At 45.5% G+C, this 143183-nt stretch overlaps 2 protein-coding genes across 2 annotated transcripts; one reads left to right on the top strand and one right to left on the bottom strand.

Moving 5' to 3' along the window:
- Positions 1 to 28683: 28683 nt before the first annotated feature.
- On the top strand, positions 28684 to 57518 carry ACO1 (aconitase 1). The gene is made up of 20 exons (XM_054397273.1): positions 28684 to 28798; positions 30493 to 30661; positions 34875 to 35012; positions 36913 to 36982; positions 37097 to 37280; positions 38726 to 38865; positions 39845 to 40016; positions 40476 to 40576; positions 41603 to 41719; positions 42940 to 43099; positions 47387 to 47522; positions 47974 to 48058; positions 49136 to 49292; positions 49787 to 49911; positions 50728 to 50832; positions 51537 to 51679; positions 53092 to 53239; positions 53621 to 53743; positions 55192 to 55377; positions 57388 to 57518. The coding sequence occupies exons 1-20, from the start codon at positions 28702 to 28704 to the stop codon at positions 57499 to 57501; spliced, it is 2670 nt and encodes an 889-aa protein (XP_054253248.1). The 5' UTR covers positions 28684 to 28701; the 3' UTR covers positions 57502 to 57518.
- A 4681-nt stretch (positions 57519 to 62199) lies between these two features.
- RIGI (RNA sensor RIG-I) lies at positions 62200 to 94835 on the bottom strand. The gene is made up of 18 exons (XM_054397650.1): positions 94730 to 94835; positions 94450 to 94581; positions 91963 to 92141; positions 88637 to 88787; positions 87773 to 87895; positions 86851 to 86964; positions 84864 to 85017; positions 82680 to 82938; positions 80680 to 80842; positions 79289 to 79390; positions 76761 to 76918; positions 75841 to 75976; positions 74338 to 74486; positions 71366 to 71456; positions 70510 to 70680; positions 66451 to 66602; positions 64708 to 64854; positions 62200 to 62499 (listed from the first exon to the last, which is right to left on the bottom strand). Exons 1-18 carry the CDS (start codon positions 94833 to 94835, stop codon positions 62200 to 62202), a joined length of 2787 nt encoding a protein of 928 aa, XP_054253625.1.
- Between the last annotated feature and the right edge of the window lie 48348 nt (positions 94836 to 143183).

The following is a 143183-nucleotide window of genomic DNA, read 5'->3' as shown; positions in this document are numbered from 1 at the left end:
CTTCATGTCAGCCTCTTACCCTTCCATGAGTGCTGCTCAGCTGATGAGACAACCACTTGAGCTTCAGTATTTCTGTAAAAAATGCTTGGAAAAAACTTCAATCCCCAGACAGTGCCACTGAAAGCACTTAGGATTTGTTGGGAGTCAGGTCCTAGTAACATCATTACTAACTGTTAGGTTGCTCTGTGTGTTTAGTTACTTTAATCTAAATAAAGGGTATCTATAGAGAGGTTTAAACCCCCCCCCCACAAGAGTAAAATATTTCTCTTGAAAATGCAGTCCTCTTGGTTTTTTTTGAAGGTAACATTCCAAAGCACTCCTGCTACACCCTGTTCTTCATTAAACATGTTCAATAAGATCTTGCATCACAGAATCACAGCATGGGCTGGAAGGGACCTTGAAAATTCATCCAGACCAACCCCTTTGCCAGAGCAGAATCACCTAGAGCAGGTCACACAGGAACACATCCAAGCAGGTTTTGAATATCTCCAGAGAGGGAGACTCCACAACCCCCCTGGGCAGCCTGTTCCAGTGTTCTGTCACCCTCACAGGCAAAAAATATTTCCATGGAACTTCCTATGCCTCAGTTTCCACCACTGCCCCTTGTGCTGTCATTGAGCATCACCCAGCAGAGCCTGGCTCCATCCTCTGGACACTCACCTTTTATATATTTATAAACAAGAATGAGGTCACCCCTCAGGCTCCTCCTCTCCAAGCTACAGAGCCCTCAGCTCCCTCAGGCTCTCCTCATAAGGAAGATCTTCCACTGCCTTCATCATCTTTGTGGCTCTGGGCTGGACTCTTTCAAGTAGCTCCCTGAGGTCCTTCTTGAACTGAGGGGCCCAGAACTGGACACAATATTCCACATGTGGCCTCACCAGGGCAAAGTGGAGGTGGAGGAGAACCTCTCTCCACTTACTAACCACAGCCCTTCTGATCCACCCCAGAATGGCATTGGCCTTCTTGGCCGTTGGAGCACATTGCCCAAAGGGCTCCTCTACTCCCAGGTGCTCCCTCAAGAACACTGAAATATAAAGCAACTTATGCTTACTTCTGAAAGCTTAAGAGGTTCCCTTTACCAACAAACAGCTGAACACATCATCACAGTCATTTGGTGTACCACAAAGATACACCAAACAGTTGCTGAGGTTTGCCAATTTAATCCTGAATTAGTTTCATATGGAACAAACCATCCTTTTACACTTCCTTCCAGCCTGTTAGCATTGTGTTCTGGAGGAGAAGGCAGGGTTCAGAGTGAGATTTTAGGACACCTTGATATCTGCCTGGGGGTGTAGTCAGAGGAAAGAGAAGGTGAAATAACAGGGTGTAACATTAGAGCACAGCAGATACTCCTCATGTGAATGCTTATTCCAGAACTAGGGTTCTGCAGGCTAGGTGAGTTTTGTTTGCAAATGGACTAATCCAAGTAGTGCTAGTGCAATTTTTAGTGTGGAACAAGATCATCCATGATACTCTGGTGTGGAATAGCTCTTTTGAGTCATCACTCTCTGAACAACACATAAGCTCCTCAAAGGCAACATCACAACAAGAGCTGCCCCAGGCCAATACTGAATGCTTTTAGGAAATGAATATTCTAAAAGGGGCTTAGCCTTGGTATACATTGAAAGCACCACAGAATTAAATCTGGCTATACAGGAGCTGCTTGCACAGAGAACATGACTAAGATATCTCATCAGTGTTTAGTAAATAGATTTTCAGTGGTTGTGGTCAGTTAAGATACTGCATTAAACCATAAAAAAAAAGGAGTGGTATTTCACTGATGAAGCACTGAGAGCCTGGTAGCATTCAAATTAACATTTCACAGTAGGGTAGATTGCTCTTGGCACAACCACAGCCTTTGATTAAGGTCTGTAGTGAATGAGGGGGTTTGTTCACTGAAAGAGAGATCAACAATGGGGGTACTATTTGCACACAGAGCAGTAGTAGAGGATTACCTAATCTTGTGGCATCTAAACGTTGTGCTAAGAAACACAATAAAAAGAAACAGCAGCTGCTGTCTTCTTCACTGTGCTATCCTCAGCTGCTGTGCTCAGTGGGTGTCATGTTGCTTAGTGCAGCCACTGAAGTAGATCTTAATGAAGGCTTAGTTCATAGAATCACAGCATCAATTCAGTTGGAAAAGAGACCTCTAAGATCATCGAGCCCAACCTAGCTCTACCAAGGCTGGTGCTAAACCATGCCCCTCAGCACCACATCTATGCATCTTTTAAACACCTCCAGGGACAGGATTCAAACACCTCCCTGGGGAGCCTGTTAGAGTGTTTGAGAACCTTTTCATGAAAGACTTTTCTTCTAATGTCTGATCTAAACCTCCCCTGGCACAACTCGAGGTCATTTCCTCTTGTCCTGTCAGCTGTTACTCATGAGAAGAGACCAACCCCCACCTCACTCCAACCTCTTTTCAGGGGGGCTGCAGAGAGCAATAAGGTCTCCCCTCAGCCTCCTTCCCTCCAGACTGAACAACCTCAGTTCCCTCAACTGCTCTTCAGAAGACTCGTGCTCTAGACCCTTCACCAGCTTCATTGCCCCTTTCTGGACCCACTCCAGGACCTTTTTTTTTTTTTTTTTTTTTTAATTTTATTTTTTTATTTTTTAATGGAAAGATGTGGACTGATTGCAAAGGGTGTAAAAAGACAATTTTTAAAACAGGATTAGTAGTGCAGTGCCTGCTCTGAGATGTAATTTAGCTCTGTGCTCTCACTTTTACTAGGGGTCAGGGTATTGAATTGTGATTGCTGTTTTTATTCACAGCGTTAGCTTTCTGCAGGAAATTTGGGGAATCAAAAAACACAGTACAAACACTTTGGGGAAAAACAGGGAATATCCAACTTTTCATTTAAAGATATTCAGGAATACTTAATCTGTCATGTTAAGTCATGAAGGTAGGTTAAATGCAATGGATAAACACAGCCTACCATTAGGGTGCAGCAGAGGAATTTCTACTGCTTTTCACTTCACCTTCAAGGCTCCTTGAGGAGAACAAGCATGGATACGCACTAAAATACAGACTTCTTTTCACAGAATCCCAGCATGGTGGATGCTGGAAGAAACCTCTGGAGATCATCTAGTCCAATCCACCTGCTAAGACAGGCTCACCCACAGGAGCTTGCCCAAGATCACAATGTCCAGGTGGGTTTGGAGTCTCTCCAGAGAAGGAGACTCCACAACCTCTCTGGGCAGCCTGCTCCAGGCTCCAGCACCCTCACAGCAAAGAGGTTTTTTCTTCTGTTTAGATGAAACCCAGCCTCTTGCCCCCAACCCTTTAGGTATTGATAAGCATTGAGAAGATCCCTTCTCAGGCTGCTCTTCTCCAGGCTTAATAGCCTCAGGCCTCTCAACCTTTCCTTTGTCAGAGAGATAGAGGCTCTGGTCCCCTCATCTCTCAAGAAGCACATTTTCTCTATTACCCTCTGTGATGTGCCAGCTGCTCTTTACAGCTATGATTGTTTACTTTTGATACAGGTGTCAAATAGTTAATTTCAATGTGACAGAAGAATATGACTGTTTTCACACTTTGGAGAAACTAGAACTTTAATCAGAAGTCCTTCTGACATGAGTATGGAAATGGATAATAACAGCAGAGGAAGACAGACAGATGGAAAATTAGGATTTTCTATCATCCTCCCATACTGTAGAGAGATTAGTGAGACTTATTTCCAGATGCTTCTTTGTCCTTCTCTTCCTCCTCCACTTCCATATAAATAGGAAGCAGAAAAGAATGGTGAGCCCCAGCTTTTAGCTTTTGCACTGAACCTGGCACTGCTTTCCTCTCAGTTCTGGACAAAAAAGGGTTTGACACAACCTTCTACCACAACTAGATGAGTTATCCAAGGGTAAAAGTGCTATTTGGTAAAGAAGGCCTAAATAATAATCAATGCCATCAGGTGGATTAAATATGCACATAGATGAATGACACTGAGGCTACTGAAATACTCCCTGCTGCTGAAAGGAAGCTATAGTGAGGAGGGTGTTGGTCTCATGTCCCTAAGATTAAGTGACTGAGAGGAAATGTTCTCAAGTTGTGCCAGGGCAGGTTCAGGTTGGGTATCAGCAAAAATTTATTCCCTGTAAGAGTGGTCATAGTATAGGAACAGGCTGCCCAGGGAGGTGATGGAGTCACCATCCCTGGAGGTGTTTAAAAAATGGTGTAGACTTGGTGGTGTGGCCATGGTGGTGTTAGGTTGATGGTTGGGCTTGATGACACTGTCTACACAAGACTGTCCTGCACCACATCCTGGTCTTCAAGATGGTGCAGTCTGGTTTTGATGGATGGACCATTCAGTGGATAAAGAACTGTCTTGATGGCTGCATCCAAAGAGTGGCTGTCAATGGCTCATGTCCCAGTGGAGGCCAGTGACAAGTGGAGTCCCTCAGGGATCAGTCCTGGGACCAGTCTTGTTCAACATCTTTGTTGGTGCCATGGACAGTGGCATTGAGTGCACCCTCAGCAAGTTTGCTGATGACACCAAGCTGTGTGGTGCAGCAGACATGCTGGAGGGAAGAGATCCATCCAGAGGGACCCTGGATAGGTGATCACAAGCCAGCCTCAGGAGGTTCAACAAGACCAAGTGCAAGGTCCTGCATCCCAAGCACTGATATAGGCTGGGCAAGGACTGGCTTAAGAGCAACCTTGAAGAAAAGGGCTTGGGAGTGCTGGTGGATGAGAAGCTCAACATGAGCCAGCAGTGAGCACTTGCAGCCCAGAAGGCAAATCACATCCTGGCCCCTATTACAAGACAGATCTGGAGGTGCTGGAAGGTGTCCAGAGAAGGGCCACCAGGATGATCAGAGGGCTGGAGCATCTCTGCTATGAGGACAGTCTGAAGGTGCTGGGGCTGTTCAGTCTGGAGAAAAGAAGGCTCCAAGATGACCTTCTTGTGGCCTTCCAGGATCTGAAGAGGGCTCCAAGAAAGCTGGGGAGAGACTTTTAGTGTGTCAGGGAGTGATAGGACTGGGGGGAATGGAACAAAAGTAGAAATGGGGAGATTCAGATTGGATGTGAGGAAGAAATTCTTCCCCCTGAGGGTGGTGAGACACTGGCACAGGTTGCCCAGGGAGGTGGTGGAAGCCTCATCCCTGGAGGTTTTTGCAGCCAGGCTGGAGGTGGCTGTGAGCAATCTGCTGTAGTGTGAGGTGTCCCTGCCCACAGCAGGGGGCTTGGAAGTGGATGATCCTTGAGGTCTCTCCCCACCCTAACAATTCTATGACTCTCTGATTAGTATGGTAGCAGCTTGTACATGTTATTATGGCTCTAACTGCTGAACTTAAGTACAACTATTATTCACAAGAACTCCAGAGGACATATGTTAATGCACAGCCTTTGTTAAGGAAGTAGGACATGTCCAGATGTTTTTTCCTCTCAGAAATTAGCAACGGGGAACACAGGAAAAAGAACACTGTCCTATCTTCTTAGCCAAGTCTTGTGCTGTTTCACCACTGCTGGTGTGCAGAGGCAGTGGGAAAGACAGCTCTTTGCATCCTGATTGAAAGCCCAGGTGATCTCTCTTCCCTCCCAGAGACTTAGAGTAATTTTTACACATTATTTTGGACACTAAGTCCTTCACTGCAGGGTTAAGGGTTGAGCAGCCTATAAAAGAGAAAAGTGACAGTATGTCTCAGCTGGTGGTCAGAACAACTCCACTAAAGGCTGCAGCAGTATAAATCTGATCAAGTTGAACTCCAGACTTGCTGAATTATTTATTCTGAACATTTTTCCATCATTTAGGGCTAGTATTTCAACCCTTGCATAACACACCCAGAAGTTAACCCATATTTTTATGACAGTAGTATTAGATCTTTATGAATGGTTTCCTACTCATTAAACTAACAGTGCCTGGCTTAAATTTCAACACACTTTCTTTCTGGCCCAGTTTCCTCTTTCTCTAATCTGCTTTTATTCTTCAAAGGATTTGCTGAGACTTGTTCTCACACTGTTCATTTGGAGGATCCCTACATGATGTCATGGTTGGACTCGGTGATCCTAAAGGTCTTTTCCCAGCCAAATTGTTTCTATAATTCTGTATTTATTTTTCTAAACAATCTTATGACAATTAACTCAAAAAAGTATTTTAACTTCACTGCAAATAACCAGAGCTGTTCTGAAGTCACTCTGGTGCTCTACACAGTACCTTCACACTTCAAGGGAAACTGCTTTTATGTACCTTGTGTCTCGTGGGAGGTGGAGCAACAAGTTCTGGCTGTCAGGGCAGCCACAAACCATTCAGTCAATAGAAGGAATGGAAGGGTAGTGCTGCAGTGACCACTCAAGGCTGTAACTTTAGTAGTCACCAAATGTATGACAGCATACAATAGGAAATGGATGCCTCTCAGGTAGAGGTTAGTGACTGTGTGCAAGTTCTTCAGTCTGCTACAGCTGCAAAGTGAAAACAGGTAGCTTAACCTGGCCCCATGATATATAGTACAGCAGTCTGGACTCCAGAGTCTGTTTCTTTCACCAGCTCTCTGCATTAGTTTACTCCCCCTTTCAGCTCTATCAGATGAACATTTTCTGTCAGAGTCCTGAGCTCAGTAGGAAGTGTTAGTGCAACTGTGATACGAACTAAGAGCAGCAGAGACCCATGCTAACTGGCAGCCCTGCCATGTGAGGAAAGGCTGAGGGAAATGGGTTTGTTCAGCCTTGAGAAGAGAAGGCTTAGGGGAGACCTTATTGCCATGGACTGGTGGCTACCAGGGTGGCTCCCTTTTTACAAGGACTCCCATGGAAAAAACAGGGGGTAATGAGTACAAGTTACTGCTGGCCAGATTCCAGCTGGACTCCAGCAGAAAATTTTTCACCATGGGAACAGCTGGACATTGGAATCATCTCCCAGTGGTGGTTTCCCCAGTTTTAGGACTCAGCCTGACAGGGTGCTGACCCATCTCATTTAACTTCACTATTACCTACAAAGGCTGGGCCAGAAGATCCTTGGGGTCCCTTTCGACCTGGCAGTCTGTGATTCTGTGATCCTAACTGTGTGCAAGGGCATTGGGTGCCATGTATATGCCAACAGTTTAACATATACTTGGAGTACAGGTTGGTCTGTGGCGAGCATGCCCAAGGGTAAAGTCCTCTGCACTATTCCACCTATGCAGGGAAATACACTGGTGGCCAGCAAAGACATCTGTGTTTACAGCAAGTTATATCATTGCTCTTATCAGGGACAGGAACTGCTCTCCCACTTCTAGGTGCACACAGGTTTTCCTTCTGATACTCAGTACAATGTCTGCCAACTGACCAGGCATTGAGTGCACCCTCAGCAAGTCTGCTGATGACACCAAGCTGTGTGGTGCAGCAGACAGGCTGGAGGGAAGGGATCCATCCAGAGGGACCTGGACAGGCTGGAGAGGTGGGCACAAGACAACCTCAGGAGGTTCAACAAGACCAAGTGCAGGGTCCTGCATCTGGCTCGAGGCAATCCCAAGCACAAATCCAGGCTGGGCAGGGACTGGCTGGAGAGCAGCCCTGAAGAAAAGGACTTGGGGGTGCTGGGGGACGAGAAACTCCACATGAGCCAGCAGTGAGCACTTGCAGCCCAGAAAGCCAACCAGATCCTGGGCTGTATCAAGAGAAGTGTGGCCAGCAGGGCAAGGGAGGTGATTCTCCCCCTCTGCTCAGCTCTGCTGAGACCCCACCTGGAGTACTGCATCCAGTTCTGGAGCCTCTATTACAAGAGGGGTATGGAGATGCTGGAAGGTGTCCAGAGAAGGGCCATGAGGATGAGCACAGGGCTGGAGCTGCTCTGCTATGAGGACAGACTGAGAGAGTTGGGGCTGTTCAGTCTGCAGTAGAGAAGGCTCCGAGGTGACCTTCTTGTGGCCTTCCAGTATCTGAAGGGGGCTACAAGAAAGCTGGGGAGGGACTTTTTAGGATCTCAGGTAGTGACAGGACTGGGGGGAATGGAATAAAGCTGGAAGTGGGGAGATTCAGACTGGATGTGAGGAAGAAGTTCTTCCCCATGAGAGTGGTGAGAGCCTGGAATGGGTTGCCCAGGGAGGTGGTTGAGGCTCCATCCCTGGAGGTGTTTAAGGCCAGGCTGGATGAGGCTCTGGCCAGCCTGCTCTAGTGTGAGGTGTCCCTGCCCATGGCAGGGGGGTTGGAACTGGAGGATCCTTGTGGTCCCTTCCAACCCTGACTGATTCTATGATTCTATGATCTGAAGAAATGTTAGGGGTTGGAAGGGACCTCCAGAGATCATTTAGTCCAATCCCCCTGCCAAAGCAGGATCACCTACTACAGAGCACACAGGAACATGGCCAGGTTAACTCTGAAAGTCTCCAGAGAAGGTGACTCCACAACTTCTCTGGCCAGCCTGTTCCACTGCTCCAGCACCCTCACAGCAAAAAAGTGTCTCCCCATGTTGAGGTGGAGCCTCCCATATTCCAGCTTGTACACGTTGTTTCTTGTCCTGTCACTGGGCACCACTGAAAAGAGCCCGGCGCCTTCATCTTGACACCCACCCCTCAGATATTTATAGACATTGATAAGATCCTCTCTCAGTCTTCTCCTCTCTGCATTAAACAGCCCCAGGGCTCCCAGTCTGCCTTCATAGCAGTGGTGTTCAAGTCCCTTAATCACCCTTGTAGCTCTTCATTGGACTCTCTCCAGTAGATCTATGTCTTTCTTGAACTGGGGAGTCCAAAACTGGACACAGTATTCCAGGTGTGATCTCACCACAGCAGGGTAGAGGGGGAGGAGAACCTCTCTAGACTTGCTGGGCACACTATTACTAATGCACTCCAGGATACCATTTGTCTTCTTGGCCACCAGTGCACATTGCTGTCCCATGGATAACTTCCTGTCCACTAGGACAAGTGGTGTCCCTCAGGGGTCAGTACTGGGACCAGTGCTGTTTAACATCTTTGTCTGTGACGTGGACAGTGGGACTGAGGCACCCTCAGCAAGTCTGCAGGTGACACCAAGCTGGCAGCCCTGGGCAACTTGGAACTTCAAGGTAGGATCAGAGTGAGTGAAACATGTTTAGAGGCACAACAGTGAAGTCAGACATGATACACTCCCTGCACTTCTGAATAACCTCAAAGAACACTCTAGAAGGAACCTGGGGCTAGGCCAAGCTTCTTGTAAATTGATTTCCCTAGTAAGACAGAAAGGACAAAGGACTGACACCCAGTTCCTCATCTGCTTGAAGTAATTTAATGAAAAAACCTAAAAAAACAGGAAGTCACAAGCACTGGGACGCTCATGACTACCACATGAAAGGCATTGTTACTCCTGTTTGTGTCCATCTTTAGTGCAAGGACTGAAAGTCATTTCCTTTAGCTCTGATTCAGCACAAGGCATGACTGCCCAAGAAAATGATTGTCCTTGCTATCTGATATTACAGCCCAGAACCCATTTCAGAAAATGCCTTTCTCACAAATGATTTAGTGGTACTCACCTCCTAGCAGTATTGGGAGAGGGACAAAGCTCATCTGTTAAGAAAGACACATTTATTGTAAACTCAGCCCTGCTGAGAAGGATGACAGCCTCAAACATCTGTGCTGCAAGCACCAGCCTGCAATAACCTTCAGACAGCATTACTATAAACCCTGGAATGGAAAGCCTGTCTTCTAATCACATTGTGTCACAGGATCATAGGGTGTCAGGGGTTGAAAGGGACCTCTGGAGATCATTGAGTCCAACCCCCCTGCCAGATCAGGACCATACAATCTAGCTCAGGTCACAGAGGAACACATCCAGATGGGCCTTGAAAGTCTCCAGAAAAGGAGACTCCACAGCCCCTCTGCGGAGGGGTCACAGTGCTTTGTGACTCTTACAGTGAAGAAGTTCTGCCTTGTGTTGAGGTGGAACCTCCTGTGCTGCAGCTTACATCCATTGCTCCTTGTCCTGTCACAGGGAGCAAGTGAGCAGAGCCTGTCCCCTCCCTCCTGACCCCCAGCCCTCAGATATTTATACACATTTATTAAATCCCCTCTCAGTCTTCTCTTTTCCAGACTAAAAAGCCCCAGGTCCCTCAGCCTCTCCTCACCAGGCAGTGCTCCAGTCCCCTAATCATCCTCGCAGCCCTCTGCTGGACCTTCTCCAGCAGGTCCCTGTCCCTCCTAAACTGGGGAGTCCAAAACTAAACACGGTACTCAAGATGAGGTCCTCTGTGACCTTACATAGAACCAGCAGATGCTGCAGCAACTGCTGCCTCTTATTCTGTGGCAAGAAATCTTCCCTCTCACCCTTCAACCCCAAGGGGCCTCCTTTCCACACAGAACAGAAATTACAAACCTTGCAGATATTTGATGGGACAAGTCAGAGCTGCCAAATGAATTTCCCATTTCTGTTGCTGACCTGCTGTTTCACCAGTCTTTGCTCTTTGCCCAAGAGATTTTTAGGTCAATCAGATTTTGCAGCAATTGCTTTGGTATCTAGGTATGAAGGACTTTATTAATGATTCAAAACTCAGTGACACATGTGGGCCTTGGAAGTCCGTTCTGTTAGAAACAACAACCAAAAAAATATCACAATCCCTTTTTTCTTCCCCCCCACCCTTTTTTTTTTTTTTTTTTTTTTTTTTAAGGAAGTGACCCAAAGATTTACTGCAGGACATTATCTCACCAAGAGGAACACACTTAAATCCTTTTATTACTATGAACTAAACACAAACAAAAATAATAATAATAAAAAATCCACCAATTAATTAAACATCCAAAGTTCTGAGGAAAGCACTAAGGGGTTTTAGAAGTACTCTGGCTTCTCACACCACCAGAGTCACCTGCTATTTTGTGGCATCATGAAGAAAACATGGGGCTTCTCCTTCCACGGCCAAACCACAAACACGATTTTGTTCTGGCAAACTCAGTCTCATGGACATCTATCCCTGGCCAAAGGTTTGAGATCATTCTGAATGACTGCCCAGTTACAGTCCAAGTCAACCACTTGTTAAAGCAAATCCTGTGTTCTGAAAACTCATTCAGTTCTGAAAAGGTAACTTAGTACATGTGAATTACTCTGTGAGATACTTAAGCTGAACAGAAAACAGACCAAAGAAGATCTTGCGTGATAAAAGTGCTGTTATTTTGGAGATGGCAGAACATTTAGATGTGTCGAGTCAGAGAATAGTTAGGTTTAACTACAGGGGGGCCCTAGAAGTCTTGAGGGTACCAGCAGAAACAGTAGCAGGTGTGCTAAAGCCAGGATGTCAGTATTTAGTTTACAAAACAAAACAAAAAAAACCCAAAACACTACACAACGTATCTTGTTCGCTAGATTCTGAGATCTTGTGACTGATTTTCCCTGATCTGCAAGTTCCAGCTGGACAGCATGTAGGCAGGAGGATGTGCCAGCACAGGTTGATGTGCAGGAATCCAACCCACAACCAACCAAGAGAGCCATTCTGGGCATTTTCTATGTTTCATCCTTCCTGAGCAGAGGAAAGCATTTCCATTTCACTCTTTGCATCAGCTTGCTCACCTGAGACCTCCTCCATTGCAGGAAAGCCAGTGAGTAGCTCTGTTTGCTCCTAACCTGTGCTTTCTTTGGGGACAAAAAAAAAAAAAAAAAAAAAAAAAAAAAAAAAAAAAAAAAAAAAAAACAAAAAAAAAAAAGGAGGCAAACCATGACTGCTCTTCTTTTCCTCCAGCTCTGACTCAGTGGTTAGCAAGTCTCCTAACCACAGCTCTCCAGTCACCAGCCTTGTAGAGCACATGCACACTCTCTCCATGCAATTCTTCTCTCCTATTTAACTGCTGACTAGGTGCTTTGGAATTTACTGTATTCAGGCCCAAACTGCATACTGGACAGTGAAAAACACCCCACTGCACTCAGGTATAGGGGGGATGTTAATCAGGTCCTCTAGGACGCCCTGTACTCTGACATTGTTCTTCAACATTGGTGTCATGATATTGATCTGGGACAGTTTTTAAGTAACAGGCTGGTTTTCCCCACAGCCTGGCCAACCAGCTCTCCCCCAGGCTCTAAGAAGCAGCTTGAGGTCCCTCTCCTATAGCACTGCCACAAGGAAGCAGTACTGTGAGTCCCCAGTGAGACCACTTCATTTTCAGGTTCATTTTCAGTTTATTTTCTGGTTTGTTTTCAGGTCCTGACCTCAGTGATGGATTTTTTGGACCCTCTCCAAATCCTGAGCAAGTGAGTTTGCAGGGAGCAATGACAGCACATGCACTTGCATCAGGAAAAGTGTAGCCAGCAGGTCTAAGGACATGACTGTCCCTCTCTTCTTGGCCACACCTTGAATACTGGGCTCAATTTTGGGCACTTCAGTACATGAAAGATATTGAGGTGCTGGAGCAGGTCCAGAGAAAAGCAACTAAGCTTGTGAATGGCCTTGAACACGACTCTTATGAGGAACAACTGAGGGAACTGTTCAGACTTCAGAAGAGTTCAGAAGAGGAGGCTGACGGGAGATCTCATTGTCCTCTACAACTACCTGAAAGGTGGTTAGAGCAAGGCAGGGGTTTGTATCTTCCCACATGCAGCAAGTGACAGAACAAGAGGAAAAGGGCTCAGGTTGTGCCAGGGGAGGTTCAGGTTGGGTATTAGGAAAGATCCCTTTACAGAAAGGGCTCTCAGGCATCGGAACAGACTGCCCAGTGAGGTGGTGGAGTCACCATCCCTGGAGGTGTTCTGCTGAGGGATGTGGTTTAGTGGCAGCAGCTTAGCAGTAGCGGTGCAATTGTGAGCTCTAGCCAAGTGGTTGGACTTGATGATCTCTAAGGTCTCTTCCAACCTCAACAGTTCTGTGATTCTATGAAAACTCAAATGAAAACACAGCCAAGCACAACACTGCCTGTTTTACAGGCCTGTCACCAGCGGATTGGCCCATGGCTAAACGCCTGACTCAATCCAGCCTCCGTCCCAGGGCCACCACCCTCGGAGCTTGGGAGTCACAGCACAGAGCTCCGCTGCCTTGCCCCTTCCCCTGGGGCAGCAACACCACCCCACGGTGGCAGTGGCTCTGTGAGTGGCAAGCCTGGCAATGGGCTTGTGGGTGAGAAGAGGAAGCTTGCCACCCAGAAAGCAAATCACATCCTGGGCTGCATCAAGAAAAGGATAGCCAGCAGGTCAAGGGAGGTGATTCTCACCCCCTACTCCACTCTGGTGAGACCCCACCTGGAGTACTGTGTCCAGTTCTGGAGCCCGTATTACAGGAAGGACCTGGAGGTGCTGGAAGGAGTCCAGAGAAGGGCCATGAGGAGGAGCAGAGGGCTGGAGAACCACTACTATGAGGACAGACTGAGAGAGTTGGGGATGTTCAGTCTGGAAAAGAGAAGGCTCCTTCTTGTGGCCTTCCAGTATCTGAAGGGGGCTACGAAAAAGCTGGGGAGGGACTTTTTAGGGTGTCAGGGAGTGAAAGGACTGGGGGGAATGGAACAAAAGTAGAAATGGGGAGATTCAGATTGGATGTTAAGAAGGAGCTCTTCCCCATGAGGGTGGTGAGACACTGGCACAGGTTGCCCAGGGAGATGGTGGAAGCCTCACCCCTGGAGATTCTTAAGGCCAGGCTGGATGTGGCTGTGAGCAACCTGCTGTAGTGTGAGGGGCTGGAACTGGATGACCCTTGAGGTCCCTTCCATCCCTAACAGTTCTATGATTCTCTGCCCGCTCCGTGCCTCGCTTCCCGCCTCCCAGCTCGGGCGTGCAGCCTCCCACGCCATGCCGCCATGCCGCCATGCCGCCGGCGGCCGTGCGGGCGCAGGGGCGGAGCCATCCCGCCTCTCCGCTCCCTGCGCCCTGCGGCCCCTGACGGCTAGCGGCGGCGGTCTGCTTCTCCTCGTTCCCCGGTGAGTGCGGGCCCTGGCCACTCTGCTTTCCCCCCAACCCCGGCCCGCGGCTGGCGGCTCGGGCACCTTGAGGCTGCTTCCCCGGCGGTGCTGGGCCCTGCCGGCCGTGGGGGAAAGCGAAGGGGGGGCTGAGGGTCGCTCTTCGGGTGAGAGCTGAGACCCGCGGGTGCGGGCCCGGGCAGAGGGCGGGGATCGGCGGTAAGGCAGGCCAGGCCGGGCCGGCCGGGCCGGGCAGGCGGCGGGCCGGAGGGATCCGGCCGGCCCCGTTGCCTGGGTATGGGCTGGAAGGGGGAGTCAGGAGCGGCTCGGTGCTGCGGTGGGGAAAAGGCGGCTGTCGGAAGGCAGACCCGCGGGCGGCTTCGTGACACCGTCACGGAGGAGCGGAGGGTTGTGCGGCCACCCCGCCGCGCTGCGAGGGGACAGGGAAGCGGAGCCAGGCCCTGGGGAGCTGAAACTTGGCCCGTCCGAGACCCGGCTTTGAACCTGCTCGTACCAGCTACAGGGGTCCGCTTTTGGAGCGCTGAGGGAGAAGAGCAGATGCAGCTAAAGGAGAAGGTCAGCAAAAGATGGAAAGTTGTGCTGCTCCATCCCCTTCTAGGCAAAGCTTTTCCGGTATTTTTTTGCTACGGGAACAATCTCAGTCTTGTCTAATGGTATTTTAAGTTGTAGCTAAGTAGAGATTAACGTATAGCGTGCATATGAAGCACACAGCAACCCTGCTCTATTACACAAAAACCCCGGTAAAACTTCAACACAAGCAGGTAAGAGAGAGAAGGGATAGAAGGAAAGCATTAGAAGGTGAAGCCAATATTAAGGTCCATTTTAGGACAAGAGGAAGTGGCCTCAATTTGCACCGGGTGGGGTTTAGGTTTGGACATTAGAATAAACTTCTTCACTTCTCAAACACTGGAACAGGCTTCCTGAGAGGTGGTTGAATCACCTGCCCTGGAGGTGTTTAAGGAAGGCAGAGATGTGCTGCTGAGGGACATGGTTTAGCAGCAGACTTGGTAGAGTTAGAGAATGTTTTGACTTGACATCTTAGAGGTCTTTTTCCAACTGAAACAATTCTATGATTCCATAAGGTAAAGTGAGAAGTTTTAATAGTTTCTGTTGTTTTGGTGTTTTTTTTTGGTTTGATGACAGAATCATTGGGTTTGCAGTCACGGTGCAGTTAACAGGTGCAGTCATGGAGGCTGTAGCACAGATGCAGGTATTTGCCTTGTATTCTAACCTGGCTGAGGACTGTGGGTGTGGAGCTGCCCAGTGTCAGAGTCTGGATTAGGTATATGTTTGGATTAGTCCTTCTCTATCTGTTCAGCACATTGCCATGTTTCATAACACCACCACAGCTTCCTCATGTTTTTTAACTAGAGTTTGTACTTTGGTACTTGGTTTCGACCTCTAAAGCTTGCATAAAGGGTGAGGGAGTGGGGGAAGACTGAGAGGTCTGGACTTCAGTATTTGTTGGTATCAGCAGGAAACTTGGTCTAAACCAGAAGATTCTCTCTCCAAACAAGTGGAATTGAATTAATATCTCTGAGCACTGAGCACCATTGCTATTGTTCAGACTGGCTCATTATCAATCCACAATACTTAAGTAAAGGAAGACCACCCTAGAGAAATATTAACATTGGAATGTTTATTTAGTATTGCTTTGGTTAAAAGCAATTGTGCTCCATTAGAATGTCCTAATAAACTTCTGGGGATTGTTACTTCTTCAAAGAAAGTAAAAGGAATTTAATGTGCAGAGAGTAGGAAGTGCAGCTGACTTGTGCCCTCCAAGATCTGGTGTGTGTGTGAGTAATTAGAAAATTGTTAGTATTTTAATCATCCTGGACTTTGTAAGGTAGAGGAAGTTCTTGGAGAGGTTTTCAGTGTATGATGGAGTCTGATCACCCAGTGGTGCTTTGCAGAGTGTATCATACAGACTGCTGCTGAACTGAAGACCACAGGGCTTTCAAACTGCAGTTTTTTAAATTGTATCACATTGTCATTCAGTGAATTTTTCTTGTTCCCTTTAGCCAGAGAATACTACACTCCCAGTTTGATATTATTAAAAAAAAGGTTTATAGTAATGGTGGAAGAACTGAAATACTAATTGCAGACAGGGGAAATACTATTAACATGTGAGCAGTAAGAATAGCAGCAAATCTCTTTTGCAAGTGTTTTGCAAAACAGACTCTCACTGCAGGATCTCACTACATAATAGCTGGACGTTTTCTCCCTGAAGTAGTGATTCACTGAAGATCACTGGGAGGTTATGAAGTGAAGAGTGGTTTTGAAACAGCGAGAGGGTAAAGAGGAGACTGAACTTACAATCTCCTCTGTTTCTGTGATGAGGAAGAATTTTTCAAGCTACCTTGAGTGCTGCCTTAGGGATTGGTTAGTTCAGAAGATTTCCTTTAGGTATTTGGCACATAATTCTAGGGTCAAGAATCCAGAAGCTTGTGAAAGAGGGTGTTTATTTTTGTGTGGGTTTTTGTTGTTTAGCTTGTTTCTTTGTTTTCCCTAGCCTTTGTAAGGAAGACTGGCTTGAAAGAATTAAATTTAAAATGTTGAATTAAAAATATGTTTTGTTGGAGCTTTGCTTCCCCAGGGAGCTTGACCAGTAAACTCTGGTAGCAACTAGTTGGAGTTGATGAAGTCTTGTCAAGATACTTTCTTGTTCTGCTGACAAACTGAAGCCATGGGTGTTTGGAAGCTGGATGCATCTTCATGAACAGCTGAATAGCTGCTGGGATTTGCAGGCAGCAGTTTTTGTTGTGAGAAAATTATTTTTCTTTATTTCCAGAGTACAAATTCAGGATTTTCCTGAAATGATGTGAGAAGTTAGGACTTTTTTCTTCATGATGCTAGGTTTATTTCTCAACAGTAGTGATCCTGTCATCAGTTCTTCATCCTGAAGGACTCCTTACACCTACGTATCCTTGATAGCCCTGGAACAGTTCAGGTGGCAAGTTGTGCAAAAGAAGTTTTATAAGGGTGCAGAGAGAGCAAGTTTGCAGAGCTCACACAATGGTAGTGGTGTGAGTAGAGAGGTGATTTACCGTGCTCCCATGTTATTTTCCCTTCCCAGGCACCTCTGCAGTGTTCCTCACCCCTTTCACATGAACCTTTTGAAACAAACAGACCAAGACTGAGATGTCTTTTAAGTCCTGCTTGCTGAAATCGAGACCAGTTTTCATACCAAACCTTTGTACACAGTTACAGCATGCTGCATATTCCAGACTTCTTCCAGCACTTCCTTGTTAACTTACCAGTGGAATTTCTGTGTGGTACACTGGATTTTATATTTATTTTCTTTTACTAGCATGGAAAGCTAATTCTTTGTTAAAACTAGTTCACGTTCCATATTTGTTAATGTACAGTCTAAGACCACTAACATAGGGGAAATGAGCAGCAGGTTTGTACAGATGTAGGAAGTAGGTTAAAGTTCAGAGTTGTTCTTTCAGGGGAAAAAGAAAGAAATCAGGGCTTCATTTTTTAGTGTTCTGTAGCCTCCAAATAAGCTTCCCTCTATTCTCAGGCATAATACTGCTCATTTTCCTACAAAAAAGAAAATTAGTCTCTGCTTTTTAACTAGGACACTCAGTGGTGAGTCTGCTGACACAGCATTCCCTTAACACTTATGCCTGCTTAATTAGGATCTGGGTTTTGTTAACTGTAAGGCTAGATTGCATTCCAGAGGCTGTCTGAGGGTACTAGATAAGTGTGCTTGCCTGGTTCACCAAAAACTGGTGAAATCTATACCAAAGAAATGCTTTGGCTGCCTTTGAATCAGTAAGTGAACTGCAAGTGTTGGAAGTAATGGAGGAGGTAGCATCCCTTCTCAGAGGGATGACTTGGAGCTTAATATCCATATCTTGGAACAGGGCATGCTTCTCACCTTCTAACTCACTTGAAGCTGGAGTTCCTTTAACGACCTAAAGGTTTGATTTCACAAGCTTCATCTCTGAACTAAATCTTCAAATCCTGTGTGGGCAGGGCAGTGCTGCCAACGAAGTGAAATGGTCATAGTGCTTGTGACAGCCTGTAGAATGCACAGATGATAGGAGTGTGAACTTAGTAACTTTCTCAGTGCACTGGAAGTTTAACACATGATGGTTCTGGATAAATAAATATTTTAGCTTTTCACTCAAATGTTTTAGGCACTAGGAGAAAACAAAAAGGTCTGCAGTCCAGAGTCCTGTTTGTGTTCCAGTACCTCTTGAGTTGAAAGGGGCTCCTTGAAACTTTGCTTGGAGAGCGTTTAAAAAAAACCCCAAACAACAGTATTGCTACATTTTATTTCAGTGTGCAATAGTGGTGCAATTTGTACCATCAAAATAGTTGCTTAGTCAACAAATTGTTGGTGGACATCTCCTTAAGGATTGCAACGGTGTACTTCTCTCTGTAACAGAGAAACACAAAGATTCTTCTCAAATCTCTGCTAGGACTGAAATCCTGTCTCTCGCTGCTGACAGCAGTGCAGCACTGTGTATGTCTTAAACAGGGGCCTTGATCTGTCACAGGTAGGCTAAGTGTTAAATAGCAAGTGCTTCTCTTAATCACAGCAGGAAACCTGTATTTATTGCAACAGTAGTTGTACTCATCTGTTCTGTGCACATCCAAAAGTAATTACAGCTAGATACATGATAAAACAGGACTCTGCCTGTTCTAGTAGTATTGAACTCTGTCCAAATGCTTGGGGCATTTCTGGCTGTGTTGTCGAACGCGAGGGAGGCGGGCAGAAATTAATTTGATTTACTGGTGAAACGCGAGGGAAGGCGAGCGGCAATCAGTGTGATTGATAAGCAAGCTTCAACTTTATTGTTCAAATACACAGCTTACATAGTATCTCAGCTAAAATATGCACAAATGTCACTATTCTATTGGTACAACTCAGGTGAATATGCACAAGTGTCATCATTCGATAGATTTTTGGTTAAAAGCTACATTATAATATCCAGCCCACTTGCAGTTAAGTCTACATGCCATTTCACAGGCTTCTATCTAACTAGTTCTATGTTTTGTCCTGTAAATTAACAACACAGCTGCAAGCACAGCCACAAGGGCATGGTGACCTAGCCATATCAGCATAAAAGCTATCTACAAATGGTAAGCAACAGAATGGAATATGGCCTACACATTTTGCTCAAATAGTTGTTCCATAGAACCATGTCCCTGGGATTCAAGCCATTCTCCAACATGGCTGTTTTGTTTTTTTAATTTTTTTTTTTAATTTTAATTTTGGGTTTTTGCTAGAGCATGCAAGGGGTTTTTTTCTTTGTTGTTTGTGGGTTTTTTTGTTGTTGTTGTTTTTTGTTTGTTTGTTTTTAAATACTTTTTTTTCCCTAGGAGTAAACAGAACTATTTCTTTTAGGCAGCTTAGATATTTAAGCTAACTTTTATTTCAACCACACAAATATCTATATTAGTTTTTTGAAACTGAACTGACTTAGAGATGGATTTACTCACCAAAGTTCTTCTACTGCAGACACCTGACTAATACAGGAAAGGTTGTCTTTCCATGTCATAAATGGAGCCTTCTGGCAGCTAGCTTAATGTGCATTTTTCCTTCCTTGCTTTGCAAATAAGGTAGATTTACAGACAGCATGCTCAACATGAGCTGGCACCATGTGCTCCCAGCCCAGACCTCCATCAGCCTGGGCAGCAGGTGGAGGGAGGGGATTCTGCCCCTCTGCTGTGCTCTGATGAGACCCCCCCTTGCTCGAGTGCTAGGGCCAGCTCTCAAGTCTTCAGCACAGCAGAGACATGGACGTTTTGGAGTGGGGCCAGAGGAGGCCACAGAAATGCTAGGAGGGCTGAAGCCCTTTGCTGTGAGGCCAGGCTGAGAGAAATGGAGCTGTTCAGCCTGGAGAAAAGAAGGGTCTGGGGAGACCCTTATAGCAGCCTTGCAGTGTTTGAAGGGGACTGCAGAAGAGCTGGAGAGGGACTTTGTAAAAAGGCATGTAATGACAGGATGAGGGGTAATGGCTTCAAACTGGCAGGTGGATTTAGATCAGACAATAGAAAGGAATTCTTCCCCATGAGGGTGGTGAGGCACTGGAACAGGTTGTCCAGAGAAGTTGAGGAGGCTCCAACTCTGGGAAGGGTTCCTTAAGCAACCTGGTTCAGTAGGAGGTGTCCCTGCCCATGGCAGGGATTTGGAACTAGATGGTCTTTAAGTTCCCTTCTAATCCAAACCAAACCACTTCATGATTCTGTGCTGCGATTCCAGTAGGACAGAAGTTCCTATGTGCTGGACTTGCTGAGAGATCTTTGTTCATGGCTAAGTGAGCTGTAACTTAGGTAACTGAAGAGCAGCCTTCAGTTAAAGCGGTGCTGTTCAGCTGTGTACAGTTCTTAGTAAGGACTGAAAATGCATGCTCAGTGTTTTGATGGAGTTACCATTCAGTAACCTGTTGCTCTGCTGCAGCTCCCCTTTGATATTTTGTACTTACTTGCTGTTACTTGTAGAGGTGCTGGTCATGTACTTAGCAGCTGAGTACACATACGCACACGTACCTACACACACATATATGTACCTACACACATCAAATGCCAATCAGTTCAGAGGACAAACCTAAGAGAAATAACTTGGGGGAAGGGAGTAAGAAGAGGAGTAATTATAGTAGAAGGTGGTAAGATCAGATTCAGTGCTGAAGGAAAATACTGTGTTTTCCAAGCAAGGTCCTGAGTGTTCGTTGTGTCCTCTGACTTTTGACCAGGTGAGAACTTGTATCATAGCAGTCCTGCCAAGTCTTCTTTCCCTTTCCCCAGTTTTCAGCTGAAAGTTTCTTCATAGATTTCCTGCAAGTACAGGCAAGTCTGAACCTTCCCTCTTTTATTGGTGGCTGATAAAATACCTTCTTTGCTTTGGCTGCATGTAACCTTTTCTAGCATTTCTAGCATCTGGTAGATGCTAGACTAAATTACTCCTTTGCTAAGTGTGTGCTTCCCAGTGATGGTTGAGAACTTACCCAGTCTCCAGGGAAAGAACCTTTTACCACTTGAAATCTGTTTTAATCAAGCTGTTGGTGTTTAGTTTTATGAAGGGATGTGTAAAATGGACTCTCTGTTAATAATCACGGAATATATCTGGTTGGAAGAGGCCTTGAAGATCAGTCCAGCCTTTGACCCAGTACTGAAGGGTCAACAGTAAACCATGTCCCTAAGTGCGAGGACCAAAGGCTGCTTGAACATCCCCAGGGACGGTGACTCCACCACTGCCCTGGGCAGGCCATTCCAATGTTTGAGAACACTTTCAGTGAAGAAGTATTTCCTAACATCCAGCCTAAACCTCCCCTGGCACAGTTCAGGGGTTAGCACCCTCACATAATTTGAAAGGCAATAACTGAGTAACCTGAGATGGAAGAGAAAAGGCAGTGGTGGAGACACTTCCTTTCCTTGAATAAGATTAATATGCTTATGCTAAAATGCTGAATGACTGTACCTGTTCCTTTACTACTTTGTGGCCTGAAGCTTAGACAGAGGTTGTCTTACCCAGAGGCTTTTTTTTTTTTCCTTTTTTTTTTTTTTTTTCATTTCTGGAGGTCAAACAAAATAAATCTGTGTCCTTGGGTTGTCCTTAGGCACTCGTGTAGTGGATGTGATTATTACTAATCAGGACTCTTGGCAGCACTCATGTCATGTACTACAGCAAGAGCATGATTTACTATCAGCATATATGTTGGCAGAAAAGTACTCCATGTACTAAATTTTTTGTTTATTCTTCATAGTGAGAGGTGAGTGTGTGCTCCCTTGAGATCCCTAAAAGAACCACAAAACAATATTGTTGCTGCTGTTGATCTGGTACAACAAAGAAAGATGATAGCACTTAGGTTTTTAAAAGTAATTTCTTTCTAGTAGTGTGAAGGAGATTGCTGGGTTTAGCCTGATTATCTGTATTCACATTCACCTTCAGGCTCTGCTGCAACTCTAAAGTGGGTATAAGTGGTGTGTGAAAGTGGTCTTCAGGTTCTCTCTTAGGTATAATGGGAGGCTAAGCAGGACATTTTTCCTTCACAGTCTGCAACGGATAATTTCTGCAAGTGTAAAACTTACAGCTTATATCAGAATGCTTGCTAATTCCATTAATTTCCATTAAATTGTACCTTCTTGAAATTGTTCGAGGTCCTACTGCTGCTTTTAAAGGGCTCTGAAGTAGAGTTCAGGACCCACAGTCAATCAAGAGCATGCTTTAAACAATCCCTCAATTACTGAACTGAGTCATTTTCCAATGGAAGGTGTTGTGATGTGACTAGTACTGTGTTTGTTGGATGTTCAGAAAAGCCAGGTCAGCTGAAGATCTGAAACCAACACATGCAACATGTTTAAATCTCCTGTGAATGTCCTTTAAAAAAAAAAAAAAAAGGTAATTTTAAGTTACATTAATTCTTTTTGTGGAGACTTAAATCAAATGCACTTAAAGCATATTAAGTTACTTAAGACAAAAGGAAGAGCAGGATACAGACACCTTTTCCCTTCTGTCCCCTTGAGCTGGTACGTGTTTCCTATGCAGTGATCAGCAAATGATGTAGAGATGCAGGCACACAGTACAGGCAGTATGTATTTTTGCAGTGATCTTTTGTGGCTGGTAAACGTCTGAGCTCTCATGGTAAGGCTGATTTTGCTGAGCCACCCAACACAGCTGAAGTGAGGAATGTTATACTCAGATTTTGCTAGTGCAGATGCTTTTTTTGGTGGTGTCACAGCATAAAACTTGTGTAGCCAGAGAAACTTTGAACCCTTCTGTCTCAGTTCTATCTAGGAATACAGACAGTGTGGAACAACTGGTACAGCCAAGTTTTCATCCTCTGCTCTGAGGGGTAGATGTTGCGTGCTCAAAAACCATCTTCCTTATTTTGTATTTGGAAATATGTACCTCCTCCAAACAAATTTGTCCCTCTTGCTATTCATAATTAGAGTCCTTCTGCACTTTTGCCTCTCTGGGTGAGACAGAAGTGTTACTGGGAGAGAGAAAAACCAAAATCAGACTTCCTGTGATGTCTTGAAGTGCAGTTTGTAGGTAGATTCAAGGTATACTCTGATGAGGTGGAGCTAGGTGGCACAGGGCTAAGCATCTGCATTGATGTAACAGGGTGAGTGGAAAGCAATATTGATAGGGAGCATAAAGATGATCATCATTAGCATGAGCCAAATTGTCAGTGTTCACAGAATTAGTAGGTGCAGGACAGGCTAGAATAAATCTATTGTTTGTCTGGAACACTTGTGGAGGGTTGAAAAATTTTAAAGGCATAGCCTAAAACTAGCACACCACTTTACACAAGCCATACAACCCTTTGGAAAGGTTCTAGTAATGAGACTCTGCTCCTTTTACTTATTTGTTGTTTAACTCTCCAGTTAAACCATTTTCGTAGATGCCAGTCAGCTGAAACCGCTGGAGTCCTAGGGCTGTAGCCAGAATTGCACAAACACTGAAGAACCTGTGTCTGGATAACTGGAGGCGAGGAATAGCTTGGGTTAGAGTTGTTGCTGTTTTCCAAGGCCAGGATGAGCACCATTTGTGTGGGTGGCTGGTGGCTGTTACCTTCTTGAAACCTCTTAGTCTGTACTTCTGCCTTCCTGAGGGACGCTATGTTGGATGCCGTTTCAGACATGACCTCCACGCCCGCAGTTCTGAGGTTGTTAGGCAGAAGGTTGAGTGCTCTCCTTGGTACATGTGACCAGCTCTTACTGTGATCATGTGGCACTAGCCATGGTCACTGCATGTGACCCTGTACCCTGCGTCAGTCCCAGGCAGGCAGATGTCCCCTCCCCTGCCCGCTGGCCTGTTTGCATATTTACCTTGCAGTGCCTGTGAAACATGAATAAATATTCTCTGCTGCAATCACAAGTTAATCTGTACCTATCACGCTGATTGCTTAAACAATTGTGCTGTACTCGATCTGCAGAGTGTTGCTCTCTCACCTCTTTTTGGTGGATCATTAGCTGGAGTTCCCTGCTTTGGCCACTTGGTTTGTAATTCACTGTCTGCAAACACTAGGGGGTATGACTGAGGCTTCTCCAGCTCTGTGAAATTTGCCGTAGCAATGCTGAAAGTTGTGTTTGGACCTGTTTGTTTGTTTGTTTGTTTGAGTTTTGTTTGGTTGTTGTTGTGTTTTTTTTTTCTTTTTCCTCCTTTTTTTGTAGTAGATGCTTTACTTCTTTGCAGGTATTTCTAAATGGTTTACAAGGTTTAATAGAGTTGTTGGTATCAGTGTGATTAGGCAGGTGAGAGGAAGGTATGTTCTACTCTGCCCTGGTGAGGCCTCGCCTGGAGTACTGTGTTCAGCTCTGGTTCCTCAGCACAGCAGACACATGGGCCTGTTGGAGCGGAGCCAGGGGAAACCACAGCAGTGATGGGAGGACTGGAAGGCCTCTGCTGTGAGGCCAGGCTGAGACAGTTGGGGTTGTTCAGGCTGGAGAAGAGAAGGCTCCAGGGAGACCTGGTAGACTTTCAGTCCTTAAAAGGGTCCTCTAAGAAAGCTGGGAGCGGACTTTTGATCAGGGACTGTTGTGACCAAACAAGGGGTGATGGTTTGAAACTAAAATAGAGACATTGAGACTGGAGAGAAGATGATGTTTTTCCAAAGAATCATAGAATCAGTCAGGGTTGGAAGGGACCACAAGGATCATCCAGTTCCAACCCCCCTGCCATGCGCAGGGACACCTCACACTAGAGCAGGCTGGCCAGAGCCTCATCCAGCCTGGCCTTAAACACCTCCAGGGATGGGGCCTCAACCACCTCCCTGGGCAACCCATTCCAGGCTCTCACCACTCTCATGGGGAAGAACTTCTTCCAGCCTGAATCTCCCCACCTCCAGCTTTATTCCATTCCCCCCAGTCCTATCACTACCTGATATCCTAAAAAATCCCTCTCCAGCTTTCTTGTAGCCCTCTTCAGATATTGGAAGGCCACAGTAAGGTCACCTCGGAGCGTTCTCTTCTTCAGACTGAACAGTCCCAACTCTTTCAGTCTGTCCTCACAGAAGAGGTGCTCCAGCCCTCTGCTCATCCTGGTGGCCCTTCTCTGGACACCTTCCAGCATGTCCAGATCCCTCTTGTAATAGAGGCTCCAGAACTGGATGCAGTACCCCAGGTGGGGTCTCAGCAGAGCTGAGCAGAGGGGGAGAATCACCTCCCTTGACCTGCTGGCCACACTTCTCCTGATGCAGCCCAGGCTCTGCTTGGCTTTCTGGGCTGCAAGTGCACATTGACAGCTCCTGTTGAGCTTCTCATCCACCAGCACCCCGAAGTCCTTTTCTTCAGGGCTGCTCTTCAGCCAGTCCCTGCCCAGCCTGGATTTGTGCTTGGGACTGCCTTGACCCAGATGCAGAACGTTGCACTTGCTCTTGTTGAACCTCCTGAGCTTGGCTTGTGCCCACCTCTGCAGCCTGTCCAGGTCTCTCTGGATGGATCCCTTCCCTCCAGCCTGTCTGCTGCACCACACAGCTTGGTGTCATCAGCAAACTTGCTGAGGGTGCACTCAATGCCACTGTCCATGGCACCAACAAAGATGTTGAACAAGACTGGTCCCAGGACTGAGCCCTGAGGGACTCCACTTGTCACTGGCCTCCACTGGGACATGAGCCATTGACAGCCACTCTTTGGGTGCAGCCATCAAGGCAGTTCTTTATCCATCAAACCCATGTGTCACCAGTTGGGAGAGCAGGATGTGGTGCGGGACAGTGTCGAAGGCTTTGCTCACGTCCCGGGAAATGACATCAGTTGCTCTCCCCTCATCTATTAAGGTTGTGACCTTTCATAGAAGGCCACCAGGTTTGTCAGGCAGGATTTGCCCTTGGTGAAGCCATGCTGACTGTACCCAATCACCTCTTCACTATTCTTCTGTCTCAGTAGTGCCTCCAGAAGGATCTGCTCCATGATCTCACCGGGCACAGAGGTGGGCACTGGGCAAAGAGGGTGGTAGATGCCCTATCCCTGGCAACATTCCAGGTGAGGTTGAATGGAGCCCAGACCAATCTGTCCTAGTTGAAGATGTCCCTCATTGCAAGACATTTGGATTAGATGACCTTTAAAGGTCCGTTGTAACCTGAAACATTCTTTGGTTCTATGATTCTATATTTAGGCCTTGGTGACTGCACAGTTTGGCGTATTTGTGTAGCTCACTAATGAAAGCAGGTTTGTGTTGAAGTATCTCATATGTGAACCAAAAAAAGCTGTGTTCAGGGAAGAGGGTGAGTGATGTCAGGCAAAGAAATGTTAACAAGTAGATAATGTGTCATAGCATCTTGAATTGCTAGTGGGGCTTGCCAAGGCACTGGCTTGGATGGGAAATGTTACAGCAGTTTATACTTAGATGGCAATATGTGGATGGAGTACAGTGGACTTGTTATGGTCATATGAAAATAATGGTCTGCTTTATCTGTCAGGGGATATCTCAGTGTTTTCTATCTTCAGCCACCCTTAGACTTTCCCATGAGAAGCAGATATGCACACAAACATTTTGTGCTTGGAAGGCAGAAAATAAAACCCATCAGGAGCAGAGCTGGCAAGGAGAGGAAGGAAGCAGTTTATTTTGATTATGCTTAATTGTAGAAGCACAGAGATCTCTTAGAAGAGGAATAGCTGAGTAATTCATGCTATTTAAAGCAGGTGACACCTAACACTTGATGAGCTTGTGTGTGGGATGGATATCTGCAGAGCTGGGAAGAGGAATAGCACAAAGTTGGACCAGATGATCCTTGGGATCCCTTCCAACCTGGCATTCTGTGGTTCTGTGAAAGTGACTTGTCAATGGGTTTGGTAAAGGTTACATGTGGAAGGGTGGTGTTTGCAGTCTGTTCCTTTGCCCATCTTTCTGCCTTTCCTGTGTGTTCAGCTTTTTTATCTAGAAACTTACACTTTTTGTTTGATAGAGTGCTAGAAATGTTTCTTTCTTACAGGGTATATTGGTGCTTAACAGCCTGGACCTTCTTTTGTTACCGTTTCTGCCACCTTTCTGTTTCAGTCTAACCTCTAACTTAGTAGTGATCTTCAAATTATGTGAAATGTGATTTACAGGTCCTCCTTAAACGTATTGCACGTAATAGTGTTCCCTGAACAGCCAATGAGCTGGCCAGCTGAAATAAATTAATTCATTCTTTGGCCTTGCATTAACTGTCCCTAGCAAATACTGACTTTGCACATCTCTTTGCACCAAACACTCTTCAAGGCCTGTCAAAGGATGTGCATCTCATACCTCGTTGATTGAAAACAAGGGAAGATAATGTTGCTTGAATGAAGACAGGAACAGTGCTGTGAGAAACAACAGTAGATCTGAAAATCAGGCCTGTGATTATTTCCCTTCTAAAAAAAAAAAATTAATCGTAACTGGGAACGTTGCCAGGCACTAGAAGAGAATTGTCCTTCCTGTTAAATTGTTAGCTTGCTCTTTGGCATGTGTTGGCCTGGCAGAATTCACGTCTTAAGAGTGCCGTAGGAACTGTTCTATCAGGCAATTTGAGTGCAGTTAACCTTCTTTAGAGATTGAGAGATGTTTCTAGAATGAACTTAGGCCCCTTTATGCTAATTGGCCTTCATACTGGGAATATCTCAGGGTGCTTGTATGAGTAGACCCTATAAAGTCCTGGGCCTAAGTGGAATGCCTTACCCAGTAAACCATTAGTATAGGCACAGAGGAGAAAATATCTCTGTCCTGGTTTGAGCTGGAACCAGTTCTCTGTTTAGAGATTTTGCTTTTCAGCTCAGTCTCTCCTGAGTAAGTGATGTCACTTTCTGACGTCAGTGGCAGTAATAATTGCAGTAGCTGTTTCTAGCACTGCTAATATTCAATGTTTAGAGTTACTACCAAGGAGTGGGCTGCAGAAAGGCTCTTACTTATACTTGCTCCTATGGAGATCAAGGTCCCTGCTAAATCTTGTGCGCGACGTTGGGGATACAGAAAGTGAAAGGGTTGTGAATAAAAAGATTGCATTTGCAGGTAGGAGTGAACAGGACAGGTGACCCAAGACTGACCAACAAAGTGTTTCATTCCATGTACGTCATACTCAGTGTAAAGCTGAGGGATCACGAAAGTCAAGGCTCTTCTGTGGCTGCTGTCCGAGGAGGACTCTGACCATTCTTCTGCCTGAGATCCCAATCTGTGACTTCCTGAATCCAGTTCCTGAATCCTGTTTCCATTTGCTGCTGAGTCCTGCCTTGACTCTGGGGGAGTTCAATACTGGTATTGTATACATTTCACTATTTTCTTACTAATATAATTATCTTTTTATTGTTATCGTTTCCAACCCATAACTCTCCCTTATTCACTTCCTCTTCTAGGAAGGGAGAGGAGTGAGTAGAGAGAATCTCTCATTCATTTAGTGGACAGACCAGCCTCAACCTATGACAATCTCAAATAATGTTTACAACAGAATCTACTGTAATTTTTTTTTTTTTTTAATTGGTGGTGACATGAACAAAACTCTGAAATCAGGAAGATCTTTGATAGTCAGTCTTCGTAATCTTAGTTTGTAACACTTTCTGGCTCAAGTAAAGCTATTGTGTTTTCTGTTTTAGTTCAATTGTTTTTTGGTTTTGAATGCAAGTGCCTGTCTGCTTAGCTTTAGACCAGTGCCACTTAAGAGATGGGAGCGTGCTGTGGTGGTGCTTTATGGATTACAGAGGCACAAAGTAAGCATTAAAAAGAAGAGAATAGTGTGAAATTGCTCTGTAGAACATGTGGTGTATCCATATTTTTAACAATGCAGTTATCTTCCTGCAGGCCTTTTATCTCTGAGGACCTGTTACAAGTAGGCTTGTAGGGGAAAGGGCATGACTAACATAGACTGTGCAGTAACTTTTTGTCTGGTACAGGTCTTGTATATGGGACAGATGCGTTGTGGTGGGTCTGTGGGACATGAACTTTGTGTGTGGGACAGATGTGGTGAAAATGGCTTTGATTTTTTTTCTTTTGTGTTTTAGGGACACTAAGTGTCTTGAGTAACCATGAGCAACCCTTTTGCACGGCTTGTGGAGCCACTGGACCCTAAACAGCCTCAGAAGAAGTTCTTCAATCTGAGCAAACTGGAAGATGCAAGATATGGTGAGTTGACAACACAAGGAGAGCATTTCATTAACAGTGATGAATGTAACTTGAAGAGACATTGCAATGTGGATGATACTTGGTCTCTGCAGAGAAGTATGAATTCAAAAGATGGTTCTTGGAAGCAAAGTTCTGGAAAACCTTAATTCTGAAAATGTAGAGTTACAGAAATACTGTCGAGGTCGGAGTCTTACTTTCTCAGCATGCTGTGCACACACAGTCTTATTTCTTGAGTCTAGAGTGGATGAGGAGGACTAGGTTGAAACTTAAAGGCACAAGTTTTCTTATATACTGTTGTGCTACTGTGAAAGGCTGGAAAGGACTTAGTACTGATAGGAATAAATAATCCAAAAAAGATTGTGCAGATGTAAAAAGCAGTGGCTAGAAGGTCTTTCCCATGGAGGCTTTTTCTTCAATTCTTCTGAAGAATGTACTTAGGCACCTTCCATGTCTTACTGTGCCACTGACTGTATTTATAGCTTGGAGCTGTCTATGTTGGGTATTTTTCCTCCTTCAGAAAGGAAACAGGTGATTGAGGAAAATTAAGGAGAATTCAGGAAGCAAGAGGTGGAATATTTTCTGTGAATGCAGGCAATGCATGTCCATTGCGGGCTCAGATAGTGTGTACACAAGAAATCAATGAATGTTGGTCTGGATATGTGAAAAGCATAGTTGACTCCTAAGAAATAGACAAATTCCTGTGTGGTATTACCAGCAGGTCTGTTCCAGGGCTCTAAGAGTGATAAACTCCAGATTCTTCAAGGGAAAAAATTCTCACTATCCAGCAGAAAAATGTAATTATTTGGCAGTAGCAGAATGAGATGAGGAGGGGAGAAGATTAAAAAAAAACCAACAACCAACAACAAAACCAACCAAAGAAACCCCAAATTAATATGAATGGCTGTGTCATGAATAATAGGGTTTTTTTGTTTGTTTTTTTGTGATAGCAGTAATGAAATCTCACTGTGGTTAAGTTACTGTGGCCCTTTGTAGAAAGCTGAAACAAACTTCTCAAGTGGTTTTTGAATGTAAATATTCTGAGAGGAAATCAAGCAGCTATTACTGCAGTGGACCAGGGGAGAAAGAATAGAGAAGCCTTTATTAACGTCTTCTTCAGACCTATTGCTTATAGTAAGTCCTTGTCAGGACTGCTCTAATAATACTTTGTGTCATCTTTTGTAAGTGTTTCTATCTTGAAGTAACACAAGATCAGCAGATCTTATGCCGTTTTAGTTTCATTCTCCATCTCTGGAGAAGAGGCTACCCAGACCTCTAAAGCTATGCTTTCCAATATAACAGATAGAAAATTACTGGTTTTTTCTAGTATATTTATATGACTGTGTTCAGTGACAAGAATGAAACTGCAGAGAAGGAAGCTGAGTGCAGCATGTTTTGGAGTAGTATTGCCACAGAGGGTGGAAGAGCTGTGAAAAAGGAGTCCTTTCATCAAAGATGTCCACAGTCTCACAGGGGCCGAGATAATCAATCTGCTCAAAGAACTGGGTGGAACAGTTCTGGGTGGAACTGGCAAGGCTGGAGGCTAGAAAAGGGTGTCTGATAATCTGCAGTAGAGCCTTGTGACAATCCATGGACAGCACTCAAGGAGCTGTCTGCCCCAGGTGTGGTGCTCTGCACCTTCTGACACGTCTCCTCAGGTCAGAACTGACTTTGTGTCTTGCCTCTTACCCATGCAGCACGCCTGCCGTTTTCTATTCGAGTCCTCCTGGAAGCAGCAGTCCGTAACTGCGATGAGTTCCTGGTGAAGAAGGCAGATGTTGAGAATATTCTCAACTGGAAAGTGATGCAACACGAGAATGTTGAAGTGCCATTTAAGCCTGCCAGAGTTATTCTTCAAGACTTCACGTGAGTCTGATGCTCTCCAGAGCTAGGAAGAGGAGGTCTTGAAAGTGCAGCAATGCTCAGGCCTGGGGTGGAGGACTGAGCTTAAGGGGGAAGTGAAAGGTTTGGGAAGACCTTTCTCAGCTTTCCTGAATGCCACACTACAAGCCAACAGTGGGAGAGGCAAATGCCTGTGCTAAAAGCATTGAGTGAAATAAATACCTTTATGAAAGTCTTCAAAACAGAGGGGAAGAAAATGGAATGGATAAAGTGCGTCCAAACAGGGAATTCGGAGTTTAGAGGATTCATTGGTTTTTTTGGGGGGTATGTGTATATCTTTCTGTTATTTTTCCAGGGGCCCTTCTTTCAATTTTCTATCCTTTCCAAAGCTCATTTGTAACCCACGTCATGATTTTTCTCTTCCAAATCAGTATTATTCTAAATGTATTGTTATCAAAAAGATTAATGTCTTTTTGCCCAGAAATGTGAACTGGGGTTCCTACCTGGTGAACTGTGCCATGGGAAATTGAGACTGGAGACTAGGAAGAAATTCTTCACAGTGGGGGTGGTGAGACACTGGAACAGGTTGTCCAGGGAGGTCATGGATGCCCCCTCCCTGAAGGTATTCAAGGCCAGGTTGGATGAGACCTCGAGCAACCTGTTCTGGTGGAAGGTGTGCCCACCCATGACAGTGGAGGTTGGAACTGGATGACCTTTAAGGTCCCTTCCAACCCAAACCATTCTATGATTCTGTGATTGTTGTTGCAGTGTGTTAGTTCCCATATGTCAGCATGTAGCAGTCCCTGGTAGATGTGGAAAGTCAATTTTCAGGTGGAACAGTGGCTTCTTACTGGTTTTTAATACAGCCTTTGACTTGCAAATCCATTGTCCTTTTGTACCTTTGTCCTCTGCCTTTGTTAGAGTTTATTTCATCCACGGTAAGCTGACTTTGCTGCTCAGAACAGTAACCTGTCTAACCTGTCATACCTTCTGTTTTGCATTTTCCCAAGTGTTGGCCAAGTGCTAGAGACCTAGTACATCTCAGCTCCCAAAGACATAAAGAAAAATTGGAAAACCCTGGACTGAAAGAAATGCTGATTTCCTATCTATTTTTACCTGCTGGCAGCTGTTAACATTTTAAACAGCTAGAGCACAGAAAAAGCCAAAAGTCCAAGTGAACATTTTTCTCTTTGCTGCTGCACTTCTTTCTTGCCCTCTACTCTCCTGCTGAGTTTTAAAATTCTGCCTACAGGTCTGCAGGACAGCTGCAGTCATGATTAATGAGCTCCTGGGCAGACTTCTGAGTGGGAGCTTTTGGAAAAGGCAGCATTTGTAAGCTGGCAAAACAACACCTCCAATCCCTTCCACCCCTTGCCCTCCCCCAAATCCACCTGGGTAGCATAACACAACATTTACAATTTTTCTTGGCATATGCATCTCATGAGATAGCAAACTGCTTCAGAACACTGAATGTTAGTTAGTTGAAGTTTAGATAGTGTGGACACATTTTTCTGTTTGTTTTTTTGGTAAACACTCAGGATTCTTACAGTGAAATTCTGCAAGAATTACAAAGCCCATTTCCTTCTGGTGGATGGTGGCTTGATGGGCACTTCTGCCAGCTCCCTCAGTACCCTTGGGTGTATGCCATCTGGTCCCTCAGACTGTGATTCTGTGATTGTTCTTAAACTATTTCTGACATATTTTAAATATATTTTAAAAATCCTGACAGCCTTCTTAAAATCAGTTGAAAACATAAATTCTCACTGCTTTGTGCTGCTCTTGAGAAATGTAGTGTTCTCAGTGGGTTACTGAATCCTAGAATCATAGAATTGTTCTTGTTGGAAAACAATTCCAAAATCACTGAGCCCAACCACTAAACTTGACACCTCCACAGCCACTAAACCACATCCTGGAGTGCCATGTTCACACATTTCTTGAACACCTTCAGGGATGGTGACTCCACCACCTCCCTGGGCAGCCTGTTCTAATGCCTGACCACTCTTTCTGTGAAGAAATTTTTCCTAGTATCCAACCTAAAGCTCCCCTTGCATAATTCCAGGCCATTTCCTCTAGTTCTGTCACCCGATACTGGGGAGAAGTGACCAACCCCCGCCTCCCTCTAACCCCCTTTCAGGGAGTTATAGAGAGCAATGAGGTGACCCTTCACCCTTCTCTAGACCAATCAGTACCAGTTCCTTCAGATGCTCCTCACAAGACCTATTCTCTAGACCCTTCACCAGCTTTGTTGCCCTTCTCTGGACCTGCTCCCCAGACCCTCAGTGTTCGTCCTCAGTGAGGAGCCTGAAACTGAACACAGTGTTTGAGGTGTGGCCTCACCAGTGCCCAGTAGAGGGGCATGATCCCTCCTCCTGCTGGTCACACTATTGCTGATCCAGGCCAGGATGCCAAATCCTTATGAACACTTCAGACAGCTCTTTTTTGTTTCAGCAGCCAGAAAAAACAGTTAAGGCTGGTATGCAAGAGGGCCTCCCAAACTGGTTGAAAAATATCCTGGTAGTGTGTACCTCTGTAGAAGCTGAGCATGCATCTGCTGAGAAGCAGCAGAAGCTTTGTTAAAGTAACTATGGAAATGTGTATGGTTTGTTAGGTGAGAGGGCTGTTGAAGTGCCAGAGCTTCTGCTTGCTGCTCTGTTTAATTATGACTAAACTTGGGTTGGAAGTGGAGGATGGTTGAAAGACTCTCATGTGCATTACTGTGACCCTCTCTATAGTTTAGCTGCCTCCTGTAGGAAGGAAGGCTTAATTTAAGGATTTGAAAATAATTTTGGATGAATGAGACATACCAGCATAGAGAAAAAAGCCTCTTAACTTTTTTCTGAGAAGCAGTTTGGGGGCTTGCTGGATTGTCACAAGGTAAGTGGAAAGTCAGAAATGCTTGAAAATGAGTTATTTGGGTGTCATTTGTGATATAAGGTCTCTAGTCACAAGATTTTGTTAGAACAGACATGCCTTATTTCTGCCTTGCATGTTTGTCCTGTGATCTGTCCAAGGCTGTTAAATTCACTTCTGAAAATAGTTATTCTGTGCATGTGTTTTGCAGTCATATCCTTTGTATTGCAAGAAATCTGATGCCCTGCTCTACCAGTTTCACTTGGGAGTGGAGAAGTGTAACAGTGTGAGAGCTGAAATCCCCACCACCACAATAACCAGGCTAGCTCAGTTATTGAAGCAAATGAAGCAAATGAAAGCTGTATTTAAGCAAATCTACAATCTATGATGAAATACAATGAATATGTACAAACATACAAAATTCACAACATTTACAAATATGTACAAATCAACAGAAAAGCACAACCAAGCTCCCTTTGCTTCCCCCCCAAAGGGGCCTTTCCCAAGGGGCCTCTCTCCCAGGAGCCTCCTCCCCCCAGACCCCGCTGGCAGAAAGCAGAGAGTTAAGAAGCAGAGAAGCTGTTAAACTTAGCTCACGAAGGTCAGTGTGTTATCTTCAGCCAGAAAAGAAGAAGCAGCAGCCAGACAGCCCAGCAAGTTGCAAACTGCAGACTCCAACTGCCCCAACTCTGTTTTGAGTGGTGGTTCTTAAACATTTCTATCTATCCAATGGAAGTGTTAGAACAATCATTATTTTGGTTTTCTACACCCAATAGTGACTTATTTACATTCTTTAGCTTTCTCTGCTTGAACTTTGAGAAGAAAAATTAAAAATGATGGTTTTAAACCATCACAAGAAGTTGCCACACAACCCTAGTTAGGGAGAAGATTCTCCTGTGCTTTGCAAAATTTGTAAGAGATAACCTTTGCCTTAAAATCAGCTGTATGAACATAGCAAAGGATGAAAAAAGGACAATGTTGTTTTCCCCCCCTGCATCTGCCTTCTTTTAATCAGCTTGGCAAGGAGAGGGAGGAGCAGAGCAAGAGAAGAGAAACCAGTTCAAGGTCCTAGACAGATGCTGACTGGGACTAAGTTTCCAGATTCCCAGCCACTTCTGTTGCATGATGGAATTTGGTTTTAGATTTTCATTCTTGCAGTGCTCAGGATACAGATACATTTAATTTTTTGCTGTTTCTGACTTTGTTTTACCCAAAGGCATGTCTCTGCCATAGATTTAATGATCCCAAGACTCAGGGTAAGGTTGCAGTTTGCTTTGTATGGGACAACAGTTGTCTGTTCTGCATCTCAGGATCTTGGTTGTGTTTGTTCTGTCGTTTGTTTTTTCTTCTCTTCCAAACTGCTTCATATAATTCTCTTCTGTTTTAGTGGGGTACCTGCAGTGGTTGACTTTGCTGCCATGCGTGATGCTGTGAAGAAACTTGGTGGAGACCCTGAAAAAATCAATCCTATCTGTCCTGCTGACCTTGTGATAGATCACTCCATCCAGGTCGATTTTAACAGAAGGTAAGGATACAAAATAACTCATATTTCTTAATGGAAGTAAGTGAGATGGATCTAGTTTTACTGCTGATAGCTCCACTGGCAATATTCTTAGAATGTGCAGCATTACATCCTACACTCTGAGAAGTGTTTGCCTGTTGTATCAGTTGCTGTGAATTAGAAGGAGGAATTTTGTTTTTCATTTCTCAGCAGCACAAGCCTGGACTAAATGTTAATAGAAATAGGCTCAGTCCAGACTGTGCTGATTGTATTTTCCCGTAATAATACTGCATTATTAGTAGTTTTTCAGAAATAGCTTTTTATTTTCCACATGCACATTTTTTGAGCCTCTTGGGCTTTTTGGAAAGGACAAGTGAGAATGTCTCCTTTCTTCTTTATTTATAGAAGAATAGACCTAAGCTGCCCTAGCCCAGCTCTGAGGTCTGTTTGCTAGTTCAGTGACTCCAAGCAGAACACAAGGCAGTATGGGTCCCTGTAAGTTCCATCCTCAGCTTGCTACAAAGAGGCAAGAACTCTCTGGGCCCACAGGGAAACACGAAACCGTTGCAGAGGTTACTTTGGCCCTTCATGATACCTAAACATGGGCATACCAAACCACCCTTCCATTACATATTTCTCTGTTGATTTGCCTCCACCTTCCAAACTCCTGAAGTTTTGGGGGTTTTTTTGGGAGTCTGCAGTTACCTTGTCTGCTAAAACACTCTGTGTATTTATTGTCCTCTCTAGGAGATAGTTTTGGAGCAGACCACTGAAGTTACAGCATTGCAAAGAAGAAAATTCCTAGAAGGTGGACATTAAAGCACATAGAGATAGCTTCTATAGAGTGAAAATAGTGAACTTCTGGCCAGAAATGTCTTGTGAAGCCCTGCTTCATGCAACAATGTTGTCAGACAGCTTTCAAATATAGCTTTTTTCCCTACAGATTTTTAACTGTAGACTATTAAGGATGTGCAGATTGTCACTGATGCTATGTCCTATATGGCAGGTGAGAAGAAGAAGGGCCCAAAAATACTGACTCGTCTAGCTGCTGAGTATCACCTACCTTTAACGTTTTATTTTCTAGAGGAGTTTAGAAACAGATGCAGAGTTAGAAATAATCATGTAAAGATTGATCCCTGAGTCAGTGGATGTTCTAGGACTAATCTATTAAACTGACCTTTTTGCTTTTTGATTTGTATCACATAATTTTTAAATTTTTTTAGGAAATGGTGTGTTTCCTTGTGACCCAGATCTGATTTAATCTCTACTATAGGACAAAATCAACTACTATGATTCTTTTCCTGTATTATTTTAATATCCATTTGGTGTTTCTCAATAGTATCCAGCACTTCGTTTTGATATTTTTTTTCCTGGTAATTACTTTGTCACAGATTTGATTTACTTCTGTTAGGCTCATGTATATATGGAGAGAACATTGCCAAGCCTTACACTGCAATTCTTTCAAACTTTTCATGCCTAAGTTGGGCAGCTGGTTTAGATGAGAAGTTTGTTAGCCCTGTCTGCTTTCAAAGAGAAAAGCAGCACTTCATCATCAATGATAACCTCTTTCAAACTGTAGTTATGTTCCAATTCCCATTCCTGTTCTGATGATTGCTTCAAATTTAGCTGTTGGAAATTCCACATTGCTCTTGTATGTATTCTGGCTTTTCCCTAGCTACAAATGCCTGCTCTATGTATAACATGCAGATTAGCACTTACATTTGAACCAGAATTCAGATAATACCTCTTAAGATTTCTTAAATTCTTGCCTGCAGTTCACAGATGCAGTGAGATTCAAAAGACAAAACTGATCATCATTAACATCAGCTAATAACTCTTCTATCAACCTTTGGGCTATATTTGACCAGATATAGATTTCAGGTGGATACTTCTGGTTCTGACTGCTGGCTATTTTCTCTTGCAGATCAGACAGCTTGCAAAAAAATCAGGACCTGGAATTTGAAAGGAACAAAGAAAGGTTTGAATTCTTAAAGGTACTGAAAGACTTAATCCTATTTGCATGGAGAAAAGTGCAGTGAACTTTTGTTCTCCAAGTGCTCGTGTGCACTGATTTTTTTTTTTTTTCCCTCCAATTCCTTCTGTTTCAGTGGGGCTCTCAGGCTTTTAAAAACATGAGGATTATTCCACCAGGCTCTGGGATCATCCACCAAGTGAACTTGGAGTACTTGGCAAGAGTGGTGATGGATCAGGACGGCTACTGTTATCCAGACAGTGTGGTGGGCACTGACTCACACACCACCATGATCGATGGACTGGGAGTGCTCGGCTGGGGTATGTCCAGTAGCATATTGTGAACAGTGTGTTGGATGACTGATGAGTTGACCCTGGCTGGCAGGGTCAAAGCACACTCCCCTGGATCCAGCATCTCTTGCTGGTGGCTGGTAGTGCTGAACTTGTTACATGCCTATCCATGGTTGGCCCTCAGTCTATCGAGTAATGTGTTTAAAGATGATTCAGCACCTAGTGAATGGAGTTACATGATTGGATCTGACACAGAATTACCTTTTTAACTGACCTAGGTATCTCATCCTGCTTCAAATAAATTGGAAATTGGTTTTCAGGACAATTTCAGAACCAGAAGTGGGAAAAAGGATAGGATGATACAAAACTGAGAGGAGTGGCTGACACCCTGCCAGGCTGTGCCGCCATTCAGCCACACCTGGACAGGCTGGACCGTTGGGTTGAGAGGAACCTCATAAAGTTCCATAAGGGCACATGTAGAGTCCTGCACCTGGGCAAGAATAATTCCATGCACCAGTACAGGTGAAGGGGTCACCTGCTGGAAAGCAGCTCCACAGAGAAGGACCTGGGAGTGCTGGTGGGCAGACAACAGACTTACCACAAGCCAGCAATGTGCTCTTGTGGCCAAGAAGGCAAATGGTCTCCTGTGGTGCACTGATATTTTACCATATTAAATTAGCTAAATAAAGTAGTCCTTTGAACTGGGTTCTTCTAACCCTGAGGGTGTGCTTCCACAAAGATTCCACCCTGCACATGCCCAAGCCCTGTTGAAAGTTAATAGATACAAGGAAGATATTTCTGTCTCAAGTAGCTTTTCTGTTACTGTTCTATACAGCAGTCTATACTCTTGACTTGAATAATCTTTCCTTCCCTCAAAACTAACTTCAGAGTTTTTTATTTGGTGACCAATAGTCATGGTCTGCCTACATTTCACTCAACAGCACACCACATTCTTTACTGAAAGAATTGTTAGCCATTGGAACAGGTTGCCCAGGGAAGTGGTGGAGTCACCATCCCTGGAGTAACTCAAAACATGAGTAGATGTGGCACTTTGGGACATGGTCTAGTGGTGTTGGGCAGAAGGTTGGACTTGATGATCTTAGAAGTCTTTTACAGCCTTAATGATTCTGATTCAATGCCCTATCAGTCATTCTTCCTTCACACATTGAATGTTTAAGTCATTACATAAGTAATACTTTTACATCTGTTTATTGTAGAAGCCAAGCATCCTCAGAGTGACTTATTTAGCTTTACCAAGTATCTTTTACAACAAGGATGAAAGTATGAAATGGAAAGAAATTTAAAAGGCCAGCCTTGCAGAAACTGAAAATGAGTGCCTGTTAGCAGAGGGCTAAGCCCTCTGGCTGTCTGCATTCTCTCCTCTTTCACACCTTCAATCCAGTGATCATCAGTGAGTTGCAGCTCATGGCTTTATCTCTCTCAAGAGCTGGATTGTATACTCCTGTTGCCTGCAGGTGTTGGTGGCATTGAAGCAGAAGCAGTCATGTTGGGCCAGCCAATCAGTATGGTGCTTCCTCAGGTGGTTGGCTATAAGCTACTAGGAAACCCTCAGCCACTGGTGACATCCACTGACATCGTGCTCACCATTACCAAGGTAACATGTCTGCTGTTTTGCCATTACTGCTGGAAGCCAGGCCTATTCTGTAGAAGGGAGCCACTGCTTTGCATGCTTAGGAGCCCTGTCTGTGCTTCCATGTAGCCTTTTTGGACTTCCTTTAAAGTTTTATTGCTCTGTTGGAATCATCTGCCCAGGATGATTCCAAATGCCCAAATTTCCCAGGGAAATCTGTTTCCCAGAAGCCAGGCAAAATAACGCAGCTGATGTGTCATGGGCTGTTCAAATCCTCATGTGGATCAACAGGCCTTGTAAAAGGATTTTGTTTCTCTACTGTCTCAAAAGAACCACAATGGCTTTCTTTATTTGTAAAGTCCCTACTTAAAATGTGGCACCATGGAAATGGACACTGAGTGCTGCAGTCTGATTTCTTTGACTTCAGGAATTTGGCTCATGTGTTGTATGTTCTTAATATGTTTATTCACTCTGTAGGTTGTGACTGAACTAAGAGTTTTACTGGGTCAGCATTAATGTTGTTGGGGGTCAGAAAACTGGTAAACATGTTAATCATGGAATGCTGTCTCTATAGAGAGCTTCCAGATGGGGAAAGCCAAGAGTTTTTTATGAGTTTATCCAGATGGTGTCAAGTCATTTACAGTTTGAATCATGTTCTTGTGCAATTGGTTCATCCTGTTGCCCCATCTTCCGTGGGTGTGCTGGCAGAAGAGCCCACACTATCTTCTCTTAGAACATCATGCTGAGAAGAGCACAGTTGTTCTAAGATGGACTTTAGTTCAAATGAGAAGAGGAGAAAGTTTAGAAGGAATACATCCCTGTGTTGTACCTTAGTATTGAAAGTTTGGATCTCTGTCTCCTTATCTTCACAATTTAGTTAAGTTTTGAAACCAGGAAGCATTGTTAAGAGAAGTCAACTGAAGTCAAAAGCTGGATTTCATAACACACATGCTGAGGTTGTTTGACACTTAGCAATGACACAGACCCTGTGTTTTTATAACAGCACCTTCGCCAAGTTGGAGTCGTGGGTAAATTTGTGGAGTTTTTCGGTCCTGGTGTGGCCCAGCTGTCCATTGCTGACCGAGCCACCATTGCCAATATGTGTCCAGAGTATGGAGCAACAGCTGCCTTTTTCCCAGTGGATGATATTAGCATTGGCTACCTGATACAAACTGGTGAGTGTAAGATGAGACCGTAAGTTGAAGGTGTAGTTGAAAGCAAGGGCTCTGGGTTTCTAATGTGCTGCCAGCAGGTGGGGTTCAACCAGGTGGAACCTTCTCTGAGCTTGAGAGGTTTTTTTTTAATGCATACCTGCTTATTCAGAGTGTTTCTTGTTCTTAGGGTCCATGTTCAGGAAGAGCTGAATTTTAAAGTGTTTCACAGCTGTCTGCATAGCCCTGAACCTAACCTGACTAGATGACAAAAGCAGGAACCTGCAGTTCTTGTTCTGCAAAAGCCACTAAGTCTGCTCAGTCTCTCTGTTTGTAGTGAGTCTCTGATGTTTGTGCTGAAAGGGTCAGTGCAGTGTGAAGTGTGAAATAACCTGTTACACACTCTCTTTTCTTTTTCTGGCATATAAGAGTTCTTCTGTTTCATTCACATTTTCTTTTTGCTGTATCTGTCTCTTGCCTTAGGCCGTGATAATGAGAAAGTTACGTGCACGAAGAAGTACCTTGAGGCTGTGGGAATGCTAAGAGATTTCAAGAACTCCTCTCAGGATCCAGACTTCACACAGGTTAGAAACTCCTTCTGGCTCCCTGCTTTATGCCTTTATGTCCTAATTTAATGTGACAATTGCCTGCTTTTTCACAGAAGTGAAGATATAGTCAAGGGATTCCTTATCCTTTATCTTGGTCCACACAGCTGACTTTAATTAGGGCCCAGCAGAATAAGTCAGTTGGCTCTCCAAGTGTGAAAACATGGACGTAGCTGTAGATTGACTCTCAGCTGAGCTCTGTCTGCTGCAGATTCTGCAGTTTGATCAATGTAGTTTTGAGAAGGCCAGTCCAGATTCAAGCACAGCTACAAAGATAGTGTAGATGTTGGCTGTGTGATCCTTGTCCCAGTTTGACCCTTCTGTTTAGCAACTTGTTTTAGTGTGTGAATCAGGACACTTAGAAGCTCTGTGTGGCAACCACAGACCACACAAGTCATTCTCTGTGCAAGAAAACAAGATTTTACATTGTGTCCAGGAAACTCAAGAGTAGTCCTGGTTTTCTCTACAGTAAGAGTTCACCTTTTAACTTATGTTCAGTTTGCATGACTATTCAAAAACCTTAGTAAATATGGAAAGATGCGGCACTCTTATTAAAACAAAGATGAAGGAATATGAAAATACAATGTCTCTGTTTCATATTAGACTGAATGTTTTCCCCCAAGGCTGGGATGAGTTTGTGCCAGTACCAGGATTTCTTCATATCATTGTTTCTGAAGAGGACCCTGCTGCTAGCATGTGAAAAAGATGTAATTCTCAAAAGCATCTACATTGTTTAGATTCTGTAGTCACACATGGGGTTTTCAGTAACTGAGGTACTTTTCAGAGCCGTACCTTGGAGCTGGTAGGGTCTAAAAATAGAACTGTTTCTTGTCTTCTGATCTTTGCCTTCTCATATGTCTGATAATTTCTGCAAACAAACATAAAAGTGTGCAGATTCAGCCTTGAGTAGAGGCAGCCAAGAGTAGAGGCAGTCATACATGTGGGTTAGCTGGCTTCCACCTGTCATGCAGCGCTGAACCACTCTCTGTTCCTCTTGCTGAATAGGTTGTGGAATTGGATCTCCATACTGTTGTGCCTTGTTGTAGTGGGCCAAAAAGACCTCAGGACAAAGTTGCTGTGTCAGATATGAAGACAGACTTTGAGACTTGTCTGGGAGCCAAGGTAAGGACTGGGAACATTTGGGCATGCAGTCCAATGCTTGACTCTGAAAGTTGTCTAGCCTTCAGGAGCTACATTCTGGGGGTTAACTTGAGTGTTCTTTACCTATTGAAAAGTAAATGAGGATGTTTGACTGAAGTTTAGAAGACAACATCAACAATGGGTAGTTTAAAATTGGTGTTAGGCTTAATGGGTAGTTTAAAATAGGGGTGATGATGAAGGTGTTCACATCCTCTTGAAGTAGCAGTCATTTCTGATTTTTAGATCTACTAGGACTAACATGGTTTTGACAGTAAGGATTCCTAAAAGAGCCATGATCAGTGTAGTTAGTAGAGTGGACTAAGTAGCTGCAATCTGGCTCTTGAGCTTTTCAAGCAGGTTATGCCCTGAGCTCCATGCGATAGTTCTGTAGTCAGTATTGAATCTATTCAGCAGATCAGACCTGCATAAGTCTCAGTGACTCTTTGATGCTGGTGGTAAGGACAGGAAAAAAACAAACAACATCTCTCTACATTGTGCAGTTAAAAATGATCACAGAAAGAAGAGCAAGATTTTAATTTTAATTAACATGTTCCAACACTTAAGTTTTCAAAATCAGTCTGAATCCTTACCTGGATAGCAGCCTTTGCTAAAGGCAGTGCAGAGCTCTAATGGTGTAAATCAAGAAACTTAACTACAGCAACTCCAAATAATTCTTCTTTTGTTACATGTTCCAAATTCCATTAGATGACCTTGTGCCTGCAGATTTCTTAAGCATAATTTTCATAGTGTGAACGGTGCCTTCTTGCTCTTTAGTTTTCTTCAGCTGTCAGGCTTTTACCTCTCTCACTTCAGCTCTGAGTGTAAGCTTGATATTTATGGCTTAAAAATCTTAGGTGTTACAGTTAAAACTGCAGGACTAGATTTTGCAACAAGACTACATGTGGTCAGGAATCTGGAGCATGTGGGAGGAAGAAGTGTCTGAGCAACCTGAAGAAGGATATAATAATGCAGGAAGAAAACACAAATGTGTTTTGCTACCAGTGAACAGAGACCAGAACAGACCCCAGGTCTGCCACTTTGACTGACCAGAGATTCAAGCCTTCACCACTAGAGCTGAAACTGCAAGAATGGATGTGACTGACAAATGCTTCTCATGTGTGAAATTCCCAGCCCATAGTAATTTCCAGTCAAAATACTTACATTAACCACATCATTTTGATTCTTACTCTCTCCTCTTACAGCAAGGATTCAAGGGATTCCAAATTGCCCCAGGCCATCACAACAGCAGAGTAAAATTTAATTTTGAGGGACAGGACTTTGAGCTTGCTCATGGGTCAGTAGTGATTGCTGCCATTACAAGCTGCACAAACACCAGCAACCCCTCAGTTATGTTGGGAGCAGGTAAGTTTATTTTGCTTGCTGTACAGAAATTCTCTATTACTCTGGCTGTGTGTCCTAAAGAATTACACTAATGTAATTCTACATGCACAGTGCTGGTTTTGTCATTTGGAGTGCTGAAACAGGGCTTAGGCCTTAAAGGGTAGCAGATGGAATTCTGATATCTAGAAACATGGGTTGAAGAAAACGTATTTTTCCTGCACTGTCTTCTCTAGGAGGCAAGCTGGGACTGAATTAACCAGCAGCTCTGACACTTGTTGATCATAGAAGCTGTTATGTAGAGCTGAGAAGAGGCTAGCAAAAGGCAGAGCCACAAGAAGAATGGTCTATGGGTTCAAGTCTGATGCTGCTCTGATCTGGTAGAGAGTAAAAAACCCATAGGTAGAGGTGTATCAAGTTGTTACAGCAAGAGTCTGAAGGCATGTGGGGGGTGAGTAGAGGAGGAAAATTATGTTCTCAAGGATTGCCATCCCTGAGAGCATTGCCATTTACATCTTAACTGTATCCAAGAAATGGCTGGAAGTGGGCTTATCACTATTCAAATACTACAGAAAACAGTCTGAGTTGGCGATCTTGAATTGCAGGTCAGGAGGCTGTTAATTTTTAATCTGGCCAGAAAATTTCTCATTCCAAGTGTTTCTAGGAACATATTTTGTGTATGTTCTTCATATTCACTAGCCTAGTACATCCCTCTTTGACAGGTGCTTGGCTACATGCTCAGATACTTCTTTCTGCAAATAGAGATATAGACATTGCCACGAAGTTCATCACTGCATTAGGGCTTCCTGGCCTCTCAGACTCTTTGTGGGCTGCAGGCTTATTTTCTACAAAGGCTGGAAGGGTGTGCAGTGGGCAGTGCAAAAGCCCTTGACCAAAGAGGATTGCTTACAGTTTGATGTCACTTAATTTGTCTCCTTGGTTCCTGTGTGCTGCTGGGAAGGTCTCAGCCTTTGGGCAGCTTCTGACAGCAATCACTTTGTGTTTAGTTTGTTGATCTGATATTTGTCACCTTTTTCTGGACTAGCATCTTCCTTTGGGCACTCTGTGGTACTGACAGGACACCCCCTTCCCAGCCACAAAGGGTCTTTTAATTCTTAGCAACAAATGGAGGAGAGACCTGCTTTAGTTCTTAGCCCTTTGAGAGCACCATAATTGAACAGTCTCCTATTTCACTTGCTCTTGACAGGACAGCCAAATCAACATATTTCTTTCCTCAGGTCCAACTTGACTGTAATCACAGAAACAGAGGATTATTTATTTCTTCCAAGGATCAAGAAGTAGGTTTCCTCCAGACAATCTTTGTTCTGTCCTATTCCCTTTGTTCTAGGTGGGTGTATCCCTCAGTTGTGCCACCTGCTTAGGATATAGTTTCCTCAGGTGTTTGTCTCCCAGGCTGAAGCCAGTCTTAACCCTCTCTGTGGCAGCAGGGATCATAGAATCATAGAATGCTGGGGGTTGGAAGGGATCTCCAGAGATCATCAAATCCAAGTCCACTGCAAAACAGAACCACCTAGGGCAGGTCACACAGGAATGTGTCCAGGCAGGTTTTGAAGATCTCCAGAGGAGCTTCCACAACCTCTCTGGGCAGCCTGTTCCGTTGCTCCATCACTCTTAAAGTCAAAAAAAGTTTTTTCTCATGTAGAGATGGAATTCCCTGTGATTGACTTTACATCTACTGCCCCTCATCCTATCACTGGGTATCACTGAAAAGAGACTGGCTCCATCCTCCTGACAGCCACCCTTCAGATATTTGTAGGCATTGATAAGATCCCCTCTCAGCCTTCTCTTCTCCAGACTAAACAGCCCCAGGTCTCTCAGTCTTTCCTCATAAGACAGATACTCCAGTCCCTTAATCCTCCTTGTAGCTCTCCACTGAACTCTGTCAAGTAGTCCCCTGTCCCGCTTGAGCTGAGAAGTCCAGAACTGCACACAGTATTCCACATATAATCTCACTAGGGCTGAGTAAAGAGGGAGGAGAACTCCCTTTGACCTGCTGGACACAGCTGCTTGGCTTAACAGCTCTTTCAGATGGAACTGTAGAATGCCCTGCTTGCAGGTAAAGTTGATACTTGGAGTGTGTTCACTACTCCTTAATACACAGCAGCCTGAAGAACATAGTCCTGAGAATCTCAGCACATGCACTTAGGTTTACCTTTGCTACCTTTCCATACAATGATGCTTATGCTTTGACTTCAGCAAAGAGGAAAAAAGTCATTGTCGGTCTCCAACTGTACAACTACAGTACAGAGAGGCACCCACCAGAAACAAAGAGGATAATTTGGCTTTCAGAGTAAGGTTTGAAATGAAAGCAAATAAACCATAGTGCGTTGCCACACTATGGACCAAGCCAAAATGCGATCAGTTGTTTCAAACTACCACTGTCTCTCCTGTGCACTAAATGATGTGCCCCTAGGGGCTGTGTGTCTGTGGGGATAGTGGCTGCATGCTTCACAGCCTAACCTTACTTTACAAAGATGTTGGATTAAAGTTTCTCAAAGCAGCTCAAGTTCTGGCATTCCCTTGCCAGTTTTTAGAGTTTTACCTTGCATTCTTTTTAGACCCGATTTTGGCAGGGAAAACAAAAAAAAAAAACACAAAACAACAACCCAGTGCTTTCAAACAGGCTATCAGGCTCTCAAGATTCTAGAATGATCATTTGTTTATGGTCACATTTTCAGACTTATCCAAGAGGTCAAGTTTCCAGAGCTTCCTCTGGCTGCCAGGGAGCCTCAGCAATCTCAGGAGTTGAACTGTTGTTTTTTGACTCACAAATCTACATTTAGGTCTCCAAATCTATTGGTGTAGGCCTTTTCATACCACATTTAAAAGTGGAGGTCTTCAGGTCAGGTCAGAGCTGGCAAACAGCTGTCAAAGGAAAAAAAAAAAACAGACTGATGACATCTTCCTGTTGGAGATCATGTTTCATCAGAACAGAACTGATGTATATTTTCTTGTCTGAGTGGATGTATGAGGGAGAGAATGAGGCATAGGAATGTGAAATTCTGCAGATTTTGCATAGCTGTTCCTTCTTTCATGTCCATCATTGGAAAGGGCTGGAGGAGGCTTGTTTTCTGAACATCCATCTGTGCTGGACAAAAGTGATTCAAAGGGAAGAAATTAATGATAAATACGTTTCTGTTTCACTAAAATACCTCTATCTATGCATGTTACAAATCCAGGCATGCCTGGGGAGGTGTGGGGACCCCATCCCTGGAGACAATCAAGGTCAAGTTTGCTGGGGCGCTGAGCAACATAATCTGGTTGGGAATCTCCCTGCTCACTGCAGGGGTGGCTTGGAGTCAGATGACCTCTGAAGGTCCCTTTCAACTCAGTGCATTCTATGATTCTGTGAAAACAGCACCTGCAACAAGATGTAGATTGTGAAACAGCTTGTTTGTGACAAGGGCCAGAGTTGATGCTCTCGTAGACATCTTATGAGGGCAGCAAGTCATATGCTGGTAGTTATTTCAGCAGTGTGCCACTAAACCACCATGAGTGAGAAGCTGACAATTCTTCCTTGCATTTCTTCTGAGACAATAGTGTTCTGAGTATCTGTGCTGCCCCATTGTGAGTGCCTCTTGCTGAGTGCAACTTCCAGCAGCTTTCCAGTGGAGCAGAAATTACAGACTGGACCTGCAGCATGGCAGACCACTCAAGCTCTATGTGGTTATTGTGGGATCGGTGCTTGCTTGCTCACTGCATTGCAAGAAGGACCTCAGGGAGCTGTTTGAAAGAGTCCAGTGCAGAGCCACAAAAATGATGAAGGGAGTCTCTCCTTCCCTACGAGGAGAGACTGAGGGAGCTGGAGCTCTTTAGCTTGAAGGAGACTAAGGAGTGACCTCATTCATGTTTATAAATATATAAAGGGTAAGTGCCCAGAGGATGGAGCCAGGCTGTGCTGGGTGATGCCCAATGACAGAACAAGGGGCAATGGTGGAAGTTGGGGTATAGGAAGTTCCATGGAAACATGAGGAAAACTTTTTGCCTGTGAGGGTGACAGAACACTGGAACAGGCTGCCCAGGGGGATTGTGGAGTCTCCCTCTCTGGAGATATTCCAAACCTGCCTGGATGTGTTTCTGTGTGATCTGCTTTAGGTGATCCTGCAGAGGGGTTGGACCTGGATGATCTTTCAAGGTCCCTTTCAGCCCCTAATGTTCTGTGATTCTGTTATTGCTGGAAATGGAGCCTTTTCTGCTTTTCAGTTATTTAATGGTACTTCTGTCAACTTGTTGATCCACCAAACTGCCCCACTTCCAGGAAAAACTGCAACTATCCTTTGCATTTTTCAGGATTGCTTGCTAAGAAAGCTGTGGAAGCTGGTTTGACAGTGAAGCCATACATTAAAACTAGCCTGTCCCCAGGAAGCGGGGTTGTCACTTACTATCTGAGGGAGAGTGGAGTTATGACTTACCTTTCCCAGCTGGGGTAAGAGTGCTTTTCTTACTCTTGTCCTGTGGCTGCTGCAGTAAAGGCATTGATAACAAGCAATGCAAGAAAATAACTCTTTCCTTCTACAGCTTAAAAGATATGGCAGTGAGAGAGAAGGCCTGTTGTCTGCTGTAGCTTCTTGAAGACTTATGTTCTTAAGCAGAAAAATTGATTATTTTTCAAGAATAATGGTTTTAAATAGCATAAACAACACTGTATTGTTGTTCATCTTGCTAGATAACACATTTCCCAGATTTTTGTTCTGTCTGCATGGAGAGTTTCTGCGAGGATAAAAGTGGAGCATTCTCCAAACCACTGAATTTTATCAGCAATTCTTGACTTAAAATAGTACCTTTTCTGAGAGTCACCCTAACCAGCTGCTAGGGAGTTGAGGCTTCTTGTTCCAGACCAGCCTTTTGCTCACTGTTGATTTCTGTGCCCTGTCTAGGTTTGATGTGGTGGGTTATGGCTGTATGACATGTATTGGCAACAGTGGACCCCTGCCAGAGTCTGTGGTCGAAGCCATTACACAGGTATTCAGCTTTTCCTCTTAACAAAAGCTTATTTAGCTAAGCTCTTCTCCATTGTGTGCTGTTCTCAGCTGTGTTACACTGTGCACTTAATTCTTCTCAGCTGTATCCAAAGTAAGTTCAGTCTATAAATTCTTTTTTTTCTGTGGCAAATCATAGAATCATAGAATTGTCAGGGTTGGAAGGGACCTCAAGGATCATTCAGTTCCAAGCCCCCTGCCATGGCCAGGGACAGCTCACACTGGATCAGGTGCTCAGAGCCACATCCAGCCTGGCCTTAAACACCTCCAGGGATGGGGCCTCTATCACCTCCCTGTCTTTTTCCCTAAATTTACCCCAAAATAAGTAAAAGGTAGAAGGGAGAAGTCATATCATTGTCACTGCCAATGGCTCTGCCTGCTGTGCTTGCTGCCCAGGGAGGTGGTGGAGTCACTGTCCCTGGAGGTGTTCAAAAAAGGATTGGACGTGGCACTTGAAGCCATGGTTTTAGTTAGTCATGAGGTGTTAGATGATAGGTTGGACTTAATGATCTCTGAGCTCTTTTCCAACCTGGTTGATTCTATGATTCTATAATAAAAGCAAGTAAACCAAAAAGGTAGCAAATGTTCTACCGTAGGAAGCATGGAAGATTAGTCACTTGTGGATTTGTTGTTGCTTTTGCAGAGGGAAGGCAAAGATCAGTATTTTCTGTCCATATATGGAAGTTCTTTTATTTTTTTTTAGCATATTTAGGTCTTTGAAGACTGCATGAGAGTCACAATTTAGAGTAATTTGGCATTTTGATCGTATAAAATGCCCCAGATGCAAAACTAAATCTTTTGTACTGTTTGTCAACAGAAGTAAGAATTAGTTTTGGCTGCTTGAAGACTGTTTTCACAGTGAGGCATACCTTTCAGCTTGATAATAAATCCCAGAGGTCAGAACATAGTGGTATAATATTGATCATCTTTACATTGGGGATTGTCCAGTTCTGTGACTGTCCACTCATGGATGTTGCAGCAGGGTGCAGCCCTGCTTACCTGCCGGCTGTGTAGAGCCTGGAAACACCTCGTAACATTGTCTCAAACTTCTGTCTTACAGGGAGACCTTGTAGCAGTGGGTGTGTTGTCTGGCAACAGGAACTTTGAAGGACGAGTCCATCCCAACACCCGTGCCAACTACCTTGCCTCCCCACCACTGGTCATAGCCTACGCAATTGCAGGGACTGTCCGGATCGACTTTGAGAAAGAGCCTTTGGGTAAGGCAGCCTCAAGATGCTTCTTTTCACAGTTTATAAACTAAACTGGTTGGAATTAAGCTCTTTAGAAGCATTCATCCAAGGAGCTGCTTCAAATGACTAGGCTGTGCGGGATACAGAACAGCAATGAGTCTGATGGAGAAAGGAGGAAGCCTAGGTTGATGAGCATTGTAATTCCACAGGGGCATCTCTTTGGTTATGTCTAGGTGAGAGACTCTCATGAGCAACTTGACATAGCAGACTTTCTTTGAGCAAGTAGTTCAGCTAGACAATCTTCAAAGATCCTTTCCAACCTAAATTACTACATAAATTATTCTGGAAGGCCATTGGAAATCACAAAAGAAGGCTTATCTACAGACACCCTTGTAGATGAAATAAAATGTCTCATGGGTGTTGGCAAGGTCAGAAAGAACACAAAACTAAGGGCACCATGGTAACCTTTCTTTCTTAATGGAATGTTTATACAATAAATGAAACAACACCATTTTCTACAGGAATAAATGCTTCAGGGAAGAAGATTTTCCTGAAAGATATCTGGCCCACCAGAAATGAGATTCAGGCTGTTGAGCGTCAGTTTGTTATTCCTGGGATGTTCAAGGAGGTCTACCAAAAAATAGAGGTGAGTTACTCCCCTGGGCAGTAGTTTGGTTGATGTCCTGTGCTATTCTGAGGTGTTAAATAAGCTGGCCTTGATAATGAAACTAAACTTTTCCTCCTGTTGCTGTTGTTCCAGGTCTGACTATTATCCAAATGAGTTGTTTGGGTTTATTTAAATGGCTTCTGGCTAATTAATTGGTTCTTACAGGCACTCATGTCCTGAAAAACTGCACTTCAAATTTTTTTTTTAATGTAACATATAGATGGTGTTTTAAACAGCCATCCCACGTGGATATTAGAAAGTGAGATTATTCCAGCTTCACAGATGTATTGTTAGCTGACATAAAAGTCATTTGCATTATTCAATAGCATTTACAACATGAAAGAGCTTGTTCTTGGTAATGTCTTCCTGCAAGCCTATCTTAGGTCTTGAAATAAAATATTCTTCAGGTTTGCATGCTAGGAAAGCTTCTTAAAGTTACTGATAAATACACTTGAGAATTATAAAGTGTTATCTGTGCCCATGGTGGTGTTAGGCCAGTGATTGAACTTGATGAGGTCTTTTCCAACCAAAGGAATTCTATGATTCTATAATGCAGGTTTTTGTCAGAAAACTGGATGAACAGCTTTTTGTAACGAAGTGAGGATTTTCCTAACTCTTTCAATAGAATCCCAAAAAAACCCAACCCAAAGTTAATGTGTATTGTACAAGATTTTCCCAAAGAGCTGTAAGAAATGCACAAGGCTTTTGTTGAAGTCAAGTTTGTCATTTTACTTGGAACCTGAAATCATTCTGTTGCATCTGAAATGAGTTGGATGGTTTTGTGTTGTTTTTCAGACTGTTAACAAAGCCTGGAATGCCTTGGATGCTCCTTCAGATAAACTCTACACTTGGAATCCCAAGTCAACCTACATCAAGTCACCACCGTTCTTTGATGGCCTGGTATGTGCACATTTCCCCTTTGAATCCAGCCAAAGAGTGTTGTGACCTTGACTAATGTTGAAGGAAAGCCACTCCAAGTGTTGAAGTGTTGTGGGAGCACCTTTCATAGCCTACTGAGGTCCTGGTTCTGAAATGTGGGAGTTACCCTGCTGTGTTTATTTTAGTACAAAGGCATGAGTGCATCTGAATATTAGATGGGTTCCCTGCCACTTCAGGGCTGTTCCAAAGTCTCTTTTTTTTTTTTTTTTTTAAGCTGAAACACTTTTAAGCAGTCACAAAGCAAGTAAGGGAAAATTACAGGAAACAAACCCCACAGTTCTGCCTGCCTGTCTGCATTTTGCACCAAGTATTTCACTGTTCAGTGCTGTTTCAGTGCCATTTGAAAGAAAATGCAGATTTCAAATCATGCAGATGGCTGTGAACCTTGGATTTTTATCTCTGTTCATGCATACACCACAGGAAGCCTCAGCTAATTATTTTTTCTTTTCCTCATGTATTTTCTTCTTGCATGAACTTGCTGACAGACAGCCAGGATATCATATTTTGTTAAAGAACCTAGACATTTTTAGTAGATTTTTAGTGTTTTTCCTTCTTCTTAACACCTAAGAAAAGGAAGACTTTATTTTGCAATTGGCACTTTTGAGAAAGGCCAGGGAGTTCTGTGTCATGTATTAATGGTCTTGTTTCTGTTTGTGATGGTTTAGACTTTGGCTCTTCAGACCCCCAAAACAATAGAAGGTGCTTATGTCTTGTTGAATTTTGGGGATTCTGTGACAACTGACCACATATCTCCAGCTGGGAATATAGCAAGAAATAGTCCTGCAGCTCGTTATTTGACCAGCAGAGGGTGAGTTCTACTTCTTGTTCTCATTGTAATTTGGGAAGAGGAAGGAGCCACAGCTACTAGACCGTGTTACAGGCACATGTACCTACTGTTTGTTCGTTGTGGTGGATGCCTGGAGAACATACAACAGAGGAAAGAAAAAGCATTTCTTTCTCTGCTGTTTCAGCAGCTCTCTGCAAGTGTGAGGGCTTGCATAGAGCGTGCACATCCTGTTACACTGGAGAGATGAAGATCTTTGTGTGGTGAGAGGGGAAAAAGGTAACACTGAGGTTAGTTTTTGCACTAAGACCATCCATAAATAAGGGATTTGGGATTTGTCTCTCTATCAAAGCAAAATGGTCATGGTTCTTAATGCCAAAAGTTGTTTTTATACTAACTTCTTCTAGCTTGTGCAACTGTTTCACAGGCCTAGGCTATCAGGAACTGCAGAACATCCAGAAGTTTAGGTTTCAATGCAGCTGGAAGTGGCTGGCAGAAACTATTGTGCTTGGAGTCCAAAGCACTGTGAAATGTTGGTCTTTTTCTACAACCAGCCTGTCTGTTTGGCACTCTGTATCCAACTCAGGGCAAGACTAGAATTTGCTGAGTTGCCCTGTTCAGTCTTCACACATCACGTAATACTTTTATCCTCTGGTTTAGCACTTCCTACAACTGCAGTGGTGTTTTGAGGAACAGCACTGCCCTTGTAAAGAAAGTAAACTAAAAAACTCACTGGACCTAGTAATTCTGGAGAGGAATTGATTAAAACAGTGTAATCTACTGAAAACTTAACTGCTCTGGACTCTTTCTGCCTCTGCTATCAGACCTGAATGGTCCTACACACATTACAAAACAGATGTTGTATGTCAGAGCCACTGTTTGGATGTAGCCCAACACAAACAGTCCACTTTTCTGTCACGTCCCAGCAGTTTTTGTTTGCTGGTTAGGCTGGAGTGTCCCCTCATTCCCATACCTCTGTTTGCAAAGGAACTATGTCTGCTACAGTTCTAACTTGCAGCAGGGGCTCTGTCTCTGCCTTTTAGATGTTCAGCACAGTGGTGTGATGTTCTAGATGTGGTGGTAAAATAAACGAGGAGGACTTTCAGTAGCTATTAAGGATTGTATTGTGTCTTCTGAACTAAGATGAACTATATCCATGCATCAGTATCAGATAGTGTTTTCTAGGGCAAGAAAGAAGAATACTGTATGGAAGCTGCTTTCTGGGACCAAGCTGTAGAGTTTTGATTATTTCTTTCACCTTCAAAACATCTTAGAAGTAGAAGTATCAGCAGATTGGCTGCTACTGCTGTGATGGAAACTATGTACACAGCTGCCTCAGAAACATCAGTTCATTGCTTTCTGTTTTTCAAAGCAGACTGCTCTGGGCCTGAAAACATTTTCCTTTTTTGATTCTTTGTTTTCTTTTCCTTTGACAGCCTGACTCCCCGGGAGTTCAACTCTTACGGCTCCCGCAGAGGCAACGATGCCGTCATGGCCAGGGGAACATTTGCAAACATTCGCTTGGTGAACAAATTCATTGACAAACAAGGGCCTCAGACTATCCATTTCCCTTCAGGGGAAACTGTAAGTACACATGCTGCTCTAACTGAGAGTGGATTAGTAGTGGCTTTCGTTTTCACAGGTTAGGTCATTAACTTAAGTGCTTTTTAAGTCAAGTTAATGAGGTGATAGGAGCTGTATTGACCCTAGAGAAGCAGGTGACACATACCTACATAACGTGGTGCTATCAGGCAGATCAGTGGAGAGTAAAAGCACTGTAGAAGCAGTACTGCAAGTGCAGGTTTGTGTTGGGAGTGAGGTCAGGCTTGAAGCCACAAAGCACTTTGTGGTCATATCCTTAAAGTGCTGCTGGACAGAAAGTGTGGGGATACTTTTTTCTTGTTTCCCTGGAACAGTACTTCCACTCCCCAAAAGAGGATAAAGTGTTTGGCATTTTCATTGCAGCTGGACGTGTTTGATGCTGCAGAAAGATACAAGCAGGCTGGACATCCTCTGATTGTGCTGGCTGGGAAGGAATATGGTGCAGGAAGTTCCAGAGACTGGGCTGCTAAAGGACCATTCCTCTTGGTGAGTGACTACAGTAAATGAGGAGGACAGTCCTTGGAAGTTCATTCCTTTATCAGGATGCTTGTTTTGACCAAGCATCCTGTCTAGCTCATTCTCCCTTTTAGTAGCAGGAGCTGTTTTGAAATCTCAGCTGCCTCCCAGCAGCCACAGTAGAGTTGCAAGAGCTATTTAAATATTAATAAATCCTGCTCAAACTGGTAACCTTGACTGATCTTCAGCTAGAAATCCTCAAGACTACACAAGGAGTGCAACTTCCTTTACTTGTCTTTCCCATAATCCAGTAAACCTTGGATCTGCTTCCAGGTGCCTTCAGCTTACTTAGCAGGGAAGATAGAAAGTGTAAGGTAAGAGTGATATCAGTGAAAATAAAATTCAGTATGGAGAGTGCAGGGGTACTTACTCTCTATCTTGTCCTACAGTCTTTACCAGCCTGAACTCTGGTTCAAGCCTTCTTGGTGTGGAATTTGGGGAGGCAATAGTGTATTTATTGTTAAACAAAGTTCTAGGAGAGTTGGTGTTTAAGATTACACTCATCCAAGTTTTGGTTGGTTGTTTTTTTCCAGTCATGACTTTTTTTTGTCTTAACAATATTAACAAGTAAACATTTAGAAGTTAATTAAGCTGTCTCTTGGAACTCGTAGTGTAGAGGGCAACACTGAACTAGATGTATGGAAATGACCAGTGGTGCTCTGCATAAGTCACCCTAAAGAAGTGTGTTCTTCTCCACGCTGGGGAGACTTCACCTGGAGTGCTACATTCAGCTCTGGAGTCCTCAGCACAGACAGGGGAGGCCACAGCAATGCTGGGAGGGCTGAAAGGCCTCTGCTGAGAGGCCAGGCTCAGAGAGTTGGGTTTGTTCAGCCTGGAGAAGAGAAGGCTCTGCTGGAAAGGTCTGGAAAGGCCTTTCAGTGCTTAAAGGCCTATAAGAAAGATGGGCACAGACTTCTTCAGTAGGGCCTGTTGTGATAGGACCAGACATGATGGTTTTAAGCTAATAGAGGGAGATTCAGACTAGATACACAAGGGAAATGTTTTGTGCTGAGGGTGGTGAGGCACTGGCACAGGTTGCCCAGAGAGGTGGTAGATGCCTCAGCCGTGGCAGCATTCCAGGTGAGGTGGACAGGACTCTGAGCAATCTGCTCTAATTCCAGGTGGATTGAACTAGGTGACCTTTAAAGGTCCCTTCCAACCTGAAGCATTTGATGATTCCTGAAAAGAAAAAAGGGTATGCATTTTTTGGACAGTCAGACTTCTTTTAAAGATGTTTGAAATGTAACATGTAATCAAGTCATCCTGGACAGCCTGTTCTCAGACAGACTGTCTGACTCCACCAGTAACTGGTAAATTAAACAGGGGGTGACCACCAACATTACATTTTCCTTCCTGTGAACACAGAAAGACAGTGCTGAGCCATGAAGATGAACTTGTACCTGTTGTGTATTTTCCAGGGTGTCAAGGCTGTGCTTGCTGAAAGCTATGAGAGAATTCATCGAAGCAACCTGGTAGGGATGGGAGTGATTCCTCTGCAGTACCTACCTGGAGAGGATGCAGGAACTTTAGGCCTCACTGGACGAGAGCGTTACACAATCATCATTCCTGAGAAACTGAGGCCACAGATGAACATCCAGATCAAGGTATTGAGACACCTGAGAGATGAATTTCCTGAATCTCTGTCATTTTCACTCAAAACGTAACTGTCTCTTCAAACAATGTGCAGTAAGCTTCTCTCTCTTGAAGAAGGGAGCAGAACTGAGATGGTGAAAGGGGATGGAAACACCATTCTGATAGGAATTTGCTGTGATGGGATCTAAGAGCAGTGTGCCCGAACTGTTTCATGTAACACAGAGCAGTCCTGTATTTTAGACCAATCTTTCAGAGTCCACCTTTTTTTTTAATTTTAATTTTTTTTTTGTCTCAGTTAAACACCTGAATCACAAGAGAAAGCTAACTGTAAATATTAAATAAAATGATTTAATTTCATTTCAAATTGGCAACTGAACTGACAGAATGTTGCACACTGCAGCACTCAAAGTGAAAGCTAAGCATACCCAGCACAAAATCTCATTACCACGCAGGCCCTGCTTTTTGTCTAGCATTGCCTGTGCTCTTTGAAAAATAGTAGCATTTATGATAAAAAGTAGTCTAATTCGTGATGGGAACATCTGTGTAAACCAGACTTACTTAACCTAATAGCATCTGCTTCAAAAACCTGATTTTTTTTTTTAATTGAAGTTAGCAAACAATGTGCTTGCTGCATGTTCTTTGAACACAGGTGGTCTGCTTGCATTAGCTTCTAACAATACTTGTTTACATGTGCCTTATTAACTGAAAAGTGTGGCTCTCAATGGGTTTAGGTCAGCTTCTCAGTCACAGATAAACATTGTGTGTTTATCTGGAGTATTGTGTCCAGTTCTGGGCCCCTCTGTTGAAGAAGGACCTCAGGGAGCTACTTGAAAGAGTCCAGTGCAGAGCCACAAAAATGATGGAGTGGAAGATCTTCCTTAGGAGGAGAGCCTGAGGGGGCTGAGGCTCTTTAGCTTGGAGGAGGAGCCTGAGGGGTGACCTCATTCATGTTGATAAAGATGTAAAGGCTGAGTGCCCAGAGGCTGGAGCCAGGCTCTGCTGGGTGATGCCCAATGACAGCACAAGGGGCAGTGGTGGAAGCTGAGGCATAGGAAGTTCCATGGAAACATGAAGAATTTTTTTTTTGACAGGGTGACAGAACACTGGAACAAGCTGACCGGGGGAGTTGTGGAGTCTCCCTCTCTGGAGATATTCCAAACCTGCCTGGATGTGTTCCTGTGTGATCTGGTATAGGTGGTCCTGCTGTGGCAGGGGTGTTGGACTTGGATGATCTTTTGAGGTGCCTTCTAACCCCTAACATTCTGTGATTCTGTGATCTGGAAGCACCTGACTAGGGTCCTCTTCAGGAAAACAATGGTTTTATTCACTTCCTGCCCTGTCTTTGTGCTTTTGTGACTTCCAAGAACTAAACCTCAAAGAAAGCTAATGAAATTATCATTCCTGTTGTACCCAAGCCAGAAGAACAGGCTTACAGGATGTTAGGGGTTGGAAGGGACCTCTGGAGATCTTCGATTCCAAATCTCCTGCCAGAGCAGGACCAGAGAATCTAGCAAGTCACACAGGAATGCATCCACACAGGTGGTGAAAGTCTCCAGAGAAGGAGACTCCACAGCCTCTCTGGGCAGCCTATTCCAGTGCTCTGTGACCCCCATAGTGAAGAAGTTCCTCCTCACGTTGAGGTGGAACCTCCTGTGCTGCAGTTCAGAAGCATCGCCCCTTGCCCTATCACAGGGTGCAAGTGAGAACATCAGTAGTTAGTATAAGTGCTTGAAAAGATGGCCACCTCTGGGCTGATAGTAGACATAAATCCAGATGAGACAGCAAAAGTAATGCCTGGAGACTCCATGCTGTGGTTATTATGGTTTGTTCTAAACCACTTTCTCTTCAGCAGCTGGCTGTTGTCTAGGGTGATAGAATACTGATGTTCAGTGCCTGCTCATGTCAGCTTTCTGTCACAATTTAAGATGGCAAAACTATCACCATAGTCCTTCTTTTACTGTGTTATCACATAACACGTGGAAGGTTCTGCTACTTGAATGTCTCTCTTTGACCCCCAACAGCTGGACACTGGGAAAAGCTTTGAGGCCACCATGAGGTTTGACACTGACGTGGAGCTCACGTACTTCCACAACGGCGGCATCCTGAACTACATGATCCGAAAAATGGCATCCTAATCCAAAACACAAACAAAAAGCCCATCCAGGTGCAAGCCTGCTTTTGGTGAGCACACTGAAATCATCAGTTTGAAAGCATGAGCCATAAAGTGAACACCTTTTTTTTTTTTTTTCCTTTCTTCTTGGATTATATTAGAAAGCTTGTTTACAGTGCTGGATTATTCTGTGTGCTGGGAAACCGGACACGCTTTGCCCAATTAAAAGTGAACATCATTTATTATTTGGGTGTTCTTTTATTGTATGATGGGTGGCTTGACTTTTAACCTTAGAATACAAGTGCAAAAGTCATTAAAATAACTGCTGGGAATCTGTGGAGCTGTTCAAGATCACCCTGCTGATTTTGTAATACTTGGTCTCTTTAGCTTGACTCTGACATTAGTTCTATGCTCATATCAGTGGTCCAAAAATTAACTGACAGTATAAAAAACAAACAAATCACTGGTTGTTTTTTTTCCTTCCTGATTACCTGATATTGACCTGCTTTCTTATTCAGTTGACCAGAATCTGAATCTAATACTGAAATTAATTATTTAGCTGTTTATTAACTTTTTTTTTCAAAATGTGAACTTCTTTGTTGTTTAAGATCTATGCCTTTGTGAAAAGGTGGACTTATTGGGGATAATATTTCTAATGCATAAAATTAAATTTTATTTTCAAGAAGTTTGGTGGTTTGTTTTTGGTTTTGTTTTGGGGTTTTTTTGTTATGCTATCCTCAGATGCAGAGCACAGGTTTGACTTTTAAACTCTTCTCCTTATCCCTGTAGGAGCAGAGTCCTTCGGGTCTGGACTTCTCATATATTCTTGTTTTCTTTGAGTAATCTGCATGAGACAGAATGAATACAAACACCATCAGATGCTGTCTGTCTGGTGTCTGGCTGACAGTCTTCTGTAACCCAACAGAATACTGCTGTGATGGCCTTCCCTCTGTTTTTCTGTCATGAAGAGGACAATCTGCCACAATTGGAAGATGTTTGTCAGCAGTTTGCATGGTCCTTGGCCACTTAACTTAGGGTCCTTAACCCTAAGCTTTACAACTTAAAGCTTTCATTGAAGTCAGTGACTGCCCAACCCACAACACCACAGGAATGTGTTTACAGTGATAACAAATACCCTTTTACAACAAGGTTGTAAGTTGGAGGACTAATTCTTAGTCTTAGCTGTATTAAGAGCAATTGACACAACAATTAACATAGTGGAGAAATTCTTCCAAATCAGTCTAGACTAGTGTGTTTTTAGTCAGTTGGCTACAACTGTGTCTGGTAGCCAAGACAAAGAAAATGGTTCTGAGGGAGAAGTCTAGAGGCTTGAAGAGAGGATAGAGGTTGCACTGTACCAGCAACAGGATGTTTACAGCAAACAGAACTCCTCCAGCAAATCCAGCAAAGGCCCTCTAAGATGTTGCAGGGCCTGGTGTATCTCTCATATAAGGACAAGCTGAGAGAACTGAGACTGCTCAATCCCCAGTAAAGAGAAAGCTCAGGGACATCTCTGCTGTTCTTTTAGAACTATCTGGCACAGAGAAGATGCAATCAGGCTCTTTTCAGTGGAGCCCAGTGACAGAGGCAGAATCTGAAACACAGGAGGTTCCCTCTGAACATCAGGAAACACTTTTTCACTGTGAGACTGCCTGGAGAGGTTGTAGTGTGTCCATCCTTGGACATCACAGAATCACAGAAAGATAGGGGTTGGAAGGGACCTCTGGAGATCATCAAGTCCAACCACCTGCTAAAGCAGGGTCACCTACAGCAGGTGGCACAGCAGTGTGTCCAGGGAAGGAGACACCACAGCCTCTCTGGGCAGCCTGCTCCCAGGCTCCAGCACCCTCAAAGTGACATTTTGCCTTATGTTTAGGTGTTGAAGTGCTGTGGGGATGCATTCCTGCACAAACTGCTGCAGGTGAGAAGAGGACCTCTAGAGGTTCCTCCCAACCAATTCTGTGAAACCTCTTAACAGCTGCTAACATGGTCATGTTATTGGAGATTATTTAGTAATAATTAATCAACTTTGAGTTCAGTTGAAAAAAAAGTTACATATTTTCAAAGGCCAAGTAGAGTGCTGGTGTTCTTCCCCTATCCTCCCATCTCCACTGAAGTTGTACTGAAGGTAGGCTTGTTGAATTCCTAATAATGTGTTACCTCAACCTTTGTTACACTCATTAAGGCTGAACTGCAGACTTGCTTTAGTCTGCAGTCATGCCTTCAAACAATGGGAAAAGACTACAAGTCCTCAACTTCCCAGTAGTTAGTGTTAGAGAAGGGTAGATCTAGACTGGACATTAGGAAGGAGATCTTTGCTATGGGGGTAGTGGAACACTGCAGTAGGTTGCCCGGGGAGGTGGTGAAGGCCCCATCCCTGTAAAGATTCAAGGTTAGGCTTGATGGGGCTCTGAGCAACCTGATCCAGTCAGGGATGTCCCTGCTTACTGCAGGGGTGTTGGGCTAGGTGAGGTTTTGAAGGTCCCTTCCAACCCAAATCATTCCATTGTTCAATTAAGAGGAAAAGACTAAAACTCCTCAAATCCCTTAACTTCCCAGTAGTTACCACTATAAGCTGTGAAACTTCAGAATGATTATTTTTTCATGCCCAAGAGTCCTGAAGTAAGTCAGTCACACAGCAAACTGATACTCATGTTTTTTTTTCATGTACTTTTAATAGGAAAGTGCAAAAATCAGCCTTTTAAAATGTTTGTTTCCAGTATATTTGGAGGGGAGGAATTACCCAGCCCTATATCATCTTTGTCCATTATTTTGTGTTTCCTTGTTGAAAGCAACTATTAAGAAGAGTGAATTTACCAGGTGAAAACTAAGCACAGAATAGGTCACTGTTGGACTGAGATTCAAGCTTCCTGCACAAGCTTTCACTGTAAAAGGCAAGGACCAGGGGTAGAACATGAGGGAGTGCTCACAAAGTTGGTTTTGCTTTAACATAGCACTGTTTAAAACAACACCACAAGTCTCACAGATTAAGGTTTGGTATGTTAAGCAATTTTTTGGATCCTGAGTTAGGTTCCTGTCCAAGGAGTTTTGTTTCATTCAGAGTTCAGGTGTTTCAGACACATACTTCTCCTACCTCTATCAATAATGTGAGCTGAAAATATATTTGATCCTAGTTCCAGAAATATGGAAGATTGAGCTTGTTGTAGATAAAGAGAACTCAGCAGGTGCTTTACAGTGTACAAATTGTCAATGTTTTTCATAAAAACTGTGAAAATTCCCGTTTTTCTGAAAGCAGACTGGGATCTGGGTGGGGAGGAGGAATTAAAAGACACTAATACGTAGACTGTTCCAATTCTAGATCACCTCTGACAGGAAGGCTGCAGAGTTAGTGTCTTGAGAGATTTCAGATGCCAATTCATGAGACAGGACATCAGGGTAAATGCTCATCACCATCAAAGTCAAGCTTCTCCACCCATCTTCACAGGGCACTGCCTTTTCCTCTTTGAGGTTTCTTCACTTAGACATCACATAGAAAGGTGTCCATTCTGCAACTTCAGCAACAGCAGCTTGACAGCCATGCAGTCCCAGCAGAAAACAGTGCTGCCTTTTTAATCCAGAAGATGCTTCCTCCAGTAGGGCTCTGAAGCCCTGTTGCCCCTCTCAGACTGTCACAGAAGCATTCTCTATTATAAAGATGGATTTAAAACATCCACTAGCTCCCTTACAGAACAGTCACTGGACATTTTCTCTTTATTGTGTAGATCCCAAAATGCACAGAGCATTAAAAGTTGTTTTTTCAGGCTTTAAAAGTATCTCAAGTAGCACTAAAGGTCTCAGTATGTATAACCCACGTTGTCTGCATGGAGGTACTACCTCCAAGGTAAACCATGGTGCAAACTACATAGTAAATCACAGATTTACCTCCATGGTAAACCATACTATAACCTCCATGGAAACATGGAGGACATTCTGACTCACCCAGAAATGTTGAAGTTGTGGCCTTTCAGCTAAAATGAGATCAGCAGTTAGTCACTCAGCTTAATTTTGGGGTTGTTTTTCAGGCCAATTTCTTTTTCAGTAGCAAGGATTAGGATCTAGATGCTTAGCTGTGTAGAATTACAGAATCAGTCAGGGTTGGAAGGGACCACAAGGATCATCCAGTTCCAACCCCCCTGCCATGGGCAGGGACACCTCACACTGGATCAGGCTGGCCAGAGCCTCATCCAGCCTGGCCTCAAACACCTCCAGGGATGGGACCTCAACCACCTCCCTGGACAACCCATTCCAGGCTCTCACCACTCTCATGGGGAAGAACTTCCTCCTCACATCCAGTCTGAATCTCCCCACTTCCAGCTTTGTTCCATTCCCCCCAGTCCTGTCACTACCTGAGATGTAAAAAGTCCCTCCCCAGCTTTCTTGTAGCCCCCTTCAGATACCGGAAAGCCACAAGAAGGTCTCCTGGGAGCCTTCTCTTCTCCACACTGAACAGCCCCAACTCTCTCAGTCTCTCCTCCTAACAGAGGCACTGCAGCCCTCTGATCATGATGATATTAGCACATCTACTGAAATATTTTATGAGAAAACACAATTACTATTTTTTTTTTGTAGTGGCCATACCAGCCTTTTTTTCATTTAGCCAGATGCTGATGCCTATCATATCAGACAGCATAAAGGACCAAGAACATTTTATACATGGAAACAGACCACCCACTCTTTTGCCTCCATGCAGCAGGGTGGTGATGTGTGCTTTAAAGTGCTGAGCTCAGATGGACATTTCTTCATCATCAAAATTCTTCAAAGAAAAATTGATGTTTTTCCACTTCTGGAAGTCCATTTGTCTCCCAGTTTCAACGTTCTCCACTACAAAGCTTTTGATTTTGATGACGGGCAGGTTGTCAAACATCTTGTACTTGGCTATGATGCCCCAGTCATGGTGGCAGTTACTGTTTTTGCAGTGCATCTTGCTTTTCTTCTCAAAACAGTCAAACTGCATTGGTTTCTGGTGTGGCTTTGTTACATAACGCTCCTTGAATGCATCTCCTAGGACAGTGTGATGAGATACCTGAAACAACAGGTGACAGAAATGCTCATTAGTAGAAACACCATTCCTCTTTTTTTTTTTTAACTGACATTGCCCTTTCCTCTCACAAAAAAACCCCAAACAAACAAACTAACAAAAACAACCCAAACCCAACATTTCCCTGCTGAGGTGCTTCCTCTCATGGAAGGTCTCAACCTTCCAGCCTCTTCGCTCTTTTCATAGAATCATAGAATCAGTCAGGGTTGGAAGGGACCACAAGGATCATCCAGTTCCATCCCCCCTGCCATGGGCAGGGACACCTCACACTGGATCAGGCTGGCCAGAGCCTCATCCAGCCTGGCCTTAAACACCTCCAGGGATGGGGCCTCAACCCTCTCCCTGGACAACCCATTCCAGGCTCTCACCACTCTCATGGGGAAGAACTTCTTTTAGATCCCATTTATTAAATATTAGGTACTGGAAAGGCCCAGGCCTAGGCTTACCAAACTAAAATGACTACATATCACCAGTCACCAGCTTACATATACTTGAACTTTGCTTAGTTTCTCTAAAAAACATGCTTTTGAGCCTTGTGCATGAAAATAAGAGAGTCACCTGGATGAGGAAACACCTTGATAGACTCCTGCTTCCTATTCTTTTTTTTTTTTTAAACCTATGTAACCCCCAGCTTTCCATCAAGGGGGGATGCAATTACTTTGGAGTGGTAGAAAAAGTAATCTTGACAAGGTGAAGGAGTTACAGGTGGTGGTTGTAACAGTCATAACCAAAGATTTAAAAAAAAAAAAACAACAACAACAAAACAACAACCCAACAAAAAAAACCAAAAACATTTAACAACTTACTCTGAAAGAATATGTACAATATGAGCAAGAGTCTGAGAACACCTCCTGGAACTGCAACTCCCATTACATGTATAAGCTGAGCTATTACAGAACTTTGGATGATTTAAAATACTGTGAGGGCTTACTTGCAGGGAACTTAGCAAAAAAAAAAAAAAAAAGTCTTCCTGAAGAGTTTACTGAACTCTTTGGATCTGTTTGCACAGCTGTAAGTGCTAAGCCAGCAGCACAGAATGGAGTAACAGTCAGAGAGGTGCCTGGTAGATGCCCCTTGTTATTTGTCCAAGAAATGTCACTTCATTTTCACAAGGCTGAGCTACTCCTAACTCTCCCCACCTGTGGACCTTCCCTTTGCAGAGGACTAGACAACTCCATCTATCAGGTTGGATGAGGCCTTGAGCAACCTGGTCGAGTGGAGGGTGTCCCTGCCAATGCCAGGGGGGTTGGAACTAGATGATCTTCAAGATCCCTTTCACCCAAACCATTCTATGAACCTGTGAATCTGTGGAGTGAGTAGGTAGAAATCAGCTGATTAAAAACAACTACAGAAATATTTTCTTGATTAAAAGGGGAAGTGCCTGAAAGCAGGCACCCTGCAGTGCTCAACTGTGACCCCAAGCCCTTTTATCACAGCTGCACTTTTCAGAGCAGCACAAATAGTAGAAGCTTTGAAAGAACAAACTTCTGAACTAGAAAGACTCAAAGTGCCCAAGGAAAGGCTCTGTTTTATGATCACCACTTGTGTAGAGCATTGGCTTCTTGGGCCTACAGAGAAATTCTTTTAATTTCAGAAACAGAAGAAAAATGTCTCCCATGACATACATAGATGCAAGGTGAACTATCTAAAGAAGGGGAAACAAAGTTAATATTGAGGGATTGAAGGGGTCCTCTTGTAAAACCATGGTTTGCCTTGCCTTTCATAACTGAAAGCTGACCTGTGAGCCAAGGAGCTAAAGAGTGAGCTGATCTCAGTACTTGGATAATTTTCAGTCAGCAGAAATGGTGGGAGAAATCTCTTCAGCTGTAGGGAGGCTTCGAGTCTTAAGCTAATCAGGAAAGTAAATACCCAGCAGCTATATTGGGAGGTTATGTCACTGGAGATCACTAATTTTCCACAAACTTCTTCAGTTTCTCAGAGAAGAGGGAGTTCAGGAAAACTGAAGCAATTCCTGTCATATCACATCTTGAGCCATCATCACCATCATTACCTGCTACAGAAACAGTCATGACTGGTGCTGTGATTTACTGGCTTACCCAGGATTTTTTTTTTTCCCTTCTCCAGTTTCCACAAAGTAACCTATTTTCCACACTGATAAACAATGTTCAGTCCAATAATGCTGACTTCCATTGGTGTTGCCTGGGTGTGGAAGGTTTCCATACAGAGGCATACCTTTATAACTCTGATGTCATCTGTACTGCAGGCATAAGCTTTGCATTTTCCACACAGGAGATTCTTTTTCCCTTCCACTAGCTGAGGTCTTGTTTCTTTCTTCCTGAAGTCTCTTAACACCTTCTCCTTAATTTGCAGGTCGTGTATCTTTAATAGATAAATAGGAATAAAGATCATTATGGAATTAAGAGAGGCCCCAAAATCTGTCTAAACATCACTCAGGATAAGTAGCATCTAGAAACCTATGACTTTAAAAGCAAACCAACAAAACATGCTTTGTTCTACCAACTCATACCAAAGGAAGAACATTTGTCAAGTTGAGAATGTGAGGCTCAGATCAGAATCTGTGATGATCAGCATTTATGCCATCTGTTCCTTCCTCCTCTCTATCCCTCTGTGGCCCCTTTAGGGGCTATTCTGTCCTTCTGAAGGCCTAAGTCATGTGAGAGTCTCTGCAGCAGAAGTAGCTCTGCTGCTTTGGGAAGTTCACAGTGTGGAAAGCAAGCTCCAGAGACCACAGAAACTGCAGGAAGAGGCAACAGCCACAGCCTGGAGCTGGGAACCTGTAGCACATAGAATCCTAGAATGGCTCAGGTTGGAAGGGACGTCAGAGATCATCTGCTCCAACCTCCCCACCATGGACAAGGACACCTCTCAACTAGACTCAGCTGATCAAGGCCTCATCCACCTGGCCTTCAACACTCCCAGGAAGGAGGCATCCACAACCTCCCTGGGCAGTTTATTCCAGAGTCTCACCGCCCTGGTACTGAAGAACTTCTTCCTAAGATCCAGCCTAAACATTGGTTTATGAATCCTTTCATTATGTGAACATCTTCATACCTGGACCAGAAGGCTTTTAAATATGTGTTATGGTGAGGCTGACATGCAATATTCTGATGCCTCACAACCTTGTGTCTTACTCATGCAGAAACAGAGTCCTCTGAGAAGAGCAGCTGAGTCTAGTTGAGAGGCATCCCTGCCCATGCTGGGGAGGTTGGAGTAGAAGGTCAATTAGGTCCCTTCCAACCTGAGCCATTCTCTGCTGAGTGACCTGAAACCAAATGTAATCAACAGCTTGGTCCTACATAGAGGCCGAGCAGATGAAGGCTGATACAGCAGATCAAGGGAGGTTCTCCTCTCCCTCTACTCTGCCCTGCTGAGACCCCACCTGGAATATTGCATCCAGGTCTGGGCTCCCCAGTTCAAGAGGGACATGGATATGCTGGAGAGAGTCCAAGGAAGAGCCACCAGAATGATGAAGGGACTGAAGCAATGCCCTGTGAGGAGAGGCTGAGAGCCCTGGGGGTGTTTAGTCTGGAGAAGACTGAGAGGGGATTTAATAAATGTTTATAAATATCTGAGGGCTGGGGGTTAAGAGGGAGGGGACAGGCTCTGCTCAGGTGCACCCTGGATAGGACAAGGGGCAATGGATAGAAACTACAGCACAGGAGGTTCCACCTCACCATGAGGAGGAACTTCTTCACTGTGAGAGTCACAGAGCACTGGAGCAGGCTGCCCAGAGAGGTTGTGGAGTCTCCTTCTCTGAAGACTTTCAAGCCCCATCTGGATCATTCCTGTGCCACCTGTGCTGGATTCTATGGTCCTGCTCTGGCAAAGGGTTGGACTCGATGATCTTTGGAGGTCCCTTCCAACCCCTAACATCCTGTGAGCTGTGAGCCTGTGAACTGTCATACAGATCATGCCTGCAGATTTTGAGTATGAAAGCCCCACAGGGGTACAAACCTTCCTTGCAAATGCTGCTTCATCCCAGTTCTGCAGCTTCTCTACAGCTTCATTCATCATTTCTTCTTTGTAATGGTTGTGTTTCTCATTCTCAACCACTTCTGTTTTGCTTGTCACAAGGATGCACTTGCTGTCCCTTGCCCTTCCACGGCCTGCACAGCAACACATTCATCCTTTTTTAGTTACTCTTACCAAGATGTGCCAAAGCAGAAGGCCCTTCTGGGTAGCTGCCTTTTGTTTCCCATGTTCAGATTCAGGTAATGCTGCTTCTAAAGAGCATTCTCTCAGCTCTTCTTCAATCACAAACCAGAACAAGAAGCCCCCCTTCCAGGTATCCTCATGGACATCCCCCAGCCAGTACTGTACTGCCTGGTTCTGTGGCTGCCTCACTTAAGTTCAGGCAACAAAGCTGGTGAAGGGTTTAGAGAATAAGTGTGAGGAGCAGCTGAGGGAACTGGGGTTGTGTAGTCTGGAGAGGAGGAGGCTGAGGGGAGACCTCCTTGTTCTCTAGAACTCCCTGAAAGGAGATTGGAGTGAGGTGGGGGTTGGTCTCTTCTGCCAGGTAGCAAGCAATAGAACAAGAGGAAATGGTCTCAAGTTGCACCAGGGCAGGTTTAGGTTGGATATTAGGAGAAACGTCTTTCCTGCAAGAGTGGTCAGGGATTGGAACAGGCTGCCCAGGGAGGTGGTGGAGTCATCATCCCTGGAGGTGTTCAAGGAATGTGTGGACATGACACTTTGGGATGTGAGTTACTGGCCTTGGTGGTGTTAGTTTGATGGCTGGACTGGATTATCTCAGAGGGCTTCTCCAAACAATTCTATGATCTAATTCTATGCTTGACATTTCAGTTATTGTACAGCATCATTCTGCCTTCCTGAAGAAGGAAAGTTCATCTCAGTCTGCCTAGTTTTCTGCCCTGCTAACTGATGTCCATGAAAACCAAAGAGTAGTCTACCACAAGAAACCTGAGGAACTGCTGGCATGGGAAGAAACAAGAGCAAGTGCCATCTTTGTCCCTGCTGCCTGCCTGCTTATTGCTGCTGTGACACAGGGAAACTTCAGAAACCTCAGGGAGTGGTTAGCAGTTTAGAAGATTCCCCCAAATCATGATTTTATGTGGTTTAAAAACTCATGCAACCTGTTTTCTGTGTTCTTTACTCTGAGGGTGCTGGGAACACTGGAACAGGTTGCCCAGAGAGGTGGTGGAGGCCTCATCCCTGGAGACATTCAAGGTCAGGCTTCATGGGACTCTGAGCAACCTGATCTAGACAGTTACTGGAGATGGAGAGGTTGGACTAGGTGAGCTCTAGAGGGTCCCTTCCAACCCAGTGCATTCTGTGATTCTTTGTATCTTAATGGCTTGTTAAGAGTGAACAGTATCCTGTTGCTCATAAACTGGAATTCTGGGCCCATTATTTCATCATAAGGCAAGTCCAAGAAAACCACAGGACACAAACCCTGAAAGCAGAGGACTTAGTACAGTGGAGATCACATCCCAACAACTTTTGAAGGTAACTACTTGGGTGACAGGATAAAATATTGCAGAGGCACCCCTGAAAGATGTTGGCAGTTTCATAATAAGCAGAAAGACCAAACAAATGCCAGTATTGAGTGTGGCTCTGCATTCCCCTCTACTGGCTGTGTTGTAAACCCACCAACATGCATGACCAGACTATTGAATCACAGAATTATTTCAGCTGGAAAAGACCTCTAAGATCATCAAGTGCAATCATCAATCCAACATCACCATGCCCACTAGACCATGGCCCACAGTGCCATGTCCACACATTTCTTGAACACCTCCAAGGATGGTGACTCCACCACCTCCCTGGGCAGCCTATTCCAATCCCTGACCACTCTTGCAGGAAGGAAATTTCTCCTAAAATCCAACCTAGACCTGCCCTGGTGCAACTTGAGGCTGTTTCCTCTTGTCCTATTGCATATTACTTGGGAGAAGAGACCAATCCCCACCTCACTCCAGCCTCCTTTCAGGGTATTGTAGAGAGCAATGAGGCTTCCCCTCAGCCTCCTTTTCTCCAGACTAAATCCCAGTTCCCCCAGCTGCTCCTCATAGGAGTTGTTCTCCAGACCATTCACCACCTTTGCTGATAGACTGCTTTAGACAAGGCAAGACAGAAACAAAGTTCCTGTTTGGTTTTTTTGGGTTTTTTTTTCTGATCTTGAATGTTAGAGGTTTGCAGATGCAAGGACCTCAGTTACCCATGAATAGCTGAGTTTGTAACAAGTCACTGGGCTGGGGAAGTTCTTCAAAACCAAGGCAATTCATGGAACTCCACTGCAGCAGCCCTCTGTATATTGTCATGGTCAGAACAATTTGCTCTGATCACAGCTTTTCCAGACACTCCTCTGCTTACATGTATGATTATCATAGAATCATAGACCCATAGAATTGTTTTGGTTGGGAAAAGACCTCGAAGATCATCGAGTCCAGCCATCAACCTAACACCATTAAACCATCTCCCAAAGTTTTCCATTTGAAGGATCAGCCCTCAACAAAGTTCAAAAGCTTTGTGCAGCACGGCTACCTTGCACAGCAAAAGAAAACTCAGACAGTGTCAAGGAGTCAGTTCTGTGAACAGATTTTTCGCATCATTTCCCATCAGCTAAGGTCCCATCAGTTGAGACCCCATCAATTAAGGCCCCATCCCTAGAGATACTCAAGGTCAGGCTCAACAAGGCTCTGAGCCTATACCTAGTGGAGGATGTCCCTGCTGACTGCAAGGGGGTTGGACTAGATGACCTTTGGGGGTCCAGCCCAAACCACTCTAGGATTGATTCTATGATTCATCTGACTTCACTTAAAGGCACAGAGGAACGGCAAGTCACACACATATTACTACAAACATGGGTTTGATGGGTGGACCACAAGATGGATAAAGAACTGGCTTGATGGTCACACCCAAAGAGTGGCTGTCAATGGCTCCATGTCCCAGTGGAGGCCAGTGACAAGTGGAGTCCCTCAGGGCTCAGTCCTGGGACCTGTCTTGTTCAACATCTTTGTTGGTGCCATGGACAGTGGCATTGAGTGCACCCTCAGCAAGTTTGCTGATGACACCAAGCTGTGTGGTGCAGCAGACAGGCTGGAGGGAAGGGATCCATCCAGAGGGACCTGGACAGGCTGCAGAGGTGGGCACAAGCCAACCTCATGAGATTCAACAAGACCAAGTGCAAGGTCCTGCAGCTGGTTCGAGGGAATCCCAAGCACAAATCCAGGCTGGGCAGGGACTGGCTGGAAAGCAGCCCTGAGGAGAGGGACTTGGGGGTGCTGGTGGATGAGAAGCTCAACAGGAGCTGTCAATGTGCACTTGCAGCCCAGAAAGCCAACCAGAGCCTGGGCTGCATCAGGAGAAGTGTGGCCAGCAGGGCAAGGGAGGTGATTCTCCCCCTCTGCTCTGCTCTGGTGAGACCCCACCTGGAGCACTGCATCCAGTTCTGGAGCCTCTATTACATGAGGGATCTGGACATGCTGGAAGGTGTCCAGAGAAGGGCCACCAGGATGAGCAGAGGGCTGGAGCTGCTCTGCTGTGAGGACAGACTGAGAGAGTTGGGGCTGTTCAGTCTGGAGAAGAGAAGGCTCTGAGGTGACCTTCTTGTGGCCTTCCAGGATCTGAAGGGGGCTACAAGAAAGCTGGGGAGGGACTTTTTAGGATCTCAGGTAGTGACAGGACTGGGGGGGAATGGAATAAAGCTGGAAGTGGGGAGATTCAGACTGGATGTGAGGAGGAAGTTCTTCCCCATGAGAGTGGTGAGAGCCTGGAATGGGTTGTCCAGGGAGGTGGTTGAGGCCCCATCCCTGGAGGTGTTTGCAGCCAGGCTGGATGAGGCTCTGGCCAGCCTGATCCAGTGTGAGGTGTCCCTGCCCATGGCAGGGGGTTGGAACTGGATGATCCTTGTGGTCCTTTCCAACCCTGACTGATTCTATGATTCTGTGATTCTATTCTATTCTATGATTCTTCTACAGCATTCACAGAGTACACTTTTATGCCCATTTATAGCCCAAAACAGGCTTCTAAAGTAACAGCTGTGAAATTCCATACCTCTGACTTGGATCATTTTGGTGACGTTGCCGAAGTACTCATAGAGCACAACGAGGTTGCACTCAGAAATGTCAATGCCTTCATCAGCAACAGATGTGGCAATCAGCAGTCTGCAGTCCTTGTTGGTTCTGAATGCATCCAGTATACCCTTCTGCATGGGGAGGGTCATACCTGCAGCAGTAAGAAGCTGGGTCAGGAAAAAGAGTTCCTGGAGCAAGACTTCTGTGTTTGTTCTTGGGTGAAGTGATTAGAAATGAGCATCTGCTCTTCATCTGGGAAAGTACTTGGAGCCTGCACATCAGGCTGGCTGCATACTGCACCCACTCCTGATCAGGAGGTCCTGTTGATGTGCCACAAGAATTGTCTCCCCAGGAAACTCCATTTCAGACACAATCCCTAGCTGAAACTTATTTGAGGCACCTGGTGCAGTGTTAGTTGTTTTAAGCCATGCAGAATTATTTTCAGCTGTAGCTTCTCTTCTACTTAAAACACCTTTGTGCCACCAAACACAACATAAGAGAGATCTGCAAGAGGAGCAGGGGAAATACCACTAGAAATAACCACAGGAAGCCACAACAGTGAGCAGTGTCTAAACTTCAATTAATGAAAGATTCCTGAAGCAAAGGCCACTGATGGTGTTACTGCTGCTGTAACCAAAGACTCTGCACAGAAAAAGCAATCATCTCCCTGAGGTTGCTTAAAGGTCTTGTAGATACGGTAGAAAGCATGGTGCAAACTTGCATGACCTTCTTCTGTTCAAGAGCACAGAAGATGAACACAGGAAGAATTGAACATGTTTAGCAGTGCAGCCACTGTAGGTCTAGCAACTGGTAATCCTCAATGCAAACTTCCATACCTGTTTTTTGATCTCTTCTTCCATGACCCATCAACACTCCAGGCTTTATGTGGCTCAACAGAGGGTTTGCTTCTATCCACTTCTTCAAAGCCTGTAAAGTAAACCAGGGAGTTAGATCCCTGTCCAGATGAAGTGCAGGTTAGGGATAGAGAGGTGGATCCATGCTTGCCTAGATCCCTGTCCAGATGAAGTGCAGGTTAGGGATAGAGAGGTGGATCCATGCTTGCCTAGATCCCTGTCCAGATGAAGTGCAGGTTAGGGATAGAGAGGTGGATCCAAGCTTGCCTATACAGTCAACACTTCAGAAAACCAAAAGAGAAAAGAAGGTGGAACTTGTGTGTCAGGAGGGCTCATCTAGTAACAGGTGAGAAAGCAAGGGCCACAGCCATGATGCCAGCTCAAACCATGACACAGAGATGTGGTGTTGAGGGACATAGTTTAGCATCAGAATTACCAGAGTTAGACAACAATTGGTCTTGATGATCTTAAAGGTCTTTTTACAACTGAGATGATTCTGTCATTCTATGATTTCCCCTTTCCACAGCCCTGCAGCTCCAGAGGGTCACAGGGTCAGAGGATGTTAGGGGTTGGATGGGACCTCTGGAGATTTTAGAGTCGCACCCCATGGCAAGCTAGGGAGGCAGCAGCCTTTCACTGCTATGTAGTGTGCCTCTTTTTCTCATAACCCAACAGATCACTGGGATGCTGCACCTCTGGGGCCCAAAGGAAAAGAGCTGTTGTTTACAAAGTGCACTTCCTCACTGCACAGTGAAAGCAGCACCTTCAAACTGCTCTTACCCAGTTCAGCCAAGCCACATCCATCATGGAGAGCTGCCAGCAGATGCTTGGTGTTCTTAGCTTGGACTTCAGTCTGCCCTTGTTTTTTTTGTCCTGTCTGGAAATTCATCCAGCATGTCTGTACCCAAGGATGAAATGGGGGGTGGGACTCTCAGCTGATAAATGTGTTTGAAGTAGCCAGAGACTATGACATCCAGCAGTAAATGTTTAAAGAGATACTGAGCTAATGATTAGCAGCAGCACACTTACCTCAAACATGAACACTTTTTGGGAAGAAGGTGTTGGCAGCAAGTTAAAAATACCAACCAGCCTAGATTCTTGATCCTAGGCAACCAGGAAATGGCCCAAGCATGAACATTTTTGGGGAAAGAAGGTATTGGAAGCAAGTTAAAAATATCAACCAGCCTAGATTCTTGATCCTAGACAACTAAGAAATGGCTCAAGCATGAACATTGTTGGGGAACAAGGCACTGGAAGCAAGCAAAAAAAGATTACCCAGGCTAGATTCTTGATCTTGGGCACCCATACAATAAACCAATATGTCAGAAGGATCCAGACAACATCTGCTCCACAGTGTCTTTCCCTTTTCTTGCTCAGGAACACATGCTAGGGCACATCCTCTGGGAAACCCATAAATACCTGCTGATGTGCAGTCAGTAATAGAGCTGCTGGTTTGTTACATTGACACCTTAGAGTAAAAAACCTTGTAGCACACGTTGTTAAAACTGACTTCAGACACAAACATCTGACACAATGATCAACTATGACAGGTAGCAAGAATAAATTTCTTTCTTTAGGACAGAAAAAGAAAAACCCAAACCTACTCCCAACCCTCATCCTGTCTCAGAGAATGCTTAGAAAGATAGGGAAAGATAAGGATTTTCTTAGGAAAGTCAAATCCCAGAATCACAGAAAACATCCAGTTGGAAGAGACCTCCAAGGTCATCCAGTTCAACCCCCAACCCAGCACTAGGGTCAACACTAAACCATGTCCCTAAGCACCAGGTCCACACACTGCTTGAACACCCCCAGGGATGGTGACCCCAGCACTGCCCTGGGCAGACCATTCCAGTGTTTGAGAACCCTCTCTGTGCAGAAATGTTTCCTGACATCCAGCCTGAACCTCCCATGGCACAGCTTGAAACCATTTCCTCTGGTCCCATTGCTTGACACCCAGGAGCAGAGGCTGCCCCCTCCTCACTCCAACCTCCCTTCAGGGAGTTGTAGAGAGCCATGAGGTCTCCCCTCAGCCTCCTCTTCTCCAGACTGAACACCCCCAGCGCCCTCAGATGCTCCTCACAGGCCAGGTGCTCCAGGCCCTTCTCCAGCCTTGTTGCCCTTCTCTGGACACACTCCAGCCCCTCAATGTCCTTCCTGTAGTGGGAGCCCCAGAACTGAACACAGCCCTTGAGGTGTGACAGTGCTGAGCACAGGGGGATGATCACCTCCCTGTCCCTGCTGGCCACAGTGTTTCTAGCCCAAGCCAGGATGCCATTGGCTTTCTTGGCCACCTGGGCACTGCTGGCTCATGGTCAGTTGAATGTTAACCAACACACCCAGGGCCCTCTCCAAGCTGCAGCTTTCCAACCACACCTCCCCAAGTCTGTAGCTCCCCATGGGGTTGTTGTGACCCAGGTGCAGGACCTGGCACTTGGCCTTGTTGAACTTCATACATTTATCCTTGGCCCTTTGGTCTAACCTGTCCAGGTCCTGCTGCAAGGCCTCCTTACCCTCTAGCAGATGCAGCCACCCAGCTTGGTGTCACCTGCAGACTTACTGAGGTGTCCTCAATCCCTTCATTGCTAAAGCTATTAAAGAGGAGAGACCCCAGTACTGAACCCTGGGGGACACCTCTAGTGACTGGCAGCAGCCAGATTTAACTCCATTCACCACCACACTCTGCTCCTGGCCATCCAGCCAGTTCTTATCCAGTGCAGAGTTCACTGAGCTAAGCCTTGTGCCAGGAGTTTCTGAAGGACAATGCTGTGGGAGACAGTGTCAAAGGCTTTGCTAAAGCCCAGGTAGACAATGTCCACAGCCCTTCCCTCACCCACTAGGCAATCCATGCCTATTTTTCTATTTCTAGATCAAAAAGAGAAAGGCAGTCAGGCATACAAAACAGAGGAGGCATTCTTGTTTTCTCACTTCAGGAGCTTTAAGAAGAAAAGTCTTACAGCTACTAAGGCTCTTGTCTTGGCAAAGAGAAGAGTGCGAGTGTCGGAGTTGTAGCGGTATGCTTCATCCAGGATGCAAGCAAGCTCTTCCAGCTTGGGGTTCTCATTGGACTCATCTTTTGAAAGGGCAGTCAGTTCTGCCTCTTTCTCTGGGAAAAACAAAAACAAACACAAAACAGCAATGTCCAGAATAATTTACCTTCCTTAGTGCAGAAAGCAGAATTCCCACCCAAACCGACTGTCAGACGCCACCCACAATCTCTTCAAGCTAAACTCAACAAAATTCCCAGAAGGAAATCCTAAATCTCTCAAATTTTGTCCCAAACCCACAGGAGACCTTCTGTGCTGTGGTGTGCAGCAAAAGACAGCCACAGAGCATGCTCAGTTCTTGCAAAACCAGCCATTTCCCCTTGGGAAGCAACTGGCGTGAGAGGGCAGACAAGCCCCTGCAGAGGCTTAAAATTGCAGCACACCAGATCACAGCCTGGTTTGCAGCACACTGATGCTAAATTAGAAGTCAGAGAACAATGCAGCCTCTCACTTCTCATCATCAGAAGGGCATAAGGGCCACCTGCCTCTTCCCAGATGTTTGGGATTTGTCCAGGAGCATTGGGCAGCAGGAGGAAGAGCAGCAAATGCTGCCTTATCTCACACTGCCAGCATCTGTAGACCATCCCCTTCTGGTGGGATGCACCCTTAAGGAGACCTCTGCCTTGTCTCCAAGTCACATTTTCAAGAACCTACTATAGCATCTTAGCTCCTGCACTAGAAATCCGTGGTCCCAGGAAGGAGGTTCCCCACCCTGCCTCTTCTACCATCATATTTGCACCCACATGGCCTCTAGATTGTCCAATGTACTCTGCCCTGGTGAAGCCCCACCTGGAATACTGCATCCGGGTCTGGGCTCCCCAGCGCAAGAGGGACAGGGATCTGCTGGAGAGAGTCTAAGGGAGGGCTACCAGGATGATGAAGGGACTGGAGGAAAAGGACTTATGAGGAGAGGCTGAGAGCCCTGGGGCTGTTTAGTCTGGAGAGGAGAAGACTGAGAGGGGATCTAATAAATGCCTATAAATATCTGAGGAGTGGGGGTCAAGAGGGAGGGGACAGGCTCTGCTCAGTTGCACCTTGTGATAGGACAAGGGGTAATGGATAGAAACTACAGCACAGGAGGTTCCACCTCACCATGAGGAGGAACTTCTTCACTGTGAGCCTCACAGAGCACTGGAACAGGCTGCCCAGAGAGGTTGTGGAGGCTCCTTCTCTGGAGACTTTCAAGCCCCATCTGGATGTGTTCCTGTGTGACCTGTGCTGGATTCTATGGTCCTGCTCTGGCAGGGGGGTTGGACTGGAAGATCTCCAGAGGTCCCTTTCAACCCCTGACATTGTGTGAGCCTGTGATCTGTTTCTGGAAAACAAACACCCTTACTCTGAAGAAAGCTCATGCATCATCCTACCCCACAAGCCCTCTTCTGCTGCCCTGCAGCCACCACTGTGTGAAAATACCTTGAAATCTGGCTGTGAGTCGCTTCTCTAACTGTGTGTAGGGTCCATTCCTGACGTTTGTGAAGAACTCAGTGAGGTAGGCCAGAGCATCTTCAATGCGAGCATCTTCACTGATCATGAGAGCGTCGTTGAACTTCTGCTCGGGGGGAGAAACAAACACAGGGATTGAGACCTCCTTTCCCACAGGATGTGGGATGAAGGCAAGCTTCAGTTAAACTGAATGGTGCAAACTTGTGTTGTTCTTCCATTGCATGGCAACAGGAGCATTACACAGTCTCCTCTGTCCAGAGAAGGGCAACAAAGCTGGTGAAAGGTCTAGAGCACAAGTCTTGTAAGGAGCAGCTGAGGGAAGTGAGGTTGTGTAGGCTGGAGAAAAGGAGGCTGAGGGGAGACCTCATTGCTCTCTATAACTCCCAGAAAGGAGGCTGGAGTGAGGTGGGAGTTGGTCTCCTCCCCAGTATCAGGTCACAGAATGAGAGGAAACAGCCTGAAACTGTGCCAGGGGAGGTATAGGTTGGACATGAAGAACAATTTCTTTGCTGCAAGAGTGGTCAGGCATTGGAACAGGCTGCCCAAGGAGGTGGTGGAGTCATCATCCCTGGTGGACATGGCACTTTGGGACACAGTTTAATGGCCATGGTGGTGTTGTGTTGGTGGTTGGACCGAGTGACTTTAGAGGGTGTGGCAGTTTAGGTTGGGTGCCTCCTGGGTGACCTCCTTTTCCAACCACAACAATTCTATGATTCTAGGATTAGACTGTTTGTAGCAAGACAACTCTCACATGCCGTGCTTTAGCCTTTCTGCTTTAGTGTCAGATCAAAAGATTCAGGTTCAAAACCTAATGCTAAGTTGGACATGCCCGCACCAGAAGTCCCAGGGTGGCTCCCCTCTCTGTGGAAGGAAGGAGGACACACACTTACACGCAGGTGTTCAGTGCAGATGAAAAGGTCTCTGCAGACGCTGCTCTCCTTCTCCTTATCTGGCAGCTGCAGCAGCCTGCATTTCTTCTGCGTGGTGACTATCCACTGTTCATACCTCTGTGTTCCAAAATCCTTCTTGTTGATTGGGGAGATAGTGTCTGGTGAAGAAGAAGGGAACAAATATTTATTCATCTTCACAGGCTCACAGGGGTTGGAAGGGACCTCTAGAGATCATCAAGTCCAACCCCCCTGCCAGAGCAGGACCACAGAATCCAGCACAGGTCACACAGGAACACATCCAGACAGGGCTGGAAAGTCTTCAGGGAAGACGACTCCACAACCCCTCTGGGGAGCCTGTTCCAGTGCTCTCTGACCCTCACACTGAAGAAGTTCATCCTCATGCACTTCCTCTGCTGTAGTTTATACCCACTGCCCTTGTCCTAACACAGGATGCAACTGAGCAGAGCCTGTCCCCTCCCTTTTGACCCCCAGCCCTCAGATATTTATAAACATTGTTCAGATCCCCTCTCAGTCTTCTCTTCTTCAGACTAAACACCCCCAGGGGTCTCAGCCTCTCCTCACAGGGCAGTACTCCAGGGCCTTCATCATCCTTGTAGCCCTCCCTTGGACTCTCTCCAGCAGATCCCTGTCTGTCCTGAACTGGGGAGCCCCAAACTGGATGCAGTATTCCCGGTGGAATCTCAGCAGGGCAGAGTAGAGGGGGAGGAGAACCTCCCTGGATCTGCTGGACACACTCCTCTGAATGCATCCCAGGACCCCATTGGCCCTCTTGGCCACAAGGGCACATCTTGACTAACAAATAGCCAGAACAGTTAGCTAGAAGATAAAACACTTCCCATGACATGAGCCCTAAGAGCAGAAGAACACTCTGTGTTACAATCTCAGGATCACTGAGGCTGGAAGGCACCAGTGGAGGTCTCCAGTCCAACCCTCTGCTCAAAGAAGAGTCACCTAGGGCAAATCACTCAGGATCATGTCCACATGGAATCTGAGTATTTCCAAGGATGAAGAGTCCACATCTGTGGGCAACCTGTTCCAGTGTTCCAACACCCTTCACAGAATCACAAAATGGTAGGGGTTGGAAGGAACCTCTGGAGATTGAGTCCAACCCCCCTGCCAAGTCAGGTGCACCTAAAGAAGGTCACACAGGAACATGTCCAGGAGGGTTTTGAATGTCTCCAGAGATGAACACTCCAACACCTCTCTGGGCATCCAGTTCCAGTGCTGCATGACCCTTAAAGAAGTTCCTCATGTTTAGATGGAACAACTGAGAAAGAGTGAGAAACTGCAGAGCAGCAAGAATTAAACTGCTGCTGGAAGGCAGAAACTACAACATTCAGAGTAACATCATAACTGAGACCCTTCTTGATTTCCTTGACAGAGGCAGCATCAGGTATGGAGCATTTGGAGAGATGCTTAAACAGGAACACAACACAGAGGTCTCTCTCATCAGTGACGCAGAGCTCCTTGCATTCTGAAAGCAAGCCCTTTGGCAGCTTTGTTTCAGTTGATCTAAACACTCAGGATGATTTGACAGGGTCAACAGCACACACATCAGAGGATGAAAAACACAGGCTAGAATCCAAGCAAGAATATTCATAGAATAGAATCATAGAATCACAGAATCAGTCAGGGCTGGAAGGGACCACAAGGATCGTCCAGTTCCAACCCCCCTGCCATGGGCAGGGACACCTCACACTGGATCAGGCTGGCCAGAGCCTCATCCAGCCTGGCCTTAAACACCTCCAGGGATGGGGCCTCAACCACCTCCCTGGACAACCCATTCCAGGCTCTCACCACTCTCATGGGGAAGAACTTCTTCCTCACGTCCAGTCTGAATCTCCCCACTTCCAGCTTTATTCCATTCCCCCCTATCCTATCACTACCTGACATCCTAAAAAGTCCCTCCCCAGCTTTCTTGTAGCCCCCTTCAGATACCGGAAAGCCACAAGAAGGTCACCTTGGAGCCTTCTCTTCTCCAGACTGAACAGCCCCAACTCTCTCAGTCTCTCCTCACAGCAGAGCAACTCCAGCCCTCTGCTCATCCTGGTGGCCCTTCTCTGGACACCTTCCAGCATGTCCAGATCCCTCTTGTAATAGAGGCTCCAGAACTGGATGCAGTACTCCAGGTGGGGTCTCAGCAGAGCTGAGCAGAGGGGGAGAATCACCTCCCTTGCCCTGCTGGCCACACTTCTCCTGATGCAGCCCAGGCTCTGCTTGGCTTTCTGGGCTGCAAGTGCACATTGACAGCTCCTGTTGAGCTTCTCGTCCACCAGCACCCCCAAGTCCCTCTCCTCAGGGCTGCTTTATAATATTAATGACTATCAAACTAACAGGAACAGAGTAAACTTTGTAATGTCTTACCCAGGAAACACTGGTTAAAGGCAAGTGAAAAGGGAAGGGGAGAAGGGAAGTGGACAAAGGGTGAGTGTTCTGGCAGCCAGGAGGACTCACACTGATGTGATCAAAGAATGAATCCCAGTTACAGGCATGTTACAGTATCTTACCCACTGAGTAAATCCTCCTCATCAGCGCCTCTGTCTCAGACATCAGACCTGAGATGATGTCTGCAAAGTGATTCTGAGCTCGCATTTTAACCCACCGGACATCTGGAGACAAGAAATGGGAGTCAGCAGCCTGAATAAGTGAAACAGTAAGTAAAACCAGAACAAACCCTTGTCTAGAGGAATGTTACACCTCACACAATCACTATGGTTGGAAACCACCTTCAAGATCATACAATCACAGAATTGTCATGGTTGGAAGGGACCTCAAGGATCATCCAGGTCCAACCCCCCTGCCATGGCCAGGGACACCACCTCACATTAGAGCAGGTTGCTCACAGCCACCTCCAGCCTAGCTGCAAAAACCTCCAGGGATGAGGCTTCTACCATCCCCCTGGGCAACCTCTGCCAGTGTCTCACCACCCTCAGGGGGAAGAACTTCTTCCTAACATCCAATCTGAATCTCCCCACTTCTAGTTTTGCTCCATTCCCCCCAGTCCTATCACTCCCTGACACCCTAAAAATTCCCTCCCCAGCTTTCTTGTAGCCCCCTTCAGGTACTGGAAGGCTACAAGAAGGTCACCTCAGAGCCTTCTCTTCTCCAGACTGAACAGCCCCAACTCCCTCAGTCTGTCCCCATAGGAGAGGAGCTCCAGCCCCCTGCTCATCCTCATGGCCCTTCTCTGGTCACATTCCAGATCCTTCCTGTAACAGAGGCTCCAGAACTGGATGCAGTACTCCAGGTGGGGTCTCACCAGAGCAGAGTAGAGGGGGAGAATCATCAAGTTCAACCACTAACTCTACCAGGGCCAATGGTACACCATATCCTTGAGCACCATATCTAGAGTTCTTCTAAAATACCTCCAGGGATGACAATTCAACCACTTCCCTGGGCAGCCTGTTCCAATGCAGTGCTCTGTACAATCATAATGATATTTATTCTTAAAGAGCATTGTAGCTGCACATAAAGAAACAGCCCCCAGTCTTCACTGGCAGAACTAAATAAAAACTAGAGACTGCAAATCTCAGCACAGAGAAAATTTGCCCAAATGGGCACTACCTTACTGTGGAGCAACAAGGAACTGCCTGCTTCAGCTCCTTTTCAACCTAGCAGGCAGCAAAGCTTTCAAGCTTTCAACTTAGTAAGGTTGGAAAATCCCTCAAAGGTCACTGAGTTCAACCATCAACGCAACACTGCTATGCTCACTGAACCATGACCCCAAGTGCCATGTCTACATAGCTTTTGAACACCTCCAGGGATGGGGACTCCACCACTCCCCTGGGCAGCCTTTTCCAACCTTGGTCAGCTTCACTTGACCAAAGGGGGATTGGACAGCTGCCTTAATTATGGTGGTTTGAATCTTCTAGGAGAAATAAAACAGAAGCATGCTTACGTGTTTCTGGCTTGGTTCCAAACCTCTGCAGATCCTCTTTGTTCTCTCTGACAGTGGATATGGTCTGTATGTCAAGGTAGCAGCAGAGGGTACAGATGTGCTCTATTGCTTCCTTGATGCTCTTGGCATTACCAACTCCAACAGAAGCAGTTAAACCTACAATCTGAGCACACACAAAGAGCAGTGGTTGCTCCTTTGTCACAAATGAAAAAAAAAAAAAAACAAACCCCACACCACAGGAAATCCCTCTGGATGCATTCCTGCGTGACCTGCTCTGGCAGAGGGGTTGGACTGGATGATCTCTTGAGGTCCTTTCCAGCCCCTAACATTCTGTGACACTATAAACAATTGCCAAGTTGTCACTATATAACCATAGACTGGTTTGGGCTGGAAGGGAACTTCAAGAACATCTAATTCCAACCCCTGACATAGGTAGGGACACCTCCTACTAAAGCAGGTTCCTCAAGACCCCATCCAACCTGACTTTGAACAATTCCAGGGTTGCAGCCTCTGCTTTCTCTGGGCAACCTGTTCCAGTGTCTCATCACCCTCATGGGAAGAATTTCTTCTTAATGTCTAATCTAAATCCAGCTTCTTCCAGTTTGAAGCCATTGATCCTTCTTCTGTTACTACATGCCTTTGTAAAAAGTCCCTCTCCAGCTGTCCTGCAGTCCCATTTAAGCACTGCTGGAATGTGTCCAGAGAAGGGCCATGAGGATGATCAGAGGGCTGGAGCTGCTCTGCTATGGAGACAGACAGAGAGTTGGGGCTGTTCAGTTTGGAGAAGAGAAGGCTCTGAGGAAACCTTCTTGTGGCCTTCCAGTATCTGAAAGGGGCTACAAGAAAGCTGGAGAGGGACTTTTTAAGGTGTCAGGGAGTGATAGGAGTAGGGGGAATGGAGCAAAACTAGAAATGGGGAGATTCAGATTGGATGTTAGGAAGAAATTCTTCCCCATGAGGGTGGTGAGAGACTGGAACAGGATACCCAGTGGGGTGGTGGAAGCCTCATCCTTGGAGGTTTTTAAGGCCAGGCTGGATGAGGCTGTGAGCAACCTGCTGTAGTGTGAGGTGTCCCTGCCCATGGCAGGGGGGTTGGAACTGGATGAGCCTTGAGGTCCTTTCCAACCCTGACAATTCTGTGATTCTATGATTGTATGACTGAAAATCCACCAGAAGTTTTCCCTAGAGCTTTCTCTTCTCTAGCTTGAACAGCCTCAACTCTTTCAGCCTGTTTTCACAGCATTGATGCTCCAGCCCTCTGATTCTCTTCATGTCCCTCCTCTGGACCTACTGTAACAGTTCCATGTCCACCTTAAACAAAAGAGGCAGCTGAAATAAACATGTGTGCAAGGACTAAATCTTGAGAGCCAAACTTTGACCCTGGTTGTGCAGTCTCCAAGGCACTCAAACTGAGAGTGATCAAACTGAAATTGAACTATCCACTGTCTAAAATCCATATCCCCCTGTATTTGTCAGTGCTCAGCATACACAAAAATCCCAAATCCATCCCCAGAACTGCCCTCTGCACTCATTCAGAGGAGATGTCTTTCCAGCTGGACCAAAACCTCCTGCCAGAGGAGGCAGGGGCCCCACGTGTTGCAGCCTTGCAGACAGGGACAGAGAGGTGGTAAGGAAGTTTTGAGGCACATACTTTCTTCTCAGCCCAGCAATCCTGTTTGGTCCTAAGTATTCTGGTCCTGTCTCATGCTTGATCAGTCTTTCTTGGCAGCTGCAAGGAAGATGTAACACAGGAAAAACAGCCTGGAGGTGCTCAGGAAGAGGTGGTGTGGGGGGAAAGTGTTCCAGGTGCTACTCTTCCAGCTTGCAGCCATTGTTAAATCACAGGATGTTAGGGGTTGGAAGGGTGCCTCTGGACATCTTTGGGTCCAAACGGGAGTTTGAAATGGATTAAGACAAAAGGCAAGATTTCAGGCTTTCCTGACTGCACTGCAAACCACATTTTCCTTCAAGGTTTCCACCACTGGCAGGCTGGTCCTTACCTGGGGCAGCTGGTCTGCAGAGGAGTCAAATTTTTGCTCCAGGTATCTGGTCATTAACACATTGTAAGGGTGGTTGCCTGTGGTGTTGTGGCACTCATCAAATATCATCAGGGTGAAGATGCAGAGGGAGGTGAGGATCCCTTGCTTGAAGCAGTTGACAAGAATCTGGGGCGTCAGCACAATGATGTCGCTGTCCTCGAACACGTTCTCCACAGGGATGCTGGAGACTGTTTCACCACAGATTCCTTGAACAGAGTATCTAGGATGACGAGGCAAAAGATAGGGCATGAAAACAGATGTCTTCGGGGCCAACCCCCCCCCCCCAAAAAATCTAGAACAATGGACTTCTTAGCAAGCCTGAAGAAAGGTAATAACTGAGTTCAAAACATCAGAGTGTTGGTGCAGCGATTTCATAGAATCACAGAATTGTCAGGGCTGGAAGGGACCTCAAGGATCATCCAGTTCCAACCTCCCTGCCATGGGCAGGGACACCTCACACTACAGCAGGTTGCTCACAGCCACCTCCAGACTGGCTGCAAAAAAACGTCCAGGGATGAGGCTTCCACCACCTCCCTGGGCAACCTGTGCCAGTCTTTCACCACCCTCATGGGGAAGAATTTCTTCCTAACATCCAATCTGAATCTACTCATTTCTAGTTTTGTTTCATTCCCCCCAGTCCTATCACTACCTGACACCCTTAAAAAGTCCCTCTCCAGCTCTGACCCACAGAAGCTGAGATAAAAAAATGCTGAGGGTCAACAACTGCATTTTAAACTCCCCTTAAATAAAATACTTCAGATCTGAGAGGGTGATGGATTTATAAATTTACCTGTCAGTTCCCATGCCAGCTGTATTTGGAGATCCTTGCTCTTTAACCTTTTCAATATACACCTGGCAGCACAGGGCTGTTTGCTGTCCAGCAGCCTCACTTTTCCCATTACAGCCATAAGGATTGATAAATAGATATCCAGTAATCATCTCCTTCAAAATCAGAAGCTGTAGCTTGTCAATACTCCCCTAAGCAATTTTCAGTCCCCTTTGAGGGATGGATTATCATTTTCTGACAAGGGGTTTCAAAGAAAAAGAAGGAAGTTTGGGTCATAACATTTGGTCACACCAGTGACGGAAGGAGAGGACACAGTCTCAAGTTGTGCCAGGGGAAGTTTGGGATGGATGTTAGGAAGAAATTCTTCACAGAAAGAGAGATTGGCCCTTGGAATGGGCTGCCCAGGGAGGTGATGGAGTCACTGTCCCTGGAAGTGTTTTAAAAAAAAACCCTGGATGAGGCACTTGGTGCCATGGTCCCTTCCAGCCCCTAACATCCTGTGATCCTGTGAATTAAGGTCCTCATTCTCTGAAAGCAGAACTAGAGGCAATAAGCATAGATTATAGCAAGGAAGATTTCTGACAGAATCAGAAAGCAGTACCAAGTGTCTGATGATTATTTACTGGGATAGTTTGTCCTGGATTGTGGAACTACTATCACTGATTTGGTTTAGGAACCAAGAAAATGATTGTCTTTAGAAAGAAATGCTTTCCATTGAGGGTGGTGAGACACTGGAACTGCCCAGGGAGGTTGTGGATGCCTCCTCCCTGGAGGTGTTGGAGGCTGGGTTGGATGGGGCCTTGAGCAACCTGGGCTGGTGGGAGGTGTCCCTGCCCATGGTGGGTGGGTCAGAACAAGATGATCTTCAAGGTCCCTTCCAACCCAAACCAGTCTATGATTCTATGGTTTAGTTGATTAGATGGTGTTGAGTGATAGGTTGGACTTGATGATCTCAAAGGTCTTTTCCAACCTGTTTAACTCTGTGATTCTGTGAAAAGGAAGGGAGACTCTGCCATTTGAGAGTGGAAAGACAAAACCCAGCACTGCTTTCTGCAGCTGCCCTGTTTGGAGAGGGGGCTGAAAGAAGTCTCAAGAGACAGCACACTTCACCCTCTTCCAGAGGAAAGCACACGTACACCTTGGCCATCTCCAGACACATCTCTCCAGCAGTGCTTAAACTGTCCAACAGCAGACTTCAAACTCTGCAAACAAAGTCTTGCCACTAGGCTATCATCCTTACATTGATGGCAGAGGCTCTTGTCACCAGTAACCCCATCCCACTTTGCCCTAGCCACAGCTGGCCCAGAGGGCAGTTTATCTCTGTGGAGGAACCCAGCAGGCAGAATTATCACACTCACCCTTTCCTTTCAAAATGCTGCCTGAACACATTCTGCTGTTGTTCATACACTGGCACTTTGGTTGCCAGGAAGACAACTTTCGCCTTCCGGCCCGGGGGCACGTTTTGCAGGTGGTGTTCACAGATCAGAAGGGCCACAAAAGTTTTTCCAGATCCTTTAAAAAAAAAAAAAAAAGGAAGAGCACAAATGGTAAAACACTGCTATGAAAGGAGCCCATCTTATCTGGATGCCCTGTAACAAGAGGGAGGTGACAAGGAGCCTGTTACACTTCCAGACTCTTTGGGGACAGATTTGGATGCATGCTTCCTGCTTGCCCAGGCAGGTCATGGTCACTTTCTACCTGTCTCAGTCTGCAAAGACTGTGCAGCAGTCACTGGGAAGGAAAACCCTTCTGCAGTTTGGAGTTCCTTGACATCACCATTTCTGCTCTTAGTATGTGCTCCTACATCCAGTCCCAACATGGCACAAGCACCACAGAAGCACAGAATGGTTAAAGATCATCTAGTTCCAGTCCTCTTCCAACACCCTCCACCTGTCCAGTCTGGCTTTGAACACATCCAGGGAGGGACAACTTGTTCCAGTGTCTCACCACCCTCACTGTAAAGAATTTCTTCCTAATCTCCAGCCTAAATCTCCCCTCCTCAAGCTTCAGTCCATTCTCCCTCATCCTACCACTACGAGCCCTTGTAAGATGTCTATCCTCAGCTCTCCTGTAGACCCCCTTCATGTACTGGAAGGCTGCTGTAAGATGTCACTGGAGCCTTCTCTTCTCCAATCTGAACAGCCCCAGCTCTCTCAGCTTGTCCCCATTGGGAAGGTGCTTCAGACCTCTGATCATCTTCGTGGCCTCCTCTGGACCCGCTTCAACAGTTTGATGTCCTGCTTGTGGCTGGGGGCACCAGAACAGGACACAGTACAGGCAGTACCACCTTCCACCCTCCCCTATGCAGCCTTGCTCCTCTAACATTTTGTTTTCCTCAGCACTGAAGCTCACTGTACAGGCCACCCAGAGCTCTTCTGTGTCCCTGCCTCTGCTGTCCCACCTTCCTCATCAGGTGAGAATCAGGCTAGCAATACGGGAAAACAGGTGGAGAGAAAGAGCTGATTGATCTCTCATTTGCTGCTTAACTTAGACCTTCTTAATTCAGTCCTAAGTTTCTGCAAAAGTTGCCTGTGCTGTTGGCACTGAAGGACAGGAGACAGGGCGGTCTTAGGGTAACTCATCCTATTTTTCCTTCACCTTGCAAGCTGAATGTGTTAAAGATCTTCAAATAACAGTGAATGATTTTAACTCAAAGATCTGCCCTGGGGAGAGAGAAAGCATAGGTCAGAGTGTGTGACACCTGAATACAAGCACTGAAATGCCAAGAGGTGCCTCTGTCCTGCTCAGTCTCTGTGCTGCTGTTGGTCATGAATGTCAGGTTAGATCTGAATCTACTCCAAGGAAGGCTGGAGCAGGTCCAGAGAGGGGAAACAAGGCTGGAGAAGGGTTTGAGGGAACTGTGGTTGTTTAGCCTGGAGAAGAGGAGGCTGAGGGGAGACCTCATTGCTCTCTACAACTCCCTGGAAGGAGGTTGGAGTGAGGTGGGTGTTGGTCTCCCCTCACAAGTCACAACTGATAGCACAAGGGGAAATGGCATCAAGTTATGGCAGGGGAGGTTTAGGTTGGACGTTAGGATAAACTTCAACACTGAAAGGGTTCTGAAAACCTGGAGCAGGCTGCCCAGGGCAGGGGTTGAATCCCCATCTCTGGATGTACTTTAAAGCCATCTAGACATGGTGCTCAAGGGTATGATGTAGTAATGGCCTTGCTAGAGTTAGATAATGGTTGGACTTGATGACCTTGAAGGTCTTTTCCAACTGCAGTGATTCTGTGGCTGCTTTTAAACAAACAGCTGGAAAAGCTCATCTCAGCCTTCACCCTTCTCTCCTCTTCATAGCCCTTTCCACCAAGGGATATTTTTTTAACACACATGTGTTTTCTTACCTGTGGGAGCACATATCAGAGTATTATTCCCATTGATTGCAGGCTGTGCAAGTTCGATCTGGTAACTCCGAGCTTTCTTTGTTTCATACACAGCTGGAGACTCACAGGTCCCTCCTAGGAGAGAACCACAGTTTTGGGAAGAGTGTAGCAAGAAAAATGCATGGAATGCCTTGTGCCCCACACTGTTGCTGTGATAAATGACTGAGGCAGAGTCTCTGCAGTCTACATAGAACATTCTGTGATAGACGACCCTTCTGGCAGGACACACACCTCCCACAGAAGGGTGTTGACAGCATGTTTTTGTTACTACTCAGCTGTGCTTCCTAAAGTGAATTCATTTCAAGGCCTTGGCTGACAGATCTCACCTCAACTGACCTTTTTTTTTTTTTCTCAACTCTTGAGAACACCAGAGCTCATTTACCCCCAGATATATGCACAGCATTCCTTCCAGCCTTCTGTTCTACAGACTTTGGAAGTCAAAACTTTTAAATTGTGGTCTTGTCAGAGGGTTTGCACTTAAGAAACTGGAACTAGAAACAAAGTTTGCCACAGAAGACATGGCAGCCACTTCACAGACCCTTTGCAGCCCCATTCAGCTCTCTAGGATGGCTAAGATCAGGCCATGTGTGAATCAGTTACATCAGAGGAGAGATGAATCAACAGTCTGGTGTTTGGAGGCCTTTGTGATAACATGCTGAAAGAAGAATCTGTGATTCTGTGAAGTGTGGTAAATGAGGGGGAACACCTAACATGTGCATTGCCCAGCATGAGATCCTTCAAACACCAGAACAAGGAGAGAGATAAATCAGGTCAGAGATCCATGCTAGTTCCTCAGTACCTTCCTCTCTGGACCACCACATCTGCATGCTTCAGGAGTCCAAGGAAATGGACAATTCCAGCCAGAAACTGCTTTAAGTCTTACCTGAAGCTGAAGAGAGATTTTCACTGAGATTATCACATTCTGCTTCTTCAGAAAACGTCACCATGGCTTCAAAGCTGTTCTCAGAGGAATCTGCCACTTCACCATCAAAATCTTTGAAATTTTCTGCAGAGTCACAAAAAGACCAGGCAGGTTATTGACTCTTTTGACTTTAAAGTGTTGTACTTGTGGGGATGACAAGGTGAAGGAGTTGGTTGCTGGCATGGAAAGACTCCATGAAACCATGCTGCATCTAGGCTCCCTTTCAATTTAAGATGGATAGCACTGAGATTCTTGGGTGTTGAAGACCAACATTCTCAGTGTACATTTATTATCCCCTAAAAATCAAGGGGGATAATGAATTGGGAGGCAAGTTATATCCCCTGTGTTTAGTGACAAGATTACAGGTCTAACAGGGGTAAAGAAGGCCTAGAAGGAAGGTGGGGAGAGACTTTTGACAAGGGCTTGCAGCCACAGGATGAGAGGAAACAGATTTAAACTGGAAGAGGGGTGGTGTAGACTGGATATTAGGAGGACATTCTTTACAGTGAGGGTGCTGAGACCCTGGAACAGATTGCCAAGGGAGGCAAAAAAATAAAAAAATTAAAAAATAATTTGTGATGGTTTGTACTTTAGTACCTGTATTTCATTTTATAAAAGGCATTTTTAATTAAAAAAAAATCTAAAAAAATAGTAAAAAGGGGAGTTTTATTGGGCTTACTCCTAAACAACCATGTTCAAGGCAGCCTAGTGGTATCCTTTTAAATCAGTCTTATTCTCCTGATTAAAAAAACAAAAATATTTGGGGGGTACAAGAATAGGAAAAGAGCATTAAAAAAAAAATAAAGAAGAAAATCCACATTTTACCTTCTCTCATATCCCACAGCTCACTTGCATTGTAATAGCCTGCATTGTCCAGTGCCAGCTGAAGGCTTTTTGGCCAGTTTTCCTTGTCCGACCGACACAGACATTCAATAAGCTTCGTGATCCCAGCTGCTTTGCTCCTGTATTCACTGACCTGTACACAACACAAGAGAAGTTGCTGTAGCTGCTGAGTGACCAAAGCCACTCTTCTTTGATTCTTTGTCTCATGGCAGGTCCTGCACTTGGGTCACAAAAACCCCATGAATGCTACAGGCTTGGGGCAGAGTTGGCTGGAAACTGACCGGTGGGAGAAGACCTGGGGGTACTGATTGACAGCAGCTGAAGATGAGCCAGCATTGTGGCCAGGTGGCCAAGAAGACCACCAGCATCCTGGCCTGGATCAGCAATAGTGTGGCCAGCAGGAGTAGGGAAGTGATCATACCCCTGTACTGGTCACTGGAGAAGGTTGCATCTTGAATACTGTTTTGAGCCCTTCACCACAAGAAGAACATTGAGATGCTGGAGCAGGTCCAGACAAGGGCAATGAAGATGGTCAAGGGTCTGGAGACCAGGGCTGGTGAGGAGTGGCTGAGGAAGAATTCTTCCCCATGAGAGTGGTGAGAGCCTGGAATGGCTTGTCCAGGGAGGTGGTTGAGGCCCCATCCCTGGAGGTGTTTAAGGCCAGGCTGGATGAGGCTCTGGCCAGCCTGCTCTAGTGTGAGGTGTCCCTGCCCATGGCAGGGGGGTTGGAACTGGATGATCCTTGTGGTCCCTTCCAGCCCTGACTGACTCTGTGAGTCTGTGATCTTTGGTTGTTTAGCTGGAGAAGAGGAGGCTGAGGAGAGAGCCTCTTATTCTCTACAACTCCCTGAAAGGAGGTTGGAGCCAGGTGGGAGTTGGGTCTCTTCTCCCAGGTAATAAGCAACAGGATAAAAGGAAGTATCCTTAGGTATTACAGGGTGTGATGGTTTTAAGACTGTCTTTTTAATTTTTCTTCACAAAGTTCAAGCAGAGAAAGTAAAGGAATGTAAATAAGTCACTATTGGGTGTAAAAAAGCAAAATAAGGATTATTCTAAACACTTCCATTGGAGAGAGAGAAATGTTTAAGAATCTCTACTCAAAACAAGGTTGGGGAGTTGAGCAGTCCTGGGCTTGCTTGGCTTCTGTCTGCTTCTTCTTCTTTTCTGGCTGAAGATAACACACTGACCTTGACAAGCTAAGTCTAACAGCCTCTCTGCTTCTTGACTCTCTGCCTTCTGCCAGGGGGGTCTGGGCAAAGTCCTTCTGGCTGGGGGGGAGGCCCTTTGGGGGAAGCAAAGGGAGCTTGGTTGTGCTTTTCTGTTGATTGTATATATTTGTAAATGTTGTGAATTGTGTCTATTTGTACATATTCATTGCATTTCATCATAGATTGTAGATTTGCTTGTAAATACAGCTCTCATTTGCTTCCAGACTGAGCCAGCCTGGTTATGATATATTTCAGCTCTCACACTGCTACACAGGGGAAGTTCAGGTTGGACACAGGAAAAATTTGTTCAGCAAAAGGGTGGTCAAGCCCAGGGCCAGGCTGCCCAGGTGGAGTCACTCTCCCTGGAAGTGTTCAAAAAATGTGTGGATGTGGTATTTTGGGACATGGTTTGAGTGGTGGACTTGCAGTGTTGGGTTACTGTTTGGACTCAGTGACTGTGGAGCTCCTTTTCAACCTTTATGTTTCTACGATTTTGGAATTCCATGATTCTATAATTCTGCGATTCTATGTTCAGTTGAAAGTTGCATTTCCTTCTCACAGAACAAGAGGTTTCCAACAAAATTCAGTCTGCTGCAGTTCTGCCAGCCTAAGCATACACTGGACGTAGCTGGACTGCAAGAGGTAAGCTATTTGCTGCAGTATTCACAAGGTCTGAGAGATCACAGAGCTACTCTGCCAGTTTTCACCTGGCAAGAGCCTTGTAATAAGCCACATCTGTCATAAACTTCTGAGGCTGAACTGATTAAAAAGATAAATAAATGTAATTCCAGAACAGGAAAACACAAAGTACAAAATCTGGTGGCAAATATGATGTTTGGTCAGATGCAATTTCTGACCAAATTTGATGTATCTCCACAAAGAAACAGCACTTTAAAAAAATAGAATAGATGGAGAGGATCCTTCCCAGGAGTCATAAGGAGCAAGGACACCTAACAGACTCCTTCAGAGAGCATCAATAACTTATTATTAACCACTTGTAAATGATGAGAGATTGGTAGCATCACCTAAGTCACTGATAACAACACTGAGCTAGAACTGGGTAATAATTCAGCAGTTTCACATCCAGAGGCAATGAAGATGTTGTTGATCTCTCTGACACTGCATTTAGCTGATGATTTCAGATGTTTCACTTCACCCTCTGACCACCCCTTTGGGTGCTGACGGAACTTGAAGACCCACTCAGAGTTTTTAATGGTGGCTGCAGTTAAAAGTAGAAAGAACTGTATCAAATCTCATAACAAGCAAGAATCAGCTTAGGCAACATCTAAATGCCACTTCACCTGCCTCATCTCTGTATTTTTAGGACCATTAATGCAGTGTGAATGCTCCAGAAAGAGGTCTGTTTGAAAGGCATAGCAAAGCCCCCATGGCACCTTCCCAGAACTCCTGAGGTCTCTTCATGGGAGTCTGGACTGTGCAAAGACACATAGCTGAGCAGTGTCAGCACCAAAGCCATCCCATCCTGCTTCCCTGCCTGTATCCCTTTTGCAAGCCACCTTATCCATCAAGCCAGAGAGGTGAAGAATGAGATCATAGAATCATAGAACCATAAAACCCATCATAGAAGCACAGAAATGTTTTGGCTGGAAAAGACCTCTAAGATCACCGAGTCCATCTGTTGACCTAACACCACCATGGCCATCAAACCCTGTCCCAAAGTGCCATGACCACAGTCTCTTGAGCACCTCCAGGGATGAGGACTCCACCACTTCCCTGGTCAGCCAATGCCTGACCACTCTTTCTGTGAAGAAGTTTTTCTTAATATCCAACCTGAACCTTCCTTGGTTCCATTTCAGGCTATTTCCTCTTGTTCTGTCACCTGACACAAGGGGGGAGAGACTGATCCCCACCTCACTCCAACCTCCCTTCAGTTATTTGTGGGGAGCAATGAGAGGTATGGGTGTTACAGATGGTGCTGCTGTGGGCAGCTCCTCTAAAAAAGAAGAGAGTGAAGTCCCTTGCCAGAGGACTATGGCTGGCCACCCTCCTCCCTCAGCAGCCTGATGGATAGGCTCCAATGCATCCCAGAAGCCAGGCAGCCAGCACTTCCCCATAGCAAAAGAAGGCCATTAGCCATACCTGCAGGATCTCATCACACTCCCTTTCTATCAAGCATGTGTTTATGTAAGGCATGAGCATCACCGGGTCAACTTCTAGCATTGTGGCTTCTATCCTCTTCAGCAGCTCTCTGTGCAGTTCCAGTTTTTCCAGTTTGCTGAAGTCCCAGTTTTCAATGGCTTCTGCCAGCCCAGTGTAACCTTGCACAGAGAGACACAACATTACTACAAGCTCCACCAGGGTCCAGCTGAAGAAACCTCTTTCTCAGCCACACTTGGAGAAATCAAATTTATTTTTCACCTGCAACAGACAAAATCCTGGCTGAACCACGAACAGGTTTTGGGGGGTTTGTGTGTGTGTGGGGTTGTTGGTTTGGTTTTGTTTTGGGGTTTTTTGTAGATTCTGAGTGTTTTCCTTTAAAGCTTCTGTATGTATGACATGAAAAACACCACTTGCCAAGTGGAGTAAGAGCTTTGTAACGTCACAGCTCACATCACCCAAGCAACCATAACCACCTCCTTCCTTTCATTCACACAGTCCTTGGGTCCTTGCAGCCCATGATGCCCTTCCACAGGATTTCCCAGAGCACAAGACACTGAATCACAAACATCTTTGGTCTCATTTGCTTTTATTTACCAGCCAATTACCTTTCTGTCTTGTCCTTAGCTGCCCTCTCCTAGAAAAATCCTTATCATGTTGGGTTCAGGTCAGTCCCTGACTGAAAGCAACACAGACATCTGCAGCCTAGAGAGCTGAAAATACTGTCCTGGAACAGGCAGTGGCAGGGGATTGTACTTAGAGGACTTTAAAGGAAGAAAGTAGGTCAGGGTCCCATAGGGACTGTGGGCAAACAGAGGATTTTCCCTAACTTCCTGTTTTCTTTTGGAGGAGCAGGAAAGTGGTATGGATATCTACCACCACAATGTCTTTAATCTAGTTATCACCTCTCTCTGAATTGTGTGCCAAACACAGTGGTATTGCTGAATTCCAGTCTCTGGTCCAGGGATAGCACTAGCAGAAGCCTAGGGATGACAGAGCAACCCTCCATCTGGTCTGGAAAGCCCAACACAGGCAGTGGCTGTGGCTCTGGCAGGGAAAAGGGATCCTAGAACAGTTTGAGTTGGAAGGGACCTTTAAAGATGAACCTCTCCAGTTTTCTGCTGAAGATACAGCAAATTGAATGCCATCAACTTGCTCAAAGAAGGTATTTTTGCAGTTCAGAAATTATGACTGTCACAGGCTGACAAAAAGTTGCTCTGGACTTAGTATTTGCTTCAAGGGCAGTGTGGGTTGTACTAACTGCTTACTGGCACACTGTAGCTATCCATGGTTAACAGTGAGTAAATGAAAACAAAAGTAGCTTATGGCATGAGATTTTAGGGGTTGAGATATCTCACAAACCACCAACAAGAATCTGTGATGGAGCCTACTGGTGTAGATGAAATCCTGGTAGTGTTACACCTCCACAACCTCTTCTGCCACATTTTGGAAAGGGAATTGCATTAGGACCTCACAGACCAAGCAGTCATAGCTACTGAGGAGCAGTTACCTCACTTGCAAACTATTATGGCTGCCTACTTCTTGAAAACCTTTTGTTTGTTTTTTCTTTCTTCTTTTTTTGTTTAACTGACTATTAAGACCTTTGAATAATTTTTAAAACCCAGTTTCTAATTTAAGACCCTGTCCTTGAATGAACCTAACCCATGTTAGCAGTTAACCCCCTCCCTCACCCCCCTCACATCCTGAAACTCATTTAGCTTTCTCTAGCTTCCTTAAACTATGTTTGGTGAGAACAATGGCTCCCTTGTTTCTTCTTTAAATACTCCATGAGAGACAAGTCTCCTGTCAGGGAAGCTCTGTTCTGCAACCCTTTCTCCAGGATCAAGTTACAAGTCCTTGCTGCTTCTCAGCTGGGGATTTCCTTGAGCCTTCAAAGAGCTTTATTTCCCACCTCTGTCAACCTACTTTTTTCCCTCCTCATCTGGTGTAACCACACTCAACAGCAGAAGCCCAGGGATGGTAGAGCTCCATGCTGTTCTGGAAAGCTGGACACAGGCAGTGGCTGTGGCAGGGAAAAGGAATCCCAGAATGACTTGAGCTGGAAGGTACTGTTAAAGATGCCTAGTTCAAGCCCTCTGCACTGAGCTGGGACATCTTGAACTACAGCAGGGTGTTCAGAACTTCATCCAACCCGACCTGGAGTATTGCCAGGGATGGGGCATCTACCACCTCTCTGGGCAACCTGGGCCAGTGTCTGACCACTCTCACTATAAAAGATGTCTGCCTTGTATCTAGGCTAAATCTCTCCTCTTTCAGTTAAAACCATCACCCCTCGTCCTGTCACAACAGACCCTTCTCAGAAGTCTGTCCCCATCTTTCTCATCAGCTCCTTTAAGCACTCAAAGGCCACAAGAAGTTCTCCCTTTCTCCAGGCTGAACAACCCAAACTCTCTCTGCCTGTCCCCACAGGAGCAGCAGAGGAAATCGCACTCGCGACGGGGTTCCGACCTGCTGCAGCCAGGGCGTCCATGAAGCCCCGGAGCCATCCCTCCTCCTCCAGCTGCAAGATGACATCCAGGAACATCGCAGCAGCTGCTGTCACCCCCTTCTCCTCCTCCTTCCGGATTCTCTCCTTCACCTCTAGCAAAACACCCGAAGCAAAGAGTGAGGGAACGGTCCAGCAGTGTCGGTCTGGAGAGAAGCCCTCCCCACCCACCCACCCACCCACCCCGGCAGGGCAGAAGGGGCTGGGATGGGCACGATGCGGAGGTGCCATCTTCCCCCTCACCGTCCGACAGCCAGTCCGTCATGTTGCTCAGGATGTAGATGGGGTTCAAGCTCTTCTCGATGTACCGCCTGTAGCACTGCAGGCTCCGCTTCTCCTCCGCGGTCATGGCGAGCCCCGCTTCGCACCGGTTCCCCGGTGCCCGGCCCGGGCTGCCTGCGGGGCAGCGAAGACGCCAAGCCCACCCCCTGCACTAGCACCGGGAGACAGGCAGAAAGAAGCCAGCGCGGGCAGGAAAGGGAAACTTGAAGCCACCGGGAGAAAGGAAACCGAAAGCAGACCCAGCATCCGTCTGCCCTTAGCAGAAAAAAAAAAAAAAAAAAAAAAAAAAAAAAAAACCAACCACAAAAAGGCTAAAAGGCACCAAACCACCTCACGTTTTGCGCGTGCACAGGTTCGGGAAGCCTATGACCAGCTCTTTGTTTTTCTCAGGATTAGGGAGGAGTAAAGACATTGTTCTAACCGCTCTTCCCTTTTTCTCCCACAAACCCCTGGGTTTTTTTTTAGGGGCGGTGTCTTGGTTTTTAAAAGACTGAAAGGTAATTTTTAAATTATTATTTATTTTTTTGCGAGGCAAAGCAGGACACGTCCATGCTCTCAGCTGAGCTTGATGGTGTTAGTGTAGCTTGGGAAGGTCCAGAGGAGCAGGCCTGTGGCCCCCAAAAGAGGACTTAGTGACTGAGGGTGCAAAAATTAAATCAAACAATCGAGATATGTGTTTGGTTCCAGGTCTGGTTAGATAAAGGGTGCTGGGTGGTAGCTGCACAAGGGTAGCCCACCCTTAGCTCAAGCAGCCACAGTTCATGTACAATGCAAATAACATTTGAATTGGTGCATGACTGATTATGTGGTCTTACCTCACAGAAGTCTTTCCACATGTGCTCCATCATCAGCCACAGAATCACAGAGTAGTGGGGCTTGGAAGGGACCTCTGAAGATCACCTCATCTAACCCCTCTGCTGAAGCAGGGTCAGCTGGAGTAAATCACACAGCAACACATCCAGATGGGTTTTGAAAGCCTCCAGAGATGGAGACTCCACAGCCTCTCTGGGCAGCCTGGTCCAGTGCTCTGTCACCCTCAAAGGGACTAATCTTTTCCTCATGTTTCTGTGGAACCTCCTAAGTTACAGTTTATGGCTGTTGTCCCTTGTCCTGTCACTAGGTGCCACTGAGAAGAGTCTGGACCCATCCTCTTGTACTCTGCCCTTCAGATACCGATGAACACTGAGATCATAGAATCATAGAATTACAGAATTGTTAGGATTGGAAGGGACCTCAAGGATTATCCAGTTCCAACCCCCTGCCATGGGCACGGACATCTCACACTACAGCAGGTTGCCACCTCCAGCCTGCAAAAACCTCCAGGGATGAAGTTTCCACCACCTCCTTGGGCAACCTCTTCCAGTGTCTCATCACCCTCATGGGGAAGAATTTCTTTCTAACATCCAATCTGAATCTCCCCATTTCTAGTTTTGCTCCATTCCCCCTACTCCTATCACTCCCTGACACCCTAAAAAGTCCCTCCCCAGCTTTCTTGTAGCCCCCTTCAGATACTGGAAGGCCACAAGAAGGTCTCTTTAGAGATCTTCTCTTCTCCAGACTGAACAGCCCCAACTCTCAATCTGTCCTCATAGGAGAGGTGTTCCAGCCCTCTGATCATCCTTTTGGCCCTTCTCCTCTCAGTCTGTTCTTCTCCACGTTAAACAGTCCCAGTTGTCTCAGTGCTCCTCATGGATGTTCCTCAGCATCTTAGCTGCTCTCTGCTGGACTTTCTCTAGTAATTACTTCTTGAACTGGGGAGCACAGAACTGATTGCAGTATTCCAAATGAGGCTTCACCATGGCAAAGCAGATGGGGAGGAGAAGCTCCTAATTGCCTAATTCATTATACTATTACCTAATTCATTATACTATTACCTAATTCATTATCCTAAGGTAGTCCTACATTTATGTTTATATTCTCCAAGGGGTGTGTTTCTTAGTCTTAGAATCACCACAGGTTATGTAGGAGACACCTTAATGGTTTGATCTCTGTTCAAATCTGTCTCTGGTTTCTGCCAAGAAAACAGAATGAGGGATTATCTATAGATGGAAGAATCTCACTACAGACAGAACCTGTCTTTAGATACAGCTCTTACTTACTGTGTCTTGTTCATGATTATTTTAGAGAAAACAGAATGAGGGATTATCTATAGATGGAAGAATCTCACTACAGTCAGAACCTGTCTTTAGATACAGCTCTTAATTACTGTGTCTTGTTCATGATTATTTTAGAGCAAACAGAATGAGGGATTATCTATAGATGGAAGAATCTCACTACAGTCAGAACCTGTCTTTAGATACAGCTCTTAATTACTGTGTCTTGTTCATGATTATTTTAGCCTTTGAGGTCATCCCCTCCACTAGATTAAGGACCTTCCATTCTTGCTGTCCCCATTTCAAACAAGTTCATTATAATGCTTTATACAGCCTAAAATGATTTAACTCTTATCCTTCCAATATCAGGTAGGTGTGAGTGCCTTGTAGTAGGGAAGTGAGCCTCAAAGGATGAGGCTGCAAGCATTCACAGTTCAGAAGTGCTGCTGTGCATGACAAATCCATAGGAAAACCTCCCTCTAATCATTAATGTATGGAGTGGATGCATTCAGCTGTCTGCAGCTTCATGAATCTCACAGAATTGTCAGGGTTGGAAGGAACCTCAAGGATCATCCAGTTCCAACCCCTGCCATGGGCAAGGACACTTTCCACTAGAGCAGGTTGCCCAGAGCCACATCCAGCCTGGCCTTAAAAACCTCCAGGGGTGGGGCTCCCACCACCTCCCTGGGCAACCTCCTAATAGAACAATTCTACTGGCCCAAAGCAAGGTATCTGCTTTCTGTGGCAACACAAGACCTTGAGTGGTAGAGCCTGCATTGGAAGAATGTGTGGTGGGAAGCAGAATGAACTGCTACCACTGGCATCACATTTTCTACTCCATTCTAGTCCATCCTTATTCTCAAGTACCTAACATGCTTTCTTCTCTTTCTCTGGAGTATTGTGTTCCTTCCACCCTCTTCTAAGAGGATCGCAGGAAATCTTTGACACATCCTTTGTTACCACCATGATGTGGTGTTGAACTGGAAAGCTCAGAACTGGGCACAGTACTCCATAGAACCACACCTGCTGACCATGCTCTTCCGAGTGCACACCAGGAGACCATTTGCCTTCTTGGCCTTTCTGGGATGCTGCTGATTCTTGGTGAACTTGTTGCTCACCAGCACTCCCAGGTCCTTCTCGTCAGAGCTGCATCCCATCAGGTCAGCCCCTAACCCATGTGTCATTTGCATGAGACATGTTGAAGCACCCTGTCTTAAGAGGCACTTTCACTTGCTACAGGATTCTCACCTAGGAGCCTCACTCCAGAGGTGTATTATGGAGAAAGAGAAAAAGGCAGCAGACATGAATCACAGAATGGTTTGGGTTGGAAGGGACCTCCAAAGATCATCCAGTCCAACCCCCCTGCAGTCAGCAGGGACATCTCCATTAGATCAGGTTGCCCAGAGCCCTCTTGAGCCTCACCTTGAATATCTCCAGGGATGGGGCCTCAACCACCTCCCTGGGCAACCTGTACCAGTGTTCCACCACCCTCATGGTAAAGAACTTCCTCCTGGATGAGGCTCTGGGCAGCCTGATCTGGTGTGAGGTGTCCCTGCCCATGGCAGGGGGGTTGGAGCTAGGTGATCCTTGTGGTCCCTTCCAACCCTGACTGATTCTTTGATTCTGTGATTCTAATGTCCAATCTAAATCTGTTCTCTAATTTCAAAACACAACCCCTCATCCTATCACTGCAGGCCTTTGGGAACAGTCCCTCTGCAACCTTCTTGTTTACCCCCTTCAGGTACTGGCAGGCTGCTATTAGGTCTCCCCAGAGCCTTCTCTTCTCCAGGCTGAACACCCCCAGTTCCCTCAGCCTATCCTCAAGCAGAGCTACTCCAACCCCCTGATCATTTTCATGGCTCTCCTCTGGACCCTCTCCATCAAGTCCATGTCCTGCTTATATTGAGGGCTCCAGACCTGTACACAGTACTGCAGGTGAGGTCTTACCAGAGCAGAGCAAAGCATCAGAATCACCTCTCTACTTCTGCTGCCCATGTTTCTTATGATGCAGCCCTAGGATGCTTTTGGCCTTCTGGTCCCTGCTTTCCACCAGCCTTGCTTGCTGACAATGACTCTCCACGACACACATTTTCATGTGTCAGACACACATTTTCATGTGTCATACAGCCAACTGCAACTGGGAACTGCACAACTTAATGGTGGAAGAAAAAATGTTGAGTACCAGCATAGAAGAAACATCTCCAGCTCTTCAGGTGAAACAATCCAACAGGTCGAGGGAGGTTCTCCTCTCCCTCTACTCTGCCCTGCTGAGACCTCACCTGGAATATTGCATCCAGTTTGGGACTCCCCAGTTCAAGAGGGACATGGATCTGCTGGAGACAGTCTAAGGAAGAGCTACCAGAATGATGAAGGGACTGGAGCACTGCCTTGTGAGGAGAGGCTGAGTGCCCTGCGGGTGTTTAGTCTGGAGAAGAGAAGACTGAGAGGGGATTTAATAAATGTTTATAAATATCTGAGGGCTGGGGGTCAAGAGGGAGGGGACAGGCTCTGCTCAGTTGCACCCTGTGATAGGACAAGGGGTAATGGATATAAACTACAACACAGGAGGTTCCACCTCACCGTGAGGTGGAACTTCTTCACTGTGAGGGTCACAGAGCCCTGGAGCAGGCTGCCCAGAGAGGTTGTGGAGGCTCCTTCTCTGGAGACTTTCAAGACCCATCTGGATGTGTTCCTGTGTGACCTGTGCTGGATTCTTTGGACCTGCTCTGGCAGTGGGTTGGACTCGATGATCTCTAGAGGTCCCTTCCAACCCCTAACATCCTCTGATCTTCAAAAAAAGAAAATCCTCAGAGAGGCCTCAGTGCAGTGAGCAGGAATGGGCAGGAGGTGGCGCTCGCTGTCTGTGGGTCTGCCCAAGCTCCGCCTAACCCAGCCCGCCGCGCAGGGGCACCTGCTGGGCTCTACATAAACACACCACCCTGATTTTCTGAGTGCCCATCTTCCCCCATCACTGTCTGCTCCTTCAGGTGGAGATTATGCAAAGAGCAGCCCTCATCTTGATTTTAGTTTTGGTTTGTCTAGGCGTGGCTGGAGCACCTCTCCTACAAGGACAGGCTGAGGCAGTTGGGATTGTTCAGCCTGGAGAAGAGAGAGCTCCAGGAAGACTTTCTGCAACAGAAAGAATCCCAGAATCCCAGCATGGTGAGGCTTGGAAGGGAACTCTGGAGATCATCCAGTCCAAACACCCTGCTGAAGTAGAGGCACCCACCGCAGGTTGTTCAGGATCACAATGGGTGGGTTTGGGTGGGTTTGGAGTTTCTCCAGAGATGGAGACTCCACAACCTCTCTGGGCAGCCTGATCCAGGCCTTCAGCACCCTCACACCAAAGAAGTCTTTTATCCATGTTCACACTGAACCTCCTGAGTTCCAGTTCATTCCCATTGCTTCTTGTCCTGTCACTGGGCACCAGTGCAAAGAGTCTGGCCCCATCCACTTGCCCCCCACCCTTTCACTATTGGTTATCATCAAGAAGGCACACACAACCACCACCACCCCATTCTCTTCTTCTCCAGACTAAACAGCCCCAGGTATCTCAATTCTTCTTTCTCACAGAGATGCTCCAGTCCCCTCTGCATCTCTATGGCCTCCACCAGCCTCTCTCCAGCAGTTCCCCATCTCTCTTGAGCTGGGGAGCCCAGAACTGGACACAATACTCCAGCTGTGTCCTCACTAGGGCACAGCAGGGGGGAAGGAGAACCTCCCTCAACCTATTTGCCACACTTTTTCATGCACCCCAGGAGACCTTTGGTTTTCTTGGCCACATTGCTGACTCGTGGTTAACTTTTTGTCTCCCATCACTCCCAAGACATTGCTTGTTCAGTTCCTTTTTTTTTTTTAAATTGTGTTGTCTGCTCTATCCTACAAAAAAATAATTGATTGTTATTTGATTTCTGTTTTACATGTTAGCCTGAAAATGGTATTTAGACAAGGCACAAATGAGATAGGATTTGGTTATGGGTTTAGAGTCTATTTTTAAGTCAATGAGCTTTTTGGCCTCTCTCTATATAAAGTTTATCCTTGAGAAACCTCTGCTGCAAGCTTCACTGAGGAGGAGTTGCCCACTGGAGACATTTTTTTCCAGAGGCTTTGGTCAGCCTGAGAAAGAAGTGTGACACCTCAGGTTTGAACAATCTTTCAGGGGGATGTGCTATAAATATTAATAACAGTAAAATGAAAAACAAACAAACAAAGACCAAAAAAACCCCCAACCAACCAAACCACCAAACCCACTGGAGGTTAGGAGCTTGGTTTTTAACAATGATGTCAAATGGAACAGAGAAGCAATGAGTTTTGTCTTTGGTTTGAAGTCTTCCAACAAAGTTGGGTGTCTCTCTCAGACAATTTAAATTAATTTAAATAAATGTAAATAAAAAGTGTTAGATTTCAAGGGGAAGTGGTCTGTATTCTCTAACCTACATTTTACAAGATGTCAGGCCAAATCAGCTTGATGGCCAGCTCTGGCTTTTGCATCAAAACATATAGCATCATAGAATGGTTTATGTTGGAAGGTCATCTAGTTCCAACACCCTGCCATGGATAGGTACACCTCCCTCTAGACCAGATTCTCAAGTCCTCATCCAACCTGGCCTTGAACACTTCCAGGGCTGGAGCCTCCACAACTTAGAATCATAGAATCAGTCAGGGTTGGAAGGGACCACAAGGATCATCCAGTTCCAACCCCCCTGCCATGGGCAGGGACACCTCACACTGGATCAGGCTGGCCAGAGCCTCATCCAGCCTGGCTGCAAACACCTCCAGGGATGGGACCTCAACCACCTCCCTGGACAACCCATTCCAGGCTCTCACCACTCTCATGGGGAAGAACTTCTTCCTTACATCCAGCCTGAATCTCCCCACTTCCAGCTTTATTCCATTCTCCCCAGTCCTGTCACTACCTGACATCCTAAAAGGTCCCTCCCCAACTTTCTTATAGGCCAGCATCTCTGGGCAACCTGTTCCAATGTCTCACCATCCTATGTAAGTATCCTTAGGTCAACTAAAACCATCAATGAGATGCAAGCCTTTTGTTATAACTTGGAGTCTGCTCAGCTGGAATGTTTTTAATTTACCAGCCAAGGTGGAGCAGTGCTCCAGCAGATGAGCACCAGAAGTCTTGGGAAGAATAAAATGGGCCAAGCTCTGAATTTTGGCCAGGGCAGTAACTTAGAACCTTTCTATCTGGGTTTTAAATGCCCACCTCCCCTCAGGAGTCGGCTCTGGTGTTTCATGTCTCACCTAACCACAATTAAACATCAATCACTTAAGTCCCATGTTAACACCTCTGTGTGATCAGATCAGGTCACCACTGGGGATATGAAGCCCTGTTCTACAGGGAGGATGCTCTTTTCTTTGATGGGGTTTGTTCTAGCATCAGAGAGAGACACACAGAGCTAAGTACTTCCTCTCAGCCCTTTCCATGAAGACAAATGGCAGGCAGCCACATCTTGATTCAACACAAGAACATGTCTTGCTTCCAAGTCTGTGAATGACTTCTGTATGGGGTCACAGAAAAGGGAAAGGAAATAGTGTGTTTTCTCCCCTGGAGTCAAGTTACACAGAAATGCTGTTAACAGAAGCCTTTTGCAGCCTTACACCATTTGTCACTTTGTGGCTGAAGCAGATGCCACCTCCGGAAGGCAGATTGCTTCAAGCAAGGCTTCTTTTCAGGGTTTGCTCAGCACTGCTCTGAAAAACCAACCAACCAACCAACCAACCCACCCACCCACCCATAGTATCAGAAGCCAGGTGAATCATAGAATCAAAGAACTGTTGAGGTTGGAAGAGATCTTTGAGATCATCTATTCCAAGCACTCACCTAGAGCTCACAAACCCACCACTGCCACCAAACCACATCCCTCAGCACCACATCCACACATCTGTTAAATACCTCCAGAGACAGAGACTCCACCACCTCCCCGGGCAGCCTGTTCCAGTGGCTGAGAACTCCTTCTGTGAAGAAATTTTTCCTATTATCCAACCTGAACCTTCCTTGGCACAACTTGAGGCTGCCTCCTCTTATCCTGTCTCTTGCTGTGTGAGGGAAGCTACCTACCCTCACCTCTCTCCAGCCTCCTCTGAGGGAGTTATAAAGGACAATGAAGTCTCCCCTCAGCCTCCTCCTCTGAGGATCAGTCCCCTCAGCTGTTCCTCATCACAGTTGTGTTCCAGGCCCTTCACCAGCTTGGTTGCTCTTCTCTTAGACCTGCTCCAGCACCTCAATGTCCTTTTTGCAGTGAGGGCCCCAAAAGTGAACCCAGTGTGGGCTCACCAGTGCCCAGACAAACCACATGGTTGTTGAGCAGCTTCTTTTCCAGTTGGCCAACCCATTGCTGCAGTTCACTGGCATGTAACATCTAACTTGTACAGTGAAAGCACATCCTACTCTGTCACCAAGTCCATTTAACACTGGGGGAAAAAAAAGAAGAAAGAAGTGTAAAATGTGTCCCTCAAATTATTTCAAAGTTTGAAAAGTACTCTTGGGTGTAATGGAGCAGAAAAAGGAATCTCATGAGTGGAGCTGAACGAAATACTCCACATGTCGCTAGCAAAAGTAAGCTGTAAATGTTTCTTTCCACTCTTCTGTTTCACCCTCATTGACTCACAAATGATGATTGCTCATTACACATGAGGACAGTGGTCAAAAAAAACCCAAAAAACTCTGCCAAATCTCCTCGATTATTCAAACCTTCCTGCATTTGGAGATGTGAAGGAAAGGTTCCGTGCCTCGCTTCGTAAAACAAAACAGAAGTAAAGAAGGATGTTGCCTTCATGCAGAACAAAGCCAATCTTCTCTCTCTCTTTTTTTTTTTCCTTTTTCCCTTCTGCCAATTCCCCTTCTGGTAGTCCTCACAGCTGGGGCAAAACACACAAAGCCTTGCTCTTTTTCTTACCTGGGATTTGTGGCACCGAGGGATCAAGTTATCAGGAAGGACGTTGTGTGACGTGAAGGATGCGTCCTATATGAAGTGAAAAGAGCTATCTCCAGCTCAGACTTCACAGAATCCCAGCATGGTGAGGGTTGGAAGACACCTCTGGAGATCATCCAGTCCAACCCCCCACTGCTAAAGGAGGGGCACCCACGGGAGGTTACTCAGGAGCACAATGTCCAGGTGGGTTTGGAATCTCTCCAGAGAAGGAGACTCCACAACCTCTCTGGACAGCCTGCTCCAGGCCTCCAGCACCCTCACACCAAAGAATATTTTCCCCGCAGTCAGATGGAACTTCCTGGGTTCCAGGTTGTGCTCATTGCCTCTTGTCCTGTCACTGGGCACCACTGAAAAGAATCTGGCCCAATCTTCTTGCCCCCCATCCTTTAGATGTTGATCAACATCGAGAAGATCCCCTCTCAGGCAGCTCTTCTCCAGGCTCAACAGCCCCAGGACTCTCAGCCTTTCCTCCTCTCAGAGATGCTCAAGTCCCTCAGCACCCTTGTAGTCTCCTCTGGACTCTCTCCAGTAGTTACCAGTCTCTCTTGAACTGGGGAGCCCAGAACTGGGCACAATACTCCATCTGTGGCCTCACTAAGGCAGAGAGAGGGAGAAGAACCTCCCTCAACCTGCTTGTCACACTCATCTTCATGCATCCCAGGAGGCCATTTGCCTTCGTGGCCAGAAGTGGACATTGATGGCTCAAGGTGAATTTCTTATCCACCATAGCTCCCAGGTCATGCTCTGTAGAGATGTTTTCCAGCTGGTCAACCCCTCCTTTGTACTGGTGCAGGGGTTTTGTCCTCCCCAGGTGCAGGACCCACACTTGTTCTTGTTGAACTTCTTAAGGTTTTTCCTCCACCCAACTCTCAGCCTGTCCAGGTCTGGCTGAATGGCAGCACAGCCTGAGGGGTGTCAGCCACTGCTCCCAGCTCTGTAGCATCAGCAAACCTGCCTAGGGTTCACTCTGTTCCTTCATACAGGTTGTTGATGAATCATAGAATCACAGAATTGTCACAGCTGGAAGGGACCTCAAGGATCATCCAGTTCCAACCCCCCTGCCATGGGCAGGGACACCTCACAGGTGCTCACAGCCACATCCAGCCTGGCTGCAAAAACCTCCAGGGATGAAGCTTCCACCACCTCCCTGGGCAACCTGTGCCAGTCTCTCACCACCCTCAGGGGGAAGAATTTCTTCCTAACATCCAATCTGAATCTCCCCATTTCTAGTTTTGTTCCATTCCCCCCAGTCCTATCACTCCCTGACACCCTAAAAAGTCCCTCCCCAGCTTTCTTGTAGGCCCTTTTCAGATACTGGAGGGCCACAAGAAGTGCGCCTCGGAGCCTTCTCTTCTCCAGACTGAACACCCCCAACTCTCTCAATCTGTTTTCATAGGAGAGGAGCTGAGCCCTCTGCTCATCCTGGTGGCCCTTCTCTGGACACATTCCAGCACCTCCAGATCCCTCTTGTAATAGGTGCTCCAGAACGGAGCTGGACGCAGTACTCCAGGTGGGGTCTCACCAGAGTGGAGCAGAGGGGGAGAATCACCTCCCTCAACCTGCTGGCCACACTCCTCTTGGTGCAGCCCAGGCTCTGGTTGGCTTTCTGGGCCACAAGTGCACACTGGTGGTTCATATGAAGCTTCTCATCCACCAGCATACTATGTGCTTAAATTAAGTGGGAGGGCTAATCTGCTTGAGAATAGAAAGGCTCTACAGAGAGATCTGGGTAGTTTGGACCAATGGGCTAAGCTCAGCTGCATGAGGTTTAATAAAGCCAAGTGCTGGCACTGGGGTCACAACAACCTCAGGCAATGCTCCAGGCTTGGGGCAGAGTCCCTGGAAAGCTGCCTGGCAGAAAAGGACCCGGGGGTGTTTGTTGACAGTCAGCTAACGTGAGTCATCTGTGTGAACAGGTGGAGAGGAAGGCCACCAGCATCCTGGTCTGGATCAGAGATGATGTGGCCAGCAGCAGTAAGGAATTGATTGTGCCTCCTTACTCAGCACTGGTGACACCACACCACAAGTACTGGGTCCGGTTTTGGGGCACCACAGTGTAAGAAAGACACTGAGGTGCTGGAGTGGGAACAGAGGAGGGCAACGAAGCTGGTGAGGGGTTTGGAGAACAGGTGTGGTGAGGAGAGGCTGAGGGAGCTGGGATTGCTTAGCCTGAAGAAGAGGAGGCTGAGAGGAGATCTTACTGCTTCTACAGCTACCTGAAAGGAGGTTGAGTGAGGCCACTGCTGGCCTCTTCTCCCAAGTGACTAATGACAGGACAAGAGGAAATAACCTCAAGCTGTTCCAGGAGAGGATAGGAAGAATTCCTTTATTGAGGGAGTAGTCAGGCACTGGAACAGACTGTGCATGGAGGTGGTGGAGTCACCATCCCTAGAGGTGTTCAAGAAACGAGTAGATGTGGCACTCCAGGACATAGTGTAGTGGTCATGGAGCTGCTGGGTAGAAGGTTGGACTTGATGACCTTAGAGGTATTTTACAACCTTAATTACTCTATGCTTACTCAAACACCAACAATTCCAGAGAAGCCCAGATGTTTTCTGTTGCTACTGAGTCAAAGAAGAAAGAAACACTGGCAATTAAGTGATTAACTACATAATTGCTTTCTTAAATAAACCTATTAAAAAAAATAAATTCAGCTCTTGCCCACTAAATATTTAATTTACAAATACTTTAAATTCAGCCATGACTTGGTTTAATTGCAGCATTTGTGGAAACCCTGTGGGTTTCATTTCTGCATTTTCTGACTTGTATCCTGTGACAGAGTAGTTCAGTAATTAGATGTAATGGCTTGTGAAAGGGACACAGCTTTGGCATACTCTTTGGCATACTCACAGCAAGAGCAAACTCTACAGCTTCTGTTAAGAGAAGCTAGAAGCAGAAAATTGCAGCTCTCAGTGTAGCCAGCTTCTTTCACTATGGGAAAAAAAATGTCTTTTCTCACTTCCATGTGAAGGTCAAAAGACAATTTTTTTTGGTCCCTGAGGATCAAACATCCTCAGGGCACTCTGAAATGTTTAAAGCTGAAAGAGAGGTGCTGCCCAGGTGAACCTGTGAGAGCAAGTGCAGGGTCCTGCAGCTGGGCTGGAGCAATCCTCACTGTCAATACAGACTGGGGAGGAGGTGATAGAAAGCAGCCCTGTGGAAAAGGACTTGGGGGTGCTGGTGGGTGAGAAGCTGGACAGGAGCAGGCAGTGTGAGCTTGCAGCACAGAAGGCCAATGGCAGCCTGGGCTGCATCAAGAGCAGCACTGCCAGCAGAGCCAGAGAGGTGATTCTGACACTGCTCTGCTCTGGTGAGACCTCACCTGCAGTACTGTGTACAGGTCTGGAGCCCTCAATACAGGAAGGACATGGATCTGATGGAGCAGGTCCAGAGGAAGGCCATGAAAATGATCAGGGGGTTGGAGCAGCTCTGCTGCAAGGACAGGCTGAGGGAGCTGGGGGTGTTCAGCCTGGAGAAGAGGAGGCTCCAGGGAGACTTAATAGCAGCCTGCCAGTACCTGAAGGAGGGCTACATGAAGGATGGGAAGAGACTGTTGACAAAGGCCTGCAGGGACAGGACAAGGGGCAATGGCTTCAAACTAGAGAAGGGCAGATTTAGATTGGATATCAGGAAGAAGTTCTTCAGTATGAGGGTGGTGGAACACTGGCACAGGTTGCCCAGGGAGGTGGTTTGAGACCCCATTCCTGGAGATATTCAAAATGGGGCTTGATGAGGCCCTGGGCAGCCTGATCTGGCTGGGGATGTCCCTGCTCACTGCAGTGAGGTAGAATGGATGACCTTTGGAGGTCTCTTCCAGCCTGGACCATTCTGTGATAGAAAGATGATGGTATGCCAGCAGTATGGTGGCCCTTCAATTTTAGTGCTACCCCCTAAACTGTGACATTCACTACAACAGGTTCATCTCAGTGATGTAAGCACATATTTTAGTCTCAGTTTTCCTCATACAGTGGTATAAACAAAAAGTATATCAGTTTATATTGTCAGCTTTAGAAGGAAACTACTAACTGCAGTCTGCAGATTAGAGTGAGAGGGTTTATTTCTTGGAATCATAGAGTACATCACCTTGGAAGGGACCCATCAGGGTCATGGAGTGCAGCTCCCTGTTCCACTCAGGACTACCTAGAACTAAACCATATGAGTAAGAGTGTTGCCCAGATGCTCCTTGAGCTCTGACAGGCTTGGTGCCATGATCACTTGCCTGGGGAGCCTTTTTCAGTGGCCAAACACCCTGTTTCCGTGGCCAACCACCCTTTTTCAGTGGTGGCAGATTTAGATTGGATATCAGGAAGAAGCTCTTCACCACGAGGGTGGTGGACCACTGGAACAGGCTGCCCAGGGAGGTGGTTTGAGACCCCATCCCTGGAGATATTCAAAGTGAGGCTTGATGAGGCCCTGAGCAGCCTGATCTAGATGGGGATGTCCCTGCTGACTGCAGGGCGGTCAGAATGGATGACCTTTGGAGGTCTCTTGCATCCCTTTTTCCATGGCCAGCCACCCTTTTTCCGTGGCCAGCCTCCATTTTTCCATGGCCAACCACCCTTTTTCAGTGGCCAACCACCCTTTTCAGTGAAGAACTTTCTGCTAATGTTCAGTCTGAACTTCCCCTGATGTGGCTCCATTCCATTTCCTCACATCCCATCACTGGTCCCCAGGGAGGGGAGAGCAGCACTTCTCCCTCCACTGCCCTTCTTGAGGAAGGCGTAGACCATGCTGAGGTCATCCCTCAGCCTTCCCCTCTCTGAGCTCAACACACCAAGTGACCAACCACTCCTTGTAAGTCTTATTGCTGCCTTTTCCTTTAATCCACATGCACTTTGCCACTTTCCTTTTCCTTTCTCTGATTTATGCCTTAGTTGAAACCATTTCAGCCAAGCCATGCCAGCACACATTTCACCCCATGGTGCATTCAAACTCAGCAAACTCAGGTATCAAGGAAAGCTGTACAGGGAAAGGATAGCACTGTCCTGTTCTTGCCAGAAACCACTGGCAGATTTGTGGAGAATAAAAATAAAACATTTTATCCACAATAACAGCAGCAGCCATTTGATGCAGTTAAGAAGATGCTCATTTTTTAACTGATCTTTGTCTAGAAAACGAACTCAGCTGCATGCCATGCTCTTCCTATGTGACTAGCTTTTCATTCATCCATTGAAGGTTGGGCTTGATGATCTTAGAAGTCTTTACCAAGCATGATGATCTTAGAAGTCTTTACCAAGCAGAATGATTCTGTGACTACCCTGAGTATCTAACTTTTCCCCTCAATATTTATCACAGGACGGTATCAGATTTTGTTTCCAAAGTTCAAGGGAAAAAAAAAAAAAAACAAACAATTGATGCACTATGTCCAAAGCTGTGATTTATTCAGAGCCAAGAACTTCTGCAGCAGTGGGAATTGCTGTCTCAGCATCTGTGCTTAAAGCACACACTAAAGGTAAGTCACACTGGAAAGCATGAATGAGTCAGTGGACTGAACACAAGATGACTCACATGGGTCTGACAAATCCTTTATCCTCTAATCCAAGGGTTGCAGCACCCCTGCTGTGAAGACAGGCTGAGGTCAACAGCTGGGGTTGTTCATCCTAGGGAAGAGAAGACTCCAGGGGGACCATATAGCTGCCTTTCAATACCTGAAGGGATCCTACCAGGGGGACCGTATAGCTGCCTTTCAATACCTGAAGGGATCCTACAGGAAGGTTGCAGAGGGACTTTTCATGAGGGTGTCTGGAGACAGGACAAGGGGGAATGGTTTGAAGCTGAGGAAGAGTAGGTTTAGACTGGGTCTTTGAAGTAAATTCTTAACTACCAGGGTGGTGAGACTCTGGAGTAGGCTGCCCAGGGAGGCTGTGGATGCCTTCTCCTTGGTGGTGCTCAAGGCCAGGCTGTATGAGGCCTTGAGCAGCTCAGTCTAGTTGTGAGGCAACCCTGCCCATGCAAGGGACACTGGAGTAGATGATGTCTGAGGTCCCTTCCAACCTAAGCCATTCTGTGATTCTATGACTGTCCCTTCAGGATACCTTTCTGTAGAACATCCTCAGTGGATGCAATCCTGCCCTGCAATCTAGCAGCAAGCCAAGAAACAGTCCCAGGATCTGTCAGCAATGACCAGCACTGTGGTGTACTACCCTGAAAGAGCACATTGTTCTCCTCTGATCAAACTTCTCCCTGTAAATGTGCCCAGCAACGTCTCACATTTCCTGGATTCCCTCATGAGATCCCATTGCTTTGTCAGTGAAAGGTGGCTCACAGAGATAGCACAGCATGAAGCCTAAGTTCCCTGTGAAAAAAACCAAACCAAACCAAACCAAACCTGAGTGCCAGTCTGTTAAAACACGTGGAATTTGGGTTTTGCTGACATGAATTGTACTTGCTAACCCAGTCCTGCTTGCTGGTGCTGTTCAGATATATTTAATTATTTAGTTCATGTTCACAGTAGTCTGTTGGGCAGAAATCTGTGATATGTCAAGGATCATGGAGTTGCAAACTTGAAAACCACTGCTCTTTGCTGATTTCACTGGCTTATATGAAACCGATTTGAATATATTTACAAGGCAAGGTCCTCCCCATCAGTAAAAGGCCAAGATCCTGCTCTGGCAGGATGATATTTGGAGGTCCCCTCCAGCCCTTAATATTCTGAAATTCTGTGAAATCAGCTGTGAGCACAAAAAATATGAAAGAGAGAAGGATATGGGATGAAAGAGGAAAGAAGGGAGCAGTTCCCACACTGTCCAGTCAAATGGTACAGGCATTGCTTGTGCCTCACCAGGGGTGAAGTCCTGGAGCACACCTTTGCCATTGGGCAAAAAACACTCCCTGAGGATGTGCCTACCCATGGGTGATGGACCTCCCTCCATAGGGAATGGATGTGCCTACCCATGGGTGATGGACCTTCCTCCATTGGGAATGGATGTGCCTACCCATGGGTGATGGACCTCCCTCCATTGGGAATGGATGTGCCTACCCATGGGTGATGGACCTCCCTCCATTGGGAATGGATGTGCCTACCCATGGGTGATGGACCTCCTTCCATTGGGAATGGATGTGCCTACCCATGGGTGATGGACCTCCCTCCACTGGGAATGGATGTGCCTACCCATGGGTGATGGACCTCCTTCCATTGGGAATGGATGTGCCTACCCATGGGTGATGGACCTCCTTCCATTGGGAATGGATGTGCCTACCCATGGGTGATAGACCTTCTTCCATTGGGAATGGATGTGCCTACCCATGGGTGATAGACCTCCCTCCACTGGGAATGGATGTGCCTACCCATGGGTGATGGACCTCCCTCCACTGGGAATGGATGTGCCTACCCATGGGTGATGGACCTCCTTCCATTGGGAATGGATGTGCCTACCCATGGGTGATGGACCTCCTTCCATTGGGAATGGATGTGCCTACCCATGGGTGATGGACCTTCTTCCATTGGGAATGGATGTGCCTACCCATGGGTGATAGACCTCCCTCCACTGGGAATGGATGTGCCTACCCATGGGTGATGGACCTCCCTCCATTGGGAATGGATGTGCCTACCCATGGGTGATAGACCTCCCTCCATTGGGAATGGATGTGCCTACCCGTTGGTGATGGACCTCCTTCCATTGGGAATGGATGTGCCTACCCGTTGGTGATGGACCTCCTTCCATTGGGAATGGATGTGCCTACCCATGGGTGACGGACGTCTCTCCATTGGGAATGGATGTGCCTACCCATGGGTGATGGACCTCCTTCCATTGGGAATGGATGTGCCTACCCATGGGTGATGGACCTCCCTCCACTGGGAATGGATGTGCCTACCCATGGGTGATGGACCTCCTTCCATTGGGAATGGATGTGCCTACCCATGGGTGATGGACCTCCTTCCATTGGGAATGGATGTGCCTACCCATGGGTGATAGACCTCCCTCCATTGGGAATGGATGTGCCTACCCATGGGTGATGGACCTCCCTCCACTGGGAATGGATGTGCCTACCCATGGGTGATGGACCTCCTTCCATTGGGAATGGATGTGCCTACCCATGGGTGATGGACCTCCCTCCACTGGGAATGGATGTGCCTACCCATGGGTGATGGACCTCCTTCCATTGGGAATGGATGTGCCTACCCATGGGTGATAGACCTCCCTCCATTGGGAATGGATGTGCCTACCCATGGGTGATGGACCTCCCTCCACTGGGAATGGATGTGCCTACCCGTTGGTGATGGACCTCCCTCCATTGGGAACATGAATTATTATTTCTACAGTTTTGATGTCTAAGGTACAAAGTTTCTTGCACTGACGTTGCTGATGGGGCTGTATCCCATGGCATTGAAGCAGGAGTCTTCAAATGTGATAGTTCTAAAGTACTGGAAGTTTTTTTCCTGCCAGCATAAATACTTTGTTCTTTGAATCTATGACATCATTGATCAGAGCTCTTGCTCAGACTTGCAACAATCCGTGGGAAAAAATATCTTCTTATTTTGTAATCCTGTTATTAGCAGGACTATTAATGTGCTGAGTGAACATCACTGAGTTTTTAATGGCAATGAAATTAAGAAGTCTCTTTGTTACACTTCTGAGAAAACACACAGAGAAGTTAATTTTAAACCTAATGAAGCTGACCCTTTTGGCTGTAAAAGCTCTTCTGAACAAACTGCAACCCCCACAGTAATCAGTTAATAATTTCAAATGTCACAATATCAGGTGATAAAGCAGCATGGGGAGAAATTTTTTTTTCCTTCAGAGTTAGGGTTAGATCAAGCAGCCATTTATGCCTGTGGGCAGCACATTGAGCCTTTAGAATCTGCCTAAAAAAAATGTGCACCACAATTTGAAGCAGGACATCGTTGTAAAGCTTACTTCCTGTGCAGCTCCAAAAAAAAACCCACAAACCAAACAAAACCATTAAAAAAACCCCAAACAAACAAACAAATAAAACCCCCAAGAAGTTTGGAGTATATTCTTCAAAATAAGATCAGTGATCAAAGAGCCAAAGTCCCAATTTACAGCCTAATATAGAACCAGGCATGTGCTGAGAGGTCTCCAAACAGAGTTCTGACACCTGGGTCTTAAAACTTCAATTATATATTTTTAAATTTTAAATAGGTTCTTCATTCTCTCTCCATTAGCATGGAATTTCCTTTTCTATTACTGTGGTTGAACTAAAATAATAACATTTATTCTACATAAAAATATATTTCACAGAAGAAGAGAATAGCTGAGGTTGGGAGCACCTCTGGAGATCCCCTACTGCAGTGCCCTCCTCAAAGCAGGGTCAGCCAGGGCAGGTTGTCCAGGTCCTGTTTCCACTCAGGTTTTTAATATTCTCAAAGAAGGCTCCTCAACATCTCTGGGCAATCTATTCCAATACTGAATTTCCCTTGCACAGAAAAAAAAAAAAAAAGTAAAATTCCCTGTATTTTCCTTTTTTTTGACCATTGCCTCGTTTGGCACTGGGCACTGATGGGCAGAATCTGGCTCTTTGCTGACCTCTCTAATCAGATATAGCTGTGGATATTTTATCTGTTCTTCTTGAAATCACAGAATTGTTGTGGTTGCAACAGGCCTCTAAGATCATTGAGTCCAACCTTCAACCCATCACCACCATGTCCCACAGTGTCATATCCACACATTCCTTGAACACCTCCAGGGATGGTGACTCCACCACCTCCCTGGGCAGCCTGTTCCCATTCCTGACCAATCCCTTTCTGTGAAGAAACTTTTCCTAGTATCCAGCCTGAACCTCTCCTGGCACAATTTCAGGCCATTTCCTCCTATTGTCTCACTGATACTAGGGAGAAGAGACCAACCCCCACCTCATCTCAACCTCCTTTCAGGGAGTTGTAGAGAGCAATGAGGTCTCCCCTCAGCCTTCTCTTCTCCAGACTAAGCATTCTGAGGTCCCTCAGCTGCTGCTCACCATCCCTACTCTCCAGACCCTTCCCCAGCTTTGTTGCCATTCTCTGGACCTGCTCCAGCGCCTCAGTGTCCTTCTTGGAGTGAGGGACAGAAATCTGAACCCAGGATTCAAGGTATGGCCTCACCAGTGCCCAGTACAGGGTAGAATCACTTCTCTGCTCCTGCTGGCCACACTATTGCTGATCCAGGCCAGGATGCTGTTTGCCTTCTTGGCTACCTGGGCACACTCCTGGCTCATCTTCAGCTGGCTGCCAGCTAGCACCCCCAGGTCTTTTTCCACTGGGCAGCTTTTCAGATACTCTGCCCCAAGCCTGGAGTGTTCATGGAGTTGTTGTGACCCAAGTGCAGGACCCAGCACTTGGCCCTGCTAAACCTCAGTAGAACTGGCCTCAGCCCACTGCTCCAGACAGGTCCCTTAGTGGACCCTTCCTATCCTCAAACTTCACACACAGTTTAATGTCTTCTGCAAACATAATGAGGGTGCACTCAACTCCCTCATCCATATAATTGATAAATCAAATCTCCACCAACACTCCAAGGTCGTTTTCCATGGAGCTGCTTTCCAGCTGGGCAGCTCCTAACCTGTCCTGGTGCCTGTTATTATTCCTCCCCAGATGCAGGACTCTTGTCCTTACTGAACTTCATGAGGTTTACCTGCACCCAGCTCTCAGCCTGTCCAGGTCACACTGGATGGCAGCACAGCCTGAGGGGTGTCAGCCACCATCTCCACTTTTGTATCATCAGAACTTGCTGAGGGTACTCTCAATGCCCTCAGCCAGGTTGTTGATAAAGATACTGAACAAAACTGGGCCCAGTACTGATCCCTGGGGCACACCACTGGCCACAGGCCTCCAAGGTGACTCTGTGCCACTGATGACAACTCTCTGAACTCTGTTGTGGAGCCAGTTTGCAATCCACCTCCCTGACCAACCATTTAGCAGTTGCACAAGCAATATGTCTTGTGTAAATGAAGTTGCTCATTTTTCATGCATAAGAGTTTTCTATACTCTGTATGCTTTGTAAAACAAAACCTTACTTTGGAATTGCTCACATCACATCTGGCACACACATATATTACAAGGATGCTTAGGGGACTTGAGCATCTCCCCTGTGGAGAGAGACTGAGAGCCCTGGGGCTGTTTAGTCTGGAGAAGAGAAGGCTGAGAGGGGATCTGATCAATGTCTGTAAATATCTGAGGGGTGGGTGTCAAGGGGAGGGGGCCAGGCTCTTTTGGGTGGTACACAGTGACAGGGCAAAGAACAATGGATACAAACTTGAACAGAGAAAATTTCAGCTCAACCTGAGGAGAAACTTCTTTCCAGTGAGGGTGACAGAGCACTGGAACAGGCTGCCCAGAGAGGTTGTGGAGTCTCCTTCTCTGGAGACTTTCAAAGCCCACCTGGATGCATTCCTGTGCAGACTACTCTGGGTGATCCTGCTTTGGCAAGGGGTTAGACCTGATGATCTCTTGAGGTCCCTTCTAACCTCTAACATACTGTGACACTGTGATACTGTGACATTTAGCGAAACATACCTTTAAAGTCCATTAAAATATTTTATCAATCAAAATTCTGGTTCAAATTAAGACTAAACTGGAAAAAAAAAAAACAAACAAACCCAAAGAGTTACACAACACTCAAACAATTCCCACTTTTTCTTTTCCCCAGTCAATTTAAATCACCACATATTGATGCTCAAATAAGTAGTAGTTAATTTCTGATGAGAATTCTCACACTATACTCAAAGGCAGGACAAACATAACAGGTGTTAAGGTGGCTTAGAAAAGGAAATAAATGAAAGGCTTGGTAATTGATGTTGTGTGATGATATAATCAACCAGAAGGCAAACAAACTTCTCCTAGTGATACTTTTCCTTGCTTGTCCTACTGTGTTTGGCTTTATTTTACTTACTCAATACAAGAGAGATGTGGAGGTGCTGGAGCCAGTGCAGAGGAGGGCAAGGAAGCTGTGAAGGGCCTGGAGAATAAATATGATGAAGAGAGATTGAAGGAGCTGGGGATGGTTAGTTGGGAAAAGAGGAGGCTGAGGGGAGACCTCATGGCTCTCTGCAACTACCTGCAAGGACAATGTAGAGAGGTTGGTGCTGGTCTCTTCTCACAGGTGATTAGTGATAGACAGGAGGCAATGGACTCAAGCTGAGACTGGGTAGGTTTAGACTGGATATTAGGAAAAAATTTTTCCCATCAAGAGTGGTCAGGGATTGGAATTTGCTGCCCAGGGAGGTGGTCTTGGATGTGTTTAAAGGTGGTTTGGATGTGGTTCCTTGGGATATGGCTTAGAGGTGACCCTTGTAGAGTAGGGTTCTTGGTTGGACTTGGTGATCCTGAAGGTTTTTTCCAACCTGAATTTTTCTGTGATTCTGTGATTCTGTTCTTGCCCAAAGGTTTCCTACATGCTTGGTGCAATATGTAGTAGCAACTCAGACTCACAAGCTCATGGGTCTTCCATATGTGATGCTCCCAATGAGGTGACTCATGGATGTGCTAAATCTCCAGTGCCATAATGATGTCTGTAAGACCCAGGAAATCAGTGGAAAAGTAACAGGTGAAAAAGGAGAAATTTTGTGCAACACTCAAGCTCCCAAATGGTTTCCCAGTGAAAACTTCTAACAGCAAAACTTTTGCACTCAGTTTCCACTAAAACAGGGGTCAAAAAAAACCCAAACTGCAAACCAGCCTGGCAACATTGAAGGCACACTCCTGCACTAGTTCAGTATTTATTTCTTTTTTCATTTAACAGGTGCTCAGCATGAGAGTTTGGCCCAGCTGTAACCACCAGCTGCAGGAAGAAACAGCAACCAGCAAACTCTGTTAGGGAACAGTCATTAAAAAGGGGTGCTTGCCCCTTCTGACAACAGCAGAGACTACTCTCAATGATGTCTGATGCTCACTTAGAATCATAGAATCACAGAATCAGTCAGGGTTGGAAGGGACCACAAGGCTCATCCAGTTCCAACCCCCTGCCATGGGCAGGGACACCTCACACTAGATCAGGCTGGCCAGAGCCTCATCCAGCCTGGCTGCAAACACCTCCAGGGATGGAGCCTCAACCACCTCCCTGGACAACCCATTCCAGGCTCTCACCACTCTCATGGGGAAGAACTTCTTCCTCACGTCCAGCCTGAATCTCCCCACTTCCAGCTTTATTCCATTCCCCCCAGTCCTGTCACTACCTGACATCCTAAAAAGTCCCTCCCCAGCTTTCTTGTAGCCCCCTTCAGACACTGGAAGGCCACAAGGAGGTCACCTTGGAGCCTTCTCTTCTCCAGACTGAACAGCCCCAACTCTCTCAGTCTCTTCTCATGGCAGAGCAGCTCCAGCCCTCTGCTCATCCTGGTGGCCCTTCTCTGGACACCTTCCAGCATGTCCAGATCCCTCTTGTAATAGAGGCTCCAGAACTGGACACAGTACTCCAGGTGGGGTCTCAGCAGAGCTGAGCAGAGAGGGAGAATCACCTCCCTTGCCCTGCTGGCCACACTTCTCCTGATGCAGCCCAGGCTCTGGTTGGCTTTCTGGGCTGCAAGTGCACATTGACAGCTCCTGTTGAGCTTCTCATCCACCAGCACCCCCAAGTCCCTCTCCTCAGGGCTGCTTTCCTGCCAGTCCCTGCCCAGCCTGGATTTGTACTTGGGATTGCCTTGACCCACCTGCAGGACCCTGCACTTGGTCTTGTATTCAGCTTTGTCAAAAGCATCAGGGAGGCTCTGCTGAGCTGGCCCACCCCAGAGAACATCCTGAAGAGCTTCTGTGGTGCCACTCATGAAATCATCTGGGTCCAGCTTTGCAAACATATAATATCCTATCTCTCCTTCCCCCCAGCTCCCACTCCCCACCCCAGTTCCTAAACCCTAAACTTACTCTTGCCTAACCCATCAGGTAACCTGCTGACTCCAGAGGGAATACAGCAATTTGTTGAGAGCCATAAAAGGGACATTGCTCCCCTGTCCAAATCACCATCAGCAGGATACCTCTGAGAGATTTTTTGCATCTCTTCACAGTCACAGAATCACAGAAAACATCTGGTTGAAAGGTTGGAGGTCACCAAGATCATTTAGAAAGGGACCTGGGGAGAAAGAGACCTGGGGGTGCTGGTTGATAGTAGGCTGAACATGAGCCAGCAGTGTGCCCAGGTGGCCAGGAGAGCCAATGGCATCCTGGCCTGGATCAGGAATAGTGTAGCCAGCAGGACAAGGGAGGTTATTCTTCCCCTGCACTCAGCACTGGTTAGACCACATCTTGAGTCCTGTGTCCAGTTCTGGGCTCCTCAATTCAAGAGAGATGTTGAGGGACTGGAATGTGTCCAGAGAAGGACAACGAAGCTGGGGAGGGGTCTGGAACACAAACCCTGTGAGGAGAGGCTGAGGGAGCTGGGGGTGTTCAACCTGGAGAAGAGGAGGCTCAGGGCAGACCTCATTGCTCTCTACAGCTACCTGAAGGGAGGTTGTAGCCAGGAGGGGGGTTTGGTCTCTTCTCCCAGGCAACCAGCACCAGAACAAGAGGACACAGTCTCAAGCTGTGCCAGGGGAGGTACAGGCTGGGTGTGAGGAGGAAGTTCTTCACAGAGAGGGTGATTGCCCATTGGGATGTGCTGCCCAGGGAGGTGGTGGAGTTGCTAACCCTGGAGATGTTCAAGAGAGGACTGGATGGGGCACTTAGTGCCATGGTCTGGTTGATTGGATAGGGCTGGGTGATTGGTTGGACTGGATGATCTTGGAGGTCTCTTCCAACCTGGTTGATTCTATGATTCTATGACTCTATGATTCTATCCAGTCCAACCTTTGACCCAGCACTGAAGGGTCAACACTAAACGTGGCTCCTGAACACCCCCAGAGATGGTGATCCCAGCACTGCCCTGGACAGACCATTCCAATGTTTGAGAACCCTCTCTGTGAAGAAATACTTCCTGACATCCAGCCTGAACCTCTCCTGTTGCAGCTTGAAACCATTTCCTCTGGTCCTGTTGCTTGACACCCAGAAAAGGCCGTGCCCCTCCTGACTCCAACCTCCTCTCAAAATAAACTATTTGATAGAATCATAGAATCACTTTGATTGGAAAAGACCTTGAAGATCATCAAGCCAAGCCTCTCTCTAACTCTACCAAGTGTGATGCTGAACTGTGGTAGTTTTAGGCTATGCCTTTAAAATTTTCCACACATCTTGAACAGAAAGTAGTAAAATGTAAATAAATCACCACTGGGTGTAAAAAGGAAAATAATGATCAGTTCTAAACAATTCCATTGGAGAGGTATCTACCATAAGAATTAGTTTGGTAAACAATCTTTCTCTTTTGGCTTCTTCTCTGAGAGACACTAACTTGACACTTCTGCTTGACTTTGACTGCATTGTTTTGGCTAAGTTCTAAGATCTCCCTGCTCTTTCTCTTGTCCCTTTGTGTCCAGGAGGGTAAGAAGAGGGGCAGGGAATGGGAAGCTATTAGCAGCTCCCCTGGTTTTTGGCCAGGGGGGTTCTTGTGCTCCTTATTAATTGTAAATACCTGTAAGTATTGCATACTTGGTACATATTCATTGCATTTCATTGTAGATTGGAGTTTTGTTTGTAAATACAGCTTCATTTGCTCCCAGCTGGGCTGGTCTGGCAGTTTAATGTTGGGGTGAATTTTCAACCCACCACATAAACCATGTCCCTCAGTACCCCATCTCTGTGTCTTTTAAACACTTCCAGGGATGGGGATTCCATCACTTCCCAACCTTGTTTGGACTCCACCTTCTACAGCTAAAGCAAATTCCATCTTCCCAAAATTACAACCCTAAAACTTTCCATTTCCTACACCTCAGAAATATGAACTGGCTGTAGTTGATAACATCAGCATTGAAGTAACTGCACAGCCCATTAACCTCAACTCCTCACAGCAGTTACTTCACCTCCCCTTGAGGTCCAGAACTATTATCTCATTCAGGTAGTGCTCATGGATGAAGTTTAACTCCAAGGGCAAGGCTGTAGGAACAGCAAGAGGGCTGAAATCAGCTGGTATCAGCCCTGGCCATAGTATGGCTCACCTGGAGGCACGACTCTGGCCTCTCATCCAGAGGTCTTCCTCAGCCTCACCACTGCACAGTCAGCAGATCATAGAATCACAGAATAGCTTAGGCTGCAAGGGATCTCAGAGATCGTCTTGTCCACTTCTCATCTAGCCTGAGGTGCTCAAGGCCTCATCCAGCATGGCCTTGAACACCCCAGGGAGCAGACCATCCACAGCTTCCCTGGGCAACATATTCACATCCCACCACCCTGGTACTAAAGAACTTCTTCCTAAGATCCAGTCTTAGCCTACTCTTCCTCAGCTTCAAACCATTCCCCCTTGTCTCATTGCTAGATATCCTTATGGAAAGTCCCTCTCCAGCCTTCCTGGAGGATCCTTTCAGGTATTGGAACATAGCTCTAAGGCTCTCCTTGAATCTTCTCTACACCAAACAACGCCAGCTCCATCAGTCTGTCCTCATAGCAGAGGTGTTGCAGCCCTTGGATCATCTTTGTGGCCCTAATGTGGCCCAAATAATGTCCTACAATTTATGGAAAAGCCTGTGAAGATGCTAAAGAAAGTGCAGATGCACCCTACTGTCCTGTTGGCAGGTGAACCAGCCAGACTTGTAACATGGTCCTGGGCTGATCAGTCCTGGGCTGGGAGCTTGCAGGATGCTGCAGGAGGTGTTTGGGGCCCTATAGCAGAGGTGGGGGTGAGGTATTGTCAGTGTAGTAGGCAGCAAGGGGATGAGAAACTGTACCCAGTCTGCCAGCTCCTGCCTTTGAAATAGCAAAATGTCTTCCAAATTAACCATGAAAACGTGAAATTATTCCTTCCTTCCTAGAAATTAGGAAGCACAAGAAAATATAAATAAAATTTAAACATAAAATAAATAGGGGGGCGGGGAATAGAAAAGAAAAAGATTATGTCATACTGTCCCTTTTCCATGAAGTAAGGCTTGAGGAAAACCTCTTAAGCACCACATGTCTTGCAAAAACACCTGAAATGTGTGACCTCAAGGCAACACCAGTTACAGGTCTAGTGCACAAGCAGAGAGTGAAGCCTGTGAAAAATACACCCTGTGGTGAGCAATCAGGTGAGTTGCAGACATCTCACCTGGGTGGAGATACCCACCCATGAATTACCTCACACAGCTCAATTGGAAACTTGTCTCCCTGGGGCTCTTTGTACTCAGCACTGAGCTCTTTGTACTCAGAGGAGAGAAGCTTCTCCTCAAGATGCCTGCATTTCCCAGCCCTTTGCCTGTGCAAGGGAATCAGCCAGTTGGTTTTATCAGTCCATGTGGTTACCTTGAGTTATGAGTCATGTATTTTTGCAGGCACTTAAGACTGAGCTTGCTTGTCTTTACACCTGCAGGAGAGATGCATAAGAGTTCAAGTTCCAAGACTGTTCCTCATCTACACTGCAACCTGCACCTTCTTACTGCCATTTCCATGCTGGCTTTGTGAACACCAAAAAAATCCTCCCCAACACCCTAGGTACTATAAAACTGGGTAAAAAAAAACCTTCTTAAACAGTTTTTTCAGACAAAAGCATGCCTGTGGATTTTTGTCTCTCACAGATGAAGCTCTGTGTTTTTCTCAGGTATGAGGAGAGTCCATCTTTAAGTGTGGATTGCCACTAGATTCATCATGGTGTGCAGAAAACATCTTCTCAGAGAGGCATCTGTGGTCATGTAGGTCCCAGGCTGGCAAAGATGCAGGCATACAACCACTGACATGAAACTCAAGAAGGTAATTTGCATCAGGAGTTCAAGCTCCATGTCCTTTCCTCATTTATCCACACTGCATCCTGCATGTCTCCCTGCAATTTCCATGCTGGCTTGGTGAGCACTAAAATATTCCCCCCAAACACCCTAAGTACTATAAAAACTGGGTAAAAAAACCTTCTTGAACAGTTTTTCAGACAAAAGCATGCCTGTGGATTTTTTTCTCTCACAGACGAAGCTGTGAGATCTCACAGATTTTTTCTCAGGTATGAGGAGAGTCCATCTTTAAGTGTGGATTGCCACTAGATTCATCATGGTGTGCAGAACACATCATCTCAGAGAGGCATCTGTGGTCATGTAGGTCCCAGGCTGGCAAAGATGCAGGTATACAAACACTGCCATGAAACTCAAGAAGGCAATTTGCATCAGGAGAGCTGCTTCTGAGAGAGTGCTGACTTGATTAGGACCAGAACTGCTAACATCTGTCCTGCCTTCTGAAAAAATTATTAACATGCCTCCAAATCAACTGTCCTCCAGTTGTGTGTGGGTGTTTGGGGAAAACAGGAAAGGAAAAACATGTGCCTACTTAAAGTCGTTATTACCAGGAACTAGCTCAAAATAGTTATGTACATTCTATAAACAGCATGTGAGGATTGAAACACACACCCCCCACATCACCTCACATCACCTCACCTCACTCCATGCCACTCTTTTGAGTCTGAGATTTCCAAGCCAAGCCTAATCTGAATGGTTTTTGGGAAGGTCTGGGGACAACCTCTAGCACTGGCATTTGGAAAATGGATGTTGTGACCCAGGGAAACCCTCCTGTCATCACTATGGGGAAGTAGAAAGGTGAGAGGAACGGTTAGAGGATTTGCAACTACGTTGTTCATTAGGACAGCAAAGTGAACAACCTGGGTGACAGTAAATGACACATCCTGGAGACTTTCTGGGAAACCAGGTACAATGCCATGACAATTTTAGTGCTCACTTTGCAGTGAATCTGGCAGCTGCCAGGCTTGGACAGCTTTGCTTTGCTAAGCTTTGTGCAATACTGCCCAGTCTGGTTTTGATGGAGACTTTGGTTCAAGGCTAAACAGTTCCCTCTCCTCTAGTTATATTACTTGAAAGAAGCAGGAGAAGACAAAGCATTGGGACAATCACAGAAACAACCACTTTGGAAAAGACCTCAGAGATCATCAAGTCCAACCTATTACCTAACACCTCCTGACAACTAAACCATGGCTCCAAGTGCCACAGCCAATCTTTCTTTGAACACCTCCAGGGATGGTGACTCCACCAACTCCCTGGGCAGCACATTCCAATGGCCAATTACTCTTTCTGTGAAGAACTTTCTCCTCACCTCCAGCCTAAACTTTCCCTGGCACAGCTTGAGACTGTGTCCTCTTGTTCTGCTGCTGGTTGCCTGGGAGAAGAGCCCAACCCCCACCTGGCTACAACCTCCCTTCAGGTAGCTGTAGACAGCAATGAGGTCTGCCCTGAGCCTCCTCTTCTCCAGGCTGAACACCCCCAGCTCCCTCTCCTCATAGGGCTGTGCTTGAGACATCTCCCCAGCTTTGTTGCCCTTCTCTGGACAGTTCAAGTATCTCAATGTCCTTCTTAAATTGAGGAGCCCAGAACTGGATGCAGTACTCAAGGTGTGGCCTCACCAGTGCTGAGTATATGCATGAATATTTCACAGCAAAGCCTCACATCAGCAGTGTATTATATTCCATATATGTATTTTGCAGAGAGCAACCACCACTACAGCAAGGAAGAGGTCTCTTTCCCAGCTCCAGTGCCCCTCATAGCAGTCTGGACACATCACTGCTGTCAACCACAGCAAACTCAGAGGGTGTCACCACGGAGAGGCAACAGGCAACATCATTACTTTATTAGCACAGAGGGTCTAAAAGGCTCTGTTAGGAAGGGAAATGAGCCAAAGCAGAGAGTCCTCTGTTTCTTTAGTATTTCTTGAGGTAGCTGGTTTCAATATCTCTCCACAGCCTGTAAAATTGCTATTTGATTTCTTAGGCACCTCTGTCCCAAGAAGTCTTGAATAAGGACACAGAAAGAGTCAAAGGCACACCATAATTCATGCCTTCCATGGTTTTATTTTCTTTGTTGCTAGATGTGCACCAGACCATCTACACAAGAATGACATGGACCTGATGGAGCAGGTCATGAGGGCCATGAAGAGGATCAAAGGGCTACATCTACATCTACAAAGATGGGCTGAGAGATTTGGGGTTGTTCAGCCTGGAGAGGCTCCAGAGAGACCTCACAGCAGCATTTCAATATTTGAAGAGGACCTACAAGAAAGCTGGGGACAAGGGGGAATGGTTTTAAACTAGAGCAGGGTAGATTTAGGTTAGAAGTAAGGAAGAAGTTTTTTACAAAGCAAGTAGTGGAATACTGGAGCAGGTTGCCCAGAGAAGTGATGGAGGCCCCATCCCTGCAGTCTTTCAAGGTCAAACTTGATGGAGCCCTGAGCAACCTGATGTAGTTGGAGGTGTCCCTGCTGACTGCAGTGGCGTTGGACAAGATGACCTTTGAGGGTCCCTTCCAACCCAATGCAATCTATAATTCTATGAATTATTAAACCTTCCCTCAAGAGTTTTGAGAGTCTATAATCCCAAAGACCAGCAGTCAAGGAGACAAAGGCTTGGAACAAACTTTCACCAACAGGCATCTCAGACAGAGGCCAGGCTGGTTTGCTGTGTCTAGAGAAATCTACACAAGGGATTCAAACATTCAGGGCCAAGGAGACCATATTGGGAAGGAGTAGGCTCTGAGAAGACCTTCTGTGGCCTTCCAGGATCTGAAGGGGGCTACAAGAAAGCTGGGGAGGGACTTTTTAGGATGTCAGGGAGTGAGAGGACTGGGGGGAATGGAACAAAATTAGAAATGGGGAGATTCAGATTGGATGTTAGGAAGAAATTCTTCCCCATGAGGGTGGTGAGAGACTGGCACAGGTTGCCCAGGGAGGTGGTGGAAGCCTCATCCCTGGAGGTTTTTGCAGCCAGGCTGGAGGTGGCTGTGAGCAACCTGCTGTAGCGTGAGGTGTCCCTGCCCATGGCAGGGGGCTTGGAAGTGGATGATCCTTGAGGTCCCTTCCAACCCTAACAATTCTATGATTCTCTTTCCACCATGAGTTCAGTCTTTTTCTCTAAATGCATGAGCAAGCAAATTCTATGCCTGAAAGAGTTCCCACCAACACTGGATTGTAAAAAGCAGTGATACATTTATTTATTTAATCACTTAAATACTAATTTAGTCTTTAGTCAGACTTGTCTCAAATACAACATTGACTAGGTAGGTAATTTGAAATACAGTGATGCCATAGGCTGGTTAATGGCATGCAAGGTGTGTGCTGACAACATTTATGCTTACTTCTTTTTCCACCCTAGTATTTCTAAGGCAGATGTATTATCTTTTGACAGCAACTGAATGTCAGCATTTCCACTATTGTTGCTGTTGGAAAACAAACTGGCAATTACCTAATAAATGTGAAAATATGTTCTCTGGCCCATGGCATTCCTTTCCCCTGCATTTTAGGGAAATGCATGCCTGCATCAAGATGCCATTGCTTTGGATGGTTTGATGAGGTACAGGAGGCAGTGCCAGGCTCTCCAGGTGCACAAGTGGGAGATGTGTAATACTCAGATCTTACCTGCAATTCATAGAGTGCTTTAGGCTGGAAAAGGTCATCTAGTCTGACCCCCGTGCACTGAGTAGGGGCATCTTCAACTAGAGCAGGTTACTCAAAGCCCCTAACAACCTTACCTGAAGTGCTGCCAGGGATGGGGCATCTACCACCTCTCTGGGCAGCCTGGGCCAGGGTCTCACCACCCTCACAGTAAAACATTTCTTCCTTCTCTCTAGTCTGAATCTCCCTCTTGTAGTTTAAACCAGCACCCCTTGTCCTGTCTCAACAGGTCCTGCTCAAAACTCTGTCCTCAGCTTTCTGAGAGGCACTTATAAGTACTGGAAGGCCACCAGAAGGTCTCCCTGGAGCCTTTTCTTCTCCAGGCTGAACAACCCCAACTCTCTCAGCTTGGCCTGACAGCAGAGGACTTCCAGCCCTTGCTTCATCTTTGTTGCCCTCCCCTGGACCTGCTCCAATAGGTTCATGTTCTCCTTGTGCTGAGAACTCCACAGCAGGGCCCAGCACTGCATATGTGGCCTCTTAAGAGTGGAGCAGAGCAGGAGAATCCCCACCCTTGACCTAGTGTCCATGCTTCTTTTGATGCAACCCAAGGTACAGCTGGCTTCTGGGCTGCCAGTACACATTATTGGCTTGTGTCCATCTTTTCACCCACCAGTACCCCCAAGCCCTTCTCCACAGGCTGTTCTCAAACTCATTTTGTTTTAAGACATCTCCTTAACTTCATTCTGTCTCTTGTACTTAACCTTGCTAGAAAAAGCAGTGTTGTAAAACTACAGATTCCCTCTGTTCTCTTCTCCAGTACTCCCTGTTTTATGGTCAAACCTCAAGCTTTAAGCTGTCTTATGACTACTATTTTAATAAAAATTTGCAAAATACACTTGTGTTCCTCCTCCAGTTTCAATAATTCTATTTATGGCCACTCACTTGATAAAGCTTTGAAGCGTGGTGAAGAAGCTGGAGACATCCAACATCATGTAAAACACTTTGATCCTTGTTTTCCTGCAGCAGACTGGGAAATCCCCATGAATAACAGCAAAGGAAATGTAGGGGCTTCCCTGAAGATCAACAGTCTGTCTGAGCAGCATCCAAAGTGCTGTGCAGCACCAACACTGACAGTTGTACTGGGAATAGTGTATAGGAGTAGGAGGGGTCCAGTGGAGATGCTTGGACTAAGCTTTTGCAGGAAATTAACACATAGCTCTTCAATTAAGATGATTTGCCTTTTGCTGATCTCCACCACATCCAAGGAACAACAGATAATAATACCTAAGGGGCTGTCAACTTTACACATGGCAAGCAAATCTGGAATGGAGCTGGACAAAACAATCAAATTGTTACTTTATTAGGAAAGGAGAGGGGGAAAAAAAAACCCTCCAGATCATCACAAATCATGAGCAAATGTATCACAATATGTATTAACACAAACAAACAACAGCAATGACAAAAAAGCATAGGAAAATGTTTTAAACTTCACAGGATTTTGCTTTTCAGCACGTATTCCATCTGGAAAATATTCACATTTTCCCCCCTTTTTTCAAAACTTTTCTGTTTTGAAACTATTACTTTTACTCTTGGTTTGGAAAATGGGAGGGGGGAGGTGGGGATGTGTTCGTGGTTTGTTTTTCTGTTTGTTATTTATGGTTTGTTGGTTTGGTTTTGGGGTTTTTTTGGTTTGGTTTGGGTTTCTGTTGGGGTTTTTTTTGTTTGTTTATTTAATGGACCTAATTTATGAAGGGATAAAATTTAATTTTTTTGGTTGGTTGGTTGGTTGGTTGGTTTTTTGGGTTTTTGTTTGTTTTGTTGTTGTTGTGTTGTTTTGTTTGTTTAATGGGACGTAATTTATGAGGGGGAAAAAATTAATGTAATTAAACAATCTAGAAATGAAGAACAGATGCTAGTGAGGAATATGCAAAATGCTGGTTTTAAGGAAGAACCCAAATCAATATGGGGGTAATTCTTGGTTGGCTTCACCTAAAGTAGTTCTGTTTCAGTCAGGCTCTAGTTAATCTCTATTCCTTTTTCAGTCAGCAGTTCCTCCCATCCAACCAGCACGACAGGAGAAATTTAATCACCCAACACTATCATGGAACAATCTTTCTAATTACAATTTCTTTCTTTTTTTTTCCCCATTTTTTTCTTTTTCTCTTTTTCTTTTTCTTTTTTATTTTTCCTTTTCTCTTTTTCTTTTTCTTCATTTTCTTTTTCTTTTTCTTTTCCTTTTTCCTTTTCCTTTTCCTTTTTCTTTTTCTTTTTCTTTTTCTTTTTCTTTTTCTTTTTCTTTTTCTTTTTCTTTTTCTTTTTCTTTTTCTTTTTCTTTTTCTTTTTCTTTTTCTTTTTCTTTTTCTTTTTCTTTTTCTTTTTCTTTTTCTTTTTCTTTTTCTTTTTCTTTTTCTTTTCCTTTTCTTTTTCTTTTTCTTTTTCTTTTTCTTTTTCTTTTTCTTTTTCTTTTTCTTTTTCTTTTTCTTTTTCTTTTTCTTTTTCTTTTTCTTTTTCTTTTTCTTTTTCTTTTTCTTTTTCTTTTTCTTTTTCTTTTCCTTTTCCTTTTCCTTTTCCTTTTCCTTTTCCTTTTCCTTTTTCTTTTTCTTTCTCTTTTTCATTTTCTTTTTCTTTCTCTTTTTCTTTCTCTTTTTCTTTCTCTTTTTTTTCTTTTTGTCATGCTAACATGTCCTGAAGAGTCCACAGCTGATTTGTTTGCACCTCCTTGGATTCAAGCACAATGAGTTCCGGATGCATTTCAGGACCCCACTGAAACCCACAGAGGTGTGACTGATCTAATTGGTATCACCTTTACACAACACAAACCCTTCTCATAAATCCCTTTCACGTTTGTTATTGTAATAAGGATTATCCTCCATGGAAATATGCTGCCACTTATCAAACAGCCCACAAGAATCCACTGTCACAGTCACCAGGTGGTATATTCATTTCTCTGTGTACTCTCTCATATATAACCTGTGAGATTTCCTTTACAAAGAAATTAATCCCTAATTTCAAGGCACCTGCATCTGTGTGTTGAGAAATCAGCTTACCTTGACGTTGGTGATGTATGGTCTCAAGGAATTTAGATTTGGATTGCTTTCTTACACCATGCAGTGGAAACTTACAAACTTACAAGCAGTTGCAACAGACTCTGATTCATCCTCCAGTTCCGGAGTTGCACGTTCCTCTCACAAACACCTGAGAAGAACATTCTCAATCACAAGCAAACTGGTTTTTAACTATTTCTTCTCCTTCACAATAACCATGTTGACTTGGTTTCTCATCTTACATTCAGCTTGCACTTTGCTGAGTTTCCTTGCTTCTGTTCTGTGCTTGCAGAGAGTCTGCATGGTGTTATCTCTGCTCATCTCTCTGGATGCTGCATGTCTCATGCAGCACCTATCTGCAAGCTCTGCTCTTGCTCTGTCTGATACACAAAAAAACAAGCTGGAAATGGTTTGGTTTGGTTTGGTTTGAGTTTTGTTTGGTTTGGTTTGGGTTTGGTTTGGGTTTGGTTTGGTTGGGTTTGGTTTGGTTTGGTTTGGTTTGGTTTGGTTTGGTTTGGTTTGGTTTGGTTGGGTTTGGTTTGGTTTGGCATCGTTGGGTTTGGTTTGGTTTGGGTTGGGTTTGGTTTTGTTTGGGTTGGGTTTGGTTTGGTTTGGTTTGGTTTGGGTTTGGTGTTTTGTTTTGCTTTGCTTTGTTTTGCTTGGTTTTTGTTTTGCTTTGCTTTGTTTGTATTTTGTGTTTTGTTTGTGTTTTGGTTTGGTTTGGTTTGGTTTGGTTTGGTTTGGTTTGGTTTGGTTTGGTTTGGTTTGGTTTGGGTTTGGTTTGGTTTGGTTTGGGTTTGGTTTGGGTTTGGTTTGGGTTTGGTTTGGTTTTGGTGTTTTGCTTTGCTTTGTTTTGCTTGGCTTTTGTTTTGCTTTGCTTTGCTTTGTTTTGCTTGGCTTTTGTTTTGCTTTGTTTATATTTTGTTTGTATTTTGTTTTGCTTTGCTTTGTTTTGTTTGGTTTGGTTTGGTCTTGTTTTGTTTTGTTTTGTTTTACTGGGGAAAACTGGTGTTTTGGGAAGGCTGAAGAAGAAACCATCCATGTGGTGGAAGGGAGGGATATCTACTGCTGTGGTAAGTGGTCAGACACCTATGAGGAAAAGGCAAGAAAAGGAATCCACAGACTTGTAAATTTGACATGTCTGGTGAAAAGAAAGATTTGCAGGTCATGAGGAGGGCAGATGAGCCAGTTCTAAGTCAGAGATATTCATGGCCCTTCTATATTTAACATGGGGCTGAAGAGGGATTCTCAGAGGATCCATGACCAACAACATATTAAAGATCACTCTGTGGATGAAGTTGAATGGCTAAAAGACAAAGATCAGCAAAGTCTAAAAACTATTCCACTCAAATTTCTCTTTGGTACTGACAGGAACATCAGAGGCTCTTCAAGTATCAGGTAACAGTAAGAATTGCAGAAATTTAATGTGTCTTCTGCCATCCAGAGTTAGTAGTTGTGAAGGCTAGAGCAAGTTGCTCTGAAGGAAGGAAAAGGACCTCAACTATTGTTCACTTCCTTGAATTTATGAAATAAAAGTAGGTTTCAAGTAAAAATTCAGCTGCAGTTTTGCCTAGTTTAGGAAATACAGAGGGGTGGGTGTGGGGTGTGTCTGAGGATCAGTGTCTGCTTAGATAGCTCTCCTCTTGGTGCCTATTACTTTTACTGCTCATAAAAGCTACATCTATTATCTTTTGTTGATATCTTGTTGAGCTCAAAGTGCAGTGTCCTCACTGACACATACAAAAATCTGACAGAATTAAGAAAATATATACTTGAATTAAAAACATTATGCTCAGGTAGCACTAACCACATTCCATCAGGAGTCTGAGCTACCATCACAGATAAGGAAGGAAAAGAGCCAGATGAAAAAAATCCTTTCCTTTCCTTTCCTTTCCTTTCCTTTCCTTTCCTTTCCTTTCCTTTCCTTTCCTTTCCTTTCCTTTCCTTTCCTTTCCTTTCCTTTCCTTTCCTTTCCTTTCCTTTCCTTTCCTTTCCTTTCCTTTCCTTTCCTTTCCTTTCCTTTCCTTTCCTTTCCTTTCCTTTCCTTTCCTTTCCTTTCCTTTCCTTTCCTTTCCTTTCCTTTCCTTTCCTTTCCTTTCCTTTCCTTTCCTTTCCTTTCCTTTCCTTTCCTTTCCTTTCCTTTCCTTTCCTTTCCTTTCCTTTCCTTTCCTTTCCCTTCCTTTCCCCTTCCTTCCCTTTCCTTCCCTTCCCTTCCCCTTCCCTTCCCTTCCCTTCCCTTCCCTTCCCTTCCCTTCCCTTCCCTTCCCTTCCCTTCCCTTCCCTTCCCTTCCCTTCCCTTCCCTTCCCTTCCCTTCCCTTCCCTTCCCTTCCCTTCCCTTCCCTTCCCTTCCCTTCCCTTCCCTTCCCTTTCCTTTTCTTTCCTCTTCTTTTCTTTTCTTCTCTTTTTTTCTCCTCTCCTCTCCTCTCCTCTCCTCTCCTCTCCTCTCCTCTCCTCTCCTCTCCTCTCCTCTCCTCTCCTCTCCTCTCCTCTCCTCTCCTCTCCTCTCCTCTCCTCTCCTCTCCTCTCCTCTCCTCTCCTCTCCTCTCCTCTCCTCTCCTCTCCTCTCCTCTCCTCTCCTCTCCTCTCCTCTCCTCTCCTCTCCTCTCCTCTCCTCTCCTCTCCTCTCCTCTCCTCTCCCTCTCCTCTCCTCTCCTCTCCTCTCCTCTCCTCTCCTCTCCTCTCCTCTCCTCTCCTCTCCTCTCCTCTCCTCTCCTCTCCTCTCCTCTCCTCTCCTCTCCTCTCCTCTCCTCTCCTCTCCTCTCCTCTCCTCTCCTCTCCTCTCCTCTCCTCTCCTCTCCTCTCCTCTCCTCTCCTCTCCTCTCCTCTCTTTTCACACATAAGAAATTTAGCTATGAAACAACACTTTCCATCTACAAGGCATGTTGTGAAAAGCACCTTTATCAGAATCTTATTATGAAGGAAATCCACCCCCAAAACAGTAGAAGCTTAGTATGCTGTGGGTAGAGTACACAAAAGTGAGCATATTATAACCCCTCAAGCAAGGTACTCTCCCTCTGAACACCTAGAAAGACTTCTCCAGAAACCCTACATCAGCTTGGCAATTGGTACCACTTTTCAGCTGGTAACAATAAATACCTAAATGGTGGATTGCAACACCTTAGCAGCAAGCAGAAGGCTTGCACAGTCATGCCATTTACTACAGGAATCTTTTGTGCTTTATGTCATCCTGGTTGTGATGGAGGAGAGAGGTTAGAGTAAAATCTTGTTTCCCTAATATCAGCAAGACGTTTGGTGTCTGTAACTTGCCTTGTGAGGTTTTCTACCAGAAGAAAATGCACAGAAGTCTAACCTCCACAGGTATTATTTTTGTCTGAAATAAGAAGTCATAAAAGTATCAGTCTGGTAGAGGTGGCAACAGAAAAGAACCCCATCAGTAGATGATACTAGCTGTTTCAAAGGGGTTGGATGTGGAGTCATACAATCATGGAATTGTCAGGGTTGGAAGGGACCTCAAGGATCATCCAGCTCCAACCCCCCTGCCGTGGGCAGGGACACCTCACACTACAGCAGGTTGCTCACAGCCACATCCAGCCTGGCTGCAAAAACCTCCAGGGATGAGGCTTCCACCACCTCCCTGGGCAACCTGTGCAGTGTTTCACCACCTTCCTGGGGAAGAATTTCTTCCTAACATCCGATCTGAATCTACCCATTTCTAGTTTTGTTCCATTCCCCCTAGTCCTATCACGACCTGACACCCTCAGAGGTCCCTCTCCACTCTTCTTGTAGGCCCCCTTCAATACATCATTGTATTCTATGATTGCATCCAGTATTTGCTTAACCTGAATCAAGTATCAAGTGACAGTACAAGAGGAAATGGCCTGAAATTGTGCCAGGGGATGGTTAGGTTGGAGATTAGAAACAATTTCTTTGCTGCAAGAGTGTCAGGGATTGGAACAGGCTGCCCAGGGAGGTGGTGGAGTCACCAACCCTGGAGGTGTTCAAAAAACATGTAGACATGGCACTTAATAGCCATGGTGGTATTAGTTCAATGGTTGGACCTGATGACCTTAAAGATCTTTTCCAACCAAAACAATTCTATGATTCTATAAGTCATAGAATCATAGAATCATAGCATCATAGAACCATAGAGTCATAGAATCAGAATGTTAAGAGTTGGAAGAAACCCTTACTCTAGAGATTTCCAGTCCAACCCCCCTGTCAAATCAGGGCCATGAAATGTGTCTGCTCACTCGAATCAGCACACTAAATAGGTTTTCTTACTCTTCTGAGACACTCTGTTATTTAATTTCCTACAATGCAACAAGATCCATGTATCCACGTGGTAAAGAAAATATCAGTTATGCTTTGCTCCTGACTTTACTTGCTGCTGGCGAAGAGAATGTAGGAAAACATTTCATGCAAATAGGAAGGAACTCTGTGTTTTGTGATCCAGAACAAATTACATGGTGATAAAATACAATAACACCAACCACAGTCCTTTATACCTCTGTCAGAGTCTTTCATTCTCCAGGGCTGACATTTGGCTTGTAATGTCACTTTGCTCCAAAACATAAAATAGTTTCCAAACCACTTCTTATGCCACCACCAGTGCATCTGCTGCAGGTGATTAGCAATGGCACAGATGTTTCCAAATACTTCAAAAGGCTGTGAAAGTGAGACTTGTATTTTTAGGAGAGCAATGGACAGCTCAGCCACTGGAAGTGTGGCTACACATTTTGAGTTCATCAAGCTCTGCTTGGAAAAACAATTGTTTAGCTACAGTTCATCAGGTTACTGAAGAAAACTCTAACTACATTTTTCTGTATGCCTTGGGAGGTTTATGGAGAGTCCCTATCAAACTTGAGAATGAACCAATATCCTGTGAAGTCTGTATGCTCCCTCTGCAATGGAATTCAAATTACACAAGATCCTGGGTTAAACAGAGTTCATCTTCCTTTTCCTCGGTAATGCTTCATGACAAACTTCTGTCCTTTCTCCAAAATTAACCAGCTTTAAAGTTTTTCTCTCCTAAATTGCTGGGTTCAGAATCAAAGTGAAACGCTGCCCAGATGAAAATCAAAGGGTAGCCTACCATTTTTACCTCATATGAGAAGAATTTCACCAACTGTACTTAACTTTGTTGTTACTAGTGTTTTATTGGCTGCAGATCTCTTCTTCATTGTCATTCTTTTTAACCAAAGGCTTTGGATGTCACCCAGATGTTCACGTACACTACATTTTGTTTTACTTGAGAGTGACCTCATGTCCTACAGACATAAAAAAAAAAAAAAGACTTGGCAGTCTTTTGTAACCCTCTCTTCTTTCTAAGATCAGTAGAAACTGTAGTCACATTTTCTAGAAGTGGTGTGCATTTTTTTTTCATTAATAAAGTCACTGTCAAAACAAAACCTACATGGAGAATAAACTTTTTCTAGGGCATGGTGGGCATGGAAAAGGAGTTTGGCACTAATTGATACTGAACTGGGGGAAAAGCAGTTTGACAGACACTAACTGACAGAAAAATGGGGGGGGGGACTGCTGATCTGCTTGAGAGTAGGAAGGCTCTGCAAAGGGATCTGCACAGTCTGGATCAATGCAATGGCCAATTGTATGAGGTGTAAAAAAGCCAAGTGCTGGGTCCTGCCCTAGGGTCACAACAACCCCATGCAATGCTCCAGGCTTGGGGCAGAGTGACTGGAAAGCAGCTGAGCAGAAAAGGACCTAAGAGTGCTGGTTGACAGCCAGCTGAAGATGAGCCAGCAGTGTGCCCAGGTGGCCAAGAAAGCCACTAGCATCCTGGCTTGGATCAGAACTAGTGTGACCAGCTGGAGCAGGGAAGTGATCATGCCCTGGGCACTGATGAAGCTGCACCTCAAATACTGGGTTGAGTTTTGGGCCCCTCACTACAAGGAAGATGTTGAGGTGCTGGAGCAGGTCCAGAGAAGGGCAACAAAGCTGGAGAAGGGTCTGGAGAACAGGGCTGGTGAGGAGCAGCTGAGGGAACTGGGGCTGTTTATTGTGCAGAAGAGGAGGCTGAAGGGAGACCTCATTGCTTTCTACAGCTCCCTGAAAGGAAGTGGAGTTGAGAGTCATTCTCTTCTTTCTATTATCAGGGGTTAGAATAGAGAGAGAATTACCTGAAATTGTGCCAGGGGAGGTTTAGATTGAGTATTAGAAACAATTTAATTCCTGCAAGAGTGTTGAGGCACGGGACCAGGCTGCCCAGGGAGGTGATGGAGTCACCATCCCTGGAGGCATTCAAGAAATGTGTGGCCATGGCACTTTGGGCCATGGTTTAATGGTCATGGTGGTGTTAGGTTGATGGTTGGACTCAATGATCTTAGAGGTCTTTTCCAACTGAAACAATTCTATGATTATTTCAAATTAGTACACTTTTTGCCACCCAGAGCCTTATTCTTGCACTAAGAGAATCCTAGTTGAATAAACACAGCACACTGTAGATTTGCTCTGAACTTAAATGCCATGGACTGCCTTATGCTGCTACAGATTCCTGTGTAGGTGTTGCTTAAAGAGGTAAGAGAGTGCTGATGTTGTCCCTAACACTGCAACACTTTTCCAGCTGTCAGCTCCTTCACAAATTTACTATGAATGCAGAGGGTGCACACAAACCTCCTCTAGTGAGACAACAACTTGGTTGCTATCTGTAAGGAACCACTTCAACCTACAGACTACAAGTCATCCTTCAAATATTTACACAAGTCTTGGTGTTCCAGGCACTTCCTAGAATTTGGATTTTCTCTGAGTTTTTAGAAAGTCTGCTTCTGTGGGATCATTGACAAGGTTACAAGTCAGTTTTTGTCTAAATAAACCCACATGCCACAATTCTCAAATGTGTCTTTCAGCTTTCCAGCTGTAATTAGTTCCATGGGGCTCTTTTATGCCTTTTCCCCCCCCTTTTTCCCCTTTTTTTTCCACTGTCAGGAAGACACTGGCACTTCTGTTCACTTGATGAGCAGCCACTGAGCTAAATACACCCCAAGCACATCAGTTAAACCAGCTACCTGTGAAATATTTTTAGTGTGAAGATATTGGAGATGCCACATGGTGGTAGCTCCACTCTGGATGTAAGAGATGAAAAAAACCCTTATTTTCAATTCTGCATCCCATTTGCCCTCTTTGTTAATATGTTCTGTCTCAACAACCAGACACAATGCCCCTGAATGCCCCCTGACTTTGGGAGGGCACAAAGACAAAGAAATGCATGGCAATTGCTGAGAACCATCTTGAGAAAGCAACCACAAGAAATCCACATCACTTTGGGGAAACATTTCATTTGGCCCCCCTCTGTGCTGTTCAGTATCTTCATCAATGGTAGAGGTAACATGATTGAGTGGCTGATGAGATGGGATGCCATCCAGAAGGACCTAGGTAGGCTGCAGAAGTGGGCTCAGGTGGACTTCATGAGGTTCAACAAGGCCAAGTGCAAGGTCCTGCACCTGGGTCAGGACAAACCTTATTATCAGTACAGGATGGGGGTGATGAGATTGAGAGCAGCCCTGCAGAAAGGGACTTGTGGGTGCTGGTGGGTGAGAAGCTGGACATGAGCCAGCAATGTGCACTTGTGGCCCAAAAAGGCCAATGGCATCCTGGGATGCATCAAAAGAAGTGTGGTCAGCAGATCAAGAGAAGTGATTCTGTCCCTCAGCTCTGGTGAGACCTCACCTCAAGGACTATGTCCAGCTGTGGAGCCTTCAACACAGGAAAGACATGGACCAGCTGGAGTGGGGTCCGTAGCAAGGTCATGAAGATGATCAGGGGGCTGGTGCACCTCTCCTACAAAGACAGGCTGGGAGAGTAGGGGCTGTTCAGCTTGGAGAAGCAGCATTTCAATATCTGAAGGGGACCTTCAGGAAAGATGGGGAGGAACTGTTTAGAAAGGCCTGTAGTGACAGGATGAGGAGCCATGGTTTGAAACTGCAGTTGGGTGGATTTAGGTTGGACATAGAATCATAGAATATTGTGGCTTTCCAGTATCTGAAGGGGGCCTACAAGAAAGCTGGGGGGGAGCTTTTTATGGTGTCAGGTAATGATAGAACTAAGGGGAATGGAGCAAAAATAGAAATGGAGAGATTCAGATTGGATGTAGGAAGAAATTCTTCCCCATGAGGGTGGTGAGAGACTGGCACAGGTTGGTGCCACCAGGGAGGTGGTGGAAGCCTCATCCCTGGAAGTTTTTGCAGCCAGGCTGGAGGTGGCTGTGAGCAACCTGCTGTAGTGTGAGGTGTCCCTGTCCATGGCAGGTGGGTTGGAACTGGATGTTCCTTGAGGTCCCTTCCAACCCTAAAAGTTCTCATCTGGAAAAAAGTTCTTTACAAAGAGGGTAGTGAAATACAGGAACAGTTTTCCTAGGGAAGTGGTGGAGACCCCAGCCCTGAAGACATTCAAGGTCAAAATGGGCCCCTGAGAAACCTCATCTAGTCAAAGATGTTCCTGCTTGCTGCAGGGGAGTTGGACTAGATGACCTTTGAGGGTCCCTTCCAACCTGATGCATTCTATGATTCTTTGTGTTGTTGGGGCACTAACAGAAAGTTCTTAACCACGGACATCTTCTCATCTTTTTTTGTGAGACAAGATGTAGTAGCACAGGTCTGAACATCAGTTCAGCACATGGACAACCACTCAGGATGACTCCCTGGTTTCAAGGAGTCTTATTTCCTAAATCTTACTTTCTCCAGCTCACAAGAAGAGACCACTTCCAGCAATCAGAGCCACTTCTGAGAAATTATACATCCCAGCAAAACAAAACTGTGGAGGACCACGTATCCTCCACACCAGACCTCCACAGAAACCAGCAAACCTACAGGAGGAGAAGAAACAGAAAGTCATCAGCAGATGCTTCCTATGAAATAATGAACTTCCTTATCATTTTATTTTCAGGCTGGTACTTTTTCATGGTGTCTGATAATCACAGAGAGCCCTTCTCCTCTCAGGATACACAAACCACAGGATTCCGATGACTCACACCAAAAGAGCTTTCAAACTCAGGGAGGACGGAAGGGCATGCTGTTTCTGCATTAAAGCTTCCTGCCAAAGCCCCAAGCCAAGCATACATAAATATATTTGGACAAAGTTTTAGCAGCAATGAGAAATTCACCTCACTGTAACCCTTCCGGTGAGGCAGCCTTTGCCCATCTTACAAACTGCCCGATGACATCCTGTTTGCCACGTGGTTCCCTCTTGGCAATCACAGCTGAAAGTAAAACACTTCTGAAATTGTTGTTTGCACACAAAGGTGCAATACTGGCTCTTTTTTTTTAAGGCAAGCTAATGTATAGATCCATAGAATTGGTTTGGTTGGAAAAGACCTCTAAGGTCTCCTTCTCTGGAGATATTCAAAACCTGCCTGGATGTGGTCCTGTGTGATCTGCTCTAGGTGATCCTGCTCTGGTTGGACTGGGTGATCTGTCAAGGTCCCTTCCAGCTCCTAACATTCTGTGATGATTCTGTGATTATTAAGTCCACCCACCAACCTATAGACCACCACTACCACTAAACCATGTCCCAAAGTGTAATGCCTCTCTGACAGTCAGCAGAAATGGTGATTGAGCTGAAATTTTGAGCATTATTTGGACAGGACCTGTAGTTTATCGTGTCTTTATATGACCTTTGTCACAACAAGCCACAAAATGTTCAAGCTTTCAGTCTAATAACAGAAGTATGTTTAAATAAAATAATAAAGTGAAGTCTTGGAACTGAGAAGATAAATCCTACAGTTGAGGCAGCATCTGCTCTCCAAAGCAGAGTTACTGACCTCAAGGTTCTGTACTGTATAGGGATCCTTATGGGGAAACCTTAAAGGAAAAAAATAAATAAAAATGTCTGGTGAAACCAAAGATACACAGGGGTGAAAGCACATTTTGGTGCTGTTGCTATCAGTAAATCCATCTGGGCTTTCCCACAGTGCTTCTCTGGAGACATGCCATTACACTCACCTGCTTTTAACACCTAGATAGCCCTGCAGGGGAAATAATTAAGTCTGTTCAGCCACATCTTTCTCAAAACAAAGGCTGTGTAACCCCAAATTGTCTGTTTCACTGAACTTAGGTACTTTCTCAGGCCATGGCTTGGACTTGGATGGAAATGAGTCAGCGGAAGAGCTCAAGCAAAATAGAGCAGATAAGCACAAATGGTTTACAAAACAGTAAACTTCAGAGTCAAACAAACACCAGGGGCCAGCAAAAGACCTGCTTTCTCAGATTCTTACACTGAGTTTAGCTGATGTTCTGTACAAGAGTGAATGCCTGCCTTGAGGGAAAAGGTGTGAGGGAAAATACAGAGCTCCTAGCTGCTGAGCTAGTTCTGGAAGTGCAGAGCAAGACACCAGTGGGTGCAGAGAGGGCCTCAAGTTTTGCAGCCTGACTGCATCCTCTGCTGCTGCAAGTGCACAGCTTGCAGTGATTTGAAGCTAATTTTTGTGTGTTGTGTATGTCCCCAGGTCCCAGCTCCAGCCTCTCACTGACTGCAGCTCCACTACTGCAACAGAGGAAGAGCCTTTAGAATCCCAGACTACACCCTTCATACAGGCAGAATTTCTTGACAGGGACAGAGCAGGGGGGGGGGAGATTTGGTTTAACAACCTATTAGTTTTTTAATTACCTGTTATTTTTTGTTGTTGTTCAAAAGTACTGTTTCAATGGTCTCAGACTCTCATAATTGTTATACAACTTTAAATAATAATTTTAAAAAATAAAATAAAGCAATCCTGTCACTCCTGAAACAGGAGAAAGTACCTATGTCCTCTCAGTCTGAGTATATATCCACAAACTTCACTTCTGTCAACTTTCTAAAGTTTATGTAGGTCAGTTTTAAATTTTTTTTACAGTGGGATGGTCACAATTGAAAAAATGGAAACAAAATCATTATAGAATCATAGACTCATAGAATGGTCTGGGTTGGAATGGACCTCCCAAGGTCATCTAGTCCAAACCTCTCTGCAGTCAGCAGGGACATCCTCAGCTAGATCAGGTTGCCCAGAGCCCTGTTGAGCCTCACCTTGAATATTTCCAGGGCTGGGGCCTCAGTCACCTCCCTGGGCAATCTGTTCCAGTGTTCCACCACCCTCATGGTGCAGAACTTGTTCCTAACATCCAAACTAAATCTACTCTTCTCTAGTTTGAAGCCAATGCCCCTTGTCTGTCACTACTGACCTTTGGGAACAGTCTCTCTCCATCCTTCTTGTAACTCCCTGGGCTGCTATTAGGTCTCCCCAGAGCCTTCTCTTCTCCAGGCTGAAAAAAATAGCAAAAAATAGAAAAAAAAATGCACAAAATAGGAAAAAAATGGGGAAAAATCCCAAACAAACAAAAAGCAACAACCAAAACCACCAAAAAACCAAAACCCAAACCACACCTGCTTCTCATTTCTTTGCTCATGTGAAGGCAGTCTGTGTTGTTGTTCCCTTGGAGGTTTTATACCTCCAGCTTACCATGTGATTTTTATTGCTGCCTCCCTTTTACAGGATGTAGACCCCCTCCTCATCATTTCTTTTTTGAACAGTGAATGCAAGGCTGTACAGTAAGGAGCTCTGCTGAGTACAGGTAACACTCATCTACAGTCATGACCCCAAGAGGGTCAAATCTTCAGTGATAAGTGTTGCTGTTTTCCCAAGTCTCTCGTGTGATCCACTTTTAAACTCTCCTGTCTCTTTGCTGCTGCAATGTTCTATCATGTTACACTGCATCCCCCATTCTTTTCAGTTCTTCATTACCTAGCCTCCTAATTATCACCCTCCTATAACATATTGCCCTGTGCTTTTCCACTCATTACTGCACCTATCACCCTGCAACCTTTGGTGTATACAGCTGAGTTCCAAACCATATCATCACAGAACCATAGAATGGCTTAGGTTGGAAGGGACCTCAGACATCATCTACTCCAACCTCCTTGACATGGGAAGGGACACCTCTCTTGCTGCTCACAGCTTCATGCAACCTGGCCTTGAACACCACCAGGGAGGAGGCATCCACAACTTCCCTGGGCAGCCTACTCCAGAGTCTCACCACTCTCCTACTGAAGAACTTCTTCCTAAGCTCCAGCCTAACCCTGCTCTCCTTCAGCTTCAAACCATTCCCCCTTGTCCTGTCTCTAGATGCCCTCATGAAAAGTCCCCCTGCAGCCTTCCTGTAGGATCCCTCCAGGTGAGGCCACATCTGGAGTATTGTGTCCAGTTCTGGGCCCCTCAGTACAAGAAGGTCCTCAGGGAATGAAAAAACATAGATTCCACTTTTCAGTCCATCCCTGGATGTTTCTGGGCCTCCTGGAGGTCCTCAACTCTGTAGTTCTTAAAGGCATCCAGCCTCAAACTGTAACACCCCCTTAAGAAGCAAATCTTTGTGTAGGAAACACTATTAGAGATGTGCCATTCTCATCATCAGATAGTGTGTCTTGGGGTGGAAACGATAGGTGATTAGTGGGGTAGGATGATATGTATTTGTTGTAAAGCTCTGGGTGGCTAACAGGATAACTGTGGACAGAGGACAAGTGTTGCAAGGGCACAGCGAGAACAAGAGGCAGGTGAGGCTGCATCTGGAGTATTGTGTCCAGTTCTGGGCCCATCAGTTCAAGAAGGACCTCACAGGGAACTGCTTGAAAGAGTCCAGCACAGAGCCACAAAAATGATTAGGGGCATGGAACATCTTCCTTATGAGGAGAGACTGAGGGAGTTTGGGCTCTTTATCTTGGAGAGGAGGAGACTGAGGGGTGACCTCATTCATGTTTATGAATATGTAAAATGTGAGTGCCCAGAGGATGGAGTCAGGCTCTGCTCAGTAATGCCCAATGCCAGCACAAGGGGCAGTGGTGGAAGCTGAGGCATAGGAAGTTCCATAGAAACGTGAGGGAAACTCTTTTTCCCTGTGAAGGTGGCAGAACACTGGAACAGGCTGCCCAGGGGGGTTGTGGAGTCTCCCTCTCTGGAGACATTCAAAACCTGCCTGGATGTGTTCCTGTGTGATCTGGTATAGGTGATCCTGTTCTGGCAGATGGGTTGGACTGGATGAACTTTCAAGGTCCCTTCCAGCCTCTAACATTCTGTGATTCTATGATTCTGTGAAGATCTCAGGTTTTAAGAGGATGATGCCTATCTTCTCTATCCACCCAGTTCACAGCCCCATTATTATCAATGTGTAGAAAGCAGATGACAGCAATTTCCCGGGGATGATGTTAGGATCCAGCAGTTTATGTTTCTGTCACTCCCACAGAGAATTACTGTGCTCATTCTCCTTTTTCTATCAGTTGCATTTGTGGCTGATGGAACCACAAATCACACAGCTTCTTATCATTCTTCTCCTAAAATATCAATGCAAAATTCAGTGAATAAAGAACATGATACAGGAAAGATTTAATGGGTTTTCCCTGTTGCCATTCTTGCCTTTAAAACTCTCCATCCCATTCTAAGATGTTATGGGATATTCTTTCTCCTTTATCCAGGCAATGGACCTTGAAGAAAATAATGTTGTAAATGCATAATATTGTTACTGGAACATTGGGGGTTTTACCCTACTTCTCTTTAGCTCCCATCCAAACTGCTCCCTGTATGAAAGTTTTCTTAAGAAGTCAAAATCGTAGCCTGCTTTTCATATAGACAATGAAAAACAATCATTACAGAGCCATTAGTTACCTGTTCTCTATGTCCCATTTGGTAGTGGAAAACCTACATCATTCTGGATATTTGAAGGAAGTGTGAACTTAATATGTTGTGAGGGTCCTCACTACAAGGACATTGAGGTGCTGGAGCAGGTCCAGAGAAGGGCAGCAAAGGTGGTGAAGGGTCTGGATAACAAGAAAAGTGAGGAGTGGCTGAGGGAACATGGGTCATTTAGTCTGGAGGAAAAAAAAGACTGAAGGGAGATCTTCTTGCTCTCCACAATTCCCTGAAAGGAGGCTGGAGCCAGGAGGGTGTTGGTCTCTTCTCCTTAGAAACAGGATGAGAAGAAACAGCCTCAAATTGCACCTCAGTAGATTTAGGTTGGATATTAGAAGAAAGTTCTTCACTGAAAGGGTTCTCAAACACTGGAACAGGCTCCCCAGGGAGGTAGCTGAATGCCCATCCCTGGACGTGTTTAAAGGAGACAGAGATGTGATGTTGAGGGACATGTTTTAGCACCACATTTGGTAGAGTTAGAGAATGGTTGGACTCAATAACCTTAAGGATCTCTGTAATTCCCTGATTCTGTGTGCATGACATAATAGGACAAGAGATTCTGGAAATAAAGGAAAACCATGCTGCATGTACTATAGTCTGCATTTCAGTATTTTAGCAGCCTGGATTTAAATAAGATTTTTGAAACACAATCCTGCATGACATTCTCTTGAGTGAATGTGGTTTATCCTACACTTCTCTAAGATGGTTGGAAAAGCACACATCAAGCAATCATGACACAAATGTCAAGCAGGGTGTAAGTACTGAATATGTTTTCCTGGGGTCTGTCCCAGTCAGGTATTCCATATTCTTGTTAACAAATTAGATGATGGAAGAGTCAATGTGTTTATTGCACCACCAGTGTGTTATGGTCTAGAGCACAATTCTTAGGAGCAGATGAGGGAACTGGGGTTGTTTAGCCTGGAGAAAAGAAGGCTGAGGGGAGACCTTGCCTCTTTGTGTAACTCCCTGAAAGGAGCTTGGAGCCAGGTGGGGGTCAGTCTCTTTTCCCAAGCAGCAAGTGACAGGATGAGAGGAAATGGTATGAAGTTGTGCCAGGGCAGGTTTAGGTTGAACATTAGGAAACATTTCTTCACTAAAAAGTTTGTCAAGCCCTGAAACAGGCTACCCATGGAAGTGGTTGGATCGTCATCCCTGGAGGTATTAAAAAGATGTAGATGTGGTACTGAGGGATGTGATTTAGTAGCAGACTTGACAGTGTTAAGCTAATGGTTGCTCTCCTTGATCATAGAGGTCTTTTCCAGGCTAAGTGATTCTATAATTCTATACTACCTCAGACGTGATGGAGAATAAGTTTGGAGTTCAGCATGATTTTCAAATGTTTAAGAAAAGATCTGGAAACACTGGGTTCAGTTTTGAGTAACTGCAAGCGCAAAATCCTAGACAA

This window comes from Indicator indicator, chromosome Z, assembly GCF_027791375.1.
Source record: "Indicator indicator isolate 239-I01 chromosome Z, UM_Iind_1.1, whole genome shotgun sequence".
Taxonomy (NCBI): domain Eukaryota; kingdom Metazoa; phylum Chordata; class Aves; order Piciformes; family Indicatoridae; genus Indicator; species Indicator indicator.
This window is presented reverse-complemented; position numbering and strand designations above follow the sequence as displayed.

What these genes read in the sequence shown, in the direction of transcription:
- RIGI (XM_054397650.1), bottom strand. Translation starts at nt 94,835, where the DNA reads ATGACCGCGGAGGAGAAGCGGAGCCTGCAGTGCTACAGGCGGTACATC. An exon ending in TGGAACCAAGCCAGAAACAC is followed by an intron (nt 79,391 to 80,679) that starts GTAAGCATGCTT and finishes TCTTGTCTCCAG; the next exon opens with ATGTCCGGTGGGTTAAAATG. An exon ending in ATGACATCAGAGTTATAAAG is followed by an intron (nt 62,500 to 64,707) that starts GTATGCCTCTGT and finishes CTGTTGTTTCAG; the next exon opens with GTATCTCATCACACTGTCCT.
- ACO1 (XM_054397273.1), top strand. Translation starts at nt 28,702, where the DNA reads ATGAGCAACCCTTTTGCACGGCTTGTGGAGCCACTGGACCCTAAACAG. An exon ending in AGGTCTACCAAAAAATAGAG is followed by an intron (nt 49,912 to 50,727) that starts GTGAGTTACTCC and finishes GTTGTTTTTCAG; the next exon opens with ACTGTTAACAAAGCCTGGAA. An exon ending in ATTTCCCTTCAGGGGAAACT is followed by an intron (nt 53,240 to 53,620) that starts GTAAGTACACAT and finishes TTTTCATTGCAG; the next exon opens with CTGGACGTGTTTGATGCTGC.